The 144,179-nt window shown below is 36.8% G+C and overlaps 3 protein-coding genes across 4 annotated transcripts in view; all 3 read right to left on the reverse strand.

Moving 5' to 3' along the window:
* Positions 1-2,200, reverse strand: part of LOC149808109 (uncharacterized) — a 7,515-nt gene extending 5,315 nt beyond the window's left edge. Inside the window, exons 1-3 of the mRNA XM_089973496.1 lie at positions 2,074-2,200; positions 1,521-1,568; positions 660-777 (exon numbers count right to left, since the gene is read on the reverse strand). Coding sequence (XP_089829622.1) covers positions 660-777; positions 1,521-1,568; positions 2,074-2,106 — 199 coding nt within the window. The 5' untranslated portion in view covers positions 2,107-2,200. The remainder of the gene's footprint in view (positions 1-659; positions 778-1,520; positions 1,569-2,073) is intronic.
* A 29,574-nt stretch (positions 2,201-31,774) lies between these two features.
* On the reverse strand, positions 31,775-53,621 carry LOC149808110 (uncharacterized). 2 transcript variants are annotated; one of them, XM_089973495.1, is made up of 4 exons: positions 53,489-53,621; positions 52,955-53,002; positions 50,984-51,077; positions 31,775-33,597 (listed from the first exon to the last, which is right to left on the reverse strand). In XM_089973495.1, exons 1-4 carry the CDS (start codon positions 53,519-53,521, stop codon positions 31,862-31,864), a joined length of 1,911 nt encoding a protein of 636 aa, XP_089829621.1. In that variant the 5' UTR covers positions 53,522-53,621; the 3' UTR covers positions 31,775-31,861. The 2 variants fall into 2 exon arrangements, with proteins under 2 accessions (XP_089829621.1, XP_089829620.1); XM_089973494.1 differs by having other exon boundaries at positions 31,775-33,600.
* A 4,413-nt stretch (positions 53,622-58,034) lies between these two features.
* Positions 58,035-118,563, reverse strand: LOC149808111 (spindle assembly abnormal protein 6 homolog). Its single transcript, XM_089973506.1, has 16 exons — positions 118,060-118,563; positions 114,800-114,860; positions 114,134-114,213; positions 111,457-111,561; positions 110,774-110,948; positions 107,711-107,788; positions 95,979-96,098; positions 95,343-95,459; positions 93,408-93,677; positions 90,123-90,266; positions 86,850-86,975; positions 83,766-83,847; positions 80,930-81,033; positions 77,897-78,013; positions 73,101-73,249; positions 58,035-66,673 (listed from the first exon to the last, which is right to left on the reverse strand). The coding sequence occupies exons 1-16, from the start codon at positions 118,122-118,124 to the stop codon at positions 66,460-66,462; spliced, it is 2,007 nt and encodes a 668-aa protein (XP_089829632.1). The 5' UTR covers positions 118,125-118,563; the 3' UTR covers positions 58,035-66,459.
* Between the last annotated feature and the right edge of the window lie 25,616 nt (positions 118,564-144,179).

Here is a 144,179-nt window from a genome sequence, read left to right on the forward strand (position 1 = left end):
TGCTATATCTTATTTTTAAAGGAAAATAAAATAGCTCTACACACACCTATGTTGTACGGTGGGAAAAGAACACAGTCTGCAGCTAAGAGGTTGATGACCCGAAGAGGAGAGAGAGAGAGAGAGAGAGAAACGCCGACCGATCGCCAGCAGAGATTTCGGAAAAATCGGAAGCACCTGGTAATATTGTCATGCCAGGAATTCTGAGTTCGATCCGTCACTCGATCATATAATGAAATTGGTTCTATCAATAACAGAATAGCTAATTGAAATTAGCCTAATTTTGTAACTCTTTCAGAGAGAAATTGAATCATCACATGTCATGTTCCAATCATTTTGCTTATGTAATTGATTAAATTGTTGTATTTTACATACGTGGGTTCTTGTTATTCTATTATGTAAGTCTATTCAATTATTTGTTATTCCCTCCATTAATTTCATATTTTATGTTATTAATTACTCGATCCGGACAATAAGACCGTGGTCGATCATCACTTTGATAACGATAACCAAAACCCACAAGGAGTGGGGGAGATCTCACACACAATCTTTTCACCACCACCGTATGTATGTATGTATGTATGTATGTATGCATGCATGCATGTGCAACAATGTATCAGTTATATTCGTTACATTAACATGATATTCCTGGCATAGCTCACCACTGTTTTTAGAGGGCTCGACATTGGCATCCATGGGTTTCATCTCCGCCAGTTCCTTTTCATCATCTTCGTCATCACTACCTACTCTGTTGCCGTATTTTACATACTTCGTTTGAAACTTAAATTTAAATAAAGAAATAGTTAAAATAACTCTGAGAAAGGAGTAATAGAAAAATACAACCATACAAATTAACTCCAATTCAGAGTTAAACGACTTTAAAAGACCTGTCACTAAAATAATCTGCAGAAAAGAAACGAAGCAAGCATCAAACAAAATAGGTATTCCATCTTTCCCGCAAAAAACGAACTGTGTGTGTCGGTCAAATGATTGTTACCATAGGTTGTTTCTCTACTGATGCTCAGCACATCTTCAAAAACGTAATCTGCAATTGGTATATATTTCTCTCCAGCCCCCTCCCCACCCCCTCTCTCACACACACACACATACACACAACGACTACTAACGTATATGAATTATGGATGTAATTAGATTACATTTGTAGTTATACATACTGAATTAAGTATTTCTTTCTAAAAGAACTGTTTTGTTGTGTTTTTCTTTAAATTCAATTTTAACATCGTGCGACAGCATGCGATTCTTTATTGATAGTCAGATTTAGAAACTCGGTACAAATCAAAAATTGAGAGGATGGTTTATAATTTTTATTTCTTACTCTACTTCTTTATCTGTTTGTTTTTTCTGAAACCAAATTATTATACCTTTGTACATTTTAAAAACTTCGTTGTCGTATTTATTTGTTTGATCTTTAGACACAGTAAAGAGCTATTTGCATAAGGTCGTACAAATGGTATCGTTTATAAGAGGAGGGGAGGGTGTAAGAGTAGTGAAGCAGTACTCACCGGACCCTTGTGCTTATTTTTCGGTTTAATACAGTTGCATAGCAGGGCCTGGAATGTAATAGGTGATATAAATGTTATCATCGTCGTAGTCATCGTCATCATCATCATCATCAATAACAACATAAAAAGAAGAAACAGTAGTAATATCAGTAATAAAAATAATAATAATAATCCTCATGGCGCCAAATATGATATCGAAATGGGAATAAATATTATGGAGACGATGATTAGTATGGCTGACAGTATAATAATTATAATATTTAGTCCTATTTATCTTTTATGTTTGTGTCATGAAGATTATCATTATTATTATTGTTATTATTATTGATATACGACGTTCCAGTCTTTTCTTGGATTTTCTATTTCGATTATCATGGTGAAGCTAATATTGTACTTACCGAATTTCGACTATATTTAATATCCACATTGCCATAAGCAAATATGCCCCTCTAAATATGAGTAGATACACAACATTGAAAGGCTTATAATACATACTCGCTCTCTCTTTCTCTCTCTCTCTCTCTCTCTCTCTCTCTCTCTCTCTCTCTCTTACCCTCAGCGATTCTAAGCAGCCATGTTTCCCCATTTTTTCATCGGCTTCATTATATTATGCGTGCGTAACGTTGTCATGATACGTCATCAAACCAGTGGACCAGAAAAAAAGTATCTTAAAAAATGACGTCATTCTATGAGCAACACGTAATCGAAATTACGTCACTTTTTCCTTTATAAAATATGTTGTGTTGTGATTAGAAGCCAGCTATATGCACGGTAGATTTGTGCGATATATCGGCCTTAGCAGTGCATTTGAAGTCAAATCGGTGTGAGAGAATTTTTAAATGATTAATTAGCTGCTCTCCTTAAAATACATGTGCATATATAAATACAGATAGGACATAGACACATGCAAGTTTTTATTAGTCGGAATTTTTTGTTGTTGTTGTTCTAGGGTTTAACGCCATTTTTCAGCACAATATAGGCTATACATGGCGGCCAGTATAACTGATGGAGGAAGAACCCTGGAAAACCCAGAGAAGAACTACCGACCCACGAGAAGCTACTGGCAGGCTTTCCCTAGTCGGAATTTAATAAGCTGTGTAACAAAGCAATAACTCAGTGAGATATTTCTACCGAGCATTCCTGTGTGTATTCAGTTGTTTAAAAATTGGTAACATACGAGACTTCTGAAACTCCAGTTAAATTTAAAATAGTTTGATCCTTTTTGGCTGTCGCCCACGCACAACAAAGAAATTAAAATTATGCACCTTTAAATTCAAGTTATTGATCTATCGTGCTCTCTCTCTCTCTCTCTCTCTCTCTCTCTCTCTCTCACACACACGTAAATAATAGGATGTCATCCTACCGTATACACGATCATGTACATGTATTTGCTAACTGTACATGTACTGTATATTTAATAATGGTTGAAATGAATTAATGAATACATGTACATCTATTGACGTGTTTATTTTACATCATAAGCGCTTGTTCATAGACTTAAATACGTACAAGTTGAAACAATTACCACATCAAACACATCACACTATATCTGTGCATGTACATTATATCCTTCCAGAAGAAATCAGTGGTTGCCTAGATTCTTAGTGTCCAAAGTCTAGTTTATTTTAGCCGGTATCTCTATTCTGCAAATAGGGAAAACAATAGGCTTGAAACTGACTAATTAACTCATTGGAGTATGCGCATTTGGTTGTAGCGCTCCGTTTTAAGGAATTCTTAGATTTTTGTGATTACTTGTCTGATTATTGGAACTCGGTGCACTGGAAATATTCTTTGACCGTAATAATTAGCCAATTACTAGGAGCAAACATCACGGAGTGAGGAGTTAGTGAGTTTCATGCGGTTTTGACCTGAATTCACTAAATGTGGATTTCCATGATGCCATGGTTTACGTTTAGTGAATTCATGTCAAAACCGCATGAGTGTCCCTGTCGTACCATAGTACCTATTACAATCTAGTGGTGTACATTGGTGGTGTGACTGCAGTGGCAGTATTAACGGTAGGAAACCGGTAAATTATACAGTGGAATCAATATGAATGTGTGTGCGTGTGTGTGTGTGTGTGTGTGTGTGTGTGTGTGTGTGTGTGTGATTTGGATTTTGAACGTAGCTTTAACAATTTTTTCAGTCATATCGATACGATGTATGCATAGTGACAGTTTTTTATAGTGATGTCTAGCACTGGGGCATCATGCCGCAGACATATAGCATGATGTCCCACCCAGTCACATTATCCTGACATCAGGCAGACCAGTCCTAACACTGACCTTTTGCTGAGCGCCAAATGAGGCAGCTGTTAGTACCATTTTTGTAAGTCTTTGCTATGACTCGGCTGGGGATCGAACCCACGACCTCCAGCATCCGAGGCGGACGCTTTAACCACTAGGCCACCGGAGCGGTCGGAATCAATAATAAGGGACTCGGTAGATGCCGTTTATGTCGCCATGGTGGCAAATGTGATCCAGTTTGACTGGCGAAAAGTGCATTGAAACATAAATTGACTAGCCTAAGGTGGCGTAGTTGAAATAGTGCCCTGTGTTAGGAGATAGTTGTATAACTCTACGGCGTGAACTGCTGACGGTACGGAAAGTTGAGGAAGAGAAACCATGCAGATGTGCGATTGATAGACAATTGTCAAGTTGTGACATCTGTGATCTTGCATTGATTAGAGTAAAATTTATGTATGGAATGGACATGTCGGGCTTTCAAATTTACGACTGAAGTTGAATAGAGCTCTTTGGAAATTTGGGGTAAACTTATGACCTGTAGTGGGAATCGCGCCAGGGTTTGACACCGCTCGGTAAAGCAAATACCCCTGGCTTGTAACAGTATAATAGTTTGATTTCCATACTCAAGATTGATGAATCGAGTCTTACTTCCTCAAAAATATTTTACATAGATAACTTAGCTGACCTTAGTAACTAAATGCCGGTCAGATGAAAGCGGAAAAAATGCCTTAGCGTTTAAAAAGCTCTGATGACCAAAACAAAATCATACGACGACGATTGATAAAGAATGACATGCAGTCTTGTTATACAGACGTAAAAGAAAGTGATGTTGGAGAAAGATATGGAGAAAGGAAATTGTAGTGTGACGGATTGTTATGCTGCCACTGTGGTAGGTGTGTTGGTTGGGTGGGGTGCTCTCAATATTAAATTTAAATTATTATAGAAGTCCCACCCATGCTCGATTTTGGTTGGAAGTTAAATTAGTGAAAGATGTTACGCTCCGAGCCCCCAGCCAGCAATTCCGACGGTTAAATGATTGAATATACAAAGAAGTGAAATTCAACGAATAACAATTTAATGACTTTTCAATAATCATATGATTAAAATTTCCCAAGTACTCTCCTTCCACTCGACCTACTGCATCATTTGATTGGTAGTGTGAGATAGCTTTCCACCTGTCCTTGTATTCTACTCATCTGTTTATTCTTCTCTCCTATTCCTCCAATTCCTTCTCCTCTTCCGCCCGACTTCCTCCAAATTCCTTCTTCTCCTCGCCTTCTCTATACTCCTCCTCCTCCTTCTCCACTTTCTCCTCCTTGACTTCTTTTTTTCCTCCTCCTCGACTCTCTCCACCGACTAGACTTGTCGACTCCGACTGCTCTGCTAGTCTTACTTCCGTCCCCCCTCTTAGAGACTCGGGATTTAACTGAACCGGAAGTTCTGTTCCCCAAAACGCTTCCTGTAAAACCACAAGGACGGTACAATATTTTCCTTAGCCCTCTCATCTCACACTACACCCAGCGTATCATCAGATAACGGCTATTAAATTTCTTCGGTCACGCATTGATTCACATCGAAATACTCATATGCTCTGTTATGGTAAAACAACGTCGTAATGAAAGCACGGTATCAATTACTCCTCATACATACATCAATAAATTGCTTTACATCAGTACGTATTCCTAATCCCATTATACTAAACAATATAAAAACAATTAGACGCATTTCTTTACATTACAACTCATACAAAGTACACAAATAATTAAATATCAATGATCTGATATATCCATACATCCATATTAACTAATCTTACACACTTAAACCATTTTCCAAATTCGCAATTCAAGCATGTGTAAATTCTAACATATCACATGAATAATTGCACTAGTTTACTACGAAGTAACCTAACAGCGAATTACAAAAGTAATTCTGACCAAAAGCTAACAATCTACATACTTCTCTACAAAATACTCAAGCTCATTTCACAAATACGCATGTAAATGAAACTCTACAAAGGTAATTCTACGTACTAAACGATCCTATTAATTAAGTATACACACTACAATTAATTACAATTACATTGCCGTAATATTCTGCGAAAATCGAGCAAATAACTTAATGACCTTTACGAAGCTTTGCCTTAGAATCTCCTAAATTTTACCGCCAAATTACGAGTGGCTTCCTCGAAGTAACCATATATTGCTCAGCAATCTTCCTAGGCGAGACTAAAGTTTCGCTTGCTAGTTAGAAGTTTTAATTCGGATAGAAACTGTTATCACACCCTCTATTTCAATTCCGATTGGGTGTCGCTTTGACCAGATCCAATCAAACTTAGCGTACAATGTCCTCTCGCTGTCTGTCCACGTGGGAGCGGATTTAGAACACGCCCTGTTCCCTCGTGGGTTCCTCTGATCTTAGGTCTAAGCTGTAACACATAGGTGAGAAGTCGCTCGATCTAACGCCTGTGCCGATCCAAGATTCCGGGTCTTCTCTCTGGTCACGATAACCTTGCATAAGAGTTAACTCTAGCCTGCGGCAATGTTTAGACATCAAACCATGACTTGTAGTAATACCTTAGTTTATACACGACTTACTAAGTGGGGCTGAGAAACGTGACAGAAATGTAGCTTCCCCATTGGGTGGCAAGTAGTTTCTTTACTATCAAGCACCTATCAGGGAAGAGGTTTTACGTACTGAAATGGGCCTTTACAAAATAAAAGTGGCAAATTCCCAAATCTATATTTTCTGGTGCGGATGTGTGTCTTCGTTTCACACACATTAAAAAAATTTTAGTATTAAAAATATTAAAATTTTCCTAAGTAAAACTATTAACAGATGAAAATTAATATACTTAATAAACCTTTTAAAAATGCTTGAAAATTATTAAAAGCGCCTTCAATACGTATCACGGTGAGAACAAATTGTGACGTTTGAATACGCAAAACATAAAGAAAAAAATAAGCGTTGCCTAAAAGGCTTAGTGATTCTTTGATAGAAATGTAAAATATATACCAATGAGCACAGATTTTATGGTTCTAGCAATCAAGTTTCATATGAAACTTTCAGTAGTTTTGTAACCGAACTTGACGAAATCAGTTTGGAGAATCTGTCAATTTAGTTCTGCAAAATCACAGGTTGATTAAACTACCACATTTATGAAATGGTCACATAAGATGAGAAGAATGTGAGAGAAAAAAAAAAAGGTATTTTACCCCCTACTGGACCTAGGAACATAATGAGCAGATGTGAAATGAACGATGTCATTGAACTTTTATCTGACATATTAGATATAAAACTTTAGGTCAGGAAATTTAGTGAAAGCACGAGGTGGATGATTCGTGGAATTGAATATTTAATACTGTCCGCAGAAAGGTACAAGTCGATATAAGATGAAACTCATATAATATCACAGTAATGCGATTTTACTTGCTAGATCAAGTTGAGTCATCGGCATAAATAAATTTGGATCTTTACGAGACGCGAAGCGTCGAGTCATGCTCTGGTATATTTGAAGCTAACAATAAGACGCAATCTAGCAATCAAGATTGAATTGCCATGATAATGATATTTTTCTTCTATACATATACATTTTCAGATAAAATATTAAAATCCCAAAACGTAAATGAAAAAAGAAAGAAATAGCTTAAGATTCAATCTTTCTGATGCGAACTATATCGTAATTCACAAACGGAATTTCATTTTTTAACTGCTGATATGCGCACGAATATTAGTTTTATGCACGAAACGTGTACAAGAGCAGTCAATAATTTTCACTATTGGCACTGTTAATAACACGAGTTCTTCAACGCATGGGGGCGGGAGACCCATATACTTAATTTACAGCTATTGTGCAGTTGTCAAAAATTTGCACCACAGAAGGTATCACCAACTGAACATGTAGAAAAGTTTCTATCAGAGGCCCGGCTGATAGCGTCTGAAATATTTCTGGCGGGACATCGAGAGCCACCGATGGGGACCTGGCATGGGAATGACAGCATTATGCTGAGTTGTATACAGCGGTATTTAACAAATTATTGGAACTTGGTGAGACGGATTTTGTTAAAGAGAATGCTATTTATTTCGATTTGCCTGTCAAGTGAGGGTACGGCACAATTGTTCAGTTGTAACAAGGAAATCTCTAGAAAAAATAGTTCCGACCTTGTTTGAGACTCTGGTAATACGTTATTTTAAAACGACAGTATTGTTTTCCTACTTTTTGGAATTTGAAGGTAAAGTTCGGGCTCTTTCTTGGGTAGACAATTTATAGATATATGAAAGATTTACGTGAATGGGTGAAAAATGAAAAGGCTTGCATAAACGTGAAAAAAAATACGGATATGTGTTTCTTTGAGACCAACGAATCCGTCTTGGCAGGAAGCTGCGCACTCTTAACTTTTGCTTGTTTCGTGGTGGTCACGGGACGAGCTTTCGTACGCCGTCTCATCAGTGGCACACGTAACGTGATAAAATCCACCATCGCAATGGTTTCACCAAATAATCCCACTGTAATCTCAAACCTTGGGAATTATTCATTGCCCATTTCAATGGCCGTGCCTTCTTTTTAGACTATAGTTGGGCATCTTCTGAATAACATCTCTTTATTGATGCCTCCGGTTGTCTTGGCTATGGGGTGCTGTTAAGTGGCAAGTGGGTTTCTGCAACATGGAACAGGAAAATGTAAAATCATAATATTACCACGAAGGAACTTTTCCCAAAGTTCTGTCTATTGAAGTATGGGGGTATGCGTTGAGAATCTGATGCGTGGTTCTCCATTCCGACAACGTGGCAGTGGTTCACATATTAAATGCCACTTCAAAATATGTTTCTCTCGTGCATCTCTCGCTTGCATGAAATAAATTATCTTAAAACAGAGCACATTCCGAGAAAACAATAAATTTAGAGTTCTCATCCCGTTTTCAGATCACAAAGTTCAATTAATTGGCGGAAACATGGAACCAGAATTCATTGTCTTGTGCTGCAAGTAATGATAACTATGCATACTTTATATAAGTACAATCCATTAAATATTCAGGTAACTATCGCTTAATTATCATTTTAATCCCCCAAAAATACGTAAAATACGAGATAGAAAGTGTCATGCTTCTCTAAACATCGGTTTTGCTTTACAAAATCTAAACTTTTAAGCAAGGTATGTAGACAGAGTATCAGCTGGAAAACCCGAAGTTCCAATATTTAGAACTCACACAGATATTTAGATCACACAGCAGCTACTGGTTCTCTCATTGTTTAGCTTGACACTTAGGAAATTGTTGTCTATATTTTATTAATAAACCTACAGGAAAGTCAATTGACAATGAATGTGTGAATTTAATGATATGTGATTATATGAAGGGAAAGAGATTAAGCATAAAAATCTATGTATAAATTAAAATTCCTAACGGCTTTGATGAATAAATGAGTAGTTAGACTCAAAACTGTATCTTAGAAAAGCACTGTATGACAATATAGATTAAATTCCTAATTTATTTTGAAGCATTTTTATGATAGAGCATTCTTTGACCCAAGCCTCTTTATTAAACGGAAACATTTACAGGCTCGATGAGAACATACTTCGAATTGCATGCTTGACTGTGCCCAGGCATGTAGATAGAAAAAAACTTTCAGACTGTGTTTTTTATCAGCCAATAAAAACTGGTGGTTTTAAAAAAATGATTTGGGGGGGGGGGGCTGTTTACGGACAGTGGAAATCCCAGTCAAAAAGATCGTGGGCACGTATACGGACAAGGATTTTCAGACCCTCCCCCCTTGGTACGCTTTAAGGACAATGGGAATTTAACATGGGGAATATTGGGGCTGTCTACGGACAAGGGAAAGTGAAGTTTATGTATAGGGACAATACAAATCGAACAGGTAGGGTGACGTCACGGTACTGAAGCTTTGGAACAATGAAGCAAGGGGCTGACCTCAATCAGACCAAACAACGGGGGCAAAACTAGAACGCTTGGCGGGACATAGGCATATATAACACATACAACATGCAGACATAGATGGATGAACATCTATCCATGACACAAAGAACTATACTACCGACTAAAAAAAAAATTAGGCAAGAAAGCAAATCTTTTCGAGACATATGAGTGGCCCTGAAAAACGCCTTTAGCTTTTTGTTAACATCATTCCGTTAACATAGAGTACATCGCATAGGTCTTCTTCTCTTCCTCAAACTTCTTCTGACTTCTGCTCCGTAGATGAGGACTCTCTTCAGACAGCATTGTCTCTCCACATAGATTCTTGTTTTCCGAACGCTCGTATCGGTGATCCGGAAGATTGTCAATGATGATTTGACATCCACAGGTAAGTCCGTACTGAACAACATCGACGATACGGGAGTAGATGATTCAACGTTAGTCCACATCTCGTGACGAGAACAGATGAAGGGAATGAAATGAATTGCGGTTATTTATCATGGAAGAGCGGATCGAAATGGTTTGAGTTTTTTCACCAATCTAAACACGCGTTACAAAATTCAGTCGCAGTGTGGAGTCTGTCTTCCAATCCGAAGAGAGCTGCCTGTGACGTCACATTCCCTATGTAGATGCGCTAGCGTCTGTGCGCAGTGAATCCATACGATTATATTTTCAAACATGACGGAAACTAAGAAGACGATGAATTGGGGTGCACCGGCCGTAGAAACGAGAATCGATAGTATAGCCGCGACTACCAAAGTCGACACACTTCTACATCCAGAGCAGACCGATTTTAATTGGGATTGAGTCGATTTTCTCTAATCTTCCCAAGAATTTGTTCCAGTACCAGTACCTTCACCACCTTCTTCTTCTTTACCACACATCGAGGATTTTAAACAGAGACAGAAAGAAGAATTGGATTTTTTTTTTACAGCAACAGAAAGAAATAGAACAAGCTTTTCTCCTTCAACAGCAACAGCAAGAAGAAGAGTTAAGAAGAAGGAAACGACAGGAAGAAGAAGAAGCATCAGGGAAGAAACAAGGTCTAGGAGAGAAGGAGGACAGTGAAAGTCAAGCGGTGACGTTACTCTTAGGCATTGTGGCAGAGTTAAGAAGTCTGAAACAAATGTATCAGACTTCTTTATTACAACCCGTTCCTGAGTTGTTTTACAGCAAGCGGTATTATCCAAAGACACACCCTGTGGCATTCCTGAAATGCAAAAATTGCAAGACATCTTGACTCCACGCTACACCTTGAAAGCACAGCCTCATGAAGTGCGCGGACCTATCTTGTTTCCAGGCAAAGATTTCAAAGACGGAAAATACATTCACGTCTATCATCACGATGAACATTTCGATGCCATTACCAGTATCGCCCCATTCCTTGGATACAGTTATTACTGTGAGAAATTTGACTATGGCTATAACAATCGAGAGCAACACAAACATTATGGAGCGAAATGTTTGGCCGCTCAACCCTGTCTGAACAAAGGATAAGAACGAGTGCAATGCATTGCTTGTCAACGCACTTTTGTCAGCCCTGCCTGTTACCAACAACATCTAAAGACGCAAGGTTCACAGAAGAAAAGTGCTTGTTAACTCCTGAGATTATGCCCTACTTGTGGACAAGGCATACGTACCAACAATACCAAGGCAGACGTGTGTTTAGGAAAGAAACGATGTAACATTTGTCACCAAATCGTAGACGTGGAACACGAATGCGACATTAATAAATACCATTCCAAACACCAAGAAGAAGACGATGACCAGAATAAAGGCAATTTCATCTTTTTCGATTTCGAATGCATGCCAGAGACCGGCATTCACATTCCTAATTTCTGTGTGTCTGGCTCATCGAGCGTGCGAGAAGTGCATCGAAGTGCATGCCTAGCTTTAGTCATTGCTCTCACTGCAGAAAGGCTCCTGGAGGACATGAAAAATCTTTCAGGGACCAAACACGCTAGCCGATTTTGCCCAATGGATGTTAGATCCCATCGACGAGACGTGGAGCCAAGAGGATATCGAACATTACGGAGATTGTCATTGCCATGCCACGGTGATGGCTCACAATTTCTCGAGATACGATGGACATTGTCTTCTCAGATACTATACGGAACAAAGTACCGAACGTCCGAAAGTGACTTTGAACAGAGCCAAACTCATTTCCATGCAAGTGGGACAAGTGCAGTTTAAAGATTCGATGAGTTACTTGGCCATGCCTTTGAGTCGAATGCCTAAAACGTTTGGAATGACAGAAATGGCCAAAGGTTATTTTTCCTCACTTTTTCAATACCGAAGCCAATCAACGCTCCGTTCTGCCCCATTTGCCCGAGGCTCACTACTACGACCCCTACAACATGCGTACCGACCAACGAGAAGCTTTCTACGCTTTGTACCAGACTCACGCCTCGGACCCTTTCGACTTTCAGGAGTACGATAACCGCTGTGCAGAAAATACACGTATTGCCTCTGACAAAAAGAGGTATAAAATCGTACTACCATTCCACGGTCTTTATCAGAAGCTAGACGACAGATTCCGTGGAAGGAAATCGATGAGAGTATTCAAACGGTGGAAGATTACCAACACTTATTACGAGAACTGTATCCCATGGCTTTGGGTCGACGTGTCATGTGTGTCTTAGTGACTTGTTTTCTGGGATTTCGTTTACCAGTCGATTCCTTGTGGACCCTTTACGAACAGTACTTACCACCAAATAAAGCGTGAAAGTGGTCTCTTTAAATAAGCACGAGAAACTCATTTTGTTAAAACCTTGTGTTTACATCTGGATACTTCTCGACCTCTACTGGTAAAAAAGATTCGTCAGCTTTTAGGTACTGAAGATGTGTACGACGATGTGTTTGTAGCTTGTGACTTACAGCCTCACTGGACAAATGTACTTGACTGGAAAAGTTGGGGTTTCGAGGCGTGGACCAAAGAAGTGGCCAATTATGTCCAGGAATTGTGATCCTCAATTCAAACGTCCAATGAAAAATGTAACTTTTAAACCTGTGTTATTGACATTGCCAGAAGAAGAACCCGTCACCGAGGACAAACTTTGTTACCAAAAACATGTTGTTCAGACACTTGTTTATATTTCACTTTGATCGTTTTGATGTGTATTTTATAGTTATACTTAACAATTTGGCTCTTATGTATTTTTGTCTTTGGTGTTGTTCCATTTTAACATGCAATAAACGTGTCCTGAAAAAATGTATAAAAACTCGTGTCTTATCTGTCTTTGTGTCAAAAGTGACATTCCGTGCACTATGGCTACCTCTATTGTATCTGCTTCCCATTCCTCCGCTTTCAAAGTCATCAACGAACACTTAGATCGTGCCAGTAGAGAGGCCTTGTATCTACGCCATCCCTTTAACATGTTAATTCCAGACTTAGCGGTTCAGGCAAAACCGAATTTGTCAAACGTTTTGATCGAACATAAACATCATTTGATCGATCGTTCACCTCAACGGATCGTGTGGTGTTACAAAAAAGAGTGACAATCGGCGTACAGCCTCTTGCTAGAAAGTTAAGGCGATTCCATTGTGTTTGTGGAAGGTATTATTCCTAGCGACGACGATGGGATCGTGTCTGGCCCCATTCAAACCGATTTGGTCATTTTCGAAGACAAAGAAGAAATTAAACTGTGGTTTGCGCGATAAGGGCATCATTGTAATTACAGCGTTATTTACATCACTCAAAATGTGTTTCAACAAAGTAAATCCCATCGCAACATCAGTCTCAATGCTCATTACGTGGTCTTGTTTAAAAGCCCTAATGAGAAATCGCAAGTGGAAGTCTTAGCCAAAGAGTTGGAAACGCCTTGGCTGACTCATGCGTACGACTATGCCACTTAAACCCCACACACATATTTACTCGTGGATTTAAAACCCAGCAACCCCGATTATTTGCAATTTCGTACCCATCTGTTTCGCCACTGGAGCCAAGACAGAGGGCCTGTCGTGTACACGTCCCCGTCGTCGACTTAACAAAAAAGTCTATTAAAACATCGGTCACTTTGGGTCTGTCTCACACAACGTCAACATGACGTCCCTTCAGTCTCATCTTCCCGTCAAATTGGTTCGTGACTTGTACGGTATCAGTCGCGAAACAAACCCACAAATACGTGCTCGTGTTTTAGAAGCCAGTCTCAAAGGAGTCTTACGATGGTTTACTGTGACAGCAAGTCAATTACTGCAAGGCATCATTCACATTCCTCATGAAACCAAACGCTTTTTTGAGAGAACAAAGAAGTCTTGAATCAACTGGCTGATCCCCGCATCGACACTCAAATCAAAAAGCAAATCATTTTGAAACCTGGAGGTAGCGGTTCTCTAGGAGGTGTCATCATTCGCTCCCTCTTAAAATGGGATACTACTGCCCCCAAAGTTCTCCCCAAGAAAAAAGCCACTCCCAACAAAGCCAAACCAAGCTAAAAGAAGAAAAAGACCAACGGTGTCGAGACTAGGTCACAACCCCAGAAAAAGAAAATCCCACAGAAAAAGAAAAAAGTCCTCAGAAAAAGAATCTATCCAGAAAACAGCTTCTATCCACAAGAGAGACACTTCAGCCAGGACGCAACCTTACATCCCCAAACCACAATGTGTAGCGACGGTGACCACGCCTCCAGTAGTCTCAGGTTCTTCCACTTCTCCGTCGCTGATGATGCCAGCCAAACTCGGTTTGACACCCGTTCTTCCTCATTTGATGAAACAATGGAAATCCACGTCTCCAAAAACTTATCTTTCAAGGTGCGTTGAAAACGTTCCACGATGCTGGCTTTGATTTCGGGATTCTCGGTGGTGAAAAAATGAATGTCACGTTTCTTTAATTCTTTTTGGAAAGTTTGGTTCTTAAACTCGGTGCCTTTGTCGGTTTGCCGTCGAAGAGGGTGACGACCACTTTGATTCAACACCAGTTTGAGGGCTCGCACTAATTCACTTCTGAAAGAACGCATGTAGAAATATTTTACACCTCAACACATTCTCAAGTATATCGACGTCTTTCCGCACTTAGTCGAAGCATTGGACGTGTCCGCCAAAAAGTGACTCCCGACAACGAAGTGGCAGTTTTTGAGTGCCTGTTTGGTACGTCCCCGACAAGGGCTGTCCCCAAGAAAAGTGGAGTATTGGCAGCAGGAGATTGGGTGCGCATTGGCAAAACCAAACGCACTTTCGACAAAGGTTACTTACCCATCTGGACCCCGAATTGTTTCGTGTCACTGGATGAGTGCGTGACCGTCATCCTGCTGTCTATAAATTGGAAGACATGAACGGGGAAGTGTTAAAAGGAACGTTTTACTTACCCGAGTTACAACGCGTGACCAAAAACGAAGACGAAGTGTACGACATAAAAATCATTCTCGAACGAAGAACCCGTAAAGTTGGAAAACACCGTGTGAAGCAAGTCAAAGCGCGTTGGAAAAGATATCCTCCCAGTTTTGATTCTTGAAACGACGCTTCGCAAGTCATCGCCTATAAAAAGAAGTGACCATCATGCCCTTCCACTCAGCATCAGCTATCGTTACCACGGCAGTGACCACTCCTTTGCCCAGTTCTTCTCTGCAAAATCTACAAAAGCAACTCTTGTAGGTGTGGTGTGGAGAACGTGTACCTAAAACAGCAAATCGTCTTTTTCTGCCAAATCTTTGTGATGTATTGTGCCATCGGTGCGGCCATTGCCAATGAGAGTTTGCAACAAGGAGACAAACAATTGTGCACCATTTTACTGAGCAGTTACCCTCTTCCCAATACTTCCCTGAAATACTCCTTGAACGGGAACAACGGGACCTTATGCCCAACGTCAGTCACCACCCCAACAACAACCACCACCGCAGTCCTCCTTTAGACACTCCTCTGACCTCGGACAGTAACAGAACCCTGGAATTATGAACAACAATAACCAATTTTACTTAACCTTACCCAGTGACAGTTCCATGGAGGTGTTTCCCAATAATACGTTGTGCTGTTACACGGCCAAATTACCTCAGGCCATCCAATTGGATCACGATGCCTATTGGGAAGTGGTTTTGGTGAAAATGATTCACTCTAAACAAATCCTAAATATCACTGAAAATCAAAACTTTTGCCGTCGAAGTTTATAACCCATAAATCCAGGTATACTTGAACAATCACTCAAGTGTTGTAACTGCATCTGACGCTATGATAGATCCACCGACCCCCAAATTTAAATGGTGCACCTATACGTTTAAAATTAATGCAGGCTATTATTATAGCTGTCAACATTTGGTGAGCACGATTGCTACCAAGTTTATAATAATGTTTGACAAACCCTTTCTGGAAAAAAAATCACATCGACTACCATTAAATATCAAGTCGCCTACTGATGAAATTTAAGGAGGACAAAGTGGTAGGTATTATATTTCGTCCTCAATTGTATGACATTTTGGGTGGAGACGTCAAGATACGTCAGGGTCAACACATACCCACCACTACAAACAACCTAGATTTTGCAAAAATAATTTAGATTCCCGGTAGAACTGAACCAAAGACTGAATTTGATCTTTGTGTACTCCGATGTGGTGGAGTACAACGTAGTGGGACACACCTCCGTACCGTTACTACGTGTCATTCTTTTCAAAGTGGATTCTGCCGCGAACGATGACAAAGAAGGTGGAAAAACCTATCACGTTCACCACGAATTTGTCCGTCAGTAAGTCGTATTTTGACACTGTCAACGTTACTATAAAAGGAGATCTGGGACAAAATATTCTATTTACCGAAGGGAAAGTCATAGTGAAACTCCATCTTCGAAAATAATTGTCTAACGACTCGTAAGTCATGTATCCTCTGTACCAAGGTGTCGCTCGACAGCGAGGACATAGTTTCGGAGATATGTTGAAATCGGCCTTTCGTTCGGTAGTCCCAGTGTTGAACCGATGGTGGCACAAGGATTGCACGCCTTGAAAGATGCCACATTGACGCAAGACAAAGAATTTCTCCAAAATGTCATCACTGACAACAAATCCCTAAAGAATCTTTCTTGAGAGCAGGCAAAAATGTCTTGCTTCAAACGGGCAAATACATTTTGGGCCGACGAGAAACGCCTATAAATGCCCTGGACACTGCCGAGTCAGGCATTTATGTGTCCCTAGAGCCACAGCAAGGACTAGGCAGAAATAGACGACGAAAACACCCCTTCAGAAACCTTTATACTCATACAGCTAAAAAGACTAAGAAAAGAAGAATCGTCCGAGACTTAGACGTTTTTTGATTTAAAAATCATAGAGACAAACAAATGATGCACCGAGAGTCTTGCGCCTGTTCCAAGTCGGAACGGGATATGTTTGCCATGTCACCCACAGTGATGACGATGCAAGAATCCCAATGGGTAAAATTTCATCCCGTCTCCACTTTGACGGATTCGGCTCCCATCGGCACACAACGCCAATAAGGGAGAAGCTCCTGTCAACAATTTCATGCATTCCTTGTTTAGCGGAATAGATTTATACTTGAATAACAAACTAGTCATCAGCAGCATGGATACTTATCCTTACCGAGCTTACCTGTAAAATCTCTTGACGTATTGAAAAGAAGCCAAAATCACTCATATGGATGCTAGCTTGGTATGGAAACCTGATTCAGCGGGCGAGATGATTCAGCGGGTGAGAACGCATTTAACGACACAGCAATCTCAGCAGAAGCTGACAATCCTCACCTGAAAACATTACGGAATTAATCAAGAAAGATTGCTATGGATATCAAAACTATCATCTCAGTCAAATTCAACACGATAAATGTCTGATACTGAGACAAGAAGAAACATTTGACGAGTATCTGGACGAAGCTTGGAGTTTCATCTCAAAAGAAGCCGTGTTTTATCAGTGGTACAAAGACTTGCGTAATCATTCGTCTCCTCCATTGATGACTTACAGATCCATCACATCGAAGCTCTCCTGGATATGAGTGCGGAGAGGAAACGAATACACGGTTACTTATCAGTGATTTTCAAGCAAAAAGTTCGAATTGAATTGAATATCTGTGAAGAAACAAATAAGAAAAAACAACACAAAAATGGATACCTGGGAACTTTATTACCTTTTGAACCACAGTTCGTACACTGCTTCTTGGAATCCTGTCGTGTGTGTTAAAGATGAACTTCCTCATCGCCAATCTCAAGACCATCGAGCTTATTTCATCAACACGGACGACAGTCATCTCCCAGGAACCCACTGGGTAGCCGTCTACTTTCCTAAAGAAGGTTATGTGGATTATTTTGATTCGCATGGATTGCCACCTTTGGAAGACGACATCATCGACTTTAGGAGAAGAAAAATTCCCAGACGACACGATGCAATATTGTGAAAGTACAAGACACAGATTCCAAGGTGTGTGGAAAGTACTGTGTGCATTTTCTTCATCAACAGTCTTGTATATTCTTAAGAACATTTAGTGACTTATTGTGATCGTCACTCTTCTAACGATGACAAAGTAAATCGATGGTTTTCGGGCCATTAAGGTGATCTTTTGTCTTTAGCTAGGAAACGTAGTGTACATCAATGGCCCAATGACTTCCATCAGTGGTAGTCTAGCTTAACTTAACAACGTTATCAACCTTGTCAAAATTAGTTGGTTATTTAATGTCATGGTGTTTGTTTTTGCAATCATATCATTATATATGTTTTTTATGTTATAAGTGTTGACTAATGTTGTAAAGCGCTTAGAGCTTCTAAAGATTAGGCGATATACAAAGTCCTCATTATTATTATTATTATTACTATTTGAAAAATGTTTGTTTGTTTGTTTGTTTGAAAATATATGTTATGGTTAATTGTTGGTTATTTGTTGTTTGAATTAAAAAATGTTGTGTTTAAAAACATTGTCTGTCATTTGTTTTCAATTTTTATCATGATACATGGTCTTTGACTTTTCTCTATCCCTCACCCTCAAATCAGCTATCATATCAGTCCTACTCTAAACAATGTACGGATGTTTTCTATCGCGTCCGCGCTTGAACCATATAAAACGACACAGTCTCCAGTCTAACCACTACAGTGTCAGTGAATTAATAAGTATAACCAAAAATTGTATCAATAGGATATGGCAAGAAGAATGGAACTGAAATACTACAGGCAGAAAACTATACTCCGTCATGAAAAACGTCACCAGATCTAGGAAACCTCCAAAAGTGAACAATAACGATCAAAGGATAATAAAAAAATGTACACAGGAAAAATCAAATTCGCCGGCAGCTTGGGCAATACATATGACCCCAACCTCACAACCCAAACTTCTACCACTGCCGGGTTCGAGAAGATCTAACACATATATTCAACACCTGCCACAAATTAAAAAAACGAAAGAACCAAACTAAAAATGGAGCAAAATAAGATTGGATCGCCGGAAACATACGGAGAGTTTTAATAAATAATAACCCTAACCTCAATCTCACCTATATAAATATAATTAACTTTATACATGAATCTGGGCTACAAAACAAAATATAAAACCAAAATTACATAATTCAATTGTTATCAACTAGGAGACTGGCTAACAAACCAAACGTAAGGACCAATAAGATCAGGTGCCTTTGACACGTCTTAGCGACCCGAGTATTCGGCAAAGAAATCTATCTTATGCAAATAGTTTTAGCCAGAAAATAACATCACACAACATGTACAGGCTAACAAATTTAAACATAGGGAACAAATAAGATCAGATGTCTTTGACACGTCTTAGCGACCCAATTAATCGGCAAAGATATCTGTCTTATCAAAATAGATTTAGCCTGGAAACAAACCTCACATAACTAGTATTTAGGCTAAGAAACTCAAATTTAGGGGGAAAAGACCAGATGTCATAGACACGTCTTAGCGACCCGAGTAATCGGCAAAGATTTCTGTCTGAATCAAAGAGACTTAGCCTGAAAATAAAAATAACACCAAACAAATCTGACCACATAAAATAACACATGACAATAAGGCAACTAGGAATAGAAATAGGATACAATAAAAAGGGAAACTTTTGGGGTTTCCCACCCTTTTTCTTCGGAGAAAGGGAGAAAAATAGAAATTTTATTTTATTATTTTATTTTAAAGAAAAAATATAATACAAATTTTTCTTATATTTATTTCTCTTTTATATATCAGTCTAACCACTCCTTTTCCCCTTTCTCTAAACAATACTTTACTAACCTAGTATGCACGTAACACCACTAATACCTCTGAAAATACTCTAGCCGAAGGTGAAAGTAATATCTACACCACGAGAAATTCTAGGCCCCAAAAATTAGAGCATGTGAGCTTGTCCAACACCCAAGACCATCAGGGCCCGCTGCTCAAAGTAGCAAAACTATAAACAACTTAGGAAAGAAGAACCCCAAATTAGCATTTATAAGGTGGTCTAAACACCAACGACCATCAAGCCCAGCAGCACAAAGGTGCAAATAAAGCAAAGATAATTTAGACAATGAAGACCCTAAAACAAAATCATTTATATTAGGTGGTCTCAGAAGTCCAAGACCATCAGGACCAGCCACACAAGTTGGCAAACTTTACTAAAATCTGTCACCTAATATGTGATGGGTCCATTCCCACTGATACATACCTAAATGCAGCTAAGTAGTAGCGACTGAATAGGTCGAGTGTGTGTTGGGTCTATTCCCACTCGCCTTCAAGCACTTCATTCAGACAGTTAGAGACTAATTTTAGTCCCACTGCCTGACGGCTTCAATCAAACAGTGATCCGTGAGCACATAAAAGCCTGGGAGAAGTGGGTGGAATAACTTCCCCTAGGAGCAATTAAACAGCCTACCGTGTAGGCATAAAACAGTGGTACATGCACAGCTGTGCGAAAACCACTTTAATCTAAATTAACTAACTGAACAGTCTGACAATCCATTTTGGACTCATCCTCCTATGAAGATGTGTTCAAGACTATCCAAGCAGAACAAAGCTTACATGAATTTACATCGTGTCAGGCAAAGTCTGATACAGAAGCCTGAAGAGATAGAGAATGCCAGAATATTGAAAGTGACCGAACCACGACTGTGAATTGGGACAACAATTGGAGTCGGCGTTGTGTCTGTCGTGCCTGGCCTGGGAAGTGACATCACTGACAGGTGCATCTGAAGTGAAAAAAAACAGCCCTTTTCAGGGCTAACCAAATCTCTATAAAAGAGACTATTCAAGTTGTCAATTGGTGTGTATGTGGAGTAGTGTAATAATAAACACTCACTCCGTTACTGATATATATATATATATGTGTGTGTGTGTGTGTGTGTGTGTGTGTGTGTGTATGAGCTCGCGTACGTTGTGTGGATAGTAGAGTATGTGTTTATATGAGTGCGCGTACGTTTGTGTGGATGGTAGATATTGTGGGTTTTTTCCTCTTCCCTTGTGTGGATAGTAGATTTTGTGGTTTTTGATAGCCTATTTTTGGGTTTGTATGAGTGCGCACATGTTGTGTGGATAGTATATTTTTTCCTCTTTCCATGTGTGAATAGTAGATATTGTGGTTTTTGATTTAGCATTTGTGTGGATAGTATATTTGTGTTCGTTTTGTTCTCTTTCACGTTTGTAGATAGTAGATATTGGGATGTTGTGGATAGTATATAGGACTCACGGTACTAATTCCACTCCAATGGTAAACATATGGAAACACTGTCATATTCAAAATTCAATAACTTAAAATTTATGGGTGCTGATAATGACACCTATAATTTTTCGTGCACATCTAACCTTGGTGCAAGCTTATGTGTGGAGAACACCATATGACCCGCGGCAATTTGTTTACATACATGTGCATGAAACACGTGTTATTGATTCTGCACCAAATGAATCAGGTGCTACTTTCAGTATTGAGTACTCCTGAGTCAAGCCTGTAAAAATGCTAAAATTGCATCAGTAGAAATTTGTCAATATTTTTTTTACATTACATATAGGACAAGCTCTCAAAAGATATTTTTCCTAAAATTTTAATTTTCATTATTAACCAATTATGGACCACCAAACCTGTAAATACTCTATCATTTCTTCACCCATTTCTAGACTGGTTCACAGTTCTTCCGTATAATTAGTACCGTGTGTCCTATAACCAGATTTAATTTTTTCTGAAAAAGTTGTATTTTACTCCTTGATATTAGAGCATAATTGTAAAAAAGAATTGGCCATGCTTGTGCATGGATAATAGTGCAATAGCATTTTATGTGATACCAATATCTATAGTTAAATTGCATCCGCATCACATGTTGCTGTGTTGTATTGTACTTATTAATGGCTTATTCTTGCTATTAAAATAATTGTTTTCTGCCTTTGTATCTTCATGTTATCTTTCTATGGCATGCATGCTACACAAAAGAAACACAAGCATGCTGACATCAGCAAGTATGACATCACAGGGTATCAAATTACATGATGCATTGTTTTTTCATCTCTCACTGGCTATAAGACAAGTTTTAAATGTTTTAAATTTCAAAATTGCATTTCTTTTCTTGCTGACTCTCACAGAAATAAGATACAGTGCATCCCTATTCACATCAATCAAACAAAACAAGTAAGTGTGCCACATGACAGGTCAAAATGATAAGAGGCCATTGCCCTTTTGTGACTAAAACATATACACACACCCATGAAGCATCAAGAGATGCTGACATTCCAAACTTATTTAAACTATCATCACATGTGATTCATGACCCCCAAATGTTAATAAAAAGGTATAAAAGCCAAGGAAGAGTTCCATAAGTTTTATTATACTGAATAATTAAATAACATAGTGCTACTTTTTAGTATAAAACTATGGGGAAGGGTGAATAAGCAAAGAATAGACAGAGCAATTTCTTCAAGCCTGGTAATGTTCCCCACAATGGGGGTGGGGGGAATGTGTATCAACCCAAATAACACATCAGCATGAGGTATGTTACATAAGGACAGCAAGAGACAAATTTGAAAAAGCTATCCAAAGTTCCTATAATGCTGACATTGATGTTGGAGACAGAAAGTGTATGCACAAACTGTTATGACTCAAGCTATTAAGTATGCTGGAGGTGGAGAAATGTGTGAAAAACTTTGCTATGCCAAGACAAGTTCATGTCTCTATGCAATATGCAGACACTGATAAAAATTGTCACTGAATACACTACTTGTTAAATTTAAGTAATAGAATTGAATTGCATATTGAAGTTGTCTAATACATAAACATATACCTACATTTACCCAAAGCTCATAAAAAGTTAAGAAAAAGTCTCAAAATCATTACTGTGGCTACTTTCCACTATAAGCAGTGTTAAATTACTTACTTTTTAATATAAAGCTGAAAAAATGCATACATTATTGAACAAAAGAGAAACAAAGCAAACATTGCAATCACTCAATTACAGTCAAAGGGGAGGTAATACACCTTGAATTGGCAAACCAAATAGCAAGCTCTAATTTACAGCTAAATGATTCCTTACTATTACTTGATGGTAAGAACAGAGCAATGTAGGTTTAATAAATAGCTTTTGTTTCAAATATGAAACCATATTTCTGACATGAAGCTTGTTTTCATTTATTCACAACAACATATATGGTGAAGAAAACCCATATCACTTAGTGCACGCAGTAATCAAATGCTGAGATTTGGAATAATGTGTTCTGAGACCACAAGTTGCAACACCCTGAGTATAAAGGTTTTCTATCATGGGACTTGGTACATGAAGAAAAAAGAGATCTGGTTTGGTGGGAGAGAGCAGTATGTTCACCATGCAGTTATACATCAAGAATGTTTCAACTGTATGAAGGGAGGTTGGGGAAGAAAAACTGCCTGTGTAAAGAATGCAATACAGATAGGACTTTTGCAGACTTATATTGGGAATGAAGGGTTGAAAACTATTATTTTAAGTGAAAATGTCCCTCCCTGCTCCCTCAACAAAAGGAATGCAGAAAAGTTCCAATACTGTTTGCCCAAAAATGTAATGTACCAATATGAGAAACATGCTGAACATAGAATAGGTGTCAAGGAGTTTAATTCTAGGATAAGAAATAAGACCGGTATAATTGATATTCAATGTGACTCGACATATAATAATTCAATTTACAGGTTGAGGCAATGCAGCATGTGCAGTTTTGTGCACAGTCCTTATTTTTACAATGTTCTCTGCTTTGATCTGCTGAGTGTGTCTCTAAAGTTAAATGATCAGTACTGATACATAAGTGATTGTGACATAAGTGGCTTACATATAAAATCTACCCCACCCCACCCCATTTTGGGGAATTATTGCATGTGTTAAATGGTATTTAACCATACAGGCCAATCTATGGGTACCATCATATGAAATTCTGCCATCAGGCCATACTGTGCTCTTTTCCCTATGGCCTGAGCTATATACTTCCACTCTCCAGTGTATAAAACCATCCCCATCTGTCTTTTGTATAGAATTTTTCTCCAAAATCACATGCAAACCATGATAAAAAGACTCCATTATCACTGTCATATGTAAAAACCACCAAATTGATACCCTGGATGCACGTGGTAACCATGGAAACAACAAACTCCTATTATGGTATAGGTCGCATATAGGACTCACGGTACTAATTCCACTCCAATGGTAAACATATGGAAACACTGTCATATTCAAAATTCAATAACTTAAAATTTATGGGTGCTGATAATGACACCTATAATTTTTCGTGCACATCTAACCTTGGTGCAAGCTTATGTGTGGAGAACACCATATGACCCGCGGCAATTTGTTTACATACATGTGCATGAAACACGTGTTATTGATTCTGCACCAAATGAATCAGGTGCTACTTTCAGTATTGAGTACTCCTGAGTCAAGCCTGTAAAAATGCTAAAATTGCATCAGTAGAAATTTGTCAATATTTTTTTTACATTACATATAGGACAAGCTCTCAAAAGATATTTTTCCTAAAATTTTAATTTTCATTATTAACCAATTATGGACCACCAAACCTGTAAATACTCTATCATTTCTTCACCCATTTCTAGACTGGTTCACAGTTCTTCCGTATAATTAGTACCGTGTGTCCTATAACCAGATTTAATTTTTTCTGAAAAAGTTGTATTTTACTCCTTGATATTAGAGCATAATTGTAAAAAAGAATTGGCCATGCTTGTGCATGGATAATAGTGCAATAGCATTTTATGTGATACCAATATCTATAGTTAAATTGCATCCGCATCACATGTTGCTGTGTTGTATTGTACTTATTAATGGCTTATTCTTGCTATTAAAATAATTGTTTTCTGCCTTTGTATCTTCATGTTATCTTTCTATGGCATGCATGCTACACAAAAGAAACACAAGCATGCTGACATCAGCAAGTATGACATCACAGGGTATCAAATTACATGATGCATTGTTTTTTCATCTCTCACTGGCTATAAGACAAGTTTTAAATGTTTTAAATTTCAAAATTGCATTTCTTTTCTTGCTGACTCTCACAGAAATAAGATACAGTGCATCCCTATTCACATCAATCAAACAAAACAAGTAAGTGTGCCACATGACAGGTCAAAATGATAAGAGGCCATTGCCCTTTTGTGACTAAAACATATACACACACCCATGAAGCATCAAGAGATGCTGACATTCCAAACTTATTTAAACTATCATCACATGTGATTCATGACCCCCAAATGTTAATAAAAAGGTATAAAAGCCAAGGAAGAGTTCCATAAGTTTTATTATACTGAATAATTAAATAACATAGTGCTACTTTTTAGTATAAAACTATGGGGAAGGGTGAATAAGCAAAGAATAGACAGAGCAATTTCTTCAAGCCTGGTAATGTTCCCCACAATGGGGGTGGGGGGAATGTGTATCAACCCAAATAACACATCAGCATGAGGTATGTTACATAAGGACAGCAAGAGACAAATTTGAAAAAGCTATCCAAAGTTCCTATAATGCTGACATTGATGTTGGAGACAGAAAGTGTATGCACAAACTGTTATGACTCAAGCTATTAAGTATGCTGGAGGTGGAGAAATGTGTGAAAAACTTTGCTATGCCAAGACAAGTTCATGTCTCTATGCAATATGCAGACACTGATAAAAATTGTCACTGAATACACTACTTGTTAAATTTAAGTAATAGAATTGAATTGCATATTGAAGTTGTCTAATACATAAACATATACCTACATTTACCCAAAGCTCATAAAAAGTTAAGAAAAAGTCTCAAAATCATTACTGTGGCTACTTTCCACTATAAGCAGTGTTAAATTACTTACTTTTTAATATAAAGCTGAAAAAATGCATACATTATTGAACAAAAGAGAAACAAAGCAAACATTGCAATCACTCAATTACAGTCAAAGGGGAGGTAATACACCTTGAATTGGCAAACCAAATAGCAAGCTCTAATTTACAGCTAAATGATTCCTTACTATTACTTGATGGTAAGAACAGAGCAATGTAGGTTTAATAAATAGCTTTTGTTTCAAATATGAAACCATATTTCTGACATGAAGCTTGTTTTCATTTATTCACAACAACATATATGGTGAAGAAAACCCATATCACTTAGTGCACGCAGTAATCAAATGCTGAGATTTGGAATAATGTGTTCTGAGACCACAAGTTGCAACACCCTGAGTATAAAGGTTTTCTATCATGGGACTTGGTACATGAAGAAAAAAGAGATCTGGTTTGGTGGGAGAGAGCAGTATGTTCACCATGCAGTTATACATCAAGAATGTTTCAACTGTATGAAGGGAGGTTGGGGAAGAAAAACTGCCTGTGTAAAGAATGCAATACAGATAGGACTTTTGCAGACTTATATTGGGAATGAAGGGTTGAAAACTATTATTTTAAGTGAAAATGTCCCTCCCTGCTCCCTCAACAAAAGGAATGCAGAAAAGTTCCAATACTGTTTGCCCAAAAATGTAATGTACCAATATGAGAAACATGCTGAACATAGAATAGGTGTCAAGGAGTTTAATTCTAGGATAAGAAATAAGACCGGTATAATTGATATTCAATGTGACTCGACATATAATAATTCAATTTACAGGTTGAGGCAATGCAGCATGTGCAGTTTTGTGCACAGTCCTTATTTTTACAATGTTCTCTGCTTTGATCTGCTGAGTGTGTCTCTAAAGTTAAATGATCAGTACTGATACATAAGTGATTGTGACATAAGTGGCTTACATATAAAATCTACCCCACCCCACCCCATTTTGGGGAATTATTGCATGTGTTAAATGGTATTTAACCATACAGGCCAATCTATGGGTACCATCATATGAAATTCTGCCATCAGGCCATACTGTGCTCTTTTCCCTATGGCCTGAGCTATATACTTCCACTCTCCAGTGTATAAAACCATCCCCATCTGTCTTTTGTATAGAATTTTTCTCCAAAATCACATGCAAACCATGATAAAAAGACTCCATTATCACTGTCATATGTAAAAACCACCAAATTGATACCCTGGATGCACGTGGTAACCATGGAAACAACAAACTCCTATTATGGTATAGGTCGCATATAGGACTCACGGTACTAATTCCACTCCAATGGTAAACATATGGAAACACTGTCATATTCAAAATTCAATAACTTAAAATTTATGGGTGCTGATAATGACACCTATAATTTTTCGTGCACATCTAACCTTGGTGCAAGCTTATGTGTGGAGAACACCATATGACCCGCGGCAATTTGTTTACATACATGTGCATGAAACACGTGTTATTGATTCTGCACCAAATGAATCAGGTGCTACTTTCAGTATTGAGTACTCCTGAGTCAAGCCTGTAAAAATGCTAAAATTGCATCAGTAGAAATTTGTCAATATTTTTTTTACATTACATATAGGACAAGCTCTCAAAAGATATTTTTCCTAAAATTTTAATTTTCATTATTAACCAATTATGGACCACCAAACCTGTAAATACTCTATCATTTCTTCACCCATTTCTAGACTGGTTCACAGTTCTTCCGTATAATTAGTACCGTGTGTCCTATAACCAGATTTAATTTTTTCTGAAAAAGTTGTATTTTACTCCTTGATATTAGAGCATAATTGTAAAAAAGAATTGGCCATGCTTGTGCATGGATAATAGTGCAATAGCATTTTATGTGATACCAATATCTATAGTTAAATTGCATCCGCATCACATGTTGCTGTGTTGTATTGTACTTATTAATGGCTTATTCTTGCTATTAAAATAATTGTTTTCTGCCTTTGTATCTTCATGTTATCTTTCTATGGCATGCATGCTACACAAAAGAAACACAAGCATGCTGACATCAGCAAGTATGACATCACAGGGTATCAAATTACATGATGCATTGTTTTTTCATCTCTCACTGGCTATAAGACAAGTTTTAAATGTTTTAAATTTCAAAATTGCATTTCTTTTCTTGCTGACTCTCACAGAAATAAGATACAGTGCATCCCTATTCACATCAATCAAACAAAACAAGTAAGTGTGCCACATGACAGGTCAAAATGATAAGAGGCCATTGCCCTTTTGTGACTAAAACATATACACACACCCATGAAGCATCAAGAGATGCTGACATTCCAAACTTATTTAAACTATCATCACATGTGATTCATGACCCCCAAATGTTAATAAAAAGGTATAAAAGCCAAGGAAGAGTTCCATAAGTTTTATTATACTGAATAATTAAATAACATAGTGCTACTTTTTAGTATAAAACTATGGGGAAGGGTGAATAAGCAAAGAATAGACAGAGCAATTTCTTCAAGCCTGGTAATGTTCCCCACAATGGGGGTGGGGGGAATGTGTATCAACCCAAATAACACATCAGCATGAGGTATGTTACATAAGGACAGCAAGAGACAAATTTGAAAAAGCTATCCAAAGTTCCTATAATGCTGACATTGATGTTGGAGACAGAAAGTGTATGCACAAACTGTTATGACTCAAGCTATTAAGTATGCTGGAGGTGGAGAAATGTGTGAAAAACTTTGCTATGCCAAGACAAGTTCATGTCTCTATGCAATATGCAGACACTGATAAAAATTGTCACTGAATACACTACTTGTTAAATTTAAGTAATAGAATTGAATTGCATATTGAAGTTGTCTAATACATAAACATATACCTACATTTACCCAAAGCTCATAAAAAGTTAAGAAAAAGTCTCAAAATCATTACTGTGGCTACTTTCCACTATAAGCAGTGTTAAATTACTTACTTTTTAATATAAAGCTGAAAAAATGCATACATTATTGAACAAAAGAGAAACAAAGCAAACATTGCAATCACTCAATTACAGTCAAAGGGGAGGTAATACACCTTGAATTGGCAAACCAAATAGCAAGCTCTAATTTACAGCTAAATGATTCCTTACTATTACTTGATGGTAAGAACAGAGCAATGTAGGTTTAATAAATAGCTTTTGTTTCAAATATGAAACCATATTTCTGACATGAAGCTTGTTTTCATTTATTCACAACAACATATATGGTGAAGAAAACCCATATCACTTAGTGCACGCAGTAATCAAATGCTGAGATTTGGAATAATGTGTTCTGAGACCACAAGTTGCAACACCCTGAGTATAAAGGTTTTCTATCATGGGACTTGGTACATGAAGAAAAAAGAGATCTGGTTTGGTGGGAGAGAGCAGTATGTTCACCATGCAGTTATACATCAAGAATGTTTCAACTGTATGAAGGGAGGTTGGGGAAGAAAAACTGCCTGTGTAAAGAATGCAATACAGATAGGACTTTTGCAGACTTATATTGGGAATGAAGGGTTGAAAACTATTATTTTAAGTGAAAATGTCCCTCCCTGCTCCCTCAACAAAAGGAATGCAGAAAAGTTCCAATACTGTTTGCCCAAAAATGTAATGTACCAATATGAGAAACATGCTGAACATAGAATAGGTGTCAAGGAGTTTAATTCTAGGATAAGAAATAAGACCGGTATAATTGATATTCAATGTGACTCGACATATAATAATTCAATTTACAGGTTGAGGCAATGCAGCATGTGCAGTTTTGTGCACAGTCCTTATTTTTACAATGTTCTCTGCTTTGATCTGCTGAGTGTGTCTCTAAAGTTAAATGATCAGTACTGATACATAAGTGATTGTGACATAAGTGGCTTACATATAAAATCTACCCCACCCCACCCCATTTTGGGGAATTATTGCATGTGTTAAATGGTATTTAACCATACAGGCCAATCTATGGGTACCATCATATGAAATTCTGCCATCAGGCCATACTGTGCTCTTTTCCCTATGGCCTGAGCTATATACTTCCACTCTCCAGTGTATAAAACCATCCCCATCTGTCTTTTGTATAGAATTTTTCTCCAAAATCACATGCAAACCATGATAAAAAGACTCCATTATCACTGTCATATGTAAAAACCACCAAATTGATACCCTGGATGCACGTGGTAACCATGGAAACAACAAACTCCTATTATGGTATAGGTCGCATATAGGACTCACGGTACTAATTCCACTCCAATGGTAAACATATGGAAACACTGTCATATTCAAAATTCAATAACTTAAAATTTATGGGTGCTGATAATGACACCTATAATTTTTCGTGCACATCTAACCTTGGTGCAAGCTTATGTGTGGAGAACACCATATGACCCGCGGCAATTTGTTTACATACATGTGCATGAAACACGTGTTATTGATTCTGCACCAAATGAATCAGGTGCTACTTTCAGTATTGAGTACTCCTGAGTCAAGCCTGTAAAAATGCTAAAATTGCATCAGTAGAAATTTGTCAATATTTTTTTTACATTACATATAGGACAAGCTCTCAAAAGATATTTTTCCTAAAATTTTAATTTTCATTATTAACCAATTATGGACCACCAAACCTGTAAATACTCTATCATTTCTTCACCCATTTCTAGACTGGTTCACAGTTCTTCCGTATAATTAGTACCGTGTGTCCTATAATAATTTGTTTCCTCCTCCCGTGTGTGGATATAATATTTGTGATTCGTTTTTCTACTTCTCGTGTGTTGATATTATATTTGGAGTTTGCATGAGTTGACGTACATATGTGTGGATAGTATATACTATGTGAAGTAACTGTAAGGGATGTTTTCATTCACGTCCGTGAATGACAAATATAAAGTCAAGCGCCCGTCATTCGCGCCATTCTACACAGAATACTCAAAGAAGATGGCTTCAAACCAAATGGACGCCATGAAAATATTGCAAGAGGCAATCGATGACCTGGGAGTAGTAGAGGATTTTATGATGAAGTTGGGGTATGGTGTTTATACCATCCACAGAGCAAAGATGGAGACTAACACTGTAAAGAAAACGAAAGAAAAATGGAGAGAATTGATGGAAAAAGTAAAGGAGGACAAGGAGGACGAAGAAGACAGATTAAGGATAAGAGCGTGGAATGAGAAAATATAAAAAGAAGAAGAAAACGAAGAAAGGAAAAAGGAGGAGGAGAAGAAACAGGAGAAGGAGAAAGAAAAGTAAAGAAGAAGAATGTAGGACAGAAAATAAGTTGGTGGAGGAAAAGAAGACATTAGAACAAGAAAACCAAAGGCCCTCTTCAGGGCCACACATTTGTCTCGATTTTCTTTCTTGCATAAACTTTTTTAGTCGGTAGTATAGTTGTTTGTGTGATAGATTGATGTTCATCCATCTATGTCTGTCTGTTGTATGTGTTATATATGCCTATGTCCCGCCAAGCGTTCTAGGTTTGTCCCCCGTTGTTTGGTCCGATTGAGGTCAGCCCCTTACTACATTGTTACCAATCTTCAATACCGTGACGTCACCTTACCTGTTCCATTCCTATTGTCCCTATACAACAACTTCACTTTCCCTTGTCCGTAAACATCCCCGATATCGCCCATATTAAATTCCCATTTTCTGTAAACGTGCCCAGGAGGGTCTGAAAAACCTTGTCCGTAATCATGCCCAAGAACTTTTTGACTGGGATTTCCATTGTCCTTCACTATTGATTTGTAATTGGCCGACATATAACTCAAGCTCAAGGTCCCTAAATGCTTGATAATAAGTATTAAGCATTTAATGACCTTCATGCCTAGTGTTAGACCACCAGGTTGATTCAAGAATATTGGAAATCAAATGGGCAAAGTGAAAACCACCTTATTGTAAATAATTTAATTTATTTCTGCTTGATTTTATCTTTTTATTCTTAAGGTCATTCCAAGGTGTATTCCATGTTTATTAGTTGTATCTTGCAGACTGTAAGTTCTAATACTGCCTAGACATGAGTTGACTTTACTCTGGTTAATTCCCGTTGCTTATTGTGTGTTGAGATCGATGCTTCTATTTGCTCCTTGGGTGTTTTGCTCGATGTTTCTTGCTGCTTATTTGGTGTTTTGCATGATGATTCTTGTTCCTTCAGCGCTCTGCTTTGCGTTTCTTTTTGCTCCTTTGGTGTTATGCTTGGCTTTTCTTGATGATTCTTGTCTGTTTTTATTGTTATTTCTTGTTGCTGATTTGGTACTTTTGTCCGTGTATCTTGTTGTACATTGGATGATTTGATTGATGTTTCCTTTTGATCATGGAGTGTTCTGTTTGGTGTTTCTTGTTGTTTATTTGGTGTTATGGCTGGTTTATCTTGTTGCTCCTTGGATGTTCTGCTTAATGTTTCTTGTTGTTCATGGGATGTTCTGCTTGGAGTTTCTTGATGCTTGCTTGGTGTTCTAACTGGTTTATCTTGATATTCATTGGGTGTTCTGCTTGGAGTTTCTTGATGCTTGCTTGGTGTTCTAACTGGTTTATCTTGATATTCAATGGGTGTTCTGCTTGATGTTTCTTGCTGTTCCTGTATTTTATTTGATGTTTCTTGTTGCTTATTTGGTGTTTTGCATGGTGTTTCTTTTTCCTTCGGCGCTCTGGTTTGCATTTCTTTTTGCTCCTTTGGTGTTATGCTTGGCTGTTCTTGCTGATCCTTGTATGTTTTTATTGTTATTTCTTGTTGCTGATTTGGTACTTTTGTCCTTGTATCTTGTTGTACATTGGATGATTTGACTGAAATTTCTTTTTGTTCATGATGTGTTATGTTTAGTGTTTCTTGTTGTTTATTTGGTGTGTGTTGTTCCTTGGATGTTCTGCTTGATGTTTCTTGCTTTTCCTGCTGTGTTCCTATTGGTGTTTCATTTTGCTCCGTGGGTGTTCTACTTGATATTTCTTGTTGCTTATTCGGTGTTCTGACTGATTTCTCTTGCTGCTCCTTGGATATTCTATTTAATGTTTCTTGCTGTTCATGCGGTGTTCCGCTTAGAATTTCTTGCTGTTCTTTGGGTGTTATGCTTGTCGTTTCTTGTTGTTTATTTAACGTTCTGGCTGGTTTAACTGGATGCGCTTTGGAAGTTCTGTTTGATATTTCTTGCGGTTCCTGAGGTGTTCCGTTTGTTGTTTCTTGATGTTCGTTGGGTGCTCTGATTGGCTTTTCTTGTTGCTTGTTTGATGATCTGACTGGTTTAACTGGAAGCTCCTTGGATGTTCTACTTGTTGTTTCTTGCCGTTCCTGAGGTGTTCCGTTTGGCATTTCTAGCTGTTCCTTGGGTGTTATGCTTGGCGTTTCTTGTTGCTTATGTGATGATCTGACTGGTTTAACTTGCTGCTCCTTGGATATTTTGCTTGGGGTTTCTTGATGTTCTTGAAATGTTCCGTTTGATTTTTCTTGTTGTTCCTTGGGCGTTCTGCTTGGCGTTTCTTGCTGAACATTCGTTGTTCTAGTTGATGTTTCTTGTTTGTCAAGTGTTTTGCTTGATGTTTGTTGCTGTTCCTTAAGTATTCTGTTTTTTGTTTCTTGTTGTTCCTCTGGTTTTCTGCCTAAATGTTCTTGTTCATTTGGTGTTCTGATTGGTGTTTCTTGCTGCCCCTTAGGTACTTTCCTTGGTGCTTCTTGTTGTGCCTTGGGTGGTCCTTTTGTTTTATCTTCTTCATTTGATCTTGCTTTGTTGAGTTCTTGTTCTTCATTGGTTGATCCTGCTATGGAGTAAGTTGAAAGACTGAATGTCAAGGGTTAAATAATGTCTTTAGAATATACTAGTTTGCTTAAATAACGTATCACTCTTGCTATAAGAATAATTTTTGGGCGAGGCGCCTCCCACCCACCCTCTTAAAAAACAGTCAATTTCATCACCTTTCTAACAGTACTCCCCCTCGTGCATGTTGAAGCCAACAACACTAAAAAGAATGGAAAGCATCGAGGGTTGCTGGCCCATGTGGATCTCGTAGTGTAGGAACTACTGTTTAAAGATTTGTATGTTGGGCCTCTTTGTAGCTCTAGCAGCGACAACCTTTCAACTTTGCTTGTCGTCGCTTGTGGGATTGACGTAGTAGAACGAGGTTCATGATAATGACATTCACAGTTTACGACAATCTAATCCGGATTTGCAAGCCATTCTAGATTACCGCAATGTCTCCTAAGGCAGATATTATTGTAAATGGTCTAGAGATAGGCACTGAGCTTTTTTCAGACCAAAAGAAATGCGAAGTCCTGAAGGATGGCCCAACTTTAAAGGGCACAAAATGTACCTGCCCAAAATGATGATTGTGTGCCACTGATTTACGATCCATTTAGTGTTGGAGTGATGGATTAGCTTCAAGAGTAGCCTCTCAAAGGAAATATAAGCAACAAAATCACTCAAGAAAATGCATTGAATGTACTTCAGTGCAAAACTGACAATGATGTATCACGAATCTTCTGGTGTGTGTGTGCGTGTGCGTGTGTGTGTGTGTGTATGTGTGTGTGTGAATATACATAACTTGCATATTTACGGTTGCGTTTTATCGTATACAGTTCATTTGCTAATCACATCCTTGTAATAGTACAAACTGTGGCTAATATAATTTCCTTTATTTCTGTAAGTTGACGCACATATTTGGGCAGAGACAAATGACCCCATATGGCAAAGTCGACATATAATTGCATGTAGTTCATTTAAGATGGAATGTTCAAGTAAGAAACACAAAATGGATGAAATGGGTGAAATGTTTGCATATCCTAAGAAAAGGAAATATGCTTAGATTCATAAGTCAGCGCACTCAGAGTTATATCAGGAGGCGGTGCATCATAACATCGCCAAAATTATACTATGTATCTCCAGCCAGTATTCGAACAAAGCAGCGGAGACTTCCTCGCGATTGCGCTGGATGGGAGAGTTAGTTTGCTTCTTTATACATTGTCGCAGAAGCATGCACTCTGTGGGACCTTGAGGGAATTTAGGCTTTCATCTGATGGTATGTTTTAATCCCATTTATGGTAAGCCAGAATTTTGCATCAGAGATGTGTTTATCCTTTAAGGCCTTAAATGTTGATACTCTAATGGCATCCAGTTTTGTCACTGTTCGGACACGGAGCTTTCCGTTTTTTGCATTTACGTGGAGGCGCCGGCTAATAAACCAGCCAGCAATTACAGCGAGTCCACGGGATAAAACGACTGCCTCAAATTCCACAACAACTGGATGAAGTAATATTAATTGCTAGTGGGCCTACGCTAAATGCTTCAAAACAACATACTGGCTTTAATAAGGTCGGTGTGAATGTAATATGTGTCATTGACAGCCCAGTGGTACCATTTGTACAGAGCCGCACTAACATCTCTGTCTTGCTCAAACCGTTAAGTTCGCATAGTTTTCGCAGTCAGTAATTTCTATCAGCCGTTGCTGGGTGCTTTATCTAAAATCTTACAGAAAGATCTTAATCGGAGTTGGGTTAGAATCAACATTTATCCTGATCGGGAAATTTCATTTCATAAATTAGCAAAAACAGATTTATCTTAAGGGGCCCTTTTCTTCATAATTCTTTGTTCACGAAAAACAATGTTCTGGCTTCTTCAGGCGTACGAGAAAGTGTACAAAGTCGCAGATAGACTGGTATGGCGTATTACTATTCCCTGGCCCACGAGAGACTTTCGGGAACCGCCATTTGATCGCCCGAAGAGATTAAACAGAACGAGTTGCGTCTGCACCACTATTCGCAGGGAACAGAGGCCACGACCGCGTGGACAAACTTTATGCTAAATGTGTCCGATAGCTGTTCAGGGATCTTTGTTGAGCGTATAGCAACTCGATCCATATGTTTCGGTCACCCAAGACGTACAGGCTTTAAGACCAGCATTCTCTGAAAATGCGCAGCTTTTTGACATGCGTAAACAATTCTTGGTGAACATAGTAAAGCTAAAAAACAGACCATATATATTCCTAGCACAATTAATAACTATCAGGTTTTCCTGCGCAACGCCAGATCCATGCTCGACTTTGTGTTTGGAATCGGCGGAACTCCTCATCGGCACCTTCGAGGGCTATAGCAAGGGATTTCAGTTGTATTGTATCCATTACCTAGGTGTTGTCGGTGTGCCGTCCCAACAAGAGTATTAATAATTATACACAGTGCGTCATAATGCTTGCGAGGGTAATGCCATCTTCCCAACAGAGTACAAACATGTTAATTTGTAAATCTTTTTTTAAAATGAATTATTTGTTTAAAGTAAAATATATCTCTTTCAATTTCTTTTTTCCTAAAATTCATTAAAAATGAAAAACATAATATTGCCTAATACATGTAATTATAAAAGATCGTACAGGGATTATGACGTGTTTCTAAAATTAGAACTTGCACTGACTATGAAAATATTAAATGCATCCAACATTAAACTGGGCCTTGGTATTTGTGTTATTGCCATAAGGCTGATATTTTATCTTGAGGTTGTGTTTCCTTGTCATTGAATTGTCATGCTTTTGCCATGTGACTGGCAAGACCTTTGACTGCTTCGTTTGCTGTGAATACTTTTTTGCTTTACTATTAACCTTTTATTATTATTATTATTATTATTATTATTATTATTATTATTATTAAACTAGTACTGTCTATTGTTATATTCCAAATGCTTTGTACAGTTTTTTTTTGCATCTTTTCTCCCTCATTAAGTGTCATAGAAAGTGACAATACTATCATTACCAAACAAAAAGAATTAATCGAAGAGACAATCTTATTATGAAAGTCTATATGCCTCGAGAGATGTAGAAACATAGATCTCAACTTAATACTCAATGACTCTGATATTCCAGAACTAAATACAAAACAGGGCAAAGAAGTAGAAAGGAAGGTTTCTTTTCCCCAACTCTAGCTGCTCTATAATAAACATGAAAAATTGTAAGAGTCCGGGTTCTGATCGGTTTTCAGCTTAATTTTTTTTTTCATTTCTCTCGGAATGATTTAGGATATTTTGTAGTTAGGTCAATTAACTTTGGTTATGAAATAAATGACCTAATTAAATCAGAAGGAAGGTGTTATTACTTGTATTTCTAAAGGTGATAACGATACAAGTTATTAAAAAATTGGAGACCAATATCACTTCTGAATACTACCTATAAAGTGGCAGCATAATGTACTGAAAATAGGATTGAAAAATTATTAATTAACGATGATCAAACTAGTTTTATGGCTGGTAGATCTACTGGTGAAAATATTAGGGCAGTATACGATGTAATGCTTTACAGTGAAAATCATAACACATCAGGTATGCTACAACCGAATGAGTTCGATAAAGCCTCTAATCTGTGGAATGGTAACTTTTATTTAAAGTACTAACTTTTTTCAATTCGCTAATTCAATTATAAATTTGATTCGAACTTTGTATCACACTATAAAATCATGTGTAACTGTTAATGGACATATCTCATCTTGGTTTGGGTGAATGCAAACAAGGCGAACCCCTTTCACCATTTACTTACTGTCACAGTCTCAGTGCTCGAAGAGAACTCTTACCTCTGTGGGAAAATTATTGTGATAAAAATCACTTGCTTTATAAAAATTAATTTTACATATTAATAAGTTTACCAAATCCTCCAGAATGTTTCATTAAAACATTCAATAGTTTAGTCTACAAGTACTTGTGGAAATGGTCAGTCGACAAGATAAAAAGAAAAGTAATAAATAAAAGTTATGAAGAAGGGAGACTTGCAATGATTGACATAAATAATTTCATTTGTTCTCTCAGAGTATCCTGGGTCAGAAGAATGCATACCAAAGTAATTTTTTAAGGATTTTAACCAGTTTGGCATCAATTATATGGAAATGAACATAGAAGATGTCGAGAATATATTTTGGAAGAATGTTTTTATTTCTTACAACATATACTATAAAGGATTCCAAACACTTATTTCAGATTTTCTTACTGAAGCCCGAATGTTTAATGAAAATATTAAGGTCAGAGGGTCTTTTTTATAGCAATAAATGGTTTTATAAAGGTATAATATTTGCAAACGATGTTGTCCAGAGAAACGGACAATTCTTTATGTGGCAAAAAGTGAATGAAATATATAATGTTGGGACTAGCTTTCTACAACATGCAGTGGTCCTCAAGTCCGTGAAATCAGATTTTAATAGAATATCCAATCCCCATCAGAAATTTTGGAAAAACTATGAATTACAAAAAAGACATTCCTTCTCCTTGAAACTAAGAAAGGTTGCTAAATTATTTATAAGATCTTGGTAAAAGACACAGAAATGTTAGAAACCAAAGCACTAATTAAATGAAAAACTTAATCTACCAGACCAGTTGGACTGGACAAAGCATGTTGCCTTAACGTACAAAATTACAAAAGTTTATAATCTAATTTGGTTCATTATAAAGTATTGCATAGAGTTCATGCAACAAACACCTTTCTAGAAACAATTGGAATAGCAAATAATAATAAATGTTCTTTTTGTATGGATTCGCCTGAAACATTAATTCACCTTTGTGGGGACTGTGCAACTGTAAAGCAGTTTTGGAAGAATTTAAGCCAGTGGATAAGAAACAACACTAATTTCTTGCACACCTTTTCGATTACAGCATTTATTGTCGGTATGTTAGGAGATGGCAAAGTGATTATTTTTATATTGATGATAACCAAAAAATATATTTATAATATGTGGCATAAAAGAAAACATCCATCCCTAAATGTGTTTAATCTTTTCTTTATAAAACGATGCTGCACTGTGAGATGGAATTATTCAAAAGAAACAATAAACTGCGATGTTTTGAAACTGAATGGCGCACATTTATTAATTTAGTTGCATAGGAGTAATGTTCTGTCTATCTGAAATATTTCAGATATATTGATGAAAATTCGATGATGCATCTGCAATCTTGAATTATCTCTTGGTTACATTTTTGTACATGTCAGGAAATTATTTTATAAGATTAATATGTAAATCTATTATATACTTATGCTCTAACAATAGTCCGGTTTCTTAATCTCTTCTGCTCCACTCTTCTTTTTTTTTTCTTTTATCTCTTACATCCTACAGTATTTTCTTTTTCAAGCTATCCTCTTTTCTTCTTGCACCTACACCCCGGTTTAACAGCTCATACTCTAGTTGAAGCCTTTATATAGAAGGCAAGACTTGTGTTGAAAAAAGAACTGTAAGGTAGTCCATGGGAACCTATGGTTCCCACTGATGGGGAAAAAAACAAAAATAAACGAAGGCGTTCGCCTATTAGTTTATCCTCGTTCACCAAGGGGTTGATGGTATCTCGATTTTATTATTTTTGCACCTGCAGATCAACGCGACTGTGATGATTGGGACTAGCAGGCGCGCAGAACGCTAGTCCATATTTCAGTTAGTTGCGCTTAGAATTGTTTGCGACTTTCCTGCTGTTCTTCCAGTGATATGCTTTGCTGTTAGGATTTAATATCCCTCAGAGCTCACCGGGCCTCGAAGTCTCGCTCGGTTGTTGACCTCTACTCCCCTTTGGGCTTGTGGCCATTTGTTCAGCCGAGGGGATCCCATTTGAGTAGTTGTGTTAAGTATTGAGTGAGTGAGCATGATTGTAACCTCTTTGGGGTTGTCTCTGTCTCATCAACAACCTTGGTAATTTTTTTTATTCAAATGGCATATGTATGTAGGCCTGATGGCATCTCTTTTTTGGCTGTCTGTAGCACATCCACCACCACGTGGTTGATACGGGCTATAGACTTCGTGACTGGCTACGGTGCTTTTACGACCTCTTTGCGGGTGAACCGAGCCTATATATTATCGACGACAGCACTGTCATAAAGGCTCATACAGATGAGAAGACATGCTTGCAAAGCTCTCCTTTATCGATTTCCATGCAGAACAGTACATCTGGGTGCTCACATAAAAGTAAACTAAAGATCTCAGGGTGAAGGCCAGTGAAGTAGCCTCTTATACGTCATAGACCGCCACAGCTTAAGGACTGCGTGAAAACAATGCTTCTGAACACACACGAACGTGTGCGATTGCGACAGCTACTGAGTCAACAAATTTGCAAATTACTGGCTAGTCAACAAGCTATGAGCTATACAGGTGCTCAACATTATGCTAAGTTTACAGAATATTTTAATTTTTTCGCTTTTCTTTATATTGAACCAATATAGAGTGAATAATATATAATTAACGATGGTTTGGGTATGCCAAGTGAAGTCTGAACTGGGTGTCAAAAGGATGTAATATACCAGAATTGAATGCATTTTTTTTTAAATGCCGACTAACATATAGGTCGGTTTTAAAAGTTCGTTAGTAAACCGCCAAAAGAACCCATCGATTCAAAATGTAAAATCACAGTGAAAAATATAATCAATTCCGAGAGCTGTTAATAGAAATGTGCAAGTTTGGCAAAACTTGGGGTACCCAAAACTAGAGCTGTATCGGCGATGTTGCAAACGTTTTTAAACCGTACTCTGAGTCCAGGCCCGCACACTTCATCATCAGAAATTTACCAACTGTTCAGATGAGTATTATCAAAGAGAACTCAGCTTGATGACTGATGACTGATTAAAAAGCCAGAGGTCTGCCAAGGATGAGCAGCTGATCTAAAGAATACCATCAAGCCGGAGGATTCCAACATGGAAGAAGCTTCGGACGCAGACCTTGATGTCTAAAACAAGAACTTTTCTGGTTCAAACTACCACCAAGGCAATAACACTGGTGCGAGAAGACCGTTAAAAACGAATAACAACTAATAACGATATAAAAACCTGACACAGCAAGCTAACCGTCTTATTCATCATTACTGGGTATCCTGTCATGATTTCTGTACGCATATATTAAACTTAGACCAAAGATCGTAACACTAGTGACACCCATTGAAAACAATCTTAACAATAGACTACAACGAGGTGCTCAATCGCAAAAAAGTCAAAACTTACGGCCGATCCAGAAGTACGCGAAGAGGCTCAAAATATAACAGAACACAGGCAGACCGTGTCTCACTTTTTGCCATCAGTTCTCTTTAACAATACTTTTTGGCATCAACATTCACTCTTTCTCAGCTGGACCAAATGGACGACAATGAAATCGAAAAGCTCTTTGATCAATGGAGCCGAGATAATCAAGATTTTGGGGAGGGCGGGCTGCGTATATATGAGGCTGTCGCTTCTATGATACTGCCTGTTCCCACTCCCCTAACATCCGCCTCACTAATAAGTGACCTTGAGTGAAACGCTTTTGTTCGACACTAGCTTATTATTTCTTACCTATATAATACTGCTTACCGCTGACCTAACGACTCTTAAGCACTGCAAATTTGCTAATGATTGTCCACCAAGTAATCAATGGATTCAATAAACTGGACTGAAATCGTGTAACAAATGAAACTGTCGAGAGGACTACTTCCAGGACATCTTGTACATTCCTGCCAGGAGACAGTCCGATGGCCAAAGGAGTTCAAAGAATTTCAATATAGCGGGTACGTGTTTAGAATCCTAATAAAGTGGAAGCATAGTGGAAAACGGCAAAGGCTAGACTTGAAAAATTGAGAAGTTTCTCCATCAACTTTACTTGACCTTGGTTGAGATGGGCCTCTGTGCCCGAAAGAAAATGATTCCTGATTAGCTAGCATAAGCAATGATGGACACGATCTGCCAAAAGATTGATCTTTGGAACTTTGGAAGCTTAATCTGTTATACTTTTTCTTAAGTGATGCTAGATGGACCCACCAAAACTAACCGGTCTGGCATGCTGGAGATTAATTCGATTGCTGAATATTTGCGAGATGGAAACTGAGCTCGCTGAAATATTTGCAGGCCAAATGGCTACTGGAAAAGCATTAGAACAATGAAAGATATTTCAGATGCGGCGCCGGTCTCCAACACGTTGCCTAGGTATGGTTAAAAGAGCTGGTCGTTTGGCAGATCTAACGTCCGGCTCCAAGGCCACGGTCTACTATCGACCACACAGACGAAGTAAAACAGCAGATTTACTCTTCCTTTCAAACGATAAGACATAAGTATACGCTAACTTTTCTAGTCATTCCTAGTCTCTATAATGAATCTGGGTCACTGGCTATATAGTAGATTACAGAGATTACCGATGCACTGACACTCATCTACACCCGAAGCCAGCTGACGCGGCATAAGCTACATGAGATCATACCAGGCCGGCTGTTTATGCTTGCCTTATCACAACTCCTGGCAAAGCTCGTCTTGCAGGTTAGACGTGGGAAGCTGGCAGAAATCACCAGAGAGAGTCGCAGAGTGGTTAAACTAGACGGTGGCGATCGGCAGTTCTGCCACCAGCAGGTCTGCAAATAAGATTTCCTTTGGGAGTATGACTGAGACACTTCCGAACCTAATGTCGTCCTTAAAAGGCGAATTGACGCCGATTACGTGCATGAAACTTGCTGGCGTCAATAAAGATGTAGCAGGAACGGCGGAAAAAGTCGTGCCACGGTATCAACAAGGCGGCCAATTGGCCCTGATGAACACATCCGGTGTCCAAGCAGTGGTGCGATATATCTATGTCCCTGAAGAGCTGGAGGTGGGAGACATCAGGCTACCGACACCGTGTGATCGAGGAACATCTGCAGATTAGAGCAGGCGGTTTCAAATACCGGTGAACCCGCTCTGTATTATTTTTCTGGACAGACAAAAGCGCATAACTATTAAGAACTGCAGCCTTTGCCCCCAGACACACAGATACCTTCTGTTTGTGTTTTCAGTCGCCGTTCACGTCACGAAGGTCCAAGTTGTCCTTTCTGTAGTAGGGTGTAGTCGAACTTGTCGTTAGGGGCGTTGCGCTCTTTTTTCAGTTGCACTCGAGACAAATTAGATGAAAGCTCCAATTGGTCGTGGTGCCTTGAATGGTTACTCTACAGTTTTACCTCCGAAAACCCTTTGCGAGTAGAGTGGCGGAACTTGACGGTTTTCCAACTTCTGCCCATGGTGTTCAAGTAGGAACGTTTGAGTCCCGTCGCGAACTCCTTTTCGTGATGATACAATAAAGTCTTTGGGGCCCCACTACTCTAACCAATGGCCCCAGCTGAGACAGACACTGAACTTTGGCAGCCTGAATCAGCATCTCGCTCTTCAGCGCTTCCAGACTTTTTTTTATTGGCCTAATTAGCGAATCGTGCAACTCTCGCCATCAATATGACAAAGGTAGCCATGATCACCGAAGCAGACGTCTGGCAGCCTCTCTGCTCTAGGTAGTAGAGAAAGGGTTCCAGAATGGATAATATGACAACCCGAGTAATTATATTTGGTCCCTCCATTCCAGAATCCAATCGTTTTCACTGCTCTTGCTTTGTGTGGTACTTCTTGGAGATCCGTAGGGTCGGCGTAAAGAAGATGGGGTTCTGTTATGGGAAAAACGCAATCGCAAATGTGATCTTTTCATGACTGACCACAACCAATACGGTAGCTGATTTTGTGTACCGCTACAGGATAGTCCGCTGTGAGTGCGGTTGAATCTTGGTTGTCTTTGGTTGCCAATCCCATGCAGGCTGCATGCTCTCGTGGGACATGATGCTCCTCGCCTATGTCACGTCACTAGTCTGGAGCTACTGCTCGCAAGAGTGGGTGGGGGTGGGGTGGGCGTTATAGCCCTTAAATGTGGTACCCTGCTACCCTGTAATCCCTATATGCTTAGGTAAGCAAAACTGGACACCGATTCTGGTGTTAAGTATCCTAGCGACCGGATGGCTGACCAGTCTTGAGTTTACCGTGGTTATTATTGCTTTTAAAAAAGCACAGAATCATATCTGCTTTCCTGACAACAGATATATGGGTTGTTTGCTTGTTGAAAGTTTCGCTTTATGTTTTGGTTGATTAAATTTGTAAGTGAACTAAAGCAGCTGTATCGTCCATTTGAAAGTTTATATAATAAAGTTAACGATGTGGACAAGTTCACTGAGTCAGAAACGAAACTTTCAACAAGCAAACGAATGACAGCCAACCATTCAACTGTAGGGACCTTTATGGACCCACAGATTGAGGCCAAACTATCAAGGTTCCTTGAATCCATAAAAGCCTGGGGGAGGTGGCACCATCCCCTTCCCCAGGAACAACTAGCAGACTGCGGTGCAGTCAGAAAAAAGTGGCACATGCACAATTGTGCGCACGCCACTATAATTAAACTCAACAACAACAACAACTTTTAGGAGCGATTATTAACAGGCATTTATCGCTGGAGAAACAAATAAAGTACGTGTGTTCTTCAGTTACCCTCATAGTTGCATAGATCCTCTTCTTATGTACAAGAATCTATGCTAACAATTTTCTATACTGGACATAAATTACATTTACTTGATTATGTTTGCACCATCTGTAAAACTGCAATGCTATTAATCTTAAACTAATAATTAAATTTTTCAAAAAACGAGTAGCTAGAATTATTCAAAATAAAGAGAATCTCCTTCCTCACCTTTATTCGTTTCTGGTTTCCTTTTTTAATTATAGAGTAAAAGAGAGTAAATGCTTATAAATATTTTGACATATAAATCTTCTCAATATATGGATCCACTATATAACGATGATCTTCAAATTCCAGCTTCCAGTATTCATAGGTACCATACAAGATCTATTTCGAAATCTAATTTTGATTTGCCTAAATTCAAGACGCTTCTGTATCAAACATATTGTACATATTCTACAGCAGTTTTATGGAATATAGTTCAAAACTTATATTAAACAAACTCCAAAACCCCTCTTTTAAGAACGCGCCGCACAAATTTCTTCATTTTTAGTGTAGCATGGCTCAGCCAATTACCCAAGTTGAATACCCACTCTGCTATCCCATCTCCCAAAACCTACAAGAATAGTCTATATTTCCTTTACGCTAATCTACATGGTATTAGTCGATTAAGAACCAAATGTATTACACTCAGAAAATTATTATTATTATTATTATTATTATCATTATTATTATTATTATTATTATTGCTATTATAAGGATTATATTAATTTGTCATTGCCTTTTTTTTTGGGGGGGGGGACCAGACAGATGCCCACCCCCAATTAAAAAAATATAAAAAGTATTTTAAGTTTGTGTGTTTCCCCCTCAGATATGTTGTATGTTCTATTTATAAAGAATTTTGTATCAAAAATTTTAATTTGAATTTTTGATGAGGTATTTATTTTTCCCCTCGTGTTATCTAAAGGGTTGTTCGTCCGAGCCTGGTTTTATTCACCTTGCTCGAAGTCCCTTCCCTTGTAAGGTTTGTGACCTTTGCTAGAGGTCTCCTAAGTCTCAGTGTTTGTTATGTGTATTAGTACTATAATGTGTGTATGCTATATTTTCTGTATGTTTGAGACAGCAAGTATAAATCAATTTTTTTTCCTTCCCAGTTGTCTTATTTCAATTCTTGGGATTTAAAATCCATTACAATATATTTTATGTTATTTTCCGTTAATTTATTTTCAATTTAGAATTTTGGCGATTATACGGTGTGATATATTAGGTTATGACAAAAAATAAAAATAAATTTCTATTGTTTTATTCAACTGGTAATATGTGTCGTTCCTCTCAATACGTGCTAAAGAAGGAAACAGTTAGGCTTCTTTATTCCACACTTCTTTATCCCCTGTATTTCTCCCGAATCGAGTCAGGCCTCCTTTGATTATTTAAACTATTTCTTTAGAAAATTCCAAAAATTGTTTAATCACTACAAGATTGTAGGTTGGTCAACTATATAGTGCGGGAGCTGTATGGTTGGAGAAAGAGAGAAGAGTCAGTTGGGTTGTACTGATGTATTTGTGTTTGTGTTTGGTCTGTTTATGTTCTATATGGGGTGTTTTTTCAAGACTCTTTCATAGGCCTGTCCGCTTCGCGTAGCGCCCTGTGACATAGCCCCATGATGTCATCGCCTTGTACTTTCCCGATATAGATTCCCTGTGGATTCCCTGTAGTTTCGTATTTCAGGTAATAATATTTTGGAATTTTCCAATGTGTAGCGTCATATGATTCTTTAGAAAATTCAAATGGTATTTGAAAGTTACAATAAGTTAGGATTCCTATGTAAACCTTGTTATAGTTTAGTAAATTTTTAAAATTATCTATATAGGTTAATTTTGGGAAGAAAAAAATTTTAATAAACAAAATGTAAAGTTTCAAAAACTTTAAACTCGGTTAAACTTCATATATAATTTTTGAAATTTTCTAATTTTTCCGGATTGTTAAAAATTTTACAATTTAAATTTTATGTAATTTATATTGGGTTGGGGTTCCTATTTAATTTATATTAAATTTAGGATTTAAAACCAGTTGAAATTTTAAAATTTGAAATTGGATCCTCAGGTTTGGTGGGACTCATGTCTGGCCTGCGCACTGACAGTATCACACCCCTAGTGTGTAGCTAGCCGAAGCTCTCCCTCCCATCCCCATTTTTCTCCTCCTCTCCTCAGGATTCCAATTTCTTGACAAGTTATTTCATAATTATCTCCCTATCACTAGTATTTGCCCATAGGCCCTCATTGTTCCAACAATGTAATCTGTAATTTTATAAAGTGTGTTTTTGTCAAATTTCCCTTCTAAAACTAAAATGTTATTTCTTTTATATTTGTCTTTTTTTTACATATTTCCCCTATTAATTTTAGTCTTTCATCCTTTCTTTTTTCACACTGTGTCATAGTATGATATTTACTGAAAGGGGCGTTCTTATACAGTGGACATTTTCGCGATACTCTGATCACGTGCCGTCTCACTGGCACCTCTCCTGTCAACCATGCATTGTGCATGTATTTGAAGCAGAGACTTTGAATTTTAAGTGATCGTAATTTGTTCCAGTGCCCCCAGGCCCTGTCCCCAATTTACTCATAAATTTTCTTGTTCTACTTTACTCCTACCTTTTTTTTTTGTTGTATCTTCTCTTTTTTTAGGGGGGGGGGGGCACCAGACAGATGCCCCCCCACCCCCAGTTCCAAAATAAAGGAAAAGTTGTTATGTGGTCTGTATCCCCCGAAGGTGTGTTTGTTTGTATTATTTATAACAGAATTTTGATCAAAACTTTGATTTTTTTGAAATTTTTGATGGGGTATTTATTCTCTAGTGTTATCTAAAGGGTTGTTCATCCGACACTGAGTTAGACCCCGGTGTCGAAATCCCTTCCCTTGTTTGTTTTGTGATCTATGCCAGAGATCTCTAAGTCCCATGTGTGCTATATGTGTATGCTGTGTGTTTGTGTGCTATATGTTTCTATGTTGGGACGGCTTCTTTAGTCAAATTTCCCCATTTGTCTTCTCGTATACTATTGGGCTAATAATTTTATTTTTCATTAGTTATTTAGATTGAGTTTTTGAGATTTGATAGAGAAAACGGTGTGATATTTTGGTTTTTATAAAGGAAACTTATTGTTTTAAATGAGTGATCATGTGTGCCGTTTTCTCTCTATTTTTTGTTTCCGAAGGAGAGGCTTTGACCGGTGAAGGCTCCACATTTTTCTTTAATTTCTTAATGTTTCACCTTCAGCGGATTGTAGCTCTGTCAACTGTTTTTTTTTTTATAGAAAGTGTAATACGAAAGTTCCAAAAAGTTTTTATCTTGAGTATTTAGTATAGGTTATGTTAATATTGTTAGTTTTATTTCTTCTCTAAATGTTATTATCCCATGTTTCTGTTCTGTTTGTCCATTTCCTCTGCAGGGGTTTTTCTGTCACTATTTCGCAGGCCTGTTCACTTCGCGTAGCGCCTTGTGACTTAGCCCTGCGACGTCTATGCAACATACTTCTCCATTGGTATGTATCTTTTTCATCCTTTTCCCATAACTGTTTTATCGCGATATTTAATTAGTAATTCTTTAACAAGACTGAACTTCCTCGGTATTTCTATTCATTTTTTTAAAATTTATTATTTTGATATATTTCCTTCCTATTCCTCATAGTATAACCGTACCAATATATATATATATATATATATATATATATATATATATATATATATATATATATATATATACCTTCCCACGGTAGGTTGGGTTCAGATTTTAATCTTTTAAATCTATTTAAAATATATTTAATTAAAATGGGATTAGGTAATGCTAATCCCCCCTTTCTCTCGCTCTATATAAAGTTTCTTTATTTATGTAGTGGGTTTTATAATCCCATATATAATTAATAATGTCATTATCTATTTTATTTAATATGGCATTTTCTATTTCTGTAGATTTTAAAATATAGTTTATGTCAGAATACATGTATGTTTTGGCCACCTGGGCCCGTTCCATTATACATAATGGCGTTAGTGCCCAGATATTCACATTTTCTTCTATTTTCTTTTTCGTGTTTTTACAGTTTTCCTGTTTATCTCTTCTCCCGAAAAAGACTCCCAGTGCCTTAACTCGATCTTTGATTAGATGGGGGGTGGGGTAGTCCAGGGTGGTTGCCCACCATTTTCCTTTCTTTAATATTTCTGTTTGGGTCTTTTATAAAAGTTAGTACAATGTTGTAGCATCTTAATTTCGTCCTTTATATTTGGAACTTTAATACCTTCAATTTTACTGTTAAGTCTTATTCTTATACTTAGGATCTCAGTCGCTATTACATATAATAACATAGACAGTGGGCATCCTTACCTCACTGATCTTTGTGTATCAAATTTTCCCGTGTTCGCTCCATTTACCTGTACTCTTGAGGTTATTTTGTTGTACAGGATTTTAGTCCACTTTTGAAAATTATTTCCAAATCCAAATTTTTCTAAAACCTTTTGCATATAGTTGTGTTCTAATCTGTCGAATGCTTTTTCCTGGTCAAAAAGTACCATATCACCTTTTAGCCCACATTCCTGTATATAATCTATAATTGTTTTAATACTTAAAATGTTATTAGGAATGTCCCTCCCCTTGGCCCCACATGTTAAATTTATGTTTATGATTTTATCCATTCCCTTTTTAATTCTATCTGCTAAAATTTGCTTAATAATTTATAATCCGTATTTAGGAGGAAGATGGGCTTCCAATATTTTAGATCTTCCCTATCTCCCTTCCCTTTGTATATTAGTGTTATAATCCCTTCCCTCATGCTTTCTGTCACAGTATCATTTCTCAAGTGAATATTATTGTATAACCATTCTAAAATGGGCGACAACTCGCCACGGAATTTCCGCGGTGAGTCTAAAAATCCGCGGTGAGTCCATCTCTACCTGGGGATTTTCCTTTGGTCAAATTATTTATGCTATTTAAGATTTCTTCTCTTGAGATGAAGTCATCACACGAGTTCTTGTGTTCTGGTGATATCATCTCGCAATCTATTTCTTGTAGGTACTCTCCTGTTGTGTTGTTATTAATTTGTTGTGATGTATACAACTTACTATAAAATTCTTCAATGTGTTTTAAAAATTTTCTTCCTGTTGAATATCCCCTTTCCCTCATTAATTTTTAAAAAGTTTCAATATAGTTTTGGCCACCACCCACCCCTTAACTCCTCTCTTTTATTTAGGCCCTACGCTTTTTTATATATTGTGGTAAATTTTCCGGCTCTTATTTCTCTCCCTTTGTTTTCTTCATCTAATATCTGATTTAATTTCACTTTAAGTATTTTTTCTCTCTCATTTGTATTAATTTTTTCTAGCTGTCTTTTAATCGTGTCTTTTTCCGTTTTTTTTTTGTTTGTTTTTCCTTTCTAATTTTTGAATATGGAATAGCTTTCTTTTTAAAAAAAGTTTTTAGTGTATCCCATTCATTTAAAATATCTATGTTCCCCTTCTCTATAAATAATTTGTCATTCCATGCTAGTTGTCTTACATCACTTGATCTAGAATAGCGTTTGATTGACGCATCTCAACCGTAATTTGTTTGGATTACGTCATTATATGTTTGACGTCACGCCTGTTATTGTTCTTTCGCTGGAATTTCATTTTTTTAAAAATCTATCTGCGTTTAAACCATATTTTACAGTTGAAGCCCACCTTGTCTGTGTAAACCAAATAATATACCCTTTTACATAAAATGTAAACATTTTTATTGGAAACTGTATCCCTATTTTTTGTGTACCACTGAGCGCCATTTTATTAATAACGTGAACTTTGCAGCCAGAAATGCGAGAAACACAATCTTTTATTGCGCATTGGAGTTGGGTGACGAAATTTCCAGAGTTGGATGGGGAAATTCCTACCTTAAATATTTTCAGCATGTTTTTCATGTTTTCTAATTTCATGGTGTTTGTTTTTTGTAATCATATCATTATATATGTTTTTTATGTTATAGGTGTTGTTTAATGTTGTAAAGCACTTAGAGCTTCTAAAGATTAGGCGCTATACAAAGTCCTCATTATTATTATTATTATTATTATCATCATCATTATTATTATTATAGAGATTACAAAGAAAAGACATGCTGAACGAGCCAAATCATTTTCTTAATGTTTAGAACTTCTGTGTGTAAATAAGTTTTACTAAATAATGTATTCACAATTTCGTCTGCATTTGTCATTACCCTGTAATTGAGACTATGAAAGAATTCATACACTCTCCCGTGATGTTTTTAACCCCATATCGATTTTAAAACCGAAAAGTATCAAGGATGTAAAATGCACAAAACTTAGTCATTTCATTATTTAATATATAATTTCTAGCTGAATTATTTTCTTACTATCTAGAGCCTCTGTGCGTAAATAAGACTGCCCGTTTTACTGAACAACCTAGTTACAATTCCCTCTTCATTAGACCGCTCTGGGGCCGACTGGTTTGAGCGTCCCTTAGGACGTGGGAGGTCGCGGGTTTGAACACCTAACCCCGGCCTAGTCATACCAAAGGCGTATAAAAATGGTACTAACAGCTAGGTGCTCACCAGTAAAAGGTTAGTGTTAGGACTGGTCAGCCTGGTGTCAGGATAATGTGACATTATGCTACGTGTCTGCGGCAACAACAAAAAAAATCCAACACACACACACACACACACACACACACACACACACTCATTTGTCTACATTGCTGATTCTGAACAGAATGTTCTGGTGACAATATCCGCATTTCAAAACATAAGCATCATAGTATCCTTTTTTCCTCCAGTGGTCGAATTCAGTATGCGTTTTGTACCAATATTATTGACTGAAACACTACATGCGCAGAAAAGCCCGACTGCGGTATATGTATGTATGTATGTATGTATGTATGTATGTATGTATGTATGTATTCCTGATATAAAACTCACCGCTATTTTGGTAGATCTCGACAGTGACACCGCTGGGTTTTATTATCTCCGCCAGTTCCTTCTCATCGTCATCGCTTCTTGGGATTTTGCTGTCCTTTAAAAAAAACGTTAAAACAATTATGAGAAAGGAGAATTAGGGAGTTTCAACCATACAACTTAAACATCATTCAAATTTTGAAATTACGATCTTTTAATCTGCTTCTAATAGTAAGTAGCTTCACAGCAACGATTCATTAAATTTAATTTTTTAAAAAAAGATTTGCCAAGATCTATAGTTCAAATCACATGGGTCATGTAGGCATTCAATACCGACTATTTCAGTAATGGGTGTCATTTTTTATAATTTGATTATACGTGCCTTTAAGTGGCAATTATTCACTTCATTTGGTTTCATATACATCCATATTCCTTTGGAAGGTCATTATTTAGACGCCCCGAGAGGTGTATACGTCAAAATCACTTTAAAGTACGTAGACAATTTTAAGACGAAATCAACCTAAAGGTGTGATCAAGTACAATCCGGATTTAATGTCGAGTGCTGTGATATCAAAATAAAAGCTACGCATATTGATAAACAAATTCGTACTTCCCTCGATTATGACGATTCCACTCGACGCGCTCTTATTTTGACCCAAGTTTAGTACATGGCCACCATTGTACAAGTCCATAGCCATAGTTAAATTTCGTCTGGAAGTTTCTTGGTGACATTTAAGGCGCAGAGCATTCACTAATCAGGATTTAATAGCCTTTAGTTAAAGAAAATTACTGTTAATTTAAAAAAAAACGATAATATTTAATTTAAAATGAGTAAATGCGCAGACATGACCTATGTGACTTGTGCTATAGAAACAAACTAATCCACAGAGGATGTGAAGCAATAGAGCAAGTATAAAAAAACAAAAACATTATGCATGTCAGTGTAAACAAATGTCACCACTAGTCGTTCCTTTCTTCATGCTTTGTGGACCTTTACACGTATTGTCTCCAACGATAGTATTCTCACACCAACCCGTTTGTTTGTACCCCCTACCTATCTTAAAAACTGAAAACATCAATAAGATAAAAAAAATGCACAGAACTTATAGTCATTTGATTCACTCATTTATACGTTCTAACATTATTGTCGCCAGAAGTCCCAAACACTGTCAACTTGTTGGCGTTTCGAACCAAACGAGGGTTTCTTTAGCAGCACGAGCCAATCTGTTTTCAAGCAACAGATGTGATTTAGTTCGTCGTTATTAATAATCTCAATAATTCCGTAAATTCTGGAGTTAAATTTCGTTCATACAAGAGTTGCTACTATTTATTTGTTCAATTTGTTGTAGAAATTTTATAACTAGACATTGAAAATATTGGACACAGACGACAGTTTTTACTAAAATGGACTATTCTTGAAACCAGACAAGGACAACGAGCAGTCTCTCTTCCTGTTTACATCTGAAGCTCCCGTTTGTTTGCTTGCTTTGAAATGACATTAAGTGGACATAGTTAGGGGCCCCTTGGCGACAGTCAGCTTAGAAATTATAAATCATTGAATGAAATGTCTAAGTTTTGTGCATTTTGTTAATAACCTTAGTGCTTTTCGTTTTTAAAATCTGTCGGGAAGGGGGTGGATACAAACAAACGGGAGGGTATGCCAATACTTTTATTTTTTTATAATGGTAGATATTCTCTTTAGCTGCTCCAGGTACGGAAACATTTTATATTTAGGAAAGAGTTAAGTGATTACATCTTGTAAATATTTTAGCGGTTTTTATATTCTTTCTTTTTGTTGGCTATCTGATTCAGCCATCAAAAAGAAAGACTAAAAACGACCGCTAAAATATTATTAGCACTAAACAATACAAAATATATCGTATAATAAGCATTTTATAAGGGGAGGGGGCGGTATGGTAGAGGAAAATGCGGATTCTAAGCGTTGGGTGAAAACACCGACAGAATTACAGAAAATGTAAGTGATTCAGTACTCACTGGACCCTTATGCTTGTGTTTCGGTTTCTTACAGTCAGATAGCAGGGCCTGGAACGAAATAGATGATAAAAAGGTAATAATCATCATAATCAACAACAGCAATAGTAACACAAGTAGAAGAGCAGTTACGACAGTACGAGTATTCAAAGCAATAACAATAATAATAGAGACGCCCATAATAATCACATCGAAATGATAATAAATATAATTCATGATATTATTGATTTGACTGATATTATTATTATTATTATTATTATTACACCAGTAGGACATGCTAACCTTTTCGTGTCTTTTCCTTTTGATTTGTATGTGATTATAAACAAATTTTCTACTTTACGTGGGAATTTTAAATAAATTATGGATAGTTGATAAAGTAAATCTCTCTTTTCTGTATTTTACGGATTGATTGTATTTCATACCCATCTTGCTATTAGCAAATATATAACCCTGTCTCCAAAGATTCATACACCGTGTTGAGATACGATACACAACGTTAGAAATCTCTCTCTCTCTCTCTCTTTCTCTCTCTCTTACCCTGAACGATTTTAAGCAGCCAGAATCCCCCATTTTCTATGCCGTTTCATCGTAGTTTTGGAGTAGGCAACGGCTGTGTCGAGACATCATCAAACCAGTGCATCAAAGAAAATCTATCTTGCAACATGACGTCATTTTTATGAGCAATACGTCATCCAAATTACGTCACTTTGGCTTTTTTAGTTTGTCCATGTGACACTCTGTTCAGAAGCCAGCATTAAAAAAGTTCGAAAGCTTGCCCCATATATTGTCAGTCATTGCAGGCCATTTGAAGCAATATCAATGTGGACGAATGTGCACAAATATCATTTATATCGTCTTTTTAAAAATACATGTGCGTATATAAACAGAGACAACAAATATATTAGTCGGAGTTTAATAAAATATATGACAAAATTCAGCAAGCCTACCTATTTTTTTTATATAGTTTATTTTTAAAGATATAAAGTTAATATCACTCTTTCTAAAGGTATCATCATGTAATGGTTGTACATGGGGAGAGCGCATTACCGATCACCCTTTTCGGCATAAAAAAATTAACAACATGGTGAAATGCCTAGTGGTTAATGATCATTATAGTAGTAGATCATTATTTGTCTACTACTTTTTTGATCTGCTATAGATCAATGAGAGTGTATCTATTGAACGACAAATATGCTTAAATAAAGTTCAGGCATGGGCAGAAGATAACGGTTCAAATTTCCGAAATCTATAACTGTATGCACTTCAGTCTATTGCATAGAATTCCGCATAACCCAGATCTCAACATTGACTGTTCTCTTTATCGTGCTGTGGAGGAGACCCATTTTTTTTTTTTTTTACTGTAGATTAACATGACATTCGCGTATTAGTTACCTCAAGGACAAATGTCGAAAAGCCCCCGATATAATTAATACTAGTCGTACAAAACAAAAAATTGGGGAATCGATAGGAAGGTCCTTGACAGTTATTATTCCAATTATTCTGATTATTTCGAGCACTGTAATTCCAAAGAAATAAATTAATCCTTCTCAATATAACTGAATAACTTCCAAGACCGGTAGTACTACTAGGAATGCATAATTCTCTGTAATAATTCGCGTCTATATAAAACGGAGTCGTAGTTTCAGACATGTGAAAATCACATACTTCTTCTACACTGGTTTCAACCAGAAAGCAAGATCATACGTTAATCAATACAAAATTAGGCCAGCCTCGACTTTCAGAACTCATTTCTTGAAATTTGATAACGTGATGTTTACCTGGATTTAATGGTACTACTCAACCATGAAACCCATGAATGAATCAATTTACACACTATACAAGAACTACTCGTCTTTAATGTGCAAACTTAGGATCTACGGGGAAAATTAGTATTTAAAATACTAACTAATTAACCCGTACTAACTATAATGATAATAAACATTATATAGGTATACATAACATGGGGAAATTATAAATCTTAGAACACAATATATATATATATATATATATATATATATATATATATATATATATATATATATATATATATATATATATATATATATATATTTCAAGTGTTAGAAGAAAAAGCAAACATGTTAACCTTTGACCTCCATGAACCTCATCTGGTCCATCCCTTTTCAAACTGTAAAATTTATTAGTGACATCTTAGGAATAATTGTGGTAAGTTTCATGTTTCTGTGTTTCAGCATAACAATGGTTGCTATGTTGAGAAAATGCAATGTGCATTTTTTACATATCTCACTTTTCATCATAAGGGAGGTGGGCTGAACTTGGGTGCGACTTTGCTACCAATGAATACTGTTCTGTGGGAGAAAAACCATAAGAATTATTCAAATGGAACTTTTTGGTGCTTGCGACTTAAATGTTTCAGCTTTACAACCAACACTAAATCATAAAATAATAATACCTACGTGATCGCTATAGGGCTGCTCTACAGATAGTATGAACTGCCGAGAGAGAGAGACTAGTGTAAGGTGAAGCTGTTTTCATTTGCAACATACACAATGAAGAGAATGTTGGCATACCTCTATGTTACTTTCATGTACTGCGGCAGAGTTTTTTTGGATATTGTACTTGTAGAAATTGTACATGATCTAAGCACGCGGCTAAACAAAATGTTACATTGTGCTCGAAAAATCAGCCTGAATTAGTCTAAAGTACAGAGTCTACAGCAGTTATTAAAACAGAGAAAATTAATTTCGCCAGACTAGACAATACCAGCTTTTGAAAGTGCAATGAATGAATTTCCAAATTCTTAAAAGCCCGGGAAATGAAAATGATCAAGCACAACTAACAGTTTTTTGGTAGACGCAGACCTGAAATAAGGGCAAGCTGTATACTCTATAATCCATATTACACCCATCAATCATCCACCAAAATAAAAGGAATTCTGAGTTCTTTTTACAATCAATAAGATATACAAGGTACTTTTTTTAAATAGCTAGTAAAATGAGTGAGGAAAACGGGAAATTGTATTTCTTTGAAAACTGAACTCCGTGCAATATATCAAAACAGTAGACTGCCACCTTAGGATAGTAGGGAAGTAGGGACTCCATCCTAGAATAGTAGGGCAGTAGGGTTTAACCCCATCTTAGGACAGTGGGGTAGTAGGGTATAACCCACCTTAAATGAGTTACAGGATTCTTAAAATTGTTGCATCCAACAACACAACTAGTTTTCAAGGTTGCATCACACAGTAACAACACTATACCATCACCACCAAAAGCAATAAAATTGCATGTACAATTTTGTTGTGGATTGTTGAACACAGGTCAGAAATTTGTCATTCAAGTCATATCAATACAAAAAGTTGCAAAATGTTTTGTTTCCAACTGTACATAACATACAAATTATATAATTTCAGGTCCTTTCATTCAACCTTGCAATACCTTCATCTGGGAGACCACTGCCATCTAGCAGTAAGAAGCATATCCAGGAGTCCATTGCTGTCTAGCAATAAGAAGCATGTCCAGGAGTCCATTGCTGTCTATCAATAAAAAGCATGTCCAGATGTCCATTGCTGTCTAGCAATAAGAAGCATGTCCAGGAGTCCATTGCTGTCTAGCAATAAAAAGCATGTCCAAGAGTCCATTGCTGTCCATCAATAAAAAGCATTCCCAGATGTCCATTGCTGTCTAGCAATAAGAAGCATGTCCAGGAGTCCATTGCTGTCTAGCAGTAAGAAGCATGTCCAGGAGTCCATTGCTGTCTAGCAATAAGAAGCATGTCCAGGAGTCCATTGCTGTCTAGCAATAAGAAGTATGTCCAGATGTCCATTGCTTTCTAGCAATAAGAAGCATGTCCAGGAGTCCATTGCTGTCTAGCAAAAAGAAGCATGTCCAGATGTCCATTGCTGTCTAGCAATAAGAAGCATGTCCAGGAGTCCATTGCTGTCTAGCAGTAAGAAGAATGTCCAGGAGTCAATTGCTGTCTAGCAATAAGAAACATGTCCAGATGTCCATTGCTGTCAAGCAATAAGAAGCATGCCCAGGAGTCCATTGCTGTCTAGCAATAAGAAGTATGTCCAGATGTCCATTGCTGTCTAGCAATAAGAAGCATGTCCAGGAGTCCATTGTTGTCTAGCAGTAAGAAGCATGTCCAGGAGTCCATTGATTTCTAGCAATAAGAAGCATGTCCAGGAGTCCATTGCTGTCTAGCAGTAAGAAGAATGTCCAGGGGTCAATTGCTGTCTAGCAGCAAGAAGCATGTCCAGGAGTCAATTGCTTTCTAGCAATAGGAAGCATGTCCATCCTGATGACTCATCTCTGTCTTTCATAGAATTTATTTCATTATTTCCTCCATTTAATAGTACATGTTCTATAGTTACATTTACACCTGCAAGCAGATGCTCAAAAATTGGGTGTACTATTTTTTTCTTCTTCAGGGCCATTAGAAAGTAAGCATTGTTTTTCCCCTGAGGTATCACTAGTCATGATATGGTGGAATTTTATAATTCTTGCAGATCAACTTAAATTATTTTCCAGTGTTATTTGATTGAAATGCTTCATTGTTATGTAATGGTATTTTTACATATTTGACTACTTTAAAATTCTTTACAAGCATATGAAGTACAAGATTAAGGTAAGATAGGTGAAATCCTTAAACTGCTGGGTTGAAATTTGGTTATATAACCCACATTATTTTATAAAATTTGGTTATATAACCCACATTATTTTGTCAAATTTGACATTGTCTCTAGTGGTTCATAATCAAAAACTTCTTAATAGCTCAATGGTGGAGGTCCATACACTTAATGTCTCACTGGATGGAGGTCCATACACTTAATGTCTCACTGGGTGGAGGTCCATACACTTAATGTCTCACTGGGTGGAGGTCCATACACTTAATGTCTCACTGTTTAGAGGTGCATACACTTGACAAGGATGTGTTCTACTGACAGTGGACACAGGCATGGTATCAACTCCAACTGAAGATCACTCTTTAGGATGTACGCATGGGTCAGGTGTTTGTGTACGTGTCCTAAATACAAGTGCTACAACAATACCATTTTATCTGATAAAGCTATGAAAATCAAGAAGAAAAAAAATACAAAGACAAATTACATGTAGACAAATACTTCTTTACCATTTATTTTCAGTATGTGCTATTGATTCAATAAAGACAAATAGTAACAGTATCACTAAAATATCACAATTTAATATTTATAGGTTACTGCATTTGTATGGGGAAATATGAACAAGTGTTTCGGATGGAATACTGCACAACCTTGGGAGTGCAGTATATCCATCCAACAAAACGAGATCATATTTTCCCATACAAATGTAGTAACCTTTTTATTACATGCTCATTTTCTTATTCTACCTAAGGCTTAATTATATAAACAAAAAGAAATACAAGAAACAAAGTAACTGAATGTATGCCGTATTCCAAACTAAATACACAAGCGCAGATTCTTCATTACACAACAACATTAATGTGCACATAACTCCACTGAGATAAATCTGAAGTGAGTTGCATGCTAGACATAACTTTTGAAAGAAAATGGCGTTTTGGTCTACTTAAAATTGAAATTTAAATTCATACTGTGAATGAATGCGCATTGCAATAACTTTTCCATTTGATCTGGAATGAATATATTTTGCTATTTTTGTTGATTCTATGAAATTTCGTGATTATGGACAGGATTCATCTGTGCAAATTCTACATGAAATACATTGGATTGAAATAGCAAGGGAAAAGTGTGTTGATATCTGCAAGTGTGTTGTTGTTCTGTCATTTAATATTTGAAATCAAAATGTGGGAAAAATATGAACTCTTTCAATTGCAATTATCAAAAAGACACAATGGAATTTAATGTTTATTGCATTTTGAGTGCAGTAAGGAGAATGTAATTGCACTTGGAATAAAGTCAAAATTACATTACAATTTCAAAATGTGTAATCAAGCTTGAGAACCCATGACATGGCTCATGTAATTCGGATTTGCAGAAATAAGAAAGGAAATTCAGGATGTAAAACTGTAAGTATATTTTTTGCCATTCTTATTACTAGCTAAAGAAGACAGTTTATGCCTTGTCACCTGCATGCTATTTGTAGGTACCCAGCAATTTTATGAAACCTGGCATCTCCCGCCTAAATCTGAAACGCTGTATCCAAAAAGTTAACGCAGAATGTAGCAAAGCAGCTGGTATGTGGCAGTCCATGAAACATCTGCTTTAGTTCATTCAGAAACAAATGTAATCAACCAAAACATAAACCACCATCTATGTGAGTGAACATGATTTGTTTACAAAAAGTGCTGCCCATCTGCATCCATTCTTTGGTTACATGAGAAAGCAGTTCCTTTATGAGTGCAATATGAAGTTGTGCGCAAGTTCAGTATCGTAAAATACTGAATGATTCTGACAATGCAAAGTTAACGGAGAAAGAAAAATGAGCATATAATAATAATTCCTAATGAATTATAAACCAAGGAGTGCTGCAAGGGTTGCTGTGTGTACTCACTTGTAAGCCATGTCCAACTGCAAAACAAACTACCCTGATCTGCAATCACATTAATGTGCCAGCAGATCAGGATCAGTGTTGTTTGTCCTACTGTTTATTCCTAACTGCAAAGACCCAGATCTGCCAGCACATTATGCAATGGTAGATATGGGTCTGTGCAGTATGCTGTTAGATGTGACGTATCAGCAAGTAGTCCGAGTGTCCTGACTCCTGTCACCTCATTTTCGGTCTTTGTTTTCACAATAAACATTTTGAGAAGTTTATGTTGTTTTCATTTCTTTTAAAACATTACTTGACTTTCTTTATATGTTCGATTTGTTTTCCTACAGCAACACTAGAAATGGTGTACTGTTGATATCACATGACTGTATGACCTCTGATGTCACTGACATGTAAATTTCGAGATTTGTATAGTCACATGACCAGGAATGCAAATGGCCAGATCCAGGTCAAATTTCAGCAACGATGAACTTTAGTCTTGTCTGTCAGCGGATTAAAGACATGACAAATTCTATGTTCACAAATTTTGAGAAAATAAATCTTATTGCTATCAATTTCATGCAGGTATATCTCAATGAAAGGTCATTCAAGTTTGCTGGGCTGGCTAGTAAGCAGCTACCCCATGCCAACAATAAATGGTGTCAGCGAATTCCAACCTTTCGATAGGGAATGGACTCTGACCCTACACCCCAAACATAAATGTCCAAATATCAAAAATGGGGTGACAAGGGTCAGAGGAATCTCGGACTAATCAGCAAGTATAGACAGTAAGTATAAAGTAAATGAAAAGTCTTTTATCTGAGATTCATCACAAATTACCTATATTTCTGTGAATAACAGGTGACAGGTTTGCATCAAATTACCCATATTTCTGTGAAGAACAGGTGACAGGTTTGCATCAAATTACCCATATTTCTGTGAAGAACAGGTGACAGATTTGCATCAAATTACCCATATTTCTGTGAAGAACAGGTGACAGATTTGCATCAAATTACCTATATTTCTGTGAATAACAGGTGACAGGTTTGCATCAAATTACCCATATTTCTGTGAATAACAGGAGACAGATTTGCCTCAAATTACCCATATTTCTGTGAACAGGTGACAGATTTGCCTCAAATTACCCATATGTCTATAAAGAACACATTACAGATTTGCCTCAAATTACCCATATTTCTGTAAAGAACAGCTGATATTCATTTCAAATTACCACTATTTATGTGATGGACAGGTGACAGATTAATTTCAAATGAACCCTATTTCTGTGATGAACAGGTGACAGATTCATTTCAAATTACCCCTATTTCTGTGATGAATAGGTGACATTCATTTCAAATTGCCCCTATTTCTGTGATGAACAGGTGACAGACTCATTTCAAATTGCCCCTATTTCTGTGATGAACAGGTGACAGAGTCATTTCAAATTACCCCTATTTCTGTGATGAACAGGTGACAGATTCATTTCAAATTGCCCCTATTTCTGTGATGAACAGGTGACAGATTCATTTCAAATTGCCCCTATTTCTGTGATGAACAGGTGACAGATTCATTTCAAATTGCCCCTATTTCTGTGATGAACAGGTGACAGACTCATTTCAAATTGCCCCTATTTCTGTGATGAACAGGTGACAGAGTCATTTCAAATTACCCCTATTTCTGTGATGAACAGGGAACAGATTCATTTCAAATTACCCCTATTTCTGTAATGAATAGGTGACAGATTCATTTCAAATTACCCCTATTTCTGTGATGAACAGGTGACAGATTCATGTCAAATTACCCCTATTTCTGTGAAGACCCACCAAAGTTTAATCAGTATCTGGACTACCTTATACATATGGATTGATTCCCTTACTGACAATCATACCAAAAGATGTATGAACCGTACACTTTGGGATGTTGACAATATCACGAATGTGTTTGCTTTTTTTAAAAATAAGAAAAATGACATTTTGAGTAAAGTACAATACCAGCATGCAATCTTTTGACATAAATAGGGCAATATTTTTATATAATTTACACTGATCTCATTACCTTGAGGCTCAACCCCTAAAAATGTATAACCAATGTAGATATGACATTCTATTCACATGTATTTGAGAAGTGTTTTATTGAAATGATATTTAGTTTTCTCACAGGGGCATGGCTTAATTAAAGTTCTTGCAGGAAAAATTAGCATTTACAGATACAGCACTTATAATATCTTTGCACACAGTCAGTCTCTACAACAAGGCTGGAATAGAAAACTTTGGAATTCAGTTTTATCTGATGTAACCATGTGGTATTTTGTCTCCAGTTTTATTGGTGTTTGTCTCTATACTGATATGTAAGTACTTAATTCAAATGATTTTCACTAAGATATCAACGTGCTTTCAATAGTGCATGCAATAATTTAGATTTCAAAGCCATGAAGTTCAGGAATTTTGGAGCTATGTAAAAAGTGCTTCAGGGTTAGTATGAAATCACACTGAGCTATGTTAATTCAGCATTTGATTTCTGCCATATTATCCTATACCACAAAAATGTCGATATTCAGATCTGTCTATAGGAAACATTTTGTTACCAGCATTATCTCATACAGACATAACCTTGGAGTAGTATTGAGAAATAGAACATGCAATGCCATCCAATTTAATCAGTCCAGTTCATGTACTGTATATACTCGCTTATAAGACCAATTGCAAACTGCACAGACCCAAATCTACTGTCATATAATGTGCTGGCAGATCTTGATCAGTACAGTTTGTCAGGAGTAATCAGTACAACAAACAACACAGACTTGATCTCCATGCACATTATGCTAAGGCAGATCTGGATCTGTATTGTTTGAAGTTTGACTCAAACTTATAAACGAGTATATACAGCAGCACCTGGAATGAGTCCCTAATTAATTTTTTTCTTCACCTTCATGTTTAATTTGTCTATAGCTTACAGGAAATAAATCTGCAATAATAAACATTATAGGTTAAGTTTATCTTACATGCAAACTGGAAACATGTTCATTATAAAGAAACAGTGGAAAGAATTTCAGAAAATCGCTGAGAACTTCACTGTCACTAAAGTGTAGCGACCAATATGTACAGGTGTGGTGTCTGATACCTTATTAATACCTAACAATGTTTTACTTGTCTAAGATACTTTATAATTTCTAACTTATTTGTTACTTTGAATAAAATAATTTAACCCAATCACCCTACAGCTGGATAATACCAACTTGTGTTGACAATAACATTACATAATTGCAACACAGATTTATCTTGGTTGACCTTTACATATTTACCTGCAGTCATACAGGTATATGAGAACAAATGGTTCTTCCTTATCTTTATTTTGTTTTAAGTAACTAATGAAATTTAACTTCATCACTGTATGGGTTCTTACCCATACTTACAATATTCATGTATATTACTTCTTGATGACCCCTCCAACCCATCTGGCTATCTGCACTCACACCTAACAATGTAAAACTTAAATTGTGTTAACATTACCATGGGTACTGGGCATAGTCTGTACCTGATATACCTGTTGACAATATCAGAATCGGTACAAGATATACATGCTGACAATACCAGAGTCTGTACACAATATACATGCTGACAATACCAGAGCCTGTACCTGATATACATGCTGACAATACCAGTCTGCACCTGATATACATGCTGACAATACCAGTCTGTACACAATATACATGCTGACAATACCAGAGTCTATACACAATATATATACTGATAATACGAGTCTGTACCTGATATACATGCTAACAATACCAGTCTGTACACAATATATATGCTGACAATACCAGAGTCTATACACAATATATATACTGACAATACGAGTCTGTACCTGATATACATGCTGACAATACCAGTCTGTACACAATATACGTGCTGACAATACCATAGTCTGTACCTGATATACATGCTGACAATACCAGTATATTCATGATACACTTGTTGACAATAACTGAGTCTGTACCTGATATATCTGTTGACAATACTAGAGTGTGTACATGACACTCTTGTTGACAATACCAGATTCTGTACATGATATGCTTGTTGACAACACCAGTCTGTACACGATATACTTGTTGACAATACCAGAGTGAGTACATGATATACTTGTTGACAATATTATGTGATAGTCTTGGTTCATGCTCCTTCTGAAAATAAGACATCCACAAAATATTTTAAAATTTGTGCAATGAATGTTATATCTTGGCTGAAATGAGTGATAGACAAATACAACTGATGTATAACAACTGCAAAAGTGTCGATCACCAAAATGTGCCTAAAGACAAAGAAAAAATCCCTGATACATCATGGACATGTATTTCAAACACAACTTTCTGTGCACAATACTTGGTGGACCTTACAAATAACATATATTTATAGAAATCATTTTTAAATTACATATTATATATTAATTTCAGTACATATGTATGTACAAGTAATATGTGCACAATTTCATGCTTAATTACAAAATGTGTATGCATTGTATGCAATTATAATACAAGACCAATGTGATGATGTTCATAACGACTAGACATACACATTATGAAAAACAAGTGCCACCTAATCAGTGAAGAAAAAACAAACAATTAACCAGCATTCACTTCAAGGTGCTCCTGTACTGACAAGATTAACAGAAGAGAAGAAATGCATAGCAACTTGTGATGTATAGTCCATGGAAGTTTCCTAAAGCAACTTGTAATGTATAATCCATGGAAGTTTCCTATAGCAACTTGTAATGTATAGTCCATGGAAGTTTCCTATAGCAACTTGTGACATATAGTCCATGGAAGTTTCCTATAGCAACTTGTAATGTATAGTCCATGGAAGTTTCAAAGCATGAGAAGCTTGTTTTAAGTGCTTTTAATTTATTACTGTTAAGAATATCAAAATTGGGTATGACTCAAGACAGATCCTGACTATAGTTGTCAATGCTTGTACTTAAGAGGTATCATTTCATTAATTGAGCCAATCGGCTCTTATGGTATCCTACTGTAGTTCCAAAGAAAATAAATTGTTGTTGTTGTTGTTGTTGTGGGGTTTAACGCCATATTTCAGCACAAGATAGGCTATACATGGTGGCCAGTATTAATGGTGGAGGAAGAACCTGGGAAAACCCCAGAAAAAACCACTGACCCACGAGAAGCTACTGGCAAGCTTTCTCACATACCCACATTAGACGATTCCAAGACTCGAACCAAAGCAGACAGGGGTGAGATGGCAGTGATCGTAACGGAGAGCGCTTTAGACCACTTGGCTACTCGGAGCCCCAGAGAAAATAAATAACATCTTTTAAAAATATTTACCTGGAGACCTACTGACCTGTGAAGCCTGTTAATTTTAGAGAAAAAGTACCAGATCAAAGTAAATCAAAAATAAAATGTCTAATGGACTGAGCCTCTCATCTTTGGTGTAAGATGACAAAGCATATAGGTGTGATTTGTCTTGCTTGGAAAAAGTCACTTTCACTAAAAGTCTGGTCATTTCACACAAATACAACTATTTGCAGAATGATGTATGACCTATGTTAAACATTTATATTCAGTCCACATTGTTGCAAAACAAAATTAGTATAGTCCTGGTGTAGGTTTACAAATAATTAATGAACTGTAATTCAGGCCCCAAAAAATGTGTTTCTGGTTGGTCAACCATGTCTGTTTTTCGTTGCCAACCATAGCACTTTTTTCCCCCAAGGTAAAACAAAAAGGTGGAAAAAAAAGTTCAAAAAGAAAGATTGCAGAAATTGATTTGTGCATCTAATTGAGCTAGTTTAGCCCAGTACCAGAAGCACTTAGTACATTATATATATATATATATATATATATATATATATATATATATATATATATATATATATATATATATATATATATATATGTGTGTGTGTGTGTGTGTGTGTGTGTTTTAAAAGAAAAATTACATACCTACCCTAATTTTAAAAACTGATACATCAGGAAATACATATATATTTTGTTTTTTGCTTCATAACTCAAGAAGAGTAAAAGAGAGTTATGGAAATATATCAAGAAATCAAATAATTTAGTAATACTTTAATGACATACTTTCATGGCAATTGGGGGGTGGGGGATTCTTCTCCTGGGGATGTATTTTCAAGTACTGGTCATGACTAATAAAAATCCCATAACCTGAGACCACTATATTTTGGTAGAGTGGGAAGTCTAATTAAATGAGAACTCTTTAAGGGGAAAAATACTATCAGTGTTGAATACCTGTATGCATTTTAATATCACCAAATGCTTGTTTGTTTGTACTTGAAACATATACTATAAACTTTCAGGAAAAAAAAACCCAATTAAAATTACCTTTTAAAAACATTACCTAACATAAATACAATATCTTTCCTCCTTAACAATGACACAAATTTGTTCAAGCAAGACATATGACCAATATAATCTACCTTTTCCTAAGGCTGATCCAAATAATGGAAACAGTTTCAATATTTGTCTAATTTACTGTATTCCTTGTTGTGTGTGTGTGTGTGTGCAGTGCTTTATGGCACCTCCGCACAACAGTGACAATGAAACCAACAAAAGGTTATGTTCTGAAGATTCAGAATTTAAGATTCACCAATTATGGTCGCTTATCTGCAGGAGTTTAGCTGTAGGTAAGACATGAATACCTATCTACCAATGACATAGTCCAGGAATGATAAGTATACCTATTAACCAATGGTGTAGTCCAAGCAAATGCTAAAAAATGAAGTACTATCATTTTATAAGGTATGAACGGTGATGGATCTCATTTCATTAGTGTTAGTAAAATTATGACTTGTGTATTTAATTATAAGGCAGTCTCACTAAAAGGCAGTACAATCTATGGTTCCCATGGAGACTGCATTATAATGCATGAGTACTGTACCATGACACTCAAAATATGAATACGTCATCCTCACTGATGGAAAATATAGCATATAAGTTACATTCCTACTGATGCACAACAATTTAACAAGTCCTTTTGCATTAAAACTGAAATACAGTTATATAGCAGTTCATCAGGAGCCTTTTTGTCCAGGGAAATAAGCAGAGGCAAGAGGCGGCTGTGCATGAGATGCCTTGGGTACAATAAGTTGCTGGTTTAGTCGTATGCTCTGGGATGGTCCAATGACTGTCTGTATCACTGGAGGAGAGTGACTATTGCCGACAAGTCCACGCACAGATATTGCATCATCCCGCTTCTGAAGGTACTTGGGGTCTAGGGGTGGATCGCTGAAACAAAAACCATTTATGTAAAGTATGAATATTTAGCATTTGTGTCATTTTCCTTCACTGATTATAATATTATACAAGTTGCTGATAAGGAACTTGTAATTTAGCAAATATACTGAATGTTACTGTCTGTTGTGACCTACAATGCAGTAACAGACACATGCTATTACATTTATTTTGTGATATGTTTTCAGATGTGTATTCCAACTTTAGAGATAACATTTCTTTAAAAAAGACAATACAAGTTTTGGAGCACAATAGGTTTCTTAGATATTCCTTACCAAACCATAATACATTTGGGGAACATTCAAATCAGGCCTCTCCAGCCAAAAAATGTGTTAACCACATCATTTGGTTTATGTTAGACATAAACGTGCGCACTCTTCCTGGGATGTAAATGCAGAGGAAGAATGGGAAAAAGTGCTTTTATTACAATTAGGTAAGTATTATTGAAGAAACACTTTACTTCAAAATTTAGCTTCTTCTTGAAGATACATTATCCGACCATAAAATAACAGAAGAATAAGTGTCAAATGGAGTTACATCACCTTATCCTGGATCTGACACAACAATTTCCCCCAGCAAATCCAACTGATGCATATCATTATGAAGATGATGAGTGACCTGGGAAGGAAGCCAACTGAGCTGCTGATATAGGTCTCCCATGGTCAAGTTGTGCACTTTGTTCAGATGCTATGCTGGAGGTAACTGGCCTAAACTAATGGGATGATCTGTTGAAGAAATTCATATTGTCTTATGTTCATTCCTTGTGGATTCAGTAAATAACCCCATGGATCCAGGAAGAAAAAAAACCTCTCTGTAAATACTTTCCCTTGATTTGTATGAACAAGCTGGATCATCCTTTTCTGATTAGCTCAAAACATTTCTGGTACCACTTTAATGCCTTGAGTGGTATCACTTTAATGCCTTGACAGGTACCACTTTAATAACTCAACAGGTACCACTTTAATGCCTTGACAGGTACCATTTTAATGCCTTGACAGGTATCACTTTAATGCCTTGACAGGTATCACTTTAATGCCTTGACAGCTACCACCTTAATGCCTTGACAGGTACCACTTTAACATCTTGACAAGATCCTGAAGACACCCTTGGGATGAAGGGTACAAAGAAGTTGGTGGTTTCAAAATGAAAAGCTGATTTGTCTTGGGCAGGAAAAATGAAACCTAGGGCCACCATGAACAAAAAACTTAACCATTGTGGCTGAATTGTGGAAGGTTTGGGTGAACTGAAAAGGCATGAATTTTATTGTTCTAACTTAATGCCAGGGTGACTAGAAACCAGGTCTTACCCCTAAAAATTGAGTCAGTAAGGCTTCACAAAGTTATCTGATGGGTAAATTATCCAACCATATCAAAACTACCAGCATGTTCCATTTGGACAATGGGTCAAGGCCTTCAGTTGTGACAAATCAAGACTGGCAAAGAGGTTGTAGTGATCTTTGTTTTGGCCTGTGTTCTCCATTCCATTCTGGCAAAACAAGTCAGATATCATGGAATGGTAACCCTTGATTGTGATCAGAGCTAACTTGTCAAAAAGGCATAGGAGGAAGTTAGCTATTTAGAGCTCTGTATTAGTGGTAATCTGCTAGCTCAAATCTAGTACATTCCCATTTGGACTAGTAGTTTTCATAATTTCAATAGTCCAATGGCTAGTACATTCCCATTTGGACTAGTTGTTTTCATAATTTCAATAGCCCAATGGCTAGTAGATTCCCATTTGGACTAGTAGTTTTCATAATTTCAGTAGTCCAATGGCTAGTACATTCTCATTTGGACTAGTAGTTTTCATAATTTCTATAGTCCAATGGCTAGTACATTCCCAATTGGACTAGTAGTTTTCATAATTTCTGTAGTCCAATGGCTAGTAAGTTTCCAGTTAGACCAGTAGTTTTAATAATTTCAACAGTTCAATAGCTAGTACATTTCCTGTCAGACCATTAATTTTCATACATTTAAAAGTCCAATGGCTAGTAGATTTACTAACAGACTAGTAGTTTTAATAATTTCAATAGTCCAAAGGCTAGTAAATTCTTGACTAGTAATTTTCATAATTTCAACAGTCTGGTGGCTAGTTAATTTTGCTATGTATCTGGCGTTGTTTTATGGGAAGAACTAGTGAAGATTCAACATACAAGTAAATTTCTCAACCTACTAGTTTCTCTGGCTACAAAGAAATTTAAATAAAAATCAAAGACTGCATGAAAAAGGCACATTCAGTTTTGTTACTAACCCAGATTGCAGCTGGTTTAAGTTCTTATCATAAATGGGCAAAATCCAAGTGGCTTAGAACCAGAATTCAAGTACATAATCCTTTTGACAAATTATATATACAACACACATTTGAACTAGTCTAACTTTCCACTGACGGTTGAAATCAGTCCTTCTCCTGATGTGCTGTGTTGTCTCATGCTCTTACTGTAGACTAATGTCTGGAAGTGGATTTCTTTTCATGAGCACTTTAGTGGGTTGGTTCTTTCCTTTTTTTTTCTAGTCCCTCTTGGGAAATGAATGCAGGGCTCTGGACTGACAGACCTGCAAGATGGTTACCTCTTTGGTGGCCTGTTTCCTGACTTGCTCCTTGAAACAGAAGATCTGATGATTGTCGTGTACGATTTCTTAACAATCTGGATATGGTAAGGAATACATTTCTCTCTGTGTGTGAACTGGAGTTAGATGGAAGCAGCTACAGAAGTGGACAGTCAGTCTTGCTAAGTACAAAAGCATTATCACTGATTGCAAACTTGTCAACAACCTTTAATAAATCTGGTTTAAACAATATCATTAAAGGCAAATAAAGAGTAATTATTTTTGTCTTCTTCAACACACATCTCATTGATTACCTAACTTTTAATGAATTAAGTCATTTCACTTCATGTACTTTAACTATGCAAATTGCCAAAAGGGTCCCCCCCCCCCACCAAGGATTCTTTACCCAACATGACTCCAGTCAATTAAGTAATCTGTGCCAGGGTGGTTCTTATCTCCGGCTGACTTACCTTTTAATCTGGAGATGAGTTTTCCATTAGCAGTAGGCAGGGCCAGTTTGTTTAATGTTGATACCGATTACGACAGTAGGCAGGGCCAGTTTGTTTAATGTTGATACCGATTACGACAGTAGGCAGGGCCAGTTTGTTTAATGTTGATACCGATTACAAGCATATATCACAATGTCAATGTCTATCTTTATTCTTAATTTTACTAAAATTACTTAAAATCCTTCCTTCCTTTGAGAATCAAAGCTTGTGTTTTTCATAATATGACACATTTAACCATGATGGCAGGTATGAGGACAGTGTATACCATGAAGACATATACAGATCACTGTACCCTGTCCTTGTGACACTGGGTATATGCCATGAACACAGATCACTGTACCCTGTCCCTGTGACACTGGGTATATGCCATGAACACAGATCACTGTACCCTGTCCTTGTGACACTGGGTATATGCCATGAACACAGATCACTGTACCCAGTCCTTGTGACACTGGGTATATGCCATGAACACAGATCACTGTACCCAGTCCTTGTGACACTGGGTATATGCCATGAACACAGATCACTGTACCCAGTCCTTGTGACACTGGGTATATGCCATGAACACAGATCACTGTACCCAGTCCTTGTGACACTGGGTATATGCCATGAAGACAGATCACTGTACCCAGTCCTTGTGACACCGGGTATATGCCATGAAGACAGATCACTGTACCCTGTCCTTGTGACACTGGGTATATGCCATGAAGACAGATCACTGTACCCAGTCCTTGTGACACTGGGTATATGCTATGAAGACAGAAAAATGTACCCAGTCCTTGTGACACTGGGTATATGCCATTAAGACAAAAAACTGTACCCAGTCCTTGTGACACTGGGATTACGCCATGAAGATAGATCACTGTACCTAGTCCTTGTGACCTTGGGTGTGTGCCATGAAGAAAGATCACTGTACTCAGTCCTGGTGACACTGGGTATATGCCATGAAGATAGATCACTGTACCCATTCCTAGTGAGCTTGGGTGTGTGCCATGAAGAGGACCACTGTACTCAGTCCTGATGACACTGGGTATATGCCATGAAGATAGATCGATGTACCCAGTGCTTGTGACCTTGGGTGTGTGTCATGAAGAAAGATCACTGTACTCAGTCCTGGTGACACTGGGTATATGCCATGAAGATAGATCAATGTACCCAGTCCTTGTGACCTTGGGTGTGTATCATGAAGAAAGATCACTGTACTCAGTCCTGGTGACACTGGGTATATGCAATGAAGAAAGATCGCTGTACTCAGTCTTGGTGGCAATGGATGTATGTCAAGATTGTAACAGAGTATGCCATCAAGACTGATGACTGTACTCAGTCCTGGTGGCATTGAATGTTTGCTGAGACAGTACCAGAGCTGGAGTGGATGAGGGGCATGTGGACATCTGGTCCTGAGGTTCAGTACTGGCTCTAGAGTGACATGGAGCATCACAGCCGGTACTGGGAAGTATGTGCAGTGATGGGTTGTACAACACCAGTACATGTCAGCTGCCATACCATGCAGGTACCAGTGAAGCAGTTGATTCAGTGGCAAACAGGGCAACAGTAGCATTGCAGTCTTGGGGGGTGCGGGTTGTGATACTGGGCCTTTTTGTTTTTGACTTGATCTTGGAAGCTTTTGGCAGAAACCATCACCCATCTGTCCTCCTTTGACTGAGTGTGAATGGTTTATTAGGATCTGAAATATACCTTATTCAGGTCAGTTTATCCCATTTATTGTCAACTATAATTCAAACAACAAAAAAATGGCACATACAATCAAAAACATCATGAATCCCACCAGGTTTACAATGAAGTGGATGCAAAGAGATGGGATAAATGGCAAGAAAATTACAGAAATGATCTAGTTACTGAAAAAGAAACATTTACTTTAATAATAATACAATACTGTAAATACTATTGACCACTGGGTGTAAATACTTAAAAAATAAATGAATGAAGTGCAAAATATTCATCTATGATGAGAACAGAGTGAAATTCAGTAAACAAAAAGATAGTATACTTCCCCATGATGAAAAAACTAAAACAGCAACGGCATAATGAGGCTTCTTACAAGAATCATGACCAGATACAAGTTGCAAAATGCCAATGATGGGTTTTGACTTCTGTCTTGGCCAGCTGATGAAGAAGTTTATGCATTACATATAAAAACATACCTAAAAAAGGTGGTTAAAGTCTTTTTTATTGTCTGTAAGACCTATTATCAAACCAAGGCATTTGCACCTTAACCTGGTATGGAAGCCTTGAGTTGACTGAGATGTGCATACCTCATGTCAATCTCCATCCTCATAGAACCAAGGCCTCTGGAACAATGACTGGTATGGAAGCCTTGAGCTGACTGAGATGTGCATACCTCATGTCAATCTCCATCCTCATACAACCAAGGCCTCTGGAATAATGACTGGTATGGAAGCCTTGAGCTGACTGAGATGTGCATACCTCATGTCAATCTCCATCCTCATAGAACCAAGGCCTCTGGAACAATGACTGGTATGGAAGCCTTGAGCTGACTGAGATGTGCATACCTCATGTCAATCTCCATCCTCATAGAACCAAGGCCTCTGGAACAATGACTGGTATGGAAGCATTGAGTTGACTGAGATGTGCATACCTCATGTCAACCTCCATCCTCATAGAACCAAGGCCTTTGGACCAATGACTGGTATGGAAGCCTTGAGCTGACTGAGATGTGCATACCTCATGTCAATCTCCATCCTCATAGAACCAAGGCCTCTGGAACAATGACTGGTATGGAAGCATTGAGTTGACTGAGATGTGCATACCTCATGTCAACCTCCATCCTCATAGAACAAAGGCCTTTGGACCAATGACTGGTATGGAAGCCTTGAGCTGACTGAGGTGTGCATACCTCATGTCAATCTCCATCCTCATAGAACAAGGCCTCTGGAACAATGACTGGTATGGAAGCATTGAGTTGACTGAGATGTGCATACCTCATGTCAACCTCCATCCTCATAGAACCAAGGCCTTTGGACCAATGACTGGTATGGAAGCCTTGAGCTGACTGAGATGTGCATACCTCATGTCAACCTCCATCCTCATAGAACCAAGGCCTTTGGACCAATGACTGGTATGGAAGGATTGAGTTGACATGAGATACACATCAATATAAACCCCATTTCAACTTCAACCCTCATAAAACCAAGGCCTTTGGACCAATGACTGGTATGGAAGCACTGAGTTCACATGAGATGCACATCAATATAATACGTGATGTCAACCTCCACCATCATCAAACCATGGCCTTTGGAGCAATGATTGGTGAAGAAGCCTTCAACTGACATGAGATGTGATAGGAATCCTGTTATATAACAATGTCTTAAAACAATTTATGCCACTCACTTTTCTTTATCCCCAGCTGAATGGGCTGATCCTGGTGAGCTATGAGCACTAGTGGGGCGAATCTCTTCTGGAATGGGGGGTGGTTGACCATGCTGGTTAACAGGCTTAGGTAGCGCACTCTTCTTGGGATTTCCCGGGTTATACTGAACCTAAGATAATAGTAAGAGGTTGATAATCACTGTGACAAGCAACAACTTCACAACCATTGACACCTCATTAACAATGCACAACAAAAGTTTGAAAAATTATTTACCTGGACTAGTTTCAACAAGAGGCCCAAGAAAGCATACCACTCTCCTGTAATTGACCAAAGTAAGTAGTGATATCACTTACATATGTAATTGATAAATGTAAGCTTGTGTAAACAAATTCATTCATGTAGCAATATCACTTACATATGTAACTGACCAATGTAAGCTTGTGAAAGCAAATTCATTCAAGTAGTGATATCACTTACATATGTAATTGACCAATGTAAGCTTGTGAAAGCAAATCCATTCAAGTAGCGATGTCACTTACATATGTAATTGATAAATGTAAGCTTGTGAAAGCAAATTCATTCAAGTAGCGATGTCACTTACATATGTGATTGATAAATGTAAGCTTGTGTAAGCAAATCCATTCAAGTAGCGATGTCACTTACATATGTAATTGATAAATGTAAGCTTGTGAAAGCAAATTCATTCATGTAGCGATATTACTTACATATGTGATTGATAAATGTAAGAGTGTGTTAGCAAACTCATTAATGTAATGAAACTGGAATGGAATTAAAAGTCTGAAGCATTCAGCTGCAACAATGTATATTAGGCCTAACAAGACAAACTGGATTGGTTGGTCAGAATACAATCTTTAAAAACAGATTTTTCTCCTCCATTTACCAAAAGCAAAGCATGGTTGCATTACCAAATTATTTTTTTGTGAGAAAATACCTTGCCAGTGTTATTGAACAACATGATGTTTTATCAAAGTTAGATAAATCTTCTCCATTTAATTATTTAAATTTGATATAAATTCCTGTAAATTTGAACTTAACATAATTAGCAAAATAATACACAAAGGTAGCCATTATTAAATCATTGTTTTAAGTCCATGTTCAGTATGTTCTAACAGCATTATGAAATCATTTTTTTAAGTCCATGTTCAGTATGTTCTAACAGCATTATTAAATAACTGTTTTAAGTCCATGTTCAGTATGTTCTAACAGCATTATTAAATCATTGTTTTAAGTCCATGTTCAGTATGTTCTAACAGCATTATTAAATCATTGTTTTAAGTCCATGTTCAGTATGTTCTAACAGCATTATTAAATCATTGTTTTAAGTCCATGTTCAGTATGTTCTAACAGCATTATTAAATCATTGTTTTAAGTCCATGTTCAGTATGTTCTAACAGCATTATTAAATCATTGTTTTAAGTCCATGTTCAGTATGTTCTAACAGCATTATTAAATCATTGTTTTAAGTCCATGTTCAGTATGTTCTAACAGCATTATTAAATCATTGTTTTAAGTCCATGTTCAGTATGTTCTAACAGCATTATTAAATCATTGTTTTAAGTCCATGTTCAGTATGTTCTAACAGCATTATTAAATCATTGTTTTAAGTCCATGTTCAGTATGTTCTAACAGCATTATTAAATCATTGTTTTAAGTCCATGTTCAGTATGTTCTAACAGCATTATTAAATCATTAAGTCCATGTTCAATATGTTCTAACAGAATTATTAAATCATTGTTTTAAGTCCATGTTCAGTATGTTCTAACAGCATTATTAAATCATTGTTTTAAGTCCATGTTCAGTATGTTCTAACAGCATTATTAAATAACTGTTTTAAGTCCATGTTCAGTATGTTCTAACAGCATTATTAAATCATTGTTTTAAGTCCATGTTCAATATGTTCTAACAGCATTATTAAATCATTGTTTTAAGTCCATGTTCAGTATGTTCTAACAGCATATTTTGAGAAATAAACACCTAAATAAATGTCATCCCACTACTGTTACAAAGAACTGTGAAATTGTTGTCTGTTCAAAAGATTCAGTAAATCTAAAATTTGTTAGTTTTAAATAAATTCTGTTTTAATGTCAAAGTATTTAAAGGGTTGGCATCCAGAAAATTGGTGGATCATAGCAATTAAACCTAGAAGTGACTCAGAAGAAAAGTGTACTGGGTTATTATCCATCTGTTTTTTTAATGAAGGCCCAAAACAGCAAATATCAATGTAAAATGTGTGACTTATTACATTTAATATATGAAATGCCATAAAATAACTAATATACATGGACTTCAGTTTAATCCTTAAAATGTATTATTTTGTTAATATATTTAACTGGTATTGAAATTTAAGTATTCTTTATTCTAACATAATTCTGCTATAGCTTTAAATTTTTCCCAAAGAATGAACTCTCTTCACAACAAAACCCATGATTCTATATGGATCTAATCTTAGGTTACTTCCCTTGCTATAATATGCAATATGCAAACTGTTATTTTGGACTCCATATTCAGTCATACAGATGCATGATTACAAGATCAGTCATACAGATGCAAGATCACAGATCAGTCATAAAGATGCAAGATTACCTCATTAATATACGTGGATATTGTTCATTATCGAACCCATCCAAGATCTTGATCATATAAGCTCACATTTCAAGTTTGATCAAAAAAATCTGATTAGAGATATGAGTAAGAAACTCAGCCAATCAAATGCAAGACCAACTAATTAGTGCTCATTATCAAGCTCATCTGAGATCTTAATGATAAAAGCATATATTCCAAGTCTGATCTAAACTGAATCAGAAATGACCGGCAAAGGAGTAACATGCTCAGCCAATCAGATGCATGGTCACCTCACTAATGAGTGTGGCTCTTATGCACAATTCAATTTGTTCAAGGGCTTAATGATATAAGAATACTCTCCAAGTTTGATCAAAACTGGATCAGAAATATGGCCTCCACAGTAGTAATGAGGCTAACCAATCATATGCAAGATCTCCACATTATTATACATGAATCTCACTCAATATCAACTTGTTCCAAAATCTAATTATAAAAATCCATAATCAAAGTCTGATTGAAATCAGATCAGAAGCATGGAATCCAGAGTGGTAACAGGTAATTGTTACTGAATGGGTAATTGATGGGCAATGCACAAGAAACCAAGAATTCTTGTAGGCTGATAATTTAAGAAAAAGATACAATTACTTGATTCCAGATTAGTGAATATGACAATGTAATAAAATATTGCAAAAGGGATTTTAACACTATTTTTAAAAAATCTTTGTAATTGCATGTTACCTAAGAAGAAACATGTAATAATAATAATAATAATAATAATAATAATAACAATGATTGTGTTTTTGTTGTTCTTCTGGGCCATTCTCAGTGCAATATAGTCTATACATGGCAAAATAATAACTGGTGGAGAGAAAACCAGGAAAAAAACCATTAGAACTGCTGACCCATGGGAAGCTAATTGCAAGCTTTCTCACATACACACACTGTTTGAGCCAGAGACTCAAACCCACATGGACAGAAGTGAGACTGCACTAATCGGTAAAGGTGGACACTTTAGACCACTCAGCCACCCAGGGCCCCAATACAATAACAGTCAGAATTTTGAATAGTTTTTTTAATGTTACAATATAAGTTGCAATTAAAGTAAGTTTTGAAAGTATTTTCATCCAAAACCAGTCGAGCCATATATTATTTATCCCATTTATTTACTTCAAATAATAATGATGATTATTGTTATTGTATTGGGGCCCTGGGTGGCTATCTTTCTGAGAGAAAACCATGGTACAAAATAGTATCAAGATACTCAAAGAGACTTTACACCATGGTTTGCTCTCAAAAAGATAAATAGAATATGTTTGTAAAATTCAGAGATCACCATGCTTAAAATAAACTGGCTCTAGAGTGACAAGGAGCATCACAACTGGTACTGGGAAGTATGTGTAGTGATGGGTTGTACAACACCAGTGCATGTCAGCTGCCATACCATGCAGGTACCAGTGAAGCAGTTGATTCAGTGCTGGCATGACTGGATGAGAGTCGTGGCAAACAGGGCAACAGCAGCATTGTAGTCTTATGGGAGGGTGTGGGGCACTGGGCCTTTTTGTTTTTGACTGGCAACCTCTCAGCCTTTTCATGATTGTGACATTAAAAAATTGCTTGCTGGCTCTCTTGCAAGATCTTGACAGCTTTGGCAGAAATCATCACCCATCTGTCCTCCTTTTACTGAGTGCGAATGTTGTTTATATGATCGGAACAACACCTCATTCAGGTCACACAGATGGGATGATTATCTTAGCAACTCAAACCTTGTACATACCCCAAATTTTAAACAGATGGTACCATGTAATTATAATGGAGCCTCCTGATAAACATAAATCTTTGTCATGCATGAAATCTTTCCAAATATATTTAGAATTTTGGTTTTGATTTATGCAAATTTTGGCAGGGAAATCCATGAATCTAAATACTCATGAAAATATATTTTTTTATCTTTTTCACAAAAACACCAGTATTTAAACCACCAAAACATGTATTTCATTCATAAAGTGCCATTATCTCCTACGTTAGATTTTGTTCACTTTTAAGTGGGCCTTTTTGCATTGCACTGATAGCTTGGAAAGGGAACAAATTTCCTCACCACTTTAGTGCATGAACCAGTCTGATTCCAGGATTCCAAATACATTTGGAAAATTGTCATACCTGCATGTTGGCATAAATCAAGAAAAAAGATAAATTAATTCATAAATAGGCTCAGACATGGGTATCATCCTCTTACCTGTGGTGGTCGATGAGGGTTAGGGTATGGACGTGGTACACCCACAGCCAGGGCATGGTTAGGAATATCATGTAGGTGGGATCCTGTAGAACCATAGCTAGACCCACTGAAGTTGTGCTGTAAGAAAATAAAAATTACCATGTAAATATCAGCAAATAATTTTACTGATGATGTCCAACTATGATTGAATATAGTTAGAATCTTACTAAAAAAAGTAAATTAATAATATCATCGACCATTTCTCATTGCTAATCTTATCTGATATTTTACAGCAAAAGAGTGGCCCTGAGTGGCTGAGTGGTCTAAAGCATTCTCTGTTACGGATCACTGCCATCTCACCTCTGTCTGCATGGGTTTGAGACTCGGATTTGGCCAATGTGGGTATGTGAGAAAGCTTGCCAGTAGCTTCTCGAGGGTCGGTGGTTCTTTCCGGGTATTTCCCAGGTTCTTCCTCCACCATTAATACTGGCTGCCATGTACTGCCTATCATGTGCTGAAAAAATGGCATTAAACCCTACAACAACAACAACAAAAGAATTTTATATCAGATGTGACAATTTCTGTTTCATGCTGAATGCTTACTTGTATCATATATAATTTTTAACAGCTGAACCTGTATTGGTCACTGAATTAGTACAGAAAACTATTTATGTGGACAAATCTAGATTTAAAAAAATGTGTCTCTGTCCTGCCAAGCAGCACTTCTACCAATTTTTGCAATTTCATGTTCTTGTCTACAAAAATGACACTAAGATTTGAGTCACTTAAAACCATTGTACTCTCTGTTATTCACAATGGACAATAAACCACCACCATTGTCACTGCATTTAAGTTTTCTCAAAAACCTAAAACAGCATTCTCATTATTATCCTACCATCAGCAAATATCATGCGTCCTGTAAACAAAAGTACATTTAATACAAAAGTAGTCGGACACCAACATTTTGATAAGTAAGATCTTATCTACATTTAATACTGGAAAAATACTTAGGAGTAAAATGCAAAAAAATGGAAATTGGGTCAAATATATACTGGGGTGCAGAAATCAAGTTGTCCACAGACAATTAAAAAGTTTACATGTCTGTAGAAAACACCCTGTTATCCATATTGTCATAGTTAAAAAGAATAGTGGAACTGTTAAAATTATTTACTTTTATTAAGCTGCACCATTTTAATGCGTACAGTATGGATCTGTGATATATAAAGTATACTAGGTATTTCAACTTGCTTAATTTCAGTACTTTTATGGTCAGGGTTTATAAACCTAACAAGACTGCATTCTTGGTCTAATAGCATCTGAAGGGATGAACATGAATTTAGCTCTGGATACTTTATCCGTAACATTTTTCAGCAGGACATCAGATGTTGATGAGATCTATAACGCAGTTCCATTGATGGGACCAGTTCCAAATTCAATTCCATTTTTGATTGGAAGCTCACAAAGAAATTCAGTCTGAAAAACATTTTCTCTATTTTTGCTGTGGCATACACTGTGGCATAAACTGTGGCATACACTGTGTTAAAAAGCTTCTTACAACACTCAGTTTGGCTCATATTGTATTTTATGATCACTCTGTCTAAATCACCCTCAACGTCTTTTTTCTAAGATTTGGCTCTTACATTATCAAATTTTCATTCTATGTAATGTGTTTTGCACCTTTAGAGTGTGTTAACGGTGTCTTTCCCCATGATAACGTGTGCTGCAAACTGGTTTATCTGCAGATGAGCAGTATCTCTAACCCTACTAGTCTGACATTTTATCAGTAAAATATGATGAAATCTGTGACAACATGAAATAACCTTATCTGACATTTTATCAATAAAATATGATGAAATCTGTGATAACATGAAATAACCTTATCTGACATTTTATCAATAAAATATGATGAAATCTGTGACAACATGAAATAACCTTATCTGTACTATAATATTAAGTATCGTAGTACAGATAAGGTTGTTTCATGTTGTCACAGATTTTGTCATATTTTATTGATTAAATATCAGACTCCTGTGCCCTAATGTATATTACAAGATGCGATTTTATTTGATTTTCATTGGTCTAGAGCCAAAGAAACTCCTGCAGCCAAGAAACTTTGAACACCTGTTTTCTCTTTTTATTGTATTTTCTGTCATAATCAAGTTTAGATTTAGCCTCTTTTGTTGACTTTTCACTCAACTTTTCACCATTCTGCCAAAGCTTTACATGGAAATGATCTATCCAGATGCATTCCCAGGAAAATTCATTGTAGTTGTGCATAACAGTTTAAAGGAGAACAGTGAGTGGTTCAAACAGATCTTCAGGGAAGCCCTATCCTCCAGCCAATGAAATTCATTCTGATGTAACCATTGAAAGATATCGCCTAATCTGGTACTGTCTGCTTCCACTGGTTGTATCCACAGAAGGTGTGGCTGATATTAGTCCTAATCAATACATTTCAGCACACACTATGTAAATATACAACACACCCATACGGTACTTGTTGGTATTAGTATGAATGGTGCTTGTGTGCTCAGACAAAATTGGAACTACTGCCCTTCCCAAGTTACAGGCCACAATTTACTTGTCCATGGACAAGTAACCATGCAAAAAGCTGCTCATCTGTAAGAACAAATTTCTGACTTGGACAATACAGACAATTGATTTCTGACTTGGACAATATGGACAATTGATTTCTGCAGCCATGATACAATATGAAAAAATACTGTCAAGTTCAAAATGAATAATGTTATACAATCAAACCTGTGTTTACAGAACAAGTTAAAAAGGAAAACCTTTGTGGACCAAACTCCTTACTTTATTCTTATATTTCATCTCTGTATAATGGTTACCTATCCATGATTGGACATCATTGCGTGTTCCCTTCAGTGTTCTGTAAAAACAGGTTTAAGAAGACTTTGGAAGAATATGTGACATGCAGAAACATTTAATTTGTTTTCTTCTTAATGTTTGAGGGTACAAGTCTCTATAGCAACCCCATTACGAATTTTGCAATCAAGTCTGTGAAAGTAAATTTGACCTCCTGTAGTTAATTACCACAACAGCGCCTGATGGCCTGAAGTTGCCCGGCATCTCAAACTTTCCCAACCTCTGATGCTGCAGCTGTGTCTCATTGATTTGCTTGTTCAGCCAGTTAATCACTGAAAGGTAAACACATTTTTCTTTATACACTAAAACAACAAAACCTCAAAGCACTGCAGGCCTATATTTGTCATGTTTTGGGGTTTTAAGGCTTTCCAGGGTGGGGCAAGAGAGTGGTTTACATAGGGACTGAATGAATCAAATAAGTGACGCTTAAAATTCAAATGACTGATGTTTCAACTGTCACTGTATTAATGTATATGCATCTGTAACCCACTAAACTGATCGGAGGAAGAAGATAAAGCATCACATTTATAAACTTGATTACATCACTTGGGAACAAAAGAGAAAAATAAATATGTCTAACTGGGTGACAGCATTTGGGAAATTTTCAAACTATTGCAGGTTTTGAAACACTTTCATATATTTGTAGTGCAGATATCATTTCCTTTTTATTTCTAATTGCATAAAACCACAAATGGCCTGTTTCTATTTTATATCAGGATATTTAAAAATCACATTGTATTTTTTTCTGTCATAACATTTTTCATCATTATACAAGCTCTTCTTCCTTGTAGATATATATAACCAAACTGATCAGTTTAATTGATTCCTCCCACATGTTGGTCAAGAGATGACAGATTGCAACTACCGATGGTCACTTGACTACTGCGAATGGTCACCTGACTATTGCTAATACTGCCTTGGTTTAAAATTTTAGAATTACAGCCAGGATCGTCAGAGCAGCACTGAAAAAGTGATTACTGTAAAAAAAATAAAGAAATAGAAACAGAAAACAAATGTCTCATCCAATTTTTATTAAACTTCAATATGTAACAAGAATTGTTGTATAATTTCAATTTAAGTTTTTGGGATAATAAAGAATATGATTTCTAATTCTGTACTAATTAATGAGTTGAGAGTGTGTTGTCATGATCCATCAATTCCATTTCAATCCAAATTACAATGAACATTTATATTTGCCCTTTGTACGAAGCTCTCTGCACCTAAATTGGCAGATGTTTTCTTAAGAAGTGTATCATATAATTTATTATCAACTGCACTGAAACCTCAAAAAATGTGAAGCACAGCCTCCCTTTCCCATTTGTTACAGTATATTTTCTAAAATAACATGAAGCACAGTCCCCCTTTCCCATTTGTTACAGTATACTTCTAAAATAACGTGAAGTACAGTCTCCCTTTCCCATTTGTTACAGTATACTTTCTAAAATAACATGAAGTATAGCCTCCCTTTCCCATTTGTTACAGTATTCTTTCTAAAAAAATGTGAAGCACAGCTTCCCTTTCCCATTTGTTACAGTATACATTCTAAAAACTAACAAAAATTTTCACAGCATGTTACAGGTCTACTTCCATCATTAAGGACAGTTTTACTTGTCTATCTTACAAGGAACTGGAAGATCATCATTACAAAATCTCTCAAATGTATGGAGATGAAGGTGGTATTGCATCTTTAAGATTTGCATTTCCTGTGTGCATAATTGCAATATACCTCAACTGCATGGAAATGGAAGTGGTATTTTTTGTATTTCATGTGCTCACAATTACAATATCTCTCAGACAAACATGGAAATGGAAGCGGTATTATTTGTATTTCATGTGCACATAATTACAATCTCTCAGACAAACATGGAAATGGAAGTGGTATTGCATTATTGATTTGCATCTCATATGTGCATCTCATGTGTGCATAATTACAATATCTCTATAAAAAAAAGCATGGAGATGGAAGTGGTATGCAAATGTTTGCACATACCACTACTAACCATAGGGCTATTTTTGTTTGCATCTGGAGATGCTGCTGGCAGAATAAGCACAATTACAATATTTTAGATTTTGGAAGAAATGTTTATGACCATGTCAATATTGCCAGTGTAATGGCAAAATAGTAGAGAAAACTGGTCATTAACTGCAATCTTGGCACAATTTGACTCAGAAGAAAATGAAATCCCAAAACATGAGTGAAAAGGATAGGACATTTTGTCCAATCTTTAGTTGAGTTTGTAAAAAACCAAGTTCACCTCAAAGGGACTGCTGCTCTCATGACTGACAGAATTACCAAGATAATACTGTTTTTTCTCTGAACTGCTGAGTGTGTTGAAACTATCACTGAGGCTACTACAAAAGTTTCAAGATGGCAACCATGGGTGGCCATGATGGATGTAAGATTATCACTATTTACTTTTAGGATCATCATCATAAGTCTTTTGATGAAAACCCAATTTTCAATGTGAACTTTTATTCAGGAGTATTAATAATAAGATTTTCAAGATGGCCATGCTGACTTGACTTTCCATTTAGGAGGAGTAGAAATATCTTTATGGATGCTGTGGTGGCCATGCTAGATGTATTGGCACCATTTTCATTTAGAAAAAAACTATACATAATAAGACATTTTATGGTGAAAACCCCCTTTTTGATATGTCTATCCATCCAGGAGGAGCAACAATAACAAGAATTTCCAGAAGGATGCTAATATGCCCATATTGGACATCAGATCAGCACCATTTTAATTTAGGACCATCTAGACATCATAAGAAGTCTTCTAGTGAAAACCCCTCATATGAATTTCTATTCAGGATGACTAGTAATTGTTCAAATGTTTGTTTGTCTTTCTTCTAAAGCATATTTTTCAGTACAAATTCAAAAACTCATACTTGTATTATTCTGCATTGGTAATGGAAGCTTTCATTTTATTCAGGCTATTCTGTATCAAATAATTTTAACACTAAAATGTGGTATTTGTTTTTTATTAAAAACCAACTCTCACCATTTTCATTTGTTTTTAATAGCTGTCTACTTTCTTCTAGCTTCTGTACTGTTGCTTCTAAATTCTCACTGAGCTTCTTGTTCTAAAAGAACAAAATAAACAAAAATGACAGTCAAAATCTTTTCCAAAAACCTAAGAAGCTGTGTCCAAAATTGAAGAATGGGGCATTTAAAAAGGAGCTTTAATTGCATGTTTCTTCAGACCAAAGGAAAAGATAAAAACAAATCCAAAACTAAAACCTAAATTAAATGTAAGATTTATTAACTCTGCACAATGAAATCCACATCTGTCAGTTCTTAAATGAAACTGGACACTGAAAAACAATTTCTACATGTGGTGGTCTGAAGGAACATTTTTCTGTTCATGCTAAATATGGTAAGTTAACAATGAAATTCATAATCCGTACCAATACCATGCATAAAGTTTTTCAATGAATACAATTATGAACTTCAGACAAGTGGTGGACAGCTGAGTGGAGAGAAGGAACCAAAACAATCTCTTGATAAGTAAATGCTAATATAAAAAGGTTATGAAATGGCTTGTTTTTAAGTGTTTGAATGTTTCTGGTCAGACTTGAAGTTTGATTGGCATTCTCTAGTTGTAGAGAAACATGAATACAAAGTATGCAATAATATATGATTTGACTTTATATAAATATTATTTCAAAACTGAGAGAGATCAGTTGGTTTTAACAAAAAGGTCCTTCCCACACACCCAAAACTAGAGCTGCATTTGTAAAGTGTTCATGTCTCCACTTTCGAGATATTTTTTCTGATGTCAGTGTCATGTATAAAAAAAATAAACCACTCTACAAACTTCCTCTAGGAGATGATGAAGTTACATCCCTTTGCAAAGGTCAGGGGTCATAAAGTAAACAAGTCCTGGGCATGCATTTTGTGTCCATTATCAAACCATTGCTGTAAAATGAGTGACCTTGTTATAAGGCTGATTGAGCATGTCACATAGTAAATTACCTTAGCTTCATAATTTTGTCATCCCAAGCATTCCTAAAATCTATCAATCGGTATAGAAAATACAAGCAAGTAAAAAGATATTAACCAAATCCTGCATGCAATTTTTTTATGGCTGTGACCCTGACCCTAAGGTCAAGTTGTCATGTGAAAATTCTGCTGATATACCTTTGCTTCATAATGATTCACCCCAAGCATGAATAAAATCTACCAAGGGGTTTAGAAAATAAAAGCAAATGAAAAAACATCAAAACAAACCCTTCAAGGAAATCTTCTATGACTGTGCCCTTGATCATAAGGTCAAAAAGGTGAGCATGTGAAACACAAAATAGGCTGTGTTAGCTTCATAATGAGTCATGCCACATATGGTGGTTTTGGAAATATATGCAAATGAAAATCTTAACCAAAACTCTAACTGCTGTCAAAAGAAACAATGGTGGCAGAAAGGTGACTGCTATGTCTCACTTCCCACTAACATGGACTTAACAAAAATGATCTACTTTTAAATATGATTTCAGCCAATTCATTCAAAACTAATCAGAATTTGATAAATGATTGTAATGCAAAAGTTTGTTTACTGTAAAAACAAGACCAAATTCTTGCATTATTTGTGTTTTTTTGTATTATTGACAGATTTTAATGAATGCCCCCAGTGCGTGTAATGCACTGTTTTCCCCTGTGACATCTGACCAATTGCAAAGGGATGTATGTCTTCTGTTGCCTCAGTGAATGCCTTCATTTGGGTATTCTAAGTCAAAACATGGTTCATAACAATACTAATTTGATCATTAAATGCTAATACATAATGGTGTCAGTCACTTGTGATGATTAAAAAGCAAACAAAATTCTGTTGATTTATGTTAAACAGTGTTTGTGTAATGCTAGTGGGGTAACACAAGATGAACAATTGGACTAACACAGTATTTGTGTGATGTTAATGAGGTAACAAGATGAACAATTAGATGAACAGTGTTTGTGTAATGCAAATGAACTAACACAAGATGAAAAGTTGGATAACACTGTGTTTGTGTAATGCTAATCAGTTAACACAGGATGAACAGTTAGATGAACACATTGTTTGTGTAATGCTAATGGGGTAACACAATATGAACATTGTGTAATGCTAATGAGTTTACACAGGATGAACAGTTAGATGAACACATTGTGTAATGCTAATGGGGTAACACAATATGAACACAGTGTTTGTGTAATGCTAATGAGCTAACACAAGATGGACAGTTGAATGAACACAGAGTTTGTGTACTGCTAATGGGGTAACACAATATGAACACAGTGTTTGCATAATACTAATGAGCTAACACAAGATGGACAGTTGAATGAACACAAGAGTTTGTGTAATGCTAATAAGGTAACATAATTTGAACAGTGTTTGTGTAATGCTAATGGGGTAACACAATATGAACACAAGAGTTTGTGTAATGCTAATAAGGTAACACAGTATGAACAGTTGGATGAACACAGTGACAAAATCATTACTGCTCTGGACGGAGATACATAAAACATGATTTGTTAAATAAAGAAACATTAGGCTAATAAATGAAGAACCAAATCTTTTCACAACCATGGTGTAAAATACCAGAATCTGAATGCAGTTAACTACAGCAGCCTTTGGAATTTATATAAAAAAACAAGCTTCATCAATTTATCCAACCTTACATATTAATAACTTTTTCAAGTACTTTAAAATGAAAAGAAAAGTGACTTCTATGCTTATGTGTGATGTTATTTAAAAAAGTGCATCTTCTGTTTCTCAAATAATATTTCATGCCTAAGCTAATGCAAATTTAAAATCTCACATTTTCAGCGAGCAGAATATTTTATTGGCATGTTAACTTAGAAAATGTAAGCACAAATGTGAAGTTTTCTCCCACAGTGAAACTTTTTTTTATAGATAAAAATGGTGCTTTTTCTAACAATGTGACATTAATTTCCTACCATCATTTTAGAAGAAGTGTTCACATAGTGGACAAGACTCATGTGCCATATCTGGTTTTTCACATTTTCATTTGTTGTACTTCTTGAGTCCCAATGGTCATTCTAAACAAAACTTTGGTATATATATATATATATATATATATATATATAGGCTTACCTCTTCTTTAGTCTGTGTTAGGCTGTCTTTTGTTGTGGCAAATTCTTGCCTAATCTTTTCCAACTCCTGTTCTTTCTCCCCAAGTAGTTTCTCCTGCTCTGTAGCTATTTGGTTGCGTAGTTTTATCTGGATCATACAATTTGTATCAATCAAAAGACAGTCTTTAACATAAAATCAGTCAGAAACTATCTGTAATATACAACTGGTATTAGTGAATAGACAATATGCAATACAGTGATCAGTTTCAAACTATTTGGAATATACAACTGTTATTAATCAGTTTTAAACTATTTGGAATATACAACTGTTATTAATCAGTTTCAAACTATTTGGAATATACAACTGTTATTAATCAGTTTTAAACTATTTGGAATATACAACTGTTATTAATCAGTTTTAAACTATTTGGAATATACAACTGTTATTAATCAGTTTTAAACTATTTGGAATATACAACTGTTATTAATCAGTTTTAAACTATTTGGAATATACAACTGTTATTAATCAGTTTTAAACTATTTGGAATATACAACTGTTATTAATCAGTTTTAAACTATTTGGAATATACAACTGTTATTAATCAGTTTTAAACTATTTGGAATATACAACTGTTATTAATCAGTTTTAAACTATTTGGAATATACAACTGTTATTAATCAGTTTTAAACTATTTGGAATATACAACTGTTATTAATCAGTTTTAAACTATTTGGAATATACAACTGTTATTAATCAGTTTCAAACTATTTGGAATATACAACTGTTATTAATCAGTTTCAAACTATTTGGAATATACAACTGTTATTAATCAGTTTCAAACTATTTGGAATATACAACTGTTATTAATCAGTTTTAAACTATTTGGAATATACAACTGTTATTAATCAGTTTTAAACTATTTGGAATATACAACTGTTATTAATCAGTTTTAAACTATTTGGAATATACAACTGTTATTAATCAGTTTTAAACTATTTGGAATATACAACTGTTATTAATCAGTTTTAAACTATTTGGAATATACAACTGTTATTAATCAGTTTCAAACTATTTGGAATATACAACTGTTATTAATCAGTTTTAAACTATTTGGAATATACAACTGTTATTAATCAGTTTTAAACTATTTGGAATATACAACTGTTATTAATCAGTTTTAAACTATTTGGAATATACAACTGTTATTAATCAGTTTTAAACTATTTGGAATATACAACTGTTATTAATCAGTTTTAAACTATTTGGAATATACAACTGTTATTAATCAGTTTTAAACTATTTGGAATATACAACTGTTATTAATTAGTTTTAAACTATTTGGAATATACAAATGTTATTAATCAGTTTAAAAAGTATCTAAAACTGGAAACTGGTCAATAGACAGTCTGCAACATAGTAATCATCTAAAACTATCTGGAATATAAAATTGGCATTGACCAGGCTAAAATCTATTTAAAATATGTATTAATTAAGAGACAGTCAGCAATATAGTAATCAGTCAAAACTTAATTGAAATATACAACTGGTAATAATCAGTCTAAAACTATTTGGAATATACAACTGGTAATAATCAGTCTAAAATTATTTGAAATATACAACTGGTATTAATGTCTAAAAACTATTTTGGAGTACACAACTGGTGTTAATCAGTCTAAAACTATTTGGAATATATAACTTGTATTAATCAGTCTAAAAACTATTTTGGAATGAATTAAACTCGTAAGTCAAGGAACCACTGTATACAACTGGTAATAATCAGTCTAAAAACTTAGGAATATATAACTGCTATTAGTCAAAGGTCAGTCTGCAATAAAATAATTGTCAAACACTATATATACAACTGGTATTAGTCAGTCTAAAAACTCTCTGGAATATACAACTGGTATTAGTCAGTCTAAAACCTATCTGGAATATACAAGATGTATTACTCAAAGGACAGTCTGCAATATAATAAGTCAAAAACTATCTTTTCTTTATATTATGAAAAGCATTTGTCAAGGTAGAAAAAGACACCCCAACAAATTCTGATATAAATGCAATTAGAAATGAGTTGATTATTTTTAAAAATCCAACAAAAACAACATTTTAAACTAAGAAATTAGCTTCCTATTATGTTCAATGGTAACTCCCTGACTTAATAAACAGGAGGAAGTTTAACTATTTAAATTATTCAATAAAAGTGTGAAACACCTGTCTAAATATTGGTGCTAATTAAAAATATAACTCTTTTTAATTAGTGAAAGTGTTTTCCTCACTTTTCTATTACAGCTCCAAAACCTGCTATAAAAATCAGAGATGAATAATAAATAATGTGTGTTTATCTACATATTAAACTGTATATGACTTATTTTAGTTTATTTCAACATACCATGTGTTTATTCCTTACAGCAGAGAAGAAGCTATGAATAATATTTTTATTCCTTACATTAGAATTTACGTATCATATTTATTCCTTAGAGTAGAAAAGTTATGAATCATATTTTGATTCCTCATTGAGAAGTTACGAATCATATTTTGATTCCTCATAGAGAAGTTATGAATCATATTTTGATTCCTCACAGAGAAGTTATGAATCATATTTTTATTTCTTATGTAAAGTTGTGAATCATATTATTAATACTTAAGTAAAAAAAAGTTATGAATCATTTGTTTCCAAATAATAAGGAAGTTATAGACAGTATTTTTATTCCTCATAGCAGAAGTGAAGTTGTGAACATTTTGTCCTTATGGTAGCAGAGGAGTTAAGGGGCATTAAAACTTGAGCTGTGCATTGCCTGTTTTTTGTTACCCACATTTAAGTACAAGATGTGACCTTTGGATATTTGCAGTGGATATTTGTTTTGAATAGAAAACCTAGACGATGATTTTCTGCCAGTCTATGAATACATCTATATGTTGAACAGCTACTTTACACATAAATTGAGGCTCCAACATTTGTGATATGAATAGGGCTGGTTTAGCATGGACAGCACACTTAGAATTTAATTTTCTACCATGGATTTGTGCATGGTAGAGGGGGATAGGGAAGGAAGGAAGGAAGAGTAAGTTAATAAATAGAAGCAAAAAAACACATAGAAGCACTCTGCTTTGATGCTCTCACCTATAAAAGTATCAAGATGGAGGATATGATATGGTATCGGTAGTGATGGCAGTGGCATCCAACCATATTTACTTTATGCTTTTATGACTTAATTTTTCTATTGCCTTTCCTTAAGTGTGTGTGTGTGTGTGTGTGTGTGTGTGTGTGTGTGTGCTGATTCACTGCATACTCACCTTAGAATGATAATTTTTAATCTCGCCCTGTAGTTTTTTAATGATCTCATTCCCTTTCATTAACTCTTCGGACATGGCTTTAACCTTGTTTTCCAGCTTGCTGACTTCCCGCTGCTTTTGGTCAAGGTCATCCTCATACCTTCTCTGTGATTGAAAACTTATAACAATTCCACACCAGAAATAAACGGCTATGATGATATAGTCAATAATCAGTCATATACACAGAGCGAAAAACTAGGATTGCCCAATGCAAGAAACATGTAGAATTTTGCAGAATTCAGAAAACAAAACTACTCAAAGGCCCCACCCCAACAATACTCAACCCAACAGACTGTGATGAAATATATAGACTGTACATTGACCTGATGGCATTCATTTTGTTATCTATATTTAATCTGTATTGTGTACTTAATTGTTTTTGTTATTGATTACTGATTGTAAGGGCCTACCTGACTAGTGACATTTATTTTGCAAACAACATAATATATAACTAATATTGGTCTATCATTGTAGATTATGTATTAAAATAATTATTAATTGTAAACATGTTACTTTTGTTTGACTTCTAGATACAGTCTTGATTCTGATCTTAGAAGGTTCAAGAAATGAATTTTTCATTAAGATGACAGAGTATTTTCAGAAAATGCTAATTGTGACCTAGGTCAAGTGGAGGGGTATATAAAGTTGATTATTTCTAGATTACTCATTCCTACATTAACATCCAAGTTGCAATCGGTCTTATTGTTGTGTTCAGTTTTTATTTGAGAGGATTTATTGACTTTAATTATTCAATGGAATTATAAAGTGCTCATTAATACTTCTTGGACTATGTCATTAATTTGGTTATACTGTCAATTCATTCAAGGATGTTTCGGATTATATCATTATGATACATCAAGACTGTTGGTACATTAGCACATTCGAGGCTACTGGCACATAAAAATGAGAATTCATTCAGATCACCAATGGAATTCATTTGGAACTCTATTCTTCTGACTTTGTGATAGAATTTTTGGGACTTTCTGGATTTAATTCACAATACTTTGAGTTCTTATTAAATTTTCACTTTTTATTCTAGGGAAATAAATAATTTCTTGAATTTTATAAAACATTTTGGTTTTCACTCTTTTCTGTTACTTAGTTTAAGATTCTTGAGTCATAACATGTGAACTGTAAGATCAGAGGTGTTTGCCATATTAATTACTAATTTTCCCATAACCATGCATAAATTGTAAAACTTTTGGAAATCACATTAGTTTTGGGTCCCTCTACAAATGTGAATGAGGGTTCTGTCTCGTGAATAATATCACAAGTACAAGCAACTGACCATTTTTAATTTTTGGGAGCGGTGGGTGTGTCAAAATAATAGAAATATTTTGCCTTGTTTGGTCAAGTGGAATTTAAGTTTGCTGACATTTCTTGAGCAATGCTAGACAATTGTATCATAAAACAATGGCTCAAATCCTGAACCATTGTGGGTATGCTGGCCAATTGTATCATGCCACAATGTCTCTAATCCTGAACCAATGTCACAATGCTTGCCAACTGTATCATGTCACAATCGCCTAAATCCTAAACCATAGTGGCCATGCTAGACAAATGAATCACATCACAATGGCTCTAATTCTAAACTACTGTGACAATGTTAGACAAATGTACCATGTCAAAATATATCTAATCCTGAACAACTGTGACAAAATGTGAGCCAACTATATCATGACACAATGACTTTAATCCTGAACAACTGTGACAATGCTTACCAACTGTGTCATGTCACAATGGCTCAAATCCAAATCCATTGTGACATGCTAGTCAACTGCTCGACTCCTAAACCACTGTGACAATGCTAGGCAAATGAATCATATCACAATGGTGAGAAACCTAAACCACTGTGACAATGCTAGACAAATGAATCATGTCACAATGGCTCAAATCCCAAACTACTGTGACAATGCTAGACAAATGAATCATGTCACAATGGCTCAAATCCCAAACTACTGTGACAATGCTAGACAAATGAATCATGTCACAATGGCTCAAATCCCAAACTACTGTGACAATGCTAGACAAATGAATCATATCACAATGGCTCAAATCCCAAACTACTGTGACAATGCTAGACAAATGAATCATGTCACAATGGCTCAAATCCCAAACTACTGTGACAATGCTAGACAAATGAATCATATCACAATGGCTAGAAACCTAAACCACCGTGACAATGCTAGACAAATGAATCGTATCACAGTGGCGAGAAACCTAAACCAGTGTGACAATGCTAGACAAATTAATGATATCACAATGGCTCAAATCCCAAACCACTGTGACAATGCTAGATAAATGAATCACATCACAATGGCTAGAAACCTAAACCACCGTGACAATGCTAGAAAAATGAATCGTATCACAATGGCGAGAAACCTAAACCACTGTGACAATGCTAGACAAAAATTATTCATGTCACAATGGCTCAAATCCCAAACTACTGTGACAATGCTAGACAAAAGAATATTATCATAATGGCTCGAATCCCAAGCCACTGTGACAAAGCTAGACAAATGAATAATATCACAATGGCTCGAATCCCAAGCCACTGTGACAATGCTAGACAAATGAATCATATCACAATGACTAGAATCCTAAACCACTTTGACAATGCTAGGCAAATGAATCATATCACAATGGCTCGAATCCTAAACCACTGTGGCAATGCTAGGCAAATGAATCATATCACAATGACTCGAATCCCAAACCACTGCTGCATAAAGTGTCATACTACCAACCAATTTAAGTTCTGTAAAGAGGAACATGTTTTGTTTAGCCCAATAAAAGCTGTGTAAATAAGGACATGTTTTGTTTAGCCCAATATAAACTGTGTAAATAGGGACAGGTTTTTGTTTAGCCCAATATAAGCTGTGTTAATATGGACATGTTTCTCTTTAGCTCAATAAATCATGCACATATGTAACTAACATGGTGTCTGGAGACTAAGAAAATAGCAAACATACATTAAATTTATGTGACATACAAAACAAAGTTAAGATTTCAATTTTAATGTTCCAATGTTTAATATTAATTTTCGAAGCAATTCATTCAGTAGGCAATTTAATGTAATTATTTTTTTCAATTAAAATAATAAATTCAGAAATATTATAAACATGGATATTTTTTAACACTCTTTCTTCATCTTTGTACATCTGCAAATTTAAAAACTAGTGATTTCTTGTATAGTCTGATGACAGAGCCAATCCAGTTTAATTCACACACTGTTAACGATAGCAATACCTTTTTTTCCTGTTCTGCTCCAAGCAGATCTGTAGACTTGGATAGAACTTGTTCCTTGTCTTTCAACTCCTGTTCAAAAACAGCAACCCGTGTTCTCAGCTGATTAATCACTTTTTCCTGCTCATGGTACTCTGCATCAAGTGATGTGTTCTGTTTACGCAGTGTCTGAATGTCCTGCTTTACCCGTACATGCTCATCCTCAAGTGAAGCCAACTTGGATTTGAGGTCTCTTATGGCAGCTTCATTTTTGTACTTCCTGTCCGTCAAATCCTGATAAAAATGCATATGAAATTTTATTTTTAACTGCAACATACCTGCCAACCCCTGAGTACAAAAATACTGACTGCTTATGACAAAAATACTGATTTTCAGGAACAAATACTGATGCTTAAAATGTTAATGCATATGAAACTATTTGCAACATCTACAACCATCAGTAAAGTAGGACAGTACCTTCCTTAATTATCTAATGTCAAAGATAGATGTGTTGCACTCAGGCACCTTCTGAATGGGCACCCTGTTCCATTCGGGTGCCCATTTAGAAGGTTCAAGAGTGCAACACAGACTCAGACACAGGCTGTTTATATGAGCCTTTTCCACACCTTGTTTTTTTTCCCAACCATTATTGATTCCAATGTACCACCTTTCAATGATGATCTGAATTCTGTGATTTTCTTACTGAACTGTTTTCATTATAGCACATGATTAATCCTTTGCAAATTTAATGTCTGAAAAAAATGAAAAATAAATCACCAGCAACACTAGTAAGTGAAAGAGGAAGGTTCATTTCTAAAAGAAATTTAAAAAACCAAATTTTGATCTAATTACATCAATGTATTTATAGATGTCGTAAGTTCAGATGTTGATGATGAAGCAGCAAGCTGATGTTTATTAGCTTTTTCATGTTCTTGTATGTCATGGGTGCCTCCATGCCTAATAGTGAAATTACATTACACAACTTGCAAAACGTAAAGTTTTCTTCTTTACTGGATGGTTTCACAAACCTAAACAAGATGGCACAATTGTCTTCCAGGTTTGTTTTCTTGTTTTTCCTGGAGAAACTTCTGAATATGCTGCTTTCCTTCTGAACATGATTAGAAGTTGAATATTATGAAGATGAGATACAGTGATAGCGGCAACTGTTTGCAAAATCCATTATGGTGGATAAAGACAGGAATGGTAGCCTCAATTTCGAATGAATCAATAATATTTTAGAACTCTATTCCTATATACATTTGATACATTTCTATCAGAATGGAACCAAGTGCCCATTGTAAAAAGAAAATTGCAAGGAAATTTTTAATTATTTTTTTAAATTAAAAGATGTATTTTTAGCAAGAAAAATGTACACCCGTATTCAGGTCTAAAATACGGGTCAAATACAGGAAAAACAGGACACTTGGCAGCTATGCTGCAAAATAGTATCCAATGCAACAAGAAAAAGATCTAATCCTGCATGCTGAACCACCACAATCAAAAGCACTGCTCAAACATTTTTAACAAAAACCAAACTGATGAAGATGACAATGACAAAACCACCCCCAGAAAAGCAATTATTTTAGTTGTTTTCTCAAATTAATGCAATGACAGCCACTATTCATGCATTCTTTTCTTATACTTTTGGTGGTGTTTAATTCTGGAGCCAAATTTACATTATCCACAAACTCAGCTAAAATAAACCTGCACCAAATAAAAGTGCTATATGTGTTCCTGAGTTCTCCATATTTGAAATCATGCTGTCATCTTTTTTTTAATTCTTAACCAAATACCACAGATTAATTCAGAAGATGACTTCAGATGCAACATTTTCTGAGAATAAATCTAATATGCAATTTTTTTATAACTATGCTATTGAAAACAACACCTATGAAAAGTGACACAAATGTCTTTCCCGTACTTCATAAGCTAGATGGCTACATCAGTATTTAAACGGACCTTATTACAAGCTTCCACCTCATGTAATCGAGCCTCCAACTGTTTCACCACTTTGCTGTGAGCCTGCTCAATCTCCCTTCTCTCTTGTTCTTGATGCTGCTGACTGGAACTCTGGAGCTGATGAGACAGAAACATAATGTAAAGACCGGAATGCCTGTACGATAGTACCTTGTACTGAAGATCAACAAAAGGACATAGGTATCCTAGGTTCTGCACAGCCTTCAAGGCACTTAACAACCATTCAATGTAAAATTAACATAACTTTGCAATTTCATGTCAAATTACTTTGGATCTATTGATCACAGACTCTTTATCAAATACAATCAAATTAGAAAGATGAATATAAAAAAACTGGTGAGGAAAACATGAGGTCTCGCCATGTAAAACCTAAAATGACAATTAAATTATTAAATATGGCACAGAAGTTTATCTAGCCTAAGATCTTTTCATATGCTTAAAGATGGTGATTGAATCCACAAGGACTGATTGCAATTTAAAATGATACGCACCTTACCCTTCACACTACATTATATCTGCATGGGGCAAACAATTGTCTCATGAAACATTTTTGCACAAATATGTTCTGATACGCTGTAGACACATTTTGGGACAGGACAGTATGACTAATAAACATACCTGGTAAGCTCTCTCTTTCTCTGCAGCCATCTCCTGCTTGTGGCAAGCAGTCAAATCGTTTAACTTGGCCGTCCATTCTGCTTTCAGATTGTCAAGTTCTATTGTTTTGGATGTTAGAATCTAAACCAATAAAATATAAGATACTAAAATAATCACTTTCATGAAAAAAAGTCATCTGTCAACTTGCAAATTTCTTTCTTTTGTTTGACAAGTCATGTAAATTTCCAAGTTCTAAGATAAATTAATAGATAAATCAACTTACAGTAGAAAACAACAGGGAAATGTGGTCCAGAGATAGTGCTGGTCTTCGCCAATGTCACAAATAGCAATTTTTTTTACTTACTGGTGACAAAATATACCATTTTAAGATATTTTGGGCAACAACATTTTTGGATGTTTAAACTAATATATACAATCTTGGGATTGGGGTGGAGAAATTCAAAGGCACCATGAAAGGAAGCTGTAAACTTGGATATAAAATGCACTGGAATCTATCTATTGTTACGTGAACAAATACTTTTTTCATATTGACAAACGCATCTTAACAATGCATTTTTACGTCATTAACCGCTTATTCAAACACTTGGCCTTGATAATGTATCCTGTAATACAGTCAGATAGTCAATATAGGGCCTATTGGATTAGCTACAATTGATCAACCACAAAAGGCAGCAACTGGAACAACAACAATCAACCAAATGACCGTTTTTGTTTTGGTTTGGGTGGGTTTTTTTTACTGTACCCCCAGCAAATAGTTTTGCTGAAACTTCAAAGACAACTGATTACCTTTGAAGCACTGATTGTTCTGTATAAATACTAAGCATATGAAGAAAAAAAACCCACAAAATAAATTTTTTTTAAGGGTCCTAATCAATGTTCTACAATTATTTGATGTTACCAACCACCATTTGTTTGGTCCTCGAAAGTTTGCATTTAATGGTGACTTCAATAATACAGCACCCTTTATCAAAGCATGTCGACTACAATCTTCAATAAAAACAAAGCACCTTTCATCAAAGGAAGTCAGCACCAAACTTAAATAAAAACAATGGAATCTGAACAATAGTTGCATTTTCCAAAGTGACTGGAACACTTATATTGTGCCATGAAAGTTTCTACTTTACAGGAAAAATTATTGCTACCAAACGCAGCATAAAACACAAATTAAATTTCGAATCTATTTGGTCACAAAGATGATTGTTAAACATTTCAATCTTTTCACGTTTTCATTTCCCTATTAACAGCCTCATCCCCATGATAGCTTTGGCAACATGATAGCTGTTTCTAGCTGATGAAAATCTAGGCGATGTACATGTATCATGTACACACCTATCAAGCCACATGCTACCTGCAACAAATCATATACATTAGTGTAGCAGAATCTTTACATTTTGGTTGATTAAATTTGTTTCTGAATGAACTAAAGCAGATGTTTCATTGACTGCCACATACCTGCTGCTTTGCTACATTTCGTGTAAACTTTTTTGATACAATGTTTTGGAATTCGGCGATAAACGACAGATTTCATAAAATTGGTGGGTACCTACAAATAACATGCAAGTTACAAGACATAAACTGTCTCCTTTAGCTGGTAATAAGAATGGCAAAAGAATATACTTACAGTTTTACATCCTAAATTTCCTCAAAATGTACTTTCTTAGTTCTGCAAATCCGAATTACATGAGCCATGTCATGGGGTTCTCAAGACTGATTACACATTTTGAAATTGTACTGTAATTTTGACTATGCTCCAAGTGCAATTACATTCTCCTTACTGCACTCAAAATGAAATAAACATTATATTCCATAGCGTCTTTTTCATAATTGAAATTAAATGACTTCATATTTTTTCCACATTATGATTTCAAACATTCAATGGCAGAACAGAAACACACTTGCAAATGTCAACATGCTGCTCTGTCACTGATGAAATCCAATGTACTTCATGTAGAATTGGCATGTAAATCCAGTCCATAATTATGAAATTTCGTAGAAACAACAAAAATACCAAAATCTATTCATTCCAGATCAAATGGAGAAAAGTTGTTGCAATGCACATTCATTCACAATATGATTCCAAATTTCAATTTTAAGTAGACCAAAACACCATTTTCTTTTGAAAGTTATGTCTAGCGCACAATGAAGTTCAAATTTATCGGGGCAGAGTTAAGTGCGAATTAATAATGTTGTGTAATGATGAATCTGCATGCTTGTTTATTTAGTTTGGAATACGGCATACATACAGTTACTTTGTTTTCTGTAATGTATTTTTGTTTACATAATTAAGCCTTAGGTAGAATAAGAAAATGAGCATATAATAGGTTACTGCATTTGTATAGGAAAAAATGACTCGTTTTGCTGGATAGATATACAGCACTCCCAAGGTTATGCAGTATTTCCATCTGATAAACTCGTTCATATTTTCCCATACAAATGAAGTAACCTATAATTACTGGAATTATGTGACATAAACTGAAATCATGATAATAAATAAGCTTGAGTTAAATGTATTTATGTGGCTTAATGCTGAAATCATAATGATTTATAAGCTTGAGTTAAATGTGTTTATGTGGCCTAATGCTGAAATCATAATGATTTATAAGCTTGAGTTAAATGTGTTTATGTGGCTTAATGCTGAAATCATAATGATTTATAAGCTTGAGTTAAATGTGTTTATGTGGCTTAATGCTGAAATCATAATGATTTATAAGCTTGAGTTAAATGTGTTTATGTGGCTTGATACTGAAATCATAATGATTAATAAGCTTGAGTTAAATGTGTTTATGTGGCTTAATGCTGAAATCATAATGATTTATAAGCTTGAGTTAAATGTGTTTATGTGGCTTAATGCTGAAATCATAATGATTTATAAGCCTGAGTTAAATGTGTTTATGTGGCTTAATGCTGAAATCATAATGATTTATAAGCCTGAGTTAAATGTGTTTATGTGGCTTAATGCTGAAATCATAATGATTTATAAGCTTGAGTTAAATGTGTTATGTGGCTTGATACTGAAATCATAATGATTAATAAGCTTGAGTTAAATGTGTTTATGTAGCTTAATGCTGAAATCATAATGATTTATAAGCTTGAGTTAAATGTGTTTATGTAGCTTAATGCTGAAATCATAATGATTTATAAGCTTGAGTTAAATGTGTTTATGTGGCTTAATGCTGAAATCATAATGATTTATAAGCCTGAGTTAAATGTGTTTATGTGGCTTAATGCTGAAATCATAATGATTTATAAGCCTGAGTTAAATGTGTTTATGTGGCTTAATGCTGAAATCATAATGATTTATAAGCTTGAGTTAAATGTGTTTATGTGGCTTGATACTGAAATCATAATGATTAATAAGCTTGAGTTAAATGTGTTTATGTAGCTTAATGCTGAAATCATAATGATTTATAAGCTTGAGTTAAATGTGTTTATGTAGCTTAATGCTGAAATCATAATGATTTATAAGCTTGAGTTAAATGTGTTTATGTGGCTTAATGCTGAAATCATAATGATTTATAAGCCTGAGTTAAATGTGTTTATGTGGCTTAATGCTGAAATCATAATGATTTATAAGCTTGAGTTAAATGTGTTTATGTGGCTTAATGCTGAAATCATATTGATTTATAAGCCTGAGTTAAATGTGTTTATGTGGCTTAATGCTGAAATCATAATGATTTATAAGCCTGAGTTAAATGTGTTTATGTGACTTAATGCCAAAATCATAATGATTTATAAGCTTGAGTTAAATGTGTTTATGGGGTTTAATGCTGAAATCATTATGATTTATAAGCTTGAGTTAAATGTGTTTGTGTGACTTAATGCCAAAATCATAATGATTTATAAGCTTGAGTTAAAAGTGTTTATGGGGTTTAATGCTGAAATCATAATGATAAATAAGCTCGAGTCAAATGTGTAATTGTACTTGATGAATCTAGATATTTTGAGATTTGCTTATCAGTATTTTATTTCATCTAATGCTTTTCCAGTTGCTGATTCTGCAGGCTCAAATAGCCTTTTGCTGGTTTTCCTTTCAGGTCTAAAATACGGGTCAAATACAGGAACCCTAACCCAAACAAACCTATAATACAGAGTCAATCAAAGTTTGAAAGAGAAAATTCAAAGAAGTATTGGTGATACGGATTGTTCCATTTAAACATTCATGGTATCCAGGGAAGGCCATCTTTTTAAAAAATTATGTCAGGGTACTCTGTTCATGTAAAATCATACAAAAATTCTAAACAGCATCTATGGGTGACTACTCTACATTAAAAATGCCTTCCATTGGTTTAAAAAAATGTTTTATTGGAACAGACCTATTTAAATAAAGTTTTGTAATAAAAAATTATATCTTTCTATGCAATTTTATAAGCCCCAAATAAAATTTAAAATGTTCCATTAAAAGTGATATATTAAATATTTTCAAATATGTGAACAAAAACATCTCAAAAAGCATTATCTCTTTTTAATGAGTTTATAAGCATATAAAGTACAAACGTTTGCGATAACCCAGTAAGAACAGCATAAACAAGAAATGTGTTCATGGAACACAGATGTCCTCACAGTGCCTCAAAAAGATCTCAACACAAAACATAACCAAAGTGTGCCAGAAAGACCACGGTAACATTATATGCCTTGCCAATTGAGGGAAACAAATGCTGTAAACAGGGATTGAGTACAAGGGTGAAAGCTATCTGAATAATGTAATGCATATTGGTGTGTGATTTTGTTTCTTAACGTAGCTTTAACAATGTTTCAGTCATACTGCTATGATGTCTACAGTGTGGCAGTTTACAGCGATCTCTAGCACTGGGGCATCATGCCGCAGAGATGTACAGGGTTGATACAGAATTCAGAATGATAAATTCAAAGACTTTTCCCAAACTTTCAAAGACCACAAACATAGATTTCCAAGACCTATTTTCGTTGACATTTTGTATACAAGTTATGTTATATGAGAAAACAACAAATGCAAAATACAACTATGTTGTTTAATGATGAAATGAAACTGAACAGGTCATCAAAAGAAAGAAATCAGGAAAACTCGCCTACATCCAAATCTAACAACTTTGGACAATTTTATTTGTGATTATGGAAAGAAATTAAAAGGTTTGGGTTTATTTCAATTTTCAAAGACTTTTAAAGACCTCAAGGTAATCTGCTTGATTTTCCCAAACTTTCAAGGCCTTGAAAATGCTACCACATTTTTCCCAAACTATCAAAGACCTTCAAAGACCGTATGAACCCTGATGTAGCATGATGTTCCACCCAATCACACTATCCTGACACCAGGCCGTCCAGTCCTAACACTAACCTCTTAATGCTGAGCACCTAGTGAGGCAGCTGTTAGTACCATTTTTGTAAGTCCTTGGTATGACTTGACTGGGGTTCGAACCCACGACCTCCTGCTTCTGAGGCAGATGCTCTAACCACTAGGCCACCGGAATGGTCGTAACGCATATTGGAATCTGATGAATCCACTAATTTTGTTAAAATGTCAAAGTCTGGTGGTAAAATCTGATAACATGTCAGAAATAAGAAATGACATCATGGTGATAATGCATAGCTCTTTGTGAAAACTAAGACTTTTACATTTCCACACAAGAGTTTAAAGAATGTGGTGATAACGCATAGCTCTTTGTAAAAAGTAAGACTTTTACATTTCTAAACAAGAGTTTAAAGAATGTGCTAAAGTAGATGTTACAGTCACATATCTGATGTTTCCACATGTATCCAGAATGTGCAAAAATAGAGATTTCACGTATCTGATGTTTCTAGGCAACAGTTTCTAGAATGTTCTAAAGTAGATATAGTAGTCATGTATTTGGTGTTTAGACACAGAAATTTCTAGAATGAGCTAAAGCAGGTATATCATGTAATTGATGTTTCCACACACATTTCTAGTAGGGCCTAACCGGAAATCGCCTCGAACATTCGCCTTGGCCGAATATCCTGCTTTTCGGTACTATTGTCCATTATGGAAGAGTGGAAAGTAGTGGGTGACAGGAGGGGAATTTTGGTAAGAGACAATGGCTCAAATATGGTAAAAGTAGCACATGTGGCTAAGATATCCGACTTAGGATGTTACATTCATACTCTGCAATTAGTAGTTGGTGAAAGTCTCAACAAGCAAAGGGCAGTTAAAGACGCAATCGCAATTGCACAAGGCATTGTCGGTCATTTTAGACACTCTAGTAAAGCAACAGACCATTTGAAAAGAATTCAGGAATTATTAAATTCCAATAGGACCGATGACATACTTGATGTTACAGATCAACTTCTTCCTGCTCATCGACTCATACAGGATGTATCGACCAGGTGGAATAGTACCTACTATATGCTAGAGAGGCTGCTGGAACAAAAGCACGCAATTGGTGTATACAGCCAGGAAGCAGACATCAAATCTTTAACCACCAATCAGTGGAGCCTTGTGGAGAAGGTTTTAAACACTCTCAAACCATTTGAAGAACAGACTAAACAAGCCAGTTTGGCTTCCTCGCATGCCGTTATGATTATTCTGGGTGTTCGCCTACTGGAACGATATCTACAAAGAACAAAAAATCCTGGCAATGATACTGGGATTCAAACTATGCATACGGAGATATACACTGATCTGCATGCTCGATTCCAGCACCTTATGACCAGTAAAACTTGTGTTGTTGCCACAGTGCTGGATGCAAAATGAGATTTTTTGACATTGATGAGAAAGCAAAAGCCAGGCAGATTCTGCTCAAAGTAGCTCTGAAAGAGATTCGCACATGCTGATCTGCAACTGCAACAGTGACTTCAGCAACACAATGTACTTCAGAGCAGTCGGATTCTGAGGTAGTTGCTGCTGATTCGGATATGAAACATGGTGCATCTTCCATTCTCAATGATTATTGGGAAGATTTTGATGACCAGCAGCAAGAGCACACTGCAGGTTTTGATTCAACAACGGACGAAGCTGTCTGCCTCAAGGAGCTGGATGCTTATTTGGCTGAACCAGTTGAGCCACGCATTACTCCTCCGTTAGATTCCATAGAATACTGGAAGCTAAATCAATACAAATGTCCTATTTTGGCAGATTGTGCTAAGTCATTTCTTGCAACACCTGCTTCCAGTGTCGAAAGCGAACGTTCATTCAGCAGTGCAAGTGACATTTGCAAGGATAAACATTCAAGCTTGGCGCCACACAAACTGGAACAGCTGTTGTTCTTGAAGAATAACTTGAGCTTGGTTAATTTCGATTACTAACAGTAACAAAATTGAGACGACTAAATTACCAATTTTTTGGGAAATTTATTGCATTTACTAAAATATTACATTATATTATGATTTTCTTGTCATTTTTTAGTAGCTATAAGACTTTAATTATTATGTTACTTAGTATACTTACCGTCTCGGTAATAGTCGGTATTTCGTTCGACAGTCTTTGCAAAAGTAGTACAGTGTATTTGTAGTATAAGTAATGCTACTGTGTTAGTTATTGCACATTTACTGATTTTACTCCTAAATATTCTAGACTATAGAGTCTGAAACTATGTAGTACTTAGTATTAGTACTTCATTTTTAATTCTTTATTTCCGAATTTTGATTGCATGTATACAATTTTTTCATTACTTCATGTAGTCATTCAAATAAATAAACATAATGTACTATTGTTGTGCAATGTGTTACTTACGTTTATAATGAGTCATGTTGTCAATCGAACTTTACTGAAGGTCGGTCTTGATGGATTTCTAAAATTCTAAATAGATTTGCCTTGTATATAAGGCGACCCCCAGACTTTCCCCATGGTTTCCAACTAAACTTTTTCGTCTTATAGGCGATATATACAGTACACGAAAAGTTTAAGCTTTGCATACGATAATGAAACAAATGGTACTCTCCGGAGTCACACCTACTACTCGGTTCGTGCCTGGATCTGGCAAATAGTACATCCAAATACTCGGATTCAATACTCGGTGAAAATTATCTACTCGGTTAGGCCCTAATTTCTAGAATGTCCTAAAGTAGATACGCCATATATTTGGTGTTTCCACACAATTTTCTAGAATGTGCAAAGGCAGATATGTAATATATTTGATGTTTCCACACAACAGTTTCTAGAATGTGCTAAAGTAAATATAATACTCATATATTTGATGTTTCCACACAAGTTTCTAGAATGTGCTAAAGTAGATAAGTCATGTATTTGATGTTTCCACACAACAGTTTGTAGAATGTGCTCAATCAGATATAATAGTCATGTTTTTGATGTTTCCACATAACAGTTTATAGAACGTGCTAAAGTAGATATGTCATGCATTTGTTGTTAAACAAAAGTTGTCAGAATGTGCTAACATAGATATATAAGTCATATAATCAACAATCAAAGGTAGTAAATGGCAGGGTTCAATCCAGTATTCAGGAATATGGAGACAGTATCCCTCATTAACCCTTTGATAAAATCTTATGGGATTTGGTCATATTTTGACCAGTGAATATTTTGTCTGCCATTTTTTAATGAAAAATATCCCTTCTGTTTTTTTTTTGAATCACACTGCAATTTACAATACATAACAACATTTACTTTAAAAAGATTTCATTCAAGTCAAGTCTTTGTGTAATGTCACCTGCAGTCTTCGCACATTCAAAGAATGGAACTAACCACCAATTAATTCACTGCAAAATAAGAAGGAATGCCAGTGAAAGATAGTGAGGCCTAATGAGAAGTCAAATTGTTTCCAGTTTACACGCTGAATTAAAAGTGTTTTGGGTGATTTACCCTGTTGCCAGTCAGTATGATTCAGTTATTACTCACTGCAGATGTATTCTTTCTATGTAGAAATGTGTTTTATTTGGCTTTAACAAAACATTACAAATCAATATCTAAATCTGTTTTACAAAGCAAAAACAGTTAAAGACATGCCAATGAATATCATTTCATGTGTATTTATCTACATTGTAATTTTTTAAAATTACCACTATTCTCTGTTGCATTGTTTTATCCTACATGAATCAGTTATACAAAATTTTCACTTGGACAATAATAACATGGTTGTTGAATGCCTTTATATCTATACTGTATAATTTAGTAAACCTCTCATATTTATTTCCAAACATTCATTTTATTTTGATTCCTTTGATAGACTGGATGAGAGAGAAGCCTCTTCAGACAATTTCAGTTGGGTAGCACCACATTATTAAGTCCACAATTTTCAGCAAACAAATTGTCAACATGATTGCAATTCACCATTCTTAAAGGCATTTGAATGCATGTGGTGCAATGGGTTATCATTTACTGTAATATATTAGATAGGTAATGTAACAGTTCTGACTAATCCATCTACATGTCAGCCAAACACTCATTTGCATTATCCATATCACAACGGTTAATTTACACAAACAGAAACATGACATGCATTGAGACATACAAAATATGCACCATTTTATTTGACATCATATAGTGATGATGCAATCATCACCATATGAACTAGGTGTGTGTGCATTTGGGATTTTTAATGTAGCTTTAATAATTTTATTCATATCGCTATGATGTCTGCAGTGTGACAGTTTATAGTGATATCTAGCACTGAGGCATGATGCCACAGACATGTAGCATGATGTCCCACCCAGTCACATTATCCTCACACCAGGCCGACCAGTCCTAACACTAACCTCTTAATGCTGAGTGCCACTTAGGCCACCAGATTGGTATATACAACTGAGTGGGCCATCAGGAATTTTGCATTGGTGCAAAAAATGCAGCTGAGACTGAACCCTGAAATGGTGCTATTTGCTGTCACAAATAAAGATTTTACTAGTTTCACTGACATGATACCAGCCAAACTCTAATTGGAACAATGAAACTGAGATTAATCTTCTCAAGTTCTCACAAACAAGATCAAGCATCAAAATCCTCTAAATCATCTCAAAATTCATTAAGCATGAAGCTCAAATTCAAAGTCTATCAACTCTTATGATGTGTAATTTAGATGAATTTTTTTTATTTTGGAACCTTCTCAACCTTAATCTCTTTCAAGTACATAGATAAACTTCAAATACAGTAACTGCAGTTATGGTTCTGAGTTTCAGCCGAGTTTCTTGCTTATAAAGTTTCAAGAATGATGTTTTTATTGAATACAAACCCTATTGCAAGACATGACTTTTTATCTATTACATACCTTATGGCAAGACATATGAAATTTTATACATTACACACCCTATTGCAAGACATGACTTTTTATCCATTACATACCCTATTGCAAGATATACGACTTTTATCCATTACATACCCTATTGCAAGACATGACTTTTTATCCATTACATACCTTATGGCAGTAAATATGACTTTTTATCCATTACACACCCTATTGAAAGATATATGACTTTTTATCCATTATATACCCTATGGCAAGATATGACTTTTTATCCATTACATACCCTATTGCAAGAGATGACTTTTTATCCATTACATACCCTATTGCAAGATATATGACTTTTTATCATCGATTATGTACCCTATTGCAAGATACGACTTTTTATCCATTACACCCTTATGGCAAGATATATGACTTTTTGTCCATTACATACCATATGGCAAGATATATGAAATTTTATCCATTACATACCATATGGCAAGATATATGAAATTTTATCCATTATATACCCTATGGCAAGATATATGACTTTTTATCCATTACATACCCTATGGTAAGATATATGACTTTTTATCCATTACGTACCTTATGGCAAGACAAATGACCTTTTATCCATTACACACCCTATTGCAAGATATATGACTTTTTATCCATTACATACCCTATGGTAAGATATATGACTTTTTATCCATTACACACCCTATTGCACGATATATGACTTTTTATCCATTACATACCCTATTGCAAGATATATCACTTTTTGTCCATTACATACCCTACTGCAAGATATATCACTTTTTGTCCATTACATACCCTATGGTAAGATATACGACTTTTTATCCATTACACACCCTATTGCAAGATATATCACTTTTTGTCCATTACATACCCTATGGTAAGATATACGACTTTTTATCCATTACACACCCTACTGCAAGATATATGACTTTTTGTCCATTACATACTCTATTGCAAGACATGACTTTTTATCCATTACATACCCTATGGCAAGATATAAGAAATATTATCCATTTCATACATCATGGCAATAAATATACAATGTAAATTCAAACTCATAGGGACAAACAAAAAACAAGGAATTGGGATGACAGATTTTGCCAATACTGTGTCTATTCTTGACATGAATATGTGGCTGGAAAACACTAATACTGTGTCTATTCTTGACATGAATATGTGGCTGGAAAACACTAATACTGTGTCTATTCTTGACATGAATATGTGGCTGGAAAACACTAATACTGTGTCTATTCTTGACATGAATATGTGACTGGAAAACACTAATACTGTGTCTATTCTTGACATGAATATGTGGCTGGAAAACACTATACTGTGCCTATTCTTGACATGAATATGTGGCTGGAAAACACTAATAAGACAGAACAAAAAGATGGTCATGGCTTGTATTTTAAATCTGTCCCAAACTTAAATAATGTGGGCATTTTCTTAGATCAACACGGCTCAGATTGGATATGTGAAATTCTATTCAGATCAAAGAGTGAAATTAAAGTTATTAAGTCTTTTGTATCAGAACATGCACCGTCTCAAACTAAGATTGACAATTACATAACATCACACGAGACAGTCACAAACCTCCTGAGTCTGTTTTAATCTGTGATTGAGATCTGCATCTGTGTGTTCTAGCCGCTGCTGAAGTAAGGCATTTGTATCCTGAAAAAATACAGGAATAGTTTAGATTTCCACCAAATGATTTAGGAGGGGAATATTCTTATGGAAAGGTAAACAGTGAAACAAATCAAGAAAAAGAACAGTCATATGGGCAATATCACAAAGTTCCAATGCTAAAGTGTTGAGTTATCAAGTCAATTTTTGACAGAAATTAGACTCCAATCTATACAGAAGAAATCATGCATGTAAATATGTGCTACTGCATATAAATTGTCAGGTAAACTTCAACAACTGCAATTTTCTTTAAAACTATATGTTTCTGTAAATGAGGGATTACAGCATACCTACAAGAAAAATTTCCATTAATGCAACATTACTTTCATAACAAACTCACCATCTAATTATGACACACATGAAAACTAAGTTTTATTGACAGTTTCAAAGATACGAAGTTAAGAAAACTTTTTAAAACGGGAGATAACTCAGAAATTAAATACTAGACAAAGCCCACTTTTTTATGTGACATGTAGCACACCATACAGACATGACACACATCAAACTTCAAGAATACATAAAATGTACACAGATGTACAGATGGATGAATTGCCTGACTCAAGAATATCCCTAATAAAATGTGTCAGGTATAATTAACTGCAGCAAATATTCAATAAACAGAAGCGTTGGCAACAAAACAAAATAGGCCTAATATTGGGCGTGACAGCAGATCAGAATGTTCACTGTTTCACATTAGGTCTCACAGATCCCACAGACATACATACCTACCACCTGAGAAGAAAGAATAAGCATTATTATTGCTGTTATAAGTGGCAAAAAAAAGTGTAATTTGTGCATAAAAAGTGTAATCTATATATTACATGCCAGTATTACAGCACCTATGAAAAAGATACATTCTTACTACTAACCTGGTTCAGCAGCTGGTCAAAATTCTTGTCACAAATGGCAAAATCCATATAGATTAGAACCAGAAAACAAACACAAAATATATTGAAAACTTATTTATATTCAGCACTCACTTCAACTAATCTATATGTATAACTTTCACTGAATGATCATGAACTGGAACTCCGCATTGAGATCAGTGAGGTGCTCAGATTTGCTGTATGACATAACTCATATTCTTCTTTTAAAGTTTGTAAAGAGGTGTTTATTTGTCCTTTTTCTGATCTATGTTTTTTCAAAATATCCATCTGCTCTAATATTTTCAATCATAAAGCATCCACAACTCACACCATAATGCATTTCACTAAACATATGGCACCATTTTCTTTAAAAGAATTGACTGGTATACTAACTATCTAGCTTATGAATAAAATGAATGTTAGCAAATTCACATTTGAAGAACCAGCCTGTTTTCTTGGAAATGAGTCATGTACAGTTGCTATAAATAGCAAATATGGAAAGTACTCTTATGCTGTTGCAGCAGTCACCTTTTTAAGAATATTCTCAAACTTATGAGTGGGATCGAAGAGGTGATAATAAAAATGACAAAAACAACTTTTTATTGCTTTACATTTTTTTTAAAGTACCAATAAGCATACACCATATAGATCTAGTGTACAACATAATTTGTTGAAAATAAGGATAATGATTATGCGAAAAGCGTAATTATTGACATGTATGCATAGAAGTGGCTGTTTAACTCTTTACCTTGTGCTAATGCACGTATGTGATGCTAAAAGTAGCCTTGTATCCCCAGAGATTGAATATACAAGCTGCTAATAATACACTCTCTGTCCCTGTTGGCTCATACATGCGTTTTCAGCCAAGGGTTGGGAAAGCCCCGACACACATATAAATGTTTCGTATTAAAGCTTTGCATTGGATGGAATTGCAAACATCCGATCTTTTTTTTATAATATTTAGCTAGTCCTTACATAAAATGATGAGTGTTCTATTAGTAGTTTACAGAGGGAATTTCCACTGAAAGCAATGTCAGTTGCCAAAGTGGAACAAAATGACAACATTTATGTATTCCCACACCTATTATGATGAAAGTTTTGAGGGATCTGAAAGTAATGACATTGCAAATGAAATTGCCTTTAATTCAAGATGAAGGATTGGACATTAGTGTAAGTCCTGTTTCAACACCTGACACTTCAGATTTATCTGAATCGAAAGATGAAACGCATGATCTTGTCTGGTCAGAACACATGTGGCTGGTACACTTGGATGACTTTACAGCAGGTTCAGGGCCAACATTTAATTTAGATGAAAATGCAAGGGAGATAGATATCAATTTAGAATCTTTTCCCAAAGAAATATTCCAGTTGTGAAAAATGGTGGTGAGAAAAGTAGTCTAATATACATGATAAACACTACAAATATCGTGAGGTAAATTTTTTATTATGAATATGTGAATATAAACATTGATTCCTGAGGATTGTATGTACTTGTTGGTGGAAATAAGTGGCACAAAACTTTGGTAAGTGTTTAAAATATTAGTTTTCATTAAATTACATAGTTTGCATGGGACAAGACTGATATAGAAAATGTAAACAGCATGTGCACTAACTCAAGAAGCTCTGACTCAGGCAGCCATTATGATGCTCAGGGGTTCAGCCTACAGACAGCTGCTAGAAGGCAGGCTGCTTATCAGGTTTAGTAGGCAGGACAGTCAGTACTTGCAGAAGGTAAAGAGTTAAGATGTGATTGCTTGAGCACATGTGACTACTATATATACTTGCCTGCAAGCCAAATCAAACTGAAAACAACATAGACACTGATCTTCCATTGCATGCTGCACCAGCAGATTAGGGTCTGTGTTGTTTGTTCTACTGATTACTTCTAACAAATTTTAAAGACACAAAGCTGCTGGGACATTGCACAATGGCAGATCAGGGTCTATGCAGTTTGTAGCCGGTCTCAACTTGTGAGTAAATACAATAGCTTACATTAATTAACCCTGATTACAATTTAAAATAAGTAGTCATGCAAAATTTTCCACAAGAGAAAGCTTTACATTTCAGTTCATTTTCAAAGAAGCAAGGCAAGAAACAATCTTCTTACTTTATACTGTTTCAAACAATCAGCAAGGTACTTTTTCACATCAGCATCTGAGCCAGGTAGGAACTTCAGCGACAGGTGTGTCAGGTGTTTGAAGGGATTTGTCTCCACTACATTTAGGTGGGCTGATGTCCTCTCTCCATTATATGCTGCTGAGTGGATTAAGTGCAGAATGAACCTGAAGTAGAATGTAACATTTTGTTACTACATCTCAAAAATAAGAGAAGAAAGATATAAAGTTAAGTGACAACATTAGGTCTCCAAAAGAGAAAATATTTCACAACTGAGAAAACAGTGGTAATTTCAAGAGAAGCAACGCCAGAATACAAAAGCATTCAATGGCAAAAGAAAAACTGGGAGTGGACTGAAGACGTTAACTAAAGACCAAGCAAAGTCAACTGAGCTCTCTTTGCATGTAAGGGTCAAATGACAAGCAATGAGGTAACTATTTCACCTGAACTGCAACCGTCCCCCAACTGTATGGACCCTGGGTAAGTGAAATCACAACTGTTCAGCTCACAATATGCAATGTACATTTTAACTTACAAACTTGAAAACATTTTTTTCAAGATACCCCTCACAGTGATTCTTCTTAATGCATTGTCTATGGTTGTATACTGTATACACCATCATATGATAAACCTGAAGATTTTTGGGAAGAACAAAGATAGCAGCTTTATATATACTTTGGGACTTCCTTGTGTTCTTCTTTCAGACAGGCTTCTAGCAGTTCAATAAACTTGGCTGGAAAGGCACCAAAGTCAACAAGAAGTCCCTGTTGACTCTTCAGACTGAAAAACAAAGCAGTTTTACACTGTTGATTTAAGTACGTGCCATCACTTTAAAAAATAATATGTAATGAAAAAATATATAACAAATTGCACTTTAAAAAAATAATATATAATGTCAAAAAATATGTCTGTTGTCCTCTATCATTGCTTTGGTACTCAGATTAAATTAACTGAAATTCTTTTAACAAATGAACTTTTATATTTTCAAGAGAATTTTTAGTTTGAATTAGCAAGGAAAGCTGTAAGTTTACACTGGTTTCATAGTATCTTATTAATTATGATATGGGGGCCCTGAGTGGCTGAGTGGTCTAAAGCGCTCTCTCTTACAGATCACTGCCATCTCACCTCTCTCTGCGTGGGTTCGAGTCTAGGATTCGGCTAATGTGGGTATGTGAGAAAGCTTGCCAGTAGCTTCTCGCGGGCTGGTGGTTCTTCCAGGGGTTTTCCCGGGTTCTTCCTCCACCATTAATACTGGCCGCCATGCATAGCCTATCGTGTACTGAAAAATGGCGTTAAACCCCACAACAACAACAACAATTATGATATGACTGACAACCTCACATATCCATAAATGAGTCTGTATTTTCATCATTTCAGTGCTAAAACGTCAGCTATAAAAACTTTGTCAAAAAGGGAAATTTGAAAGACCTTGTATTTATTGCTGATCAATCATGAAGTTCAACACTGACCTCAAAGGTATATCATATTTTTATGGTATTAGCTATCATTCATTACCACATAAAATACACTGCATGTTTTATACCGACACAAACCATAATATTAATGTTTTCAGTAATAATGCTACCTTCTGGATAAACCCAAACCTTTGCTTATCTAATACAAGTTTCTTTCTACAAATAATGATTCATCTGCACACAGTATCTGGATTTACTGTAAAATGATATATTTTCAAGGGTAACAAGTATTGTGGTTTGGGGGAAAAATGTCAATGTCTTCTGTTTTTAAATTTGTGGATTGCTGAAAGTGTCTTTTTTTTGGCCATAGAAAAGTCAAAGTTCGTTGAGTCTTCAAATTCGTGGTTTGTAGCAATAGCTCTAACTACAGTCAAACCTGTCTTGAAGGTCACCTGTATTAAGTAATAACTTGTCTTAAACAACTACGTTTTTCAAAGAAAGGACTGCACACAGCAGTCAATCAATTATTACTGAAAGCTTCTTTGTATGTCTCTGCACCACAAGGTTTATATTGTTTTCTTTGAATGATTGTTACCAAATAATATTGTTTTGTAAACTTCATTGTTCTAACTTGTTTTGTTTTGGTAATACTGAAGGGCTAATGTTCAAATAAAAAGAATGTTGAAACAATTCCAATTTTAATAATGAAACTAGAGGAATGATGACCAATTTGCTCAGGTAAATATACAACCACCTCTCCTGCATCTAACCCCTATCACATGATGAAGCTGAATCTAGTTAAAAAAGCCAATAACAATTTCTGGTGCCACTGCAATAATTTATCACTGATGATGATGGTGGCTATAATTTGTATTAAGTTTCACAGCAATCCACTAAAAACTACAAGAGTGGTTGCATTCAAAACAATCTCCCATACACTGAATGGATGATGACCATAATATACATTAAGATTCACACTGATCATTTAAAAACTGCAAGACTAGTTGTAATAGTGAGATTGTATCACACTGCATTTCGCCAAAACATGGCAATAACTCCCACAAAAATTGCAGGAACAGAATGATTTGTCAAAACACATCCTTGGGTGATGACCATTATATTTAACAAGTTTCATGGTAATCAGTCAAAACTGCAAGACTAGAAGCACAAACAAGATTGTGTTGGATGCTGCATTAAGCTAAAAAAAATGCAAGGGCAATAACTCTAGCAACAACTGCAAAAGCAGAGTAACTTACTATGTACATCTTGAGGTGATGACCAAAACATTTAACAAATTTCATGTCACTCCATCTAAAGTTGCAGGACTATCTGCACTAATAAAAATGTATAATACACTGAATTAAGCTGTAAGACAAATCGGATCGTAACTGTAACAAAAATTGCAAAGTGATTTGTCAAATTGTGCCTCTTCAGGTTACCATAATATTTACCAAGCTTCATGGCAATCCATCAAAAAGTCTGGGACTAGCTGAGTTAACTAATGCCAGACAGAAGGAAATAAAGCCAGGCACAAAGACTACTATATATACATGTCTCTAGTGAAGGCAGTATGTAAACATACACAACTGGTCTACTTTTCTTTCTCCAAAAAAATGGACTCAGGTCCCATTCTCAATAAGTCTTGAAAACCCTGTTTATCCATTATACCAACTGCACGTAAAAATAACTGATGTTAGAGAATATTAATCAGTTTCTAAGGGTTTTCTTTTAAAGGATGTATTTGTCTCAATACAACGGTCTGCAAACTATATACAGCTGTATGTATTAAGAATCAATTTAAAAAAAGCCCTTTGGAGTAATTTTTGTACAGATAAATTTGTATATAAAAAAACACTTCAAAATGTTCTTCAGCTTAAGCTAAATCATACCACTAAAGCAAAGAATGACTTTTCATGACATTTATAACTTGTGTCTACCTCTGAAAGTCTTCCTCGCCAAGCCGCAGTGTATAGAGGAAAAATAAATCCTTCTCATCTGTTAGCCGAACAACTAGCTCCTGCAGGAATCAAAATTTTATATCTTATATTAAACTTTTGAAAATGCAATTCTGAGTTAAACGTTTTCATAACTTAGTAGTCCATGACAAAATAAATTTGCAGTGCAAGAATTTATTTTAGGTTCTGGAGGAAATATCTTGCTAAAATATGCATGGTTATTGTTAACAGTGTTTTGTATTCCCTGACATACATAGATAAGTGCATACATACATACATACATACTTACATACATACATATACATGCATACATGCATACATACATACATACAACAAAACTGCATTGTATTGAATGTTTCTCTTCTATCTTGTCAATGAATAGAGCATTACAAAAAAATTATATCACTATATTCCTTTAATTTTTGACCATTTAAAAAAATTAAGTCATACAGCTAGTATCATTCTTGGATAAATAAAACGTCATGTAAGTAGCCCAATTATTAAAAAATATGCAGTGAAAGAAATGAATTTTGATACCATTCTTCTTACATCATCCTTTTTGAGGCATTATCATCCTCCATGCATAAATAATGTTAACCCAACCAATGTGCATAAACAATAAATTCCACAAGTAATGCTATTAATTACCTTTTTTGATGACTGGGTTGGGCTGGATGCAAGTTCTAAACGAAGAGTGACTGATGTTTTCCTGCAAAGAAAAACAGATGCATTTTAATATGTTTGTATAATTTACTTGAGGTGAGCAAGGAGAAGGGAGTGAAGCAAAGAAAAAGAGATGGACCTAAGGAAAACCAATAATCGTGGGTGACTTGGTTTTATGGTTTAATGCCAATTTTCAGCATATGATAGGCTATAAATGGTAGACAGCATATCTGATGGAGGAAGAGCCCAGGAATACCCAGAGAAGAAACACCAAACCAATGGAAGCTACTGGCATTTTTTCTCACATTCCCACTTTGGCCGAGCTGAGACTTGAACCCATGTGGACAGGTGGGATGTCAGTGATATGTAGATGTGAGTACTTTAGACTAATTGTCCACCCATGGCCCCTGATCCTAGCTAAACAAACCCTTGACACATATGTTGGAATATATCAAACTCTGCGCACCAGAAATGTAATTAAAGAAATCTCCATTCATAATCATTGCAGTTTTAATATGATGTAAAGATCATTGATGGTTATCACTTTTTGGACACTGACAAAAACAAGTGTTCCACTGACCCACTTTCTCGCCTGTATCACTGCAAACCCCATCCCCCTATCTGACTTGCAAAAACTTTAACACAAAACTTTATAGTTGACAATGATGAGACTTTAACTGCCACATAAATGATGATCTTGCTGTGATCAAGCAAGACAAACATCCGTCTGTTAATGGTTAGTGGGTAATGTAAATATTCTGAATATCTTGAAGCAAGTAAGCTTTTTGGGGCACACTTTATTAGTAACTTATGTACAGCAAGTTTCACATGTTCTTACCACTAATGCACCTTGAAAAGCCAAAAGGACCTCTCATCATGCTCTCTTATTATTGTTTATTGGTCACTGCCAAGCCATCTTAGATATACGCAACATTATGGTTAAATATTACATATATACAGATTTGATGATTCTCTACATATTATGTCATTTATTGTTACCAATATTGTTTATTTATAGTGAAAAAAATTATTTTACACAAAAATAGGGTGGTCTGTATGTGCTTTTTTCTATGTATGCTTTTTTCATGTATGCATTTAAAGGGATCAATTTTGCCGCTGACCACCATGTGAGTTTTGAGGAGGACCGGTTTACTACTGACAACTGCAGGTCAATAAGGCCAGTTGAATTTTCTGATGTCATGAAATTATATTCTATAAAATCATGAAGTTTTGTCATTTTCCAATGCCAGATACAGTACATTCCATTGTTTTGTCATTTTCTACTGCCAGGTACAGAACATTCCATTGTTTTGTCAAACATGTTTTCTGGAGACTGCAATTTCATAAATGACAGTATTTTTGTTTTATTGGGAGGGACAATTTTTTAAGTTGATTTTCTGCAGTGCTAGTTGATTTCTGTATGAGCCTACCCTTCTGTACAATGGAAATATGTGTTGACTCCCAACTTACTACCCTAGGTTTGCAGTATATATTATACACTTAGTCATTCAAGCTACTATTATGGTATACATTGTACTTTCAAGTCACTCAAACTACTATTATGGTATATATTAGACCTTAAGTCATTCAATTTTCTATTATGGTATATATTATACCTTTTAGTCATTGAAACTACATACCATTATATGTGATACAGAGTTCCATAAAAAATTCAAACACTGATTAATGTACTGGATTTTGTCAACTGACTGCCACAGATTATAGTTCTCATGAAAATTACAATGAAAGCAAGAAAAATGATTTCAAATATCATTTTAAAAAATTTGGAGGTCAACTGTTGTGTGGTAATAAAATGCTATTGCAAATCTTTGTTTTAATTTTATATAATATAACCCTATTCCATCACCAAAGCACATTAATTTAGTCAGTTGATGTAAACACAAATAGTACATACAAATACCAAATCTAAAACTTTGATCATGTCTGTATTTTTATACAAGTGTCCCTCACCCCCTCATCACCCTATCTAGAAAGTCATGTAATTTATAAGATTGATGTCAAGCTCTTCTTATGGCCATTCTTTATAAATCTGTAATTTGTAATTTATTTTTGCCCTAAAAAATATACATTTAATGGCGTGTATTATTTATTTCCTTAGAAAAAGGATTGTTTCTTCAAAAGATTGTTTTACATATATATTTCTTGGTGTATATGAATAAAATAAGTTGAAACAATATTGTAGATATGCTTGTTATTGCACAGCAATATCATTCCAATATAAATACGGAAAAGCAACCTAGGTCTTTATAACTATCTGAAAGGTGAAAATCAATTATGACCTTGAAGACCTATCCAAGTCCTGGCACATTTGTCCCAGGATATATTCTATACAATTAACAATTAACATAATGTATTAGACTTTACATGTGCCAACAGTAAAATGAATCTGTTTTTAGTTGTAATAAGAAAGCTTAATCAACCTCAAACGGACAATTGGAGGATAATCCCAATTATTGTCAGTAAAAGTCACAGAGAAATAAGCTTGTAAAAACATCAGTTTGACATAGATATATGTAACAGTTAAGTGGTTAATCTCAACAGACACACTAGATGGCTTTTTATACAAAGATGTCTTGTTGAGAAAAAAAATCCAGCCACTGGTCACATAGTAAACTACTGATATTGGTCTCACTTGTGAGTATGCGTAAGGGATGCAGGGAACACTCTACTGACAGCTTACCCATCATAGTATTTGCACACTCACCCATTTTTGGTACCCCCTACCAAATTTAAAAACAATAAGAATCAAGGATATAAAAAATGAGCAAAACTTAGTTCATTTATCAATTTATATTTTTTAACCTGATTGTCAACAAGTTATTTTTTTTAACACTGAGCTTTTTCACGTTTCAAACTAAACAGCATCTCTTGATATAAACAAGCAAACTGCTCAATCTCCTTTCTAGTTTCTAGAATAGTCCATTTTAATAACAACTGTCTGCATCCAATATTTGCAACTTTTAATTTTAATAATCATAAAACTGAACAAATGAAAGAGGGGAACTTTAGTATCCAGGTGTTCAAAGATATTAACTCCAAAATTTATAAAATTGCTGAGATAATTAGAGACGATGAACTAAAATCACATAAGTTGCTTGAAAACACAGACCCACCCGTGCAAATATGGCAACTGTATTACTAAAGAAATTCCCATATGATTCGAAACGCCAACAAGTTGATAGTTTGAGAGAAGAAGAAAAAAATCATCCATGTGTTTTCGTTACCTGTCTTCTCGATCAGGTGACTTTGAGATGATGGGCACTCTCTTTGCGAAGAGCTCATCTGCCATCGCCAACAAAATGGTTTGTCCACAACTGTGGTCAACAAGAACCAACAAACAAGAACACAACTGTCGGAAATTGAGTAGTTTCGATTAGAATTGCTGGTCTACATGTCCGAGTACATGGACGTAAATAAGTCGTCAGATGGAATCACGTCATTTCTGTTAATATGTCTCGAGTTCATATCTTACTAAACGAAATAACAGTCAGAGACAGTGAATAACAAAATATGTACTTAAAAGAAAAATAAGTATTTAAAAGGCCTTAGTCGAGAGCTGTGATAGTGTTAGAATTTGTATATAGTAGACTACAATATATATGTAACCAATTATGTAGGAAATACAGTATTTTGATAAGTTTCCATAGATTATGACACCAACTTCTGATTTGGCTCTCATGCTTGTCGATTGTTGTTTTTCCCAATCGCATTACACAAATTTATCGTGTTTGAACCTGTTTCCATATTTGATTGTCCCGCTGGATATATCAAATGTAGTGTCTTTTATTTCCCGAAACGAAATAAACTTATTTGTAACGAGTCTTAATTGTCTCCCTTCAATCATCAAAGTCCTCTGTGCAAGTAACTGTTTAGTATAGGTGAACTAGAATTGTATAACCAGCCCACATCCGGAGAGTGATTCAAAACTGAATATTAGGGATATCCCTTCCCTCTTTAAGTACAAAAGACGAATACCAAACATGAACGCATTTGCAAACTTGACATGGTTGTGGAGGAAGAACTGACATCCAATAATCTAGTACAGTGTTATTTTGCCACCGATGGGCACTAACTGTTGGCTAAATGAAAATAACCACATTTCTAATTTTCATAGTTTCTAAATAAGTCACGCCGAAAACGAGCCAGGACATGTTCTAATCTGACTTAGGGACTGCGTTGATAAAGAAATACATACAACTGTGTCCACACACTGTTGAATCAGATCTTTGTAATATCACATTATGGAAGTGAGTGGTTACATCATTTCCTTTCTTTAAGTCTGTTCTATCATCTTCCATAGGAGGTAATTCCTGTGAATCAAAATATTCCATAATATGGTCGTTGGGAAAGAAAACAGCTACCCAACGGGTCAAAGAGAAATTTAATCTTTAGCACACACTACAGACTATACTTTGGTCGGAATGTTATCATTTCAGCCGAGTGACAAGCTAAACCAGATGCTAAGTGTGGTTCTTTTTCTGGACATTGTCACACTATGACTGTGTCTTTCTCTTTCAGTTTTTCTTTTCCACTTGAAATTGGAAATTCAAGTTGGGTTAGTTGAAATTCGCCTATTTTGCCTGACTTCGTGTTCCATCATTTCTAAACAAGACCCTTGTTTAATTTTTCTTTTGATAGTTGTTAAGTTCAATATCGGGAGGATCGCCAGTTTCTGTCAACCCAGTGTTATCAAAGGCACCCAAGGTGTTAAGTTTCCACATAACTGATGCATCAATATGTGTGGTCTTGGCTTTTTTTTTTTTTTCCGTACTTGAAGGGATTCTCGAGGTAAGGTTGGTAATGGTAAGTTTCCATACTGAAGCTGACTAGTTTATTGTTGAGTCTAAATCAATTTCGCTGAACAACGAATGCCTGATATTATTAATGGGATATATTTGTATGTCGGTACCTTGATTGCTGTTGTCCATTTTGAGAACTTTGTCATTCTGTTACAAGTAAATTTATACAGATCAGTGTAGATATTCATGGTGTAGATATTCATGATGTAGATATTCATGATGTAGATATTCATGGTATAGAGATATTCATGATGTAGATATTCATGGTATAGAGATATTCATGATGTAGATATTCATGGTGTAGACATTTATGGTTAGATATTCATGGTGTAGATATTCATGATATAGATATTAATGGTGTAGATATTCATGGTGTACATATTCATTGTGTAGACATTTATGGTTAGATATTCATGGTGTAGATATTCATGATATAGATATTAATGGTGTAGATATTCATGGTGTACATATTCATTGTGTAGATATTCATGGTGTAGATATTCATGGTGTAGATATTCATGATATAGATATTAATGGTGTAGATATTCATGATGTGGATATTCATGGTGTAGGTATTCATGGTGTAGATATTCATGGTGTAGATATTCATGGTGTAGATATTCATGATATAGATATTCATGATATAGATATTAATGGTGTAGATATTCATGGTGTAGACATTTATGGTGTAGATATTCATGGTGTAGATATTCATGATATAGATATTAATGGTGTAGATATTCATGGTGTACATATTCATTGTGTAGATATTCATGGTGTAGATATTCATGGTGTAGATATTCATGGTGTAGGTATTCATTGTGTAGATATTCATGGTGTAGATATTCATGGTGTAGATATTCATGATATAGATGTTAATGGTGTAGATATTCATGGTGTAGATATTCATGATGTGGATATTCATGGTGTAGGTATTCATGGTGTAGATATTCATCTGGGGATTAGCTGACGCTGGTGTTTTGGTTTAGTAAAAGCTAGGATCATTTCTGGCATAGTGTTCTTGAACTTGTTCTTTGCGGGAAATAGTGGTTTGGTCCTCAACATTATGCCTGACGAGTGGGCAAAGCAACTCTCCAGTGAGCTTCGTGATCCAATTGTACAGACTCAAGTAACTTGGCTGCGAAACAACATAGTTTGTTGTTGGGAAGCACGTCCATAGATGTGATGTTAAATAAAATTGATTATTAATAGTTCGATGGTTCATGTCTCAGAGGAGTCACTCGAAGTCAAAGAAGAATGATTTTGTAAAGAAGGCTCCAGAAGATTGCTGCTGAGTAGTGAAAGGGATGAGATTAGCGACAATGGGAATTAGCATTAAAAACACCCCCTGGGTAAGATTAGCGACAATGGAAAGTTAACATTAACCACCCTGGGTAAGATTAGCGACAATGGAAATTTAACATGGGCAAAAAACCCTGGGTAAGATTAGCGACAATGGAATTTAACATTGGAGAAAGGAAAAAAAAAAAGGGAATATTGAGATTAGCGACAAAGGCATTCGAACAATGGAAAAAAAATATCGATTCTAGGGACAAAGGCAATTGAACATGGGGAATAGAGTTTGGGTCTGTCTAGGGACAAGGGGAATTGAACATGGGAATAGAGTTTGGGTTTGTCTAGGGACATAGGGGAATTGAACATGTTAGAAAAAAAAACTACTTTAGGAACAAGGGGAATTGATCATGGGATTGTTTTTTTTGTTTTTTTTTAATAAAAATTTTATAAAGGGGTAGGCAATTGAAAAGTTATTCTCTTTTCGAGAAATGTGGGTGGCCCTGAATAGGGCCTTTGGTTTTATGTTAATATTAATATTAACATAGACGGCATCTGTCACATCTTCTTCTTAAACTCCTTCTAACTGCAGGTCCATACACAAGTACCCTCTTGAGGCATCCTTGTCTTTCTACGTAAACTCTTCTCATCCATAGACTAGTATCTGTCCTATCAACAACAGTCCACTTGGATCGGACATACATGGGTATGTCCGTCCTAAACATCATTGAAGACACAAGGGTGGATGATTCAACTGTGGTCCACATCGTGAGGCGACGAGAACAGGTGAATCAATGCAGTAAACTGCGCTTATTTATAAGTAGAGGAAGGATTGAAACGGATTGAGTTCATTCACCAATCCGAACACGCGTTACAAAATTCAGTCAGTCCGCATCCAATCCAAAGAGAGCAGTCTGTGACGTCATGTGGTCTATATAGATTCGCTAGCGCCTGTGTGCTGTCAAGCTATGCGACAGTGATTCAACATGACGGAAACTCAGAAAACGATCCATTGGGGTGCACCAGCAGTGGAGACCGCCCAAGGGAACCCGGACTTACTTTCAGAAGAGGTACATTGGGATTTTGTGGATTTTCTTACCTTGCAAGAATTTGTTCCGGAACCTTCGTTACCTTCTTCATTACCGCAAGTGGAGAATTTTAGACAGAGACAGAAAGAAGAATTGGAGAAATTTATGCAACGACAAAAGGAAGCGGAACAAGCTTTTCTCCTACAGCAACAGCAACAGCAACAAGAAGAGGTAAGAAAAACAACAACAACAACAAGAAGTAGCAGCAAAGAAACAAGAGGGTGAAAATCAAACGGCTACGGTACTGTTGGACATTTTAGCGGAGTTAAGAAGTCTGAAACAAATGTATCAGACTTCTTTATCACGACCGAAGAGAATACGACCTTCCCGAGCTAAACACGCCAACCCTGTGACTAAGCCTATCGTACCACCCTTAGTGATTTCAACCCAATCATCATCATCAGAAGTAGGCCTCGGCCGTGGCAAAGGCTTAAGGCAGTTAAAGTTGATTGCTTAAACTCACCCCTACACCAAAAAAGGCCCTTTTCAGGGACACCCACTTCTCTCGAAAAGAGATAGCCTTTCAATTTGCCAATAACTCAAAAATCAACCAAAAAAAAACATTTTACCCTTATAGTACATGTCTGTGTATGAGTGCGTGAGTGTAGCTTCTTATTTTTAAATCAAAACTCAAAGACACTTACCTTATATAATTAATGTATTCTTTTCTCCATAGTTACAATCCAATTCACAATTCACAACATAACACTTTATAAATTACATTCACTTCTTCTGTTTCTTTTTTTTACTCTCTCTTTTTTTTCAATTTCATCACCGTCACAGTCTTTTCCTCCTCTTCCTCCTCACTTTCTTCCCTTCTTCTTTTCTTCTCCTGTTTCTTTTTCTTCACCTGGCTGCTTTCTTCCTCTGAAGAATCTCTCTCTTCTTCTGAAGAATCCCTCTTTTCTTCCGACTCCTCTTGTTTCTTTTTTGGGCAATCTGGAGACCAGTGTCCTTTTTCTTGACAATAATAACAGGTATCTTGACTTTTGTCTTTTCTAGCCCCTGTTTTTGTTCTTTTTTGACGGTCTGGACACTCTGAAGACCAATGCCCTTTCTTCTGACAGATATAGCAAGTATCTTGACTTTTATCTCGAAAGGAAGGAGAGTAGTCCGTCGGCTGGTCTGAAGAGAATTTTCTAATGACCCCTCGCAAAGCTCTGATGAAACGTTCCATCTGGGTAGTCTCTACCATCGTTGTGCTCGGTTTGAGAGTGAAATGAATAGTGAAAGGACAAGACACACACCCTTTTTATATACGCTGGTTTGCTATGACTATAAATTAGTCTATGGTGTTTAAACTTGAGTCATTTGACGTTTTGCACTCAAGATGAAACGATCCTATTCATTCGAGAAGAAAGAAGAAGAAGAAAATAAGAGGCAGAAACGTGATCTATCGCCTCGTACCAGAGCTGAAGTCTTGGCACAAATTCATGCCAGTGATTTTGAAGAGGACATGAGTGAACCAGAATCCGAACCCTCTAAACAAAGTTCACCACCCTTAGTTAACCCTGAAAAGTACTATTCCATTCGAGAGACGGAAAAGCGCTCCTCTAGAAAATTTAGAACCACGGCTTACACCTACACAGTGAAGTTTAAAGATTTCAAGTCCGACGTACCATTGGAGAAAGCAGAAGGGTTTATCACCGAGATGTGGGATTCTTTGCTCACCGCACTCAAGCGACAATGTCAACCCAAAGAAGACGATCGCTTGACACTATCCATAGATCACGACAGCTTGAAATCCCCTGTTTGGATCGAGTTTAGCAGACCCGCAGAACTAACCCCTTCCGAAGTCATGGACAAGATTCAACACGTACAACAATCTAATGACCAGTTTGACATCACCGATGGTAAAGCCATAGTGAAAATGGCCCACGTCTCTCCTCCTCAAGGGACCGGACAACGCAATAACGTGTTATTGGTGAACGACCTTCGCAACACCAAAAAGAGTCTCGTCCAAATTCACAGTTCTCAAGACCAGATGTGTTTAGCCCGAGCCATCGTTGTGGGACGAACCTATGCCAACAAGAACGACACGGTAGAATTGAAAAGAGCCTGGAAAACTATTCAACGATCCGACCGAGCCAAACAACGAAACGAAGCAGAACTCCTGTTACAACAAGCCGGACTGTCCAAAGACACACCCTGTGGCATTCCTGAGATGCAGAAATTGCAAGATGTCCTAGTTCCACTCTACACCTTGAAAGTGCACCCTCAAGAAATGCGCGGACCTCTGTTGTTTCGAGGGAAAGACTTTAAGGACGGAAAATACATTCATGAATATTATCACGATGACCATTTCGATACCATTACCAGTATCACTGGATTCCTGGGATACAGTTATTACTGTGAGAAATGTGACTATGGCTATAACAATCGAGAGCAACACAAACATTGCGGATGGAAATGCCCAGGATGTTTGGCCTCTCCACCCTGTCTGAGCGAAGGACAAGAAAGAGTACATTGTTCTGCTTGTCTGCGCACGTTTGTCAGCCCTGCCTGTTACCAACAACATCTGAAGACGCAAGGTTCACAGCAGAAATGTGCTTGTCAACTGCTGAGACTGTGCCCTACGTGTCGACAAGGCCTACGTACCAATAATGCCAAGGCACACGTATGTTCAGGAAAGAAAAAATGTCACATTTGTCACCACATCGTGGACTTGAAACACGAATGCTACGTGCAAAAATACCAACCCCCACCAGAGAACGAGGACGGTCACAAGAAGAAAGGCAATTTCATCTTTTTCGATTTCGAATGCATGCAAGAGACTGGCATTCACATTCCTAATTTCTGCGTGGCTCATCGAGCGTGCGAGAAGTGCATTCAAGAACCTATCTTCAGTCATTGCCCTCACTGCAGCAAGATTCCTGGAGGGCGTGAAAAAATCTTTCGAGGACCGAACACGTTAGACGATTTTGCCCAATGGGTCTTAGACCCCATCGACAAGACTTGGAGCCAAGAGGACATCGAACGTTACGGAGATTGTCATCGTCATGCCACAGTGATGGCTCACAATTTCTCCGGATACGATGGACAGTTTCTTCTCAGATACTATACGGAACAAGGCACCGAACGTCCTAAAGTCACTTTGAACGGAGCCAAAATCATTTTCATGCAAGTGGGACAAGTGCAGTTTAAAGATTCGATGATCTATTTGGCCATGCCTTTGAGTCGAATGCCTAAAACGTTTGGAATGACAGAAATGGCTAAAGGGTACTTTCCACACTTTTTCAATACGGAAGCCAATCAACACGCCGTTCTACCCCATTTGCCTGAGGCTCACTATTACGACCCCGACAACATGCGTACCGAACAACGAGAAGCTTTCTACGCTTGGTACCAGGCTCACGCCTCCGACCCTTTCGACTTTCAGGAAGAAATGCTAAAGTATTGTCGTTCTGACGTGGACATTTTACGGCGTTGCTGTGGAAAATTTCGAGAACTGTTCATGGAACACGGAGGGGTCGATCCTTTGAAAGAAGCTTGCACCATTGCCAAAGCGTGTTCCTTAGTGTATCGACAACGATTTATGCCTGAAAACACCGTGGCTGTCATCAGTCCTCAAACGACTCACTATGTCAAACGTCAATACTCGGTCAAAGCCCTACGTTGGTTACATTACTTGTGCGACAAGGAAGACAAATGGATTCAGCATGCCCGCAACGGAGGGGGCGAAAAGACCATCGGAACGTATTCGGTCGATGGCTGGGACTTAGAAAACCCCAAGATCGTGTACGAGTTTAACGGTTGCTTATTTCACGGATGTCCCGTCTGTTACCCTGATCGTAGTACTAAAAATCAGTTTTTACAACGAACCATGGAAGACTTGTACCAGAACACTTGTCAGCAACGCCTAAAGTTAGAACAGCAAGGATACCAAGTGGTGGAAATGTGGGAACACGAGTACGATCACCGTATGAAAACCGATCCCGAGTTTAAACGCCTCGTGGATAGTTACCAGTTCATGGACCCGCTGAACCCGAGGGATAGTTTGTACGGAGGAAGGACCAATGCCACCTGTTTGCTGTACCAAGCCGACGAAGAGAAAGGAGAAGAAATCAAATATTTGGACGTGTGTTCGCTGTATCCTTACGTGTGCAAATATTGTCGCTTTCCTGCAGGGCACCCACAATTGTTGACGGAACACATCGATCTGAAAAACATTCGACAATACGAAGGCTTGATCAAGTGTAAAGTTTTGCCTCCCACGAACCTATACCATCCCGTCTTACCTCACCATTGCCAAGGCAAACTGATGTTTCCATTGTGCCGTACTTGTGCCGAAACGTGCAACCAAGACCAACCTTGTCAGCACACCCAGGAAGAACGTGCCTTGACGGGAACCTGGGTCAGCGTAGAATTGTTCAAAGCTCTGGACATGGGATACCAACTGTTAGAAGTGTACGAAATTTGCCACTTTCCCAAGACACAACAATACCACAAGGGTGACCCCAGTCAGAAAGGCATTTTCGCTGACTACGTGGATGCCTTTTTGAAACTGAAGCAAGAAGCCAGCGGCTATCCTTCCTGGTGTCACACTTCCGAAGACGAAAAGACATTCAAAGAGAAATACTATGAACAAGAAGGCATCTCTTTAGACCACATCGAGAAAAACGAAGGCAGGCGGTCGTTTGCCAAAGTGATGTTAAATTGCTTGTGGGGTAAAATGGCACAACGACCGTGTTTACCCAAGACGGAATATTTGACAGAACCTTCCCGCTACTTCCAGGTGATTCACGACAAAACCAAATACATGAAACACGTGGACGTCGTTCGAGAGAATTTGATCTTGGTCAATTACGAAGAAGATCTGGACTTTGTACAAGACGACCCCTTTGGAAATGTCATCATTGCGGCTTACGTGACAGCTCATGCTCGCTTAAAATTGTACGAAGCTTTAGAACTGTTAGAAGAACGTGTCGTGTACTTTGACACGGACAGTTGCATTTACATCCATCACCCGAGTCAACAGCACCCTGACATCGAAGGAGACCGTTTAGGAGCCTGGACAGACGAACATCCCGACGACAAAATTCTAAGTTTCGTCAGTGGTGGTCCCAAAAATTACGGCTACGAATACCGGGACCCACAAGGAGAATTGTACACGACGTGCAAAGTGAAAGGACTGACTCTGAATTATCGTACCAGTCGTGTGGTGAACTTTGGGGTATTGAAAGAAGCCTTGCAATCGGGAGAGGATGGAAACTTTAAAGTGACCACCTATCAACCCAACAAGATTGTACGTTTACCCACTCACCACATCGTCAGTCGACCCTTGGAAAAAGTCTATTAAATCGTGTATCAGAAGCGAGTGCGACTTCCCAATCATTGCACCTTACCGTATGGACACGTCGGTATTGGCCTGTATATAAAAAGGAACCCTAGGCAAGATCGATAGTTCATTGTGACTACCAAGACCGAGCGAACAAAATGAATACTTTCAGAGAAACACAAAACAAGTTTAGACAGGCACAATTCAAGTGTGGGGCTTCTGAAGTGGAATGCGATTGTGAGCCGTGCGACTTTTCAACCTGTGTTAGTGACGGTGCCAGAAGAACCCGTCACCCAGGACAGGGACTGTCGTGGACAGGCCTGAAAGACCCTTTCGGGAGGACACTTGTGTGACCTTACCCCCTACTATAGAACTGGTCAGAACATTACCCAAAACATGTTGTACAGACACTTGTGTTTATTCCACGTTAATGGTTATCATGTGCCTTTTATCCTTATACTTAAGCCTTTGGCTTTTATGTATTTTTTTTTTTTTGTCTTTCGTATTCATGTTTGAAACATTCAATAAACGTGTTCTGAAAAAAGTATATAAACTCTTGTCTTGTTTGTTTTCGTGTCACAAGTGACATTTCTCACACAATGGCTACCTCTGCTGTCTCTGCTCCCTCTTCCTCTACTGTCAAAGTCATCGACGAACACTTAGATCGTGCCAGTTGGGAGGCTTTGTATCTTCGCCATCCCTTTAACATGCTCATTGCTGGACCTAGCGGTTCAGGAAAAACCGAATTCGTCAAACGTTTGATCGAACATAAACATCATTTGATCGATCGACCACCTCAACGGATCGTGTGGTGTTACAAAGAATGGCAATCGGCGTACAGCCTCTTGCGAGAAAGTCAAGGCGATTCCATCGTGTTTGTGGAAGGCATTCCTAAAGAAGACGACGGCATCGTCTCTGACTCCCGTCTAACCCATTTGGTCATTTTTGACGACATGTTAGGAGAAGACGAAGAAGAAATTAAACTGTGGTTCACGTGCAAAGGGCATCACCGTAATGCCAGTGTCGTTTACATCACCCAAAATTTGTTTCAACAAAGTAAAACCCATCGCACCATCAGTCTCAACGCGCATTACGTGGTCTTGTTTAAATGCCCTCAAGATAAATCGCAAGTGCAAGTCTTAGCCAAACAGTTAGGAACGCCTTGGCGGACTCAGGCGTACGACGATGCCACTCAAACTCCACACGCCTATTTACTCGTCGATTTGAAACCTACGACCCCCGAGGATTTGCGATTTCGTACCCACTTGTTTCACCACTGGTGCCAAGACGGAGGGCCTGCCCTGTACACGTCTCCGTCATCGACTTAATTTCACTCCAAAAAAAAAAATCTATAAAAACCTCAGACCCTTTTCGTCTGTCTCACACAGCGTCAACATGACGTCCCTTCAGTCGCATCTTCCCGTCAAATTGATTCGTGCCTTGTATGGCATCAGTCGAGAAAAAAATCCACAAATACGAGCTCGTGTCTTAGAAGCTAGTCTCAAAGAAGTCTTACGATGGTTCACGGTGACGGCACGTCAAATACTCCAAGGAATCATTCAGATTCCTCATCAAACCAAACGCTTTTTCGATCGAAACAAAGTCGCTTTGGTCCAACTGGCCGATCCCCGCATCGACACTCAAACCAAAAAACAAATCATTTTGAAACTTGGAGGGAGCGGTACTCTAGGAAGGGTCATCATTCGCTCTCTCTTAAGATGGGATTCTAATGCCCCCAAATTTCTCCCCAAGAAAAAAGTCCAACGAAGCCCCAAGAAGAAGAAAAAGACCAGGTCCCCAAGAAGAACTTCTCCAGTGGCGGGACCCTCCTCTTACCAGACACCACCCCAGAAAAAGAAAAGAAGCCCTCAGAAAAAGAAACAGAGAAAAAGTCCCCAGAAAAAGAAAAGTCCACAGAAGAAAACTAGTCGCAAGAGAGGCACTTCGGCCAGGACGCAACCTTACACTCGCAAACCACGACCTGCCACGGCGGTGACCGCATCTCCGGCAGCCTCACGTTCATCCACTTCTCCGTTGATGACACCAAGAACTGAAGAGTACTTGGAGACGTTGATCACACCAAGAACTTCTCCGTTGATGACCCCAAAAATAATTCCCCAGTGGCAGGACCCTCCAATTTAGTGGCAGTGACTGCTGCTCACAAAGTACCTTCTCCCAAAATCAAAGTTCAAGAAAGATCGGGCATGTTACAAAGTTTACTGAATTTGTCCAAGCAAGAACTGGCTCGATTTAGTCCGTTTCGTACCCCTGCACGACGTGTCATGCCTGTCCTCAAATTGATACGACGTAAAGACAATCAGTGCCGACGCGTTCCAGTATAAAAAAAGGTGTGTGTGACCAAGTAGGGTATCAGTGTTCTTTTGGTGCTCCTGAAGACTCAAAGATGTCACCCTCCAGAAAACCCCAAGGAAAGAAAAGGAAAGGACTACCACCACGTTTAGTCAAACATGGAGACATGTTATCTGTCCTGTCCAAAGCTTCTCCACCTCTACGAAAAAAACTCATTCAATCAGCCTCCAAAGAGGTCATCGATACCGTGTGCGAATGTTGTTTGAACGTCTTGAAAGGCACGATCCCTTTGTCCAAACACCAGAAACAATGCTTAAGCAAACATCGTCACGTTCTTCGCCAAATGGTTCAAAAGAAAATTCAGATTCGTCAAAAAAAGAAGATGTTGGTCCAACGTGGAGGCATTTTACCTCTCTTGTTAGGCCCCTTACTGAAAGGAGTCTTGGGAACCATGTTGGGAGAACTGGTGGGAGCAAGATAAAAAGGCCCTCGGAAGTCCCAAGATTTCAGAATCGACCCCTGACAACCCCATGGAAGGACGAAAACTAGCTTTAGTGCCTTACAAACGATGGATGGAATACCATCGGTGGCAAGAACAACGCACCCCGCATTTACCTCCCAATCCCCATTTGAGCGAGATGTCCCAGTTACAACACGAATTGCAGTCCTTGATGGATCGCCAAGATTTGTCCGAAACAGAAAAATCGCAAAAGTACGGTCAACTCTTGCAACGACTGCAACTCTTTCACCAGAAAGCTTTAGACGAAACAGTTCTACCCGCTCTGAAAGATTTTAAGACCTTGATGAAAAGTCCAGCACCATCACCAGTACCAGTACCAGTACCAGTACCACCACTACCAGTGACCAAGACAGAAAAAGGAAAAGGAGAAGAAGAGGAAGAAGAAGAAGAAGGGTTTCAAACTCCACCAGAAAAAGTACGCAAGTTAACAACACCACCTACCTCCAGAATTGGATGGATTAAAAAGATGATGGCCACCCCTTCTTCATCACAAGAGAAAAAGAAAGTGAAGACAGAAGTGAAGACAGAAGTGAAACAAGAACCGATATCCCCCGCTCAGACATCCTCCTCTTCAACACCTATTGCCGGTCGCGCACGCAAAGCATTGCAATCCACGAAAATACCCCAAGAGAAAAAGAGCAGCATCCTCCAAGAGTGGGTGTCTTATTAACACACCAACCAACACAAAAAATGGAAAAAGTCTTAGCCAGCATTTACTACTATCCCTCGCATCCTGCAGGTTACGCAGGAGTTCAAAAATTGTATCGTGCTGCCAAAACGCGACTGAAAAGTCTCCGTTTACCTCAAGTGCAACGATGGTTACAAGAACAAGCTACCTACACTTTACACAAACCCATTCGACGCAAGTTTGCCAGAAGTCGCACCCGACTTGGAAGGCATCGATCATCAATGGCAAGCCGATTTAGCCGATGTCTCTCATTTGGCCAGCTACAATCGTGGCTACAAATATTTGTTTTGTGTCATCGACGTCTTTTCCAAATTTGCCTGGGTCGTGCCCTTGACTTCCAAACCGAGCAGCGAGTTAGTGCGAGCCCTGCAACGAGTGTTGAAACAAAGTGGCCGTCACCCTCTTCGATGGCAAACGGACAAAGGCACCGAATTTCTGAACCAAGCTTTCCAAAAAGAATTAAAGAAACGTGACATTCATTTTTTTTACCACCGAGAATCCCGAAACCAAAGCCAGCATCGTGGAACGTTTTCAACGCACCTGAAAGAACGCATGTGGAAATATTTTACGCATCACCACACTCTGAAGTACATCGACATCTTACCGCACCTGGTGCAAGCGTACAACCAATCTTACCATCGAAGCATCGGACGTGCCCCGCAAGAAGTGACTCCCGAGAACGAAGTGTTGGTGTTTGAGCGACTGTTTGGTACGTCCCAGACGAGGGCTGTCCCCAAGAAAAGTGGAGAGTTGGCCGTAGGAGATTGGGTGCGCATTGGCAAAACCAAACGCACTTTCGACAAAGGTTACTTACCTAACTGGACGACCGAATTGTTTCGAGTCACTGGACGAGTGCATGGCCGTCATCCTGCCGTCTATAAATTGGAAGACATGAACGGAGAAGTGCTCAAAGGAACATTTTATTTGCCCGAGTTACAACGTGTCACCAAAAAAGAAGACGACGTGTACGACATCGAAAGCATTCTCGAACGCAGAACCCGTAAAGTGGGCAAACGACGTGTCAAAGAAGTCAAAGTACGTTGGAAAGGATATCCACCCAGTTTTGATTCTTGGATCGACGCTTCGCAAGTCATCGACTATAAAAAGAAGTGACCATCATGCCCTTTCACACAGACGCAGCTACGTCGACCATTCCTTCACCTAGTTCTTCTGTGCAAGATTTACAAAAACAACCCTTGTTGGTGTGGTGCGGAGAACGTGTGCCTAAAACGTAAATCGTCTTTTTCTGCCAAATCTTCGTGGTGTATTGTGTCATCGGGGCAGCCATTGCCAATTTGAGTTTGCAACAAGGAGACAAACAATTGTGGACCATTTTATTGAGCAGTTGCATCGGTTACCTGCTTCCCAATCCCTCCCTGAAATTCTCTTCCAACGGGAACCACGGGAACCTTGTGTCCAGTACCAGTGCTAGTCACCACTCCAACCACAACCAGAACCCCATTTTGAGCGGAGACACGCCTCTGACGTCCAGTAACCCCTTGGACAGCCACAGAACTCTGGAATTATGAGTCACCAAAACCAATTTTACTTAACCTTACCCAGTGACAGTTCCATGGAGGTGTTTCCCCACAACACGTTGTGCTGTTAAACGGCCAAATTACCTCAGGCCATCCCCTTAGATCACAAAGCCCATTGGGAAGTGGCTTTGGTAGAAATGATTCACCCAACACAAATCAAAAACATCACTGAAACTCAAAAAACTTTTGACGTCGAAATTCTGGACCCAACAGTGCAGCAAACCATGGCTGCCACTTCTCAACATAAATCACTTCCCAAGACCCCAATACTCAGCAGTGACACTTCTCCTCCTCTTTACGTGTATCACTTTAAAATTAACTCAGGTCATTATTTTAGTGGTCAACATCTGGTGGAGGCCATCGCTGACAAATTCTATGCAGCCTTTGACAAAGTTCTGTCCAAACTAAATAAACGTGTCACCATTGAGTACCACAAACAGTCTCACCGTCTACTCATCAGATTTGAAAGTGAGGATAGAAGTATACGTATTAAATTTTGCCCTGGATTGTATGACATTTTAGGTGGAGACCTCAATTTGGTCACGGATAAGCAGACCAAAAAAATTCACATCGCAGAGATTGACAACAACGGGCATTTTGCGAGGTATTTTCGTTTCCCGGTAGAACTGAACCAGGGACTGAATTTGATCTTCGTGTACTCCGATGTGGTGGAGTACAACGTGGTGGGACACACCTCCGTGCCGTTACTGCGTGTCATTCCTTTCAAAGTAAATTCTGCCACGGCCACTGACGAGGAAGGTGGAAACACTTATCACGTCCACCGCGAATTTGTCCATCCTCACTATTTGCCTGTCAGCAAGTCGTATTTGGACACGGTCAACATTGCTATAAAAGGAGATTTGGGACAAAATATTCCATTCACCAAAGGAAAAGTCACGGTGAAACTCCATTTTCGAAAACGGTTCTCTCACGACTCGTAAGTCATGTATCCAGTGTACCGAGGGGTTGCTCGACAGCGAGGACACGGTTTAGGAGATATGTTAAAATCGGCCTTTCGTTCGGTGGCTCCGGTGTTGAAACCGATGGTGACACGCGGATTGCACGCCTTGAAAGATGCGGCACTGACGCAAGGCAAAGAATTTCTCCAAAATGTCATCATCGACAAACAAAACCCTAAAGAAGCTTTCATGAGGACAGGCAAAAATGTCTTGCTGCAAACGGGTAAAGACCTTTTGGGCCAACGAGACACACCTATAAATGCCCTGCACGCTACCGAGTCAGGCATTCAGCAAGGACAAGGCAGAAAGAGACGACGAAGAAAACACCCTTTCACCAGACGTCAAACTTCTAAAACTGGAAAGGCCAAGAAAAGAAGAACCGTTCGAGACTTAGACGTTTTCGATTATTGAGACACACCAACAAAAAAATGATGCACCGAGAGTCATGCGCCTGTTCCAAGTCGGAACTGGATCTGTTTGCCATGCCGCCCACCATGATGACCATGCAAGAATCCCAATGGGTGGAATTTCATCCCGTTTCCTCATTGGCAGATTCCGCTCCCATCGAGTTTGAAATCAAGGGACAACCCGAAGATCACATCGATCTGAATAGCAGTTACTTGTACTTGAAAATCAAAGTTCTAGATAAGGATAATGGTGCAGTAGAAGACACTGAGAATATAGCTCCCGTCAACAATTTCATGCATTCCTTGTTCAGCTCAGTGGACTTGTACTTGAACAACAAACTGGTTAGCAGCAGCATGGATACTTACCCTTACCGTGCCTACCTGGAAAATCTCTTGACATACGGAATAGATGCCAAGAATACTCATCTCAATGCCTGTGTGCTATGGGAACCTGACGAAGCGAAGGCGTTTGAGGAAATAGATAAAGACAATGACGGCTTTGTGGAAAGACGAAGCAAAATCCTAGGTGGAAAGAGTTTAGAACTGATGGATCGTTTGCATTTGGACATGTGGTTGCAAGAGAAATATTTGCTAAACGGGGTCAATGTCCGCTTGAGACTGAATCGTAGCAGTGCCGCTTTCCATTTGTTGGCTGATACTGATGCTGGTAATCCTAAAAGCAAAATCGAGGAGGCCAAACTCTACGTGCGACGCGTGGAAGTGTTACCCAAAGTGGGAAACGACATCAGTCAAACGTTGAGCAGAACGACCGCCAAGTATCGCATACGAAGAGTGGAAGTGAAAACGTTCACCATTCCCGCTAGCCATCATTCCATGATCGAAGATCATCTGTTTCAAGGACAGTTACCCAAACGTTTAATCCTTGGTATGGTCGAGAATGAAGCCTTCAACGGAGCCTTCAAAAAAAATCCTTTCAACTTTCAACACTTTAAGGTAAAGAAAATCGAAGTCAGTCGCGATGGCAAGACCTTGTGTACCAGACCTTTCGAACCTGACTTTAGTGACACGAAGATGAATTACCTGAGATCGTACTTGTCCTTGTACGAAGCCACCGGCCAGTTAGGAACCAACACCAGTCACGGCATTATGTACGAAGATTACGCAGGAGGCTATGCTTTGTGGGCTTTCGATTTCACTCCAGACCAAGGCAGCGACGAGGGACATTTCCACCCTATAAAATCAGGCCAGATTCGTGTGGAACTTCAGTTTGCAGAACCACTGGACAAGACAGTGAACGTCATCCTGTATGCAGAATTCGATAATACGATAGAAATCAACAGTTTGAGAGAAGTCATTCTAGATTATTAGAAGCCATGGAAGACTGTTCTCCCTCTTTACCCAGTGGAGAAGCTTTGAAGATGGAATGTGAGGAGACCGTGGAAGGAGAATCCCAACACAAAGACGAAAAGGACATCGTGATCAAGTCGAGATGTCCAGAACAAGAACAGCAATTGGTCTCCTACTGTGCTACATACCTGGCAGACACAATTACGACATGGATGAAGCATGATTACTATGAATGTCAAAACATCAGTCAAGAAGAAAAATTCAACGAATATCTGGACGAAGCTTGGAGTCTGTTTAAAAAAGACGTGTTACGTTGGTGGTATAAAGACTTGCGTGAACATTTCTGTCCTCCATTAACGACTCGAGACATCCATTACATCAAAGCCCTCTTTGACAAATTCAAAGAGAAAGTCGAGATCGAAATTGATCACTTATTATCAGCAAAAGAACATTTAGTGACTTATTTTGATCGTGATTGTTCTAGAAACGATGAGAAAGTAAATCGTTGATTTTGTGACTAGTATGCTTATTTTGTTGTCTTCAGCTAGGAAACGTAGTGTCCATCCATGACTCAATGACTTGCAACAGTGGAAATCACAATTTCATTCACAACTTTGCCAACCCTGTTTAAAGTAGAGTGTAAATTGAAAAAAATATTTGTCATTTGAAAAAAATGTTTGATGTTATATTGTTGGATTATTGTTAAAAAATGTTAGAGTTGTTGGTTAATGTTAAGTGATTTTGAATAAAAAATGTTGTGTTTTGAAAAAAAATGCCTTTGTGGTTTGTTTGGCTAAAAGAATGTTTGATTCATGCTCTTTGACTTCTTACTATCCCTCTCATGACACTCATTGAACGTTGCGGCTCGAAAACCGTATAGGGATGTTTTCCTTCACGTCCGCGCTTTGACTTTAAGAACCGGGTTGTTTCCAGTCTAACCATCCATTGTCGACTCATCCTCCTACGAAGATGTGCTCCAAACTAGCTAAGCTAAACGAAGCCTACGTGAATTTGCATAGGGTCAGACACAGTCTGATACCGAAGCCAGAAGAGATAGAGAATGTGAGAATGCTAAAAGTCACTGAAGACTTGATAGAAGAGCTCTTCAGAGAAGAAGTGAACAGGGAGAAAGAAGAATGGACAGAGAAGTACAGACTTCAGAGACAGCAGCAACAACAACAACAACAGCAGCAACAGCAGCAGGAACCTGAACCTGAGAGAGGCTTTGTCGATTGTCGTATCGACACCAAAGAGTTCTTCTTCTCTTTCCGAAGAAGCAGACCTATCGCCAGAAAGTCTATCCTCAGAGGACATCGCATTCTTAGAAACTAAAAGATTGCCATAGCAAACAAAAAAAAACAATAAAACAGCCCTTTTCAGGGCTACCCCAATACTCTAGAAAAGAAATAACAATCCATTTGCCAATGTGTGTAGGTAGAGTAGTGTGAATATAAACACTAACTCTTTTTTATAGTGTGAGGGTATGTGTTTGTGTGTTTGTGTTTGTAACATCTCACGTACGTTGGTGTGGATAGTAGATTAAGATCATTGTTTTTTTTTTTTGGCTGTTTGAGGTGTGGGGAGAGTAGATTAGGGGGGTTTGATTGGATTGCTTTGCGTATGTGAATAGTATATTGGAGTGATTAATGAAAAAATTTTTTAGAATAGGAATGGGTAGTATAAAAAAGTGAGTGAGTGTTTCTTTTAGGTCCGCGCGTTGTTTGATCATGATCTAGGTAAGATCAATTTTATGTTTTTAGGGGGATGTTTTCCTTCACGTCCACGCTTTCACTCTAAATTGAAACTCGCTGGACAGTCTAGCTACCCTTGTTGATTGATCAACAATAAAAATGAGTAGCAGACTTGAAAAACTTTTTGAACTCCAGATGCACCTGGAATATGCCAGATGCCTCCTGAACGAGCTGGCTGCGGAGGCCCTTGTGGAAGAAGCCAGGATAGAACAGGAGGAGGAAGAGAGAAAAATGAAAGAAGAGGAGGAAAGAAAGAGAGAAATCAGGTGTCACCCTATGATGAACCCTGTGTGCAAGGTGACACCTAAGGCAAGAACATCTCCCCAACCTGTAGCTACACCACATTTACAACAGGAGGTAAGGATGCCAATTCATCCTAGAATAAGAAATAGAAGAAGAGAAAGGGAAGTATTCACTATTCCAGAGACAGAAGTTTGGATAGTGAAGCCACTCAACCCGCCTCTGCGCTTACAGCAACAAGGGTGAATTGGCAAGGAGACTGGAGTCGAAGATGTGTGTGTGGTGCCAGACCAGGAAGGTGCCAGCATTAGATAGGTGCATCTGGAGTTAAAAAACAGCCCTTTTCAGGGCTACCCCAATCTCTAGAAAAGATATAACAATCGATTTGCCAATGTGTGTAGGTAGAGTAGTGTGAATATAAACACTGACTCTTTTTTTTCTTGTGTGTGTGTGTCTGTGTGTTTGTTTGTAAGCGCTCACGTATGTTTGTGTGGATAGTAGATTTGGGTTTGTTTATTGTTTCTTAGCGTATGTGGAGAGTATAGTTTGGGTTTTGTAACCGCTCACGTATGTTTGTGTGGATAGTAGATTTGGGTTTGTTTATTGTTTCTTAGCGTATGTGGAGAGTATAGTTTGGGTTTTGTAACCGCTCAGGTACGATTGTGTGGATAGTAGATTATGGATTTTGTTTATTGTTTCTTAGCGTATGTGGAGAGTATAGTTCGGGTTTTGTAACAGCTCACGTACGATTGTGTGGATAGTAGATTTGGGTTTGTTTTAATGATTTGCGTGTGTAAATAGTAGATTTGGGGTTAGTTTATTGTTGCTTCACTTATGTGGATAGTATATTACATGAAATGAGAAAAGTAGGGGATGTTTTCTTTCACGTCCGCGCGATGTTAGGTCATGATCTAGGTAAGATCAATTTTATGTTTTTAGGGGGATGTTTTCCATCACGTCCGCGCTTTCACTATAAGAACCCACAAAGTTTGATGTTGGAACCATTCTAAGGAATAACTGAGACAAAATGACTCAAGTATCAGTTCTATTTAATCTATTGAGAGACATCTTATTTCTGGATAATGGATGTAGAATATGTTGTAGGAAGAATAGAAGAGGAATGGAGGCATGGAGATATGAAAGACTTTGTAACGAGTCAAGTTCAAGGCCTAAAGACAGCAAGTGATATCATAGCAGGGATGATTGAAGAAGAAGTAAGTCAAGAGGCTTCATTAACCCACCTTACTTCAGAGTGGGAAGTTTGAAGGAAGCACTGGATAATGTCATCAAAGTCCGGTGCTTCCTAGAAAAAATATTGTACTGGACAGAGTGGAGGAATGTAAAATGGGGATTGGAAAAGGTGAAGAAAGGGGAAGATCTGATGAGAAAAGTAATGGAGGAAGAAGTAGAGAAGATTAAAGAGAAATGGAGGGAAGAAAGAAAAGATGTGGAAAACAAAAAGAAACAGGCAGAGTTTGAGAGGTTGAATCAGAATTGGATAAAAGTTCAGGAAAAGTTTAGAGCTCTAGGTCATCCTGACTGGATGCCAGAAAAGGAGAAAAAGAAGACAGGAATAGTGACAAAAGTGAGAAGATGGTTGAAGAAGTGGAAGTGTTAGAAGAAGAAGAAGAAGAAACCCAAAGGCCTTTTTCAGGGCCACCCACATTTCTCGAAAAGAGAACGACTTTTCAATTGCCTACCCCTTTATAAAATTTTTTTTTTTAAAAAAAAAACAATCCCATGTTCAATTCCCCTTGTCCCTAAAGTAGTTTTTTTTTCTAACATGTTCAATTCCCCTTTGTCCCTAGACAAACCCAAACTCTATTCCCATGTTCAATTCCCCTTGTCCCTAGACAGACCCAAACTCTATTCCCCGTGTTCAATTGCCTTTGTCCCTAGAATCGATATTTTTTTTCCATTGTTCGAATGCCTTTGTCGCTAATCTCAATATTTCCTTTTTTTTCCTTTCTCCAATGTTAAATTCCATTGTCGCTAATCTTACCCAGGGTTTTTTGCCCATGTTAAATTTCCATTGTCGCTAATCTTACCCAGGGTGGTTAATGTTAAATTTCCATTGTCGCTAATCTTACCCAGGGGGTGTTTTTAATGCTAATTTCCATTGTCGCTAATCTCACCCCTTTCACTACTCTGCTGTGACTGGAAGAGTAGTAACTGGTGTTGACGTGACTACTATTGTTAAGTTCAGTGTATATCAGCGTGGGATTATGAAGAAGATAGCCAATACCACCGCCGAGTAAAATAGTCCACAGTTGTTTGTCTCCTTGTTGTAAACTCAATTGTCCAAATGCTGTTCCAATGAGACAATACAGCACACAGATTTGGCACAAAGAGAAGTAGTATATGAAAAGGCGGTTATGAACACATTTCCATCCGCGTCCATCCGTTTCCATCCAAGGAACCCTTATTTTAACCTAAAAGGCCTTAAATATCAGCTTTTAATGGTCCCACAAATACACGGTATTTTTCAGTATATTTTACATCCCTGGTGTGTAAAAACGCTTACAAAAATAACAATTTTGTTATTACACGTAGAAAAGCAAAATGGTCAGTTACTAAACTTTTTACAGTAACATAAAGCAAAATTAGTGTTTTATTGTGTTAAACACTTCTATCAGCAACATTGCCATATGACAGCCCAAGAGAGATAAAGATGGATGAGCGATTTCAATGCAAATGAAGCGGTATGAGCACTGACTTAATAATTTCCATCAACTTGTTTTAATGGTAGTGTATGCGTAGGACAAGCTCATATGAGACTTTCTATTAGATTAATTTACATTTATATAACTATAATGAAAAATTGCACTGACTATGTACGTTACGCTAAATCAGAAGAGTATTTTTCAAAAACTTTCCAAGACAGACTTAGAACCAGAGAATTATACTGTGATTTTAATATTCACAGTTTTCCTATGACTAATATTTGTGTGATTTGTGTAAATCTAATGAGAAAGCGTATCGTTGAATACAGTGCTAAAAAATATGCCGCAGAAACTATTAGTACTAGTATATATTGCTTAAATAGAGCTCTTGATGGTAATGATTATTTTCAAACACCTGATGGCTCATATTGGACTGCCTTTAAAATATTTGATCCACGATTAATAGATTGGACAAGTGATCCGTTTACAGATGTTTTTACAAACGTTATTAATAGTCTTCCAGCGGCTAAGAGAGACTTCTTGATAAATATGCTGTGCTGGAGTTTCCCAAAGTAAATCTCTATTATCCATATTCTAATTTTGTTATCAAGAAGCCATCTTCTTATAGTTTTCCCACCGCAAGTGTGTTAACACCATCGGTACCGTATTGTTTATCGATCACACGTTTGATAAATTTGATTTTGTCTGAACCACTAGGTCTAACAACCAACATGGCGAAGATACAGTGCCTCCCAGTCTGACGATCTAAATTTCCGTCAATCACTTTGAGGGCAGAGGTAGCGGTAGTAGAGGAAGATAATAGCTAACCATCGCCTAGATGTTCATAATTCTGAGAATAACATAGACAACATGAGAGATTTTATAATTTTCATAAACTTTTAATGATTTTAAGAATGTAAATTACGAAAATAGCTAAGAAATAAACGACTACGTACATCAATAAGACACGACATAAAATGGTCAAAGCTTCATATTAACATTTCAATGTACAATAAACTCGGTCGAAGTGTGTCCCAGGATTCCTAGGGACATTCTCGAATGTTCTTTTAGTCTCTACACCATTTATATTCTCTATATTTTCATCCAAGAATGGTCTTTCGTTCGTTTCGATGTGAACGACGATAGTTCTGAACATGGTTTTCCTCTGTGTCGGGATCTTCTGCATTGATTCTAAAATGGGTTTGAATGATATGTTTACTTCGGGTTCTAAGTCAACTTCGTTCCTTGAATTAACAACAAATATCTTTGGTATAGTTAGCCTCTTTTTATATCCAAGCATTAAATCCAAAACTTTTTCAGTCAGGTATATCTTTCCAGTGTTCGTGAACATCACAAGAAAGAGTAATGAATCTTTTCATTACACAGAGGTAGAGAAGTATCGATCAGAAATCAATACTTTCAACAGGATTAGTGTCCTGTGTACATTTAAAGTTGATTACACAGAAGTAGTGAAGGGGGATATTATAGGGTCTATGGGATTTATCATTAAAAACACCCTTGGGAACATATAGGGTCTATGTAAATTTAACATGGAGAAAAATCGTGGGAACATATAGGGTCTATGGGAATTAACATGGCCAAAAACCCTGGGACAATATAGGGTCTATGGGAATTAACATGGCCAAAAACCCTGGGACAATATAGGGTCTATGTATATTTAACATGGCCAAAAAAAAACCTTGGGACTGTATAGGGTCTATGTAAAATTGAAACATAAAAAAATAAAAAATAAAATTTTTTAAAAAGGGGTAGGCAATGGAAAGGCTATCTCTTTTCGAGAAATATGGCTGGCCCTGAAAAGGGCCTTTGGGTTTTCTTCTTCTGCTTCTAATTTCTTCTTTTCCTCCACCAACTTCTTATTTTATCTCCAACACTCTTTCTCATCTTTTTTTTCTCCTCCTCTTCTTTCTTCTCTTCCTCCTCTTCTTCTTTCTTCCTCTTCTCATTTTCTTCTTCTTTTTCAATTTTTTCGTTCCATGTTCTTATTCTTATCTTTTCCTCTTCATCCTCCTTCTCCTCCTTTATTTCCTTCATCACACCACTGATCATGTCCTTTGCTTTTCTTAAGTTGTTAATTTCCATTTTTACTCTATGCGGACTATAAGAATAGTGGTCTTCAACGAGTCGTACGAGCATTTGTTCTATCATGCCCAAATTGTCAAGGACGTCTTGCAATGATTGAAATTTATCCAGGTGGTTTGAAGCCATCTTCTATGTAGAATGGTTTGAACGACGAATACTGTGGGTTCTTATACTTAAAGCGCGTACGTGAAGGAAAACATCCCCCTGAAAAACATAAAATCTATCTTACCTAGATCATGACCTAACAACGCGCGGACGTGAAGGAAAACATCCCCTACTTTCTCATTTCATATAATATAACCCTAACTATACTCTCTACATACACTAAGAATCAATAAATAAACCCTTAATCTACTATCCACACCAACTTACGTGAGCTCTTACAAACACAAACACACTGACACATACCCTCACACTATCTTAAAAAAGAGTTAGTGTTTATATACACACTACTCTACCTACGCACATTGGCAAATCGATAGTTATTTCTTTTCTAGAGTATTGGGTAGCCCTGAAAAGGGCTGTTTTTTTTGAACTCCTGATGCACCTATCTAATGGTTGCACCGTCCTGGCCTGGCGCCACACACGCATCTTCTTCCCCAGTCTTCTTTCACCTTTCTTCTGGGGAGCGCAGAGGGAGGATGATTCGCTTCAACACCCCAATCCTCTGTCTCGGGAATATTGAACGACATCATCTCTTCTCTTTTCTTTTCCTCCACCTCTTCCCTCTGTCTTCTCTCCTCTTCTTCCTTCTTTATTCTTGCTTCTTCTACGATAGCCTCCGCTGATAGTTCATTTACTATGCGCCTGGCATATTCCAGGTGCATCTGGAGTTCTAACAGTTTCACTATTCTGCTATTCATTCTTGTGTTGATCAATCAACAAGGGTAGCTAGACTGCCCAGCGAGTTTCAATTTATAGTGAAAGCGCGGACGTGAAGGAAAACATCCCCTAAAACCATAAAATTGATCTTACCTAGATCATAACCAAAAAAAACAGCAACGCGCGGACCTAAAAGAAACACTCACTCACTTTTTATGCTACCCATCACTATTTTAAAATTTTTTATAAATCACTTGAATAGACTATCCACATACGCAAAGCAATCCAATCTAACTCCAAATATACACCTCTAACAGCCAAAAAAAACAAACATCATTTTAATCTACTATCCACACCAACGTACTTGATAACTTACAAACACACAAACACTCAATCCTATACACAAACACATACCCTCACATTTTTTTGAAAAAGAGTTAGTGTTTATTTTCACACTACTCTACCTACACATTGGCAAATTAATAGTTATTTCTTTTCTAGATTATTGGGTAGCCCTGAAAAGGGCTGTTTTTTGTTTGCTATGGCATTCTTTTTTAGTTACTAAGAATGCGATGTCCTCTGAGGATAGACTTTCTGGCGATAGGTCTGCTTCTTCGGAAAGAGAAGAAGAACTCTTTGGTGTCGATACGACAATCGACAAAGCCTCTGTCAGCTTCAGGTTATTGCTGCTGCTGTTGCTGCTGTTGCTGCTGTCTCTGAAGTCTGTACTTCTCTGTCCATTCTTCTTTTTCCCTGTTCATTTCTTCTCTGAAGAGCTCTTCTATCAGATCTTCAGTGAATTTTAACATTCTCACATTCTCTATTTCTTCTGGCTTCGGTATCAGACTGTGTCTGACCCTATGCAAATTCACGTAGGCTTCGTTGAGCTTAGCTAGTTTGGAGCACATCTTCGTAGGAGGATGAGTCGACAATGGATGGTTAGACTTGAAACAACCCCGGTTCTTAAAGTCAAAGCGCGGACGTGAAGGAAAACATCCCCCACATGGTTTTCGAGCCGCAACGTTTAGTGAGTGTCATGAGAGGGATAGTAAGAAATGAAAGAGCATCAATCCAACATTCTTATAGCTAAACAAAAGACAAAGGCATTTTTTTCAAAACACAACATTTTTTATTCAAAAATCACTTAACACTAAACAACAACAACTCGAACATTTTTTAACAATAATCCAACACTATAACATCAAACAATTTTTTCAAATCACAAACATTTTTTTCTCAATATACAATCTACTTTAAACAGGGCTGACAACGTTGTGAATGAAATTGTGATTTCCACTGTTGGAAATCATTAGGCCATTGATGGACACTACGTTTCCTAGCTTGAGACAAAAGATAAGCATAATGGTCACAAAACCATCGATCTACTTTCACATCGTTTCTTGAAGAAGAACGAGGATCAAAATGAGTCACTAAATGTTCTAAGGAATAGCCCAGGCTGCGATGATGCAGAAAATACACACAATATTGTCCACACACCAAGGAATCTGTGCCTTGTAATTTCACATTATTGAATCTGGTGGTTTGAGGATTTCTTCTCATAAAGTCGATGATATCGT

This window comes from Sinohyriopsis cumingii, chromosome 1 (assembly GCF_028554795.1).
Source record: "Sinohyriopsis cumingii isolate HCF-2022 chromosome 1, ASM2855479v2, whole genome shotgun sequence".
In the NCBI taxonomy this organism is placed as follows: Eukaryota; Metazoa; Mollusca; class Bivalvia; order Unionida; family Unionidae; genus Sinohyriopsis; species Sinohyriopsis cumingii.

What these genes read in the sequence shown, in the direction of transcription:
- LOC149808110 (XM_089973494.1), bottom strand. Translation starts at nt 53,521, where the DNA reads ATGGGGGATTCTGGCTGCTTAAAATCGTTCAGG. An exon ending in GCTGCTTAAAATCGTTCAGG is followed by an intron (nt 53,003 to 53,488) that starts GTAAGAGAGAGA and finishes ATTTCGTTCCAG; the next exon opens with GCCCTGCTATCTGACTGTAA. An exon ending in CGAGATCTACCAAAATAGCG is followed by an intron (nt 33,601 to 50,983) that starts GTGAGTTTTATA and finishes CTTACTCCATAG; the next exon opens with CAGGATCAACCAATGAAGAA.
- LOC149808111 (XM_089973506.1), bottom strand. Translation starts at nt 118,124, where the DNA reads ATGGCAGATGAGCTCTTCGCAAAGAGAGTGCCCATCATCTCAAAGTCA. An exon ending in GAACACAAGGAAGTCCCAAA is followed by an intron (nt 110,949 to 111,456) that starts GTATATATAAAG and finishes ATTCTACTTCAG; the next exon opens with GTTCATTCTGCACTTAATCC. An exon ending in GAGCAGAACAGGAAAAAAAG is followed by an intron (nt 90,267 to 93,407) that starts GTATTGCTATCG and finishes TTTCAATCACAG; the next exon opens with AGAAGGTATGAGGATGACCT.